Genomic DNA, 144,179 nt, shown 5'->3' on the forward strand with positions numbered 1-144,179 from the left:
AGTTCTTTATATATATCCTGGATATTAACCTTTATCAGATATAGTATTTACACATACTTTCTCCCTTCCATGGATTAGTTGTCTTACCACTGTCCTGATAGTGTCCTTAATGCATAAAAGCTTTTAATTTTGATTAAGACCAGTATATCTATTTTCTTCTTTTGCTGCTTGTGCTTTTGATGTCATATACAAGGAATCATTGCCAAATCCAATGTCATGAAGATTTTTTCCCTTTGTCCTGGGCCCCCAACAATTAAAAGTAGTAATCAGCATTCAGAATCAATAACCCTGATTTTTGGAAAACAAGGTCTTTATGCCCAGTCTGGCTCCAGCAAGCCACACTAGGAACGTGGGGCTGCTGTTCCCACATCTGACTTGGTGGGGCTAGGTAATGGAGGCTGGTTGCCACTACTCAGGGAAGTTGAAATTGACTGAAATTTACCAGCTTCTTCATCAGCTCTCTCCTGGGAGCTTCAGGTTTTCTTCTAGACCTAGAGTTCCAAAGTAGTTTATTCAGACAGCTCCCACCAGTTCAACTGCAGTTTTGATAGAAGGATGAATTCCTGGAACTTCCTACCTCACCATCTTCCCTGATTGTCACCTTTAGGTAACTAGTTTTATGACCAGAATAAAACACTGTAAAGGTTTGCCCTAAATAAGTTACCCTGTTCAAGAGATTTGCACTGGCAAGCTGTAACTGATTCCATTAATGGTACCATTTCTCAAGGAGACCTTTATGTACCAATCCCTTCTCTACAACAACTGCAGCTCTGAGCACCTCATTCCTGAAACTTCTGAGCCCCCTTCACTCTGTACAAGTCAAAGGCACATTCTCATCCCACCCAGGGGTCAGCACAGGTGAGTGACACTGTCCAGTGGTGGCACCCAAGTACAGACCAGAGGTCTCCCTCCATGACCAGGTGTCAGGAAAGTGTCTTTATTCCTTATGGACATGAGTAAGGGAAGAAAACACAGCTCATCCTCACAACTGAATGTGGAAACTCTTTCTATTACTTGCCCCAAAATACCTTTTTCTAAAAAAAGAAAACAATATTCAAAAGGGTGGTTTGGGGTCTCTGATAGAATTATTTTTTAAGGCAATTTAAAAGCCTTTATGTCTTTTGTGGGAAACACACTACCCCTTGTAACACTGGGAGTCCAGCAAGTTTTGCAGATTCTTAAATGACTGTCTTTCCATTCTGAATCACCTTCCTGACATTAAATTTCTTCATTCAGATGAGATTGAGAAAGGTGTCTTAACAAATTTTTTTTAATTTTATATAATAGTATTTATACAACTGTAAACATCCAATTCTCGTGTAAATCTGGGGGAACAGTTAATAAGCACCTTCAGTGGTTTCCACAGTTTAAGATTTTACCACTTAAACAATTTTAGAAGGAATCTAGTAAAATGAATAAAATAGTTATAAAAATTATACAAAACCATGACAAAGATGTGATACAGAGGGCCTGATACGGAATGATAAATATAAAAAGAAAGTGAAACCAATTTATAGAATAGAGCTATATAAAAGACCCATGTGTTCCTCAAATCTTGTGGTTCTTGGGGGTATATTTGCATCTAAAACAAACTCCAATTTTATTCAAAGAAAGGTTCCTGATTCAGGTTCCAATGTGCTCAAGCAGATGAGGTCAAGAGGGGTAAGGCCTGGGGTGGGGGGTGGGTCTTAGTGTTCTGAGGTTGAAGATAAGGGGAGGGATCTCTTCCCTAAGGAGGAAATCAGGCAAATTCTTCCATGTCCTCAAGTGTTCTTTGTTAAAATGTACTATATTCTTTGGAGTTAATGAGTTTTTGTTATTGCTATTGTTAAATCCCTTCCTCTGCCCTTTCCCTTTGGGTTTTCCATTCCTGCTTTTGATAAATCTTTTTGTGATGCTTTTCACCAAGTCTTCTCTACTTCTTTTTTATCCCAATCTTTATGACTCAAACTCTCTATGCTCAGCTTTCACTCCAAAATTTTAATTTTTTTAGGACTTTGGGAAGCAGTTGATAGAAACGTAATACTAACTACTTGTATGGTCAGGAAATGTTTTCTAAACAAACTGTAGAAACATAAACATGAAATGTGGCAATGGCCTCTTTAATTACAACAATGAGCAATAAAGGTCTGGACTACTACTATAAAATACTTGATTCAGCCCTCTTAGAAGAGAAAACAGCCAGAGAGGGCCACAGATAGAGGAAGAAACAAAGGAGAAGTAAACTCATGATTGATTGTAGATTGGCTCCCATGAGTAGAGGCCAGAGGTAAGGAACTGTGGGTGGGTCATCACTGGTACCAGTCTCAGACTGTGCCTCACCTGAGGCTGGACATTAGTGCCAATGGTGGCACCATGGTGCTCAAGATCAGATGCTGGGATCAAGGTGTGTTGGGCAAAGAGGAATAAATTGGTGACCTTTGGTATGATTTAAGGCACATCAAAAGAACCCCTATCCTCAAACATCTAATTCTATGCCTTTAAATTCTTACCACTGGACACTCCTTTGATTTAAGCCTTTCACTACCAAAGGCTACCTCTGAAATGCCAATAACTTATCTGGAAGGGGCTGCTCATTATCATCTACCAAATACCCATATGTCCCTAGGGCAGGGTGAATTTTGATCAAAATGTCAGACTTGCTCACCATAATGGGGACCTGGGGCAGGATGTAGGTGGTATAGAACTTGGGTGTAAAAATCTAGGCATATAAAGAGGGAAATCAGAGCACCGATTGAAAAAGTGTGGGAGAGCTAACTCCCTTCTTCATTCATAACCTTGCCTACATGGCCCTGGTTGATGTGTGGAGGAGCTGACAGATGGTGGATGTTTCAGAGTAAGGTTGAGCTTTTAAGGCCACAGGAAGTGTGGGTGGCCCAGGTCTGGGGAAGCTCTGCTCACCACTGGGGACCTAAGGTTGGGGAAAGGTTCCAAAGCACTGGCATAGGGCATCTAATCCTCACTCAGGATTGCATAAGCTCATCTGAGGGTCAGGGTCAGTGGGGTCTTCTGTCTTTGTGTAGAGAAAGAGGCTTACCCATTTTAGAAGCCCAGGGCATATCTCTCAGGGAACAGTGAAGGGAATATTGTCAGGACTCAGGCTGGGTTGGACCTGAGCCTGGTGTCCACTCAACCACCCAGTCAGACAGTTTTCAGTTTGAACCCTTTCAAGTAGGGTGTTGCTATGAAATACTTGGAGAGGGAATGAGGGACTCTTGTCTTCATTTCTGCTCAATACAGTCCACTCCCAGGGTGTTGTCAGGGCAATGGCAGGTCCTGCTTCCTGGAGTGGCCAAGCAGAGGTGGGTGCAGCCACCATTGTTCACAGAGCAGTAGTTATGACCTGGAAAAGGCAGAAATCAGCTCAGTGGCCATCCAGAGAGTGGCCTCCATGTTAGCCCCATTTTTTATTTCTGGGGGCCAAGGTTGTGGGCACTCCAAGGGAACAGGGAAGGCTGTACTGGGCACTCAGCAAAGCATATCTACTGGCTGTTTCCTCATCATTAAGGATTTGCCAGATGGGCAAAAACACTGATTCCTGATTTGAGGACTATGCAGATTTACCATCAAAGCTATTAAACAGATCTCAGGGGGGGCTTTCCAGCTCTGATTAGAACAGGGAATTGAAATTTAAAGCACAATATACTCTCTAGCTTGCCCACTTAGCTTTGCACTTGAATGGGGAGAGGCGGGAAACGAACAGGGAAAGCGTGTTAGGGGAGAGGCCTTAGAGAGGCAGCAGAGTGGACCCTGGAGGCAGGCTGCCTGGCTCACCCCTCCCCACTCTGCCACTGTGTTGTGTGACTCTGGGCAAGTAGCTGGTTCCTTATTTATGAAATAACCATAACCTCATAAGGTTGCTATGAGAATTAAATGAAGTAGTGAATACAAAGCACTTAGAATGCTGAATTAATAAATGTAGAGTACCCAGCTCACAGCAACCATCCATGTTTGAATTATTATCATAATTAACTATTGTTGTTGCTGTTAGGCCAAATGGATGGACTTTTAAGCAGTAGAGATCCTAAGACGTATATTCCTCTTTGGAACCTAAAGACCACATACTTCTAGACCCAGCCCAAGATTCAGTACTTTTCCTCACCCTTGTCCACTTGCCACCTCATTGCTTAATGTTTTTTACTGATTTATCTGGCTGACTGAGTAACTAATGAAGACTCTTGACGGATGGGACTGTTGTCTCACCTGCCAGGTGATCCGGGCTGTTAGAGGCCAGTGTGGGCTGTGAGGCTGAGGGTGCCCCCAGCCTCTGAATAGTAAGAGCACAGGTGAATTACCTTGGGGACACTGAGACAGGGCAGTGGTGATGCCATACAGCCGGGTCTGCTTGTAGGGGTGGAAGGTATCCATTTCTTTGGAAATCGCAAGATCTACAGCAATCACGGAATTCCTACAGGGCACCAAAGGGCAGAAGATTAAAAAAACACATCCGATGGCTTTAACTTTTCTCTACAGGGCAGCCTTTTTTGCAGTTTTGAGGATAAATTGGAAGCCTTAAACAGATACTCTGGCCTTGCTTCCTCACCATCCCCCCCACCAACTGGGATCAAGCCTGCATTTCTCTGACTTAGAAAAGGGCAAAGGTCAACTAGCTTTTCTCTCCAGCTGTAAATTCCAAGCCATGAAATTGGCCTTCTTTTTCACTGTCCCTGGCCACAGCTTCTTGCTTGGTTTAATGCCTCTTTTTGTAGGAAGAGGTGGTCAAGAACAGTCTATAGGAATACTGTAATTTAAGAACTATAATGAAGTAGGGGCACAGAGTGGGCATGGAGCCCACCAGCCAAGTGACCCTGCGTCAGCTCCTGAGGGAAGAACAGACATGCTCAGGAAGTCCAAGTTCACAGACTGGAAACTGCCCATCTAGGAGTGTCCAGATGATAAATGGCACCTCCTGCTCCCCTAGGACCCCTGTCCCCCAACTTCTTCACCATCATCTTGTGTGTCCTAAAAGTCAAAGGAGCAAGGCACAGGGGCATCTCTAGAGGCTTGGTAGGTCAAGCCAAGAGTCCAGATGGGAAGGGCTTGGCCTCCCAGAGACAGGGGCAGGGCAGGCGCCCAAGGTCACACTGCGGCAGCTGACTTACGTCTTCCAATCTGTGTAATACAGATTCTTCCCGTAGCTGGTAACAGCGAAAGGGTACTGGAGCCCTTCAAGGACCTTGCGTCTGCTGGGCTGACCGGGCTTCAGGCATTCCGCCCGATTGGTGCCTACAGAGAGTGAAAACAAGTTGCTTATTGTTCATACAAGAAATGGCCCTTTTGTGTCAAAACACAAGAGTAACAAGGCCAAGGGTGGGAGAAATTAAGAGTCACAATCACAGGCCCTAGAGAACACATGGGACTTGCTCCTTGAAACTGGAAAGCTATCTTGGCACCCTCTCCCTCTCCTGGCTCCCATTAGCCAAGACAGTCCTAGGCTACACTGGCTCTGATGGGACGTGTGTGCAAGAGCACAGGAGCCATGCCTGCTTCACCCGTTCAAAGCAGCTGGAGACTGTTTCAAGTCCCTCCTCCCTGAAGCCCCTTCAGGCTGCCTCTCCCTTAATTCAGCCCTAAGAATTGCCAGGCTGCACACAGGTTTAGTAGCTGAGCATGGCCCATGTCAGTGCCCGAATTATGAACTACCAAGGGCCTGAATTTTCATTTAACTTCACTTTTCATTCCTTGTCCTCCCCAAATGTAAGATGCAGCCCCTGTGCCCCTCACAGTGTCTGCAGCGGAGCAGGTAATCAATAGGGACTTGACAGATGATTGACACTCCTCCCCCACTGAGCATCCTGCCCACATCGCTCACACAAGGGCCCCCCAAGTCTTCCCAGGCAGGGGCACACATCAGGACTGCATTGCTTTATCTTCCTTGGCTCTGAGGAGACCTGCATAAGCCCTTGGGGACAAACGGGAGTTACAGAAATGTAAGTTGTTACCTGCTTAATAGATAGATGATAGTAGGGTGAAGACAGGCTCTAAGGCTCGGCAAACTTTTTCTTAAGGGGCCAGTAGTCATTATTTAAGGTTTTGTGAGCCAAGAGGAAAACTGAGGGCATTATGTGGGCATTTATATACCTTTTAAAATGTAACATTTAAAAATATTAAAACCATTTATAGCTCCCAGGTTATCCCAAAGCAGGTGACAGGTTAGGTTTGGCCCATGGGCTATAGTTTGTTGACCCCTGGCTTAAAAGACTAAGAACTCTCCCTGGATGGCATCATGTCAGGAGAAACAATACACTCCACAGCAAAGATATGCAGCTATTTTTGTGCAAGGAAGAAAAACAGTTATTTTATGCCCTCTTCCCCATAACAGATAGTCTTGGTGTACAGACTGGGCTAACTCCCAATGGGTAACACTAATTGTTTGGTTTAAAAAAAAAAAAAAGCACTGCTCCAACCCCAGGAGTCAGGACTGGGGCTTTCTGTCACCTGCATCCACCCAGCAGAGCTGAGATGTGTAGGCATCAAAGGTCAGCCCATTGGGTAGGCCCAGGTCATCCTGCACCAGAATCCTCCGGTTTGTGCCATCCATGTAGGAGGTTTCAATTTTGGGGTTATCTCTGTTCCAATCTGCCCAATAAAGGTTCCTGGAGGGGGAAAAGGAGGGGAAAGGGGAAGAGAAATAAGGAAGATGTATGAGAAAACGTTACTTAAAAAAAACACTTAGAAAGAACCGATGCTGAAGACATTAGGATATATTAAAACAAAGACTGGCTAAAAAGGCTCTGGGAGGTGATAAGACATGTTTTCCTTTGCAAAGATACTTGGTTCTGGTTCTTCACTTGAATTTGGTTATTCTATTACTAATGAATTCACTTCCCTTAAACACAAGGGACATATTATATTTCAATATGTCTGTTAAAAAAAAACAATACCATACGTGACGTAAATACATGGAATTGCCCCACGCTGTCACCGCACAGTGAGGCATAGCACACCCAGGGGTCCAGGCCCAGAAGTGGATGCCGGCAGAGGCAGTGTCAAGGCTCTGCTTAGAGAGGTGGCCAACCGGCCTCAGAACAAGGGATGTGGTCTCAGAAGAAAGGAATCAGTGTCAAGGAGCCAAGAGCCTGTGTACCAGATTCAGAGCTTGCAGTAGGAAATGGATCAAAGCATTGATGTGCTGGTGAAACCCACAGGAAGGGGTCTCCAAGCTGTTCACACTGGGAGGTCCCCAATGTAGAACCCCCAGGGTACATTTGTGCTATCTTGATTCTCTTGGGCTCAAACAACTTGGTTGTTGATCCACAATCAACCCAAGCGGAAATGCCCAATTTCAGAACTGTCGACTTACAAAGTCTCTTGGTAAGATTTGAAAGTGTAACATGGTATCAAGTCTATGATCACAGGCCATTAAATGTTCTTGAATTTTACCATGTTATCTATAAGCCACCAACTGTAGACTCATTCATCCTGTACTCATTCATTTCAGGACAGCAATGCTGGAGTTAGAGCCTGACATTCAAAAACATTCAACAAAGCAGATGCAAATAGACTAGAGGCACACATGGATGTACACAAAGTACCCTCTCACGGAATCCGTCACAATGCCTCTGGGATTCACCAAATCAGTCTCAAATAGCACCCGGCGCTGGGTACCATCCAGTTTTGCAACTTCTATTCGATCCAGGTGAGAATCTGTCCAGAAGATGTTGCGGCCAAGATGGTCAAGGGCAATGCCTTCTGGGCTTCCAAGATCTAGAAGCAAACACAGAGCATTTCTGATTTTTTTAAGCAGTTAAGGTTAGGTTTTTCTGATTCCTCAGTACTATTTCACATGATGTTGAATCCTTGCACTTAAAGAAAACAAACAGGAATGTGAAATGCTTGTTTACCAACTAAGCAACACTCAAAGTGATATATTAAAAATGCTACTCATTCACTTGGTGGACATCTGCCCTGTGCACATACTGAGAACCCCATAATGATGACTAAGCTGTGGCCCCACCTTCAAGGAGCACAGGGCCAGTCACAGTTAGGATTGAGTTCTGGGTTCTGTGGGAGTCTGGATGAAGGACACTGGACTCAGTTGGTGAGAACAGAGAAGGATTCATGGGGAAAGTGACACTTCATGAAGTTGGCTTCTGAAGGACCAACAGGAATTTGTCAGGCAAAGATTGCAGATAAGGGTTTTCCAGGGAGCAGGACCAGTACAGAGGTATGAAGGAAGAGTGGATATGGCTTAAAGTAAACTGTATGTCATTTTGGATGGCTGAAGACTATGAGGGTGGGGGCATGGTCAGAGATGAACTTGGGATGCCCATGTTAATGACCTTAAAGCTTATCCCACAGGCAAAGGGGGAGGCATAGGAAGATCTGAAGATGGAGAATGGAGCAAATACATTTACCTTATTCATTAATTATTGGAGAAAAAGGTCATTTCAGAGAAATAATACATGTAAGAAATCAAAACTGTTAATACTTTTACCCAAGTATTAAGAGTATAAAGAAGAGGTGTCAGTGATCACAAATAACACTCCCAGAAATCTTACAAGTAACTGGTTTTCAAGACAGGCGTTGCCACAAGGTAAGCTGACTACAGTACAAACCTTCAGTGCCCACCTAACTTATCAGAGGTTGGAGACTGCAATGGTTTCCTTACTATACATAAAACCAAATTAAAAATTAAATAAAACCCGATTGGGAGGAGCCAAGATGGTGGCGTGAGTAGGGCAACAGAAATCTCCTCCCAAAACCACATATATTTTTGAAAATACAACAAATACAACTACACCTAACAGAGAGACCAGAAGATACAGTACAACAGCTAGGCTACAGCTACATCTGTAAGAACTCAGCATCTCACAAAGGGGATAAGATACAAAGCCATGACCCGGCAGGACCCGAGCACTCCCCCCACCCCAGCTCACTGGCGGGAGGAAAGGAGTTGGAGTGGGGAGGGAGTGGAAGCACAGAACTGCTAAATACCCAGCCCTGGTAACCTGCACTGGGAGTACAGACACACGTTGCACGGTGCTCTGGATATTAGGGAAACTGAAAAGTAAAATCTTCAAGGGGGTCCCCACAGTTAGCTCCCCTGAGACAAAAGAAAAGCGAGTGCTTTTTGAAAGTCTTAAAGGGACAAGGGTTTCACAGCTGGACAGAATCGTCCTGGCACACTCAGCCCAGCAGGGAATGGGAATCCGGAGGAACTACAGGTGCCCCAACACCCTGGGTGGCAATGCAGCTTTGAAGCCCCTCATGGCAATAAGCAGCCTCCCAGTGGTTCCCCCAGCTGGTGCTGTCCTGCCACAGCGGCTGAGCAGCCAGAGAGTGGCTGTGCCCACAGCAGCTGCCCAGAGCCTCGGCCCAGCGGCTGCCGCCGGTGAGCAGCTGCCTAGCACAGACAGAGGAAGCCAGGGCAAGGCACAAAGGGATGCCGTTCTTGCAGGAGAACACACCGGTGGGCCTGCAACTCCCCACAGGGCTCTGGGCTACCCAGAGGGCTGCCCCATCCATGGCAGCTCAGGAAATAAACCTGGAGGCTGCTCCCAGTGTGCGGGTGACTAACACAGGCAGCAGAAAAGGACAAGGCACCCAGCACGCAGGAAGGGACTTTGTTTTCCCAGCTGACACATGCCACCAGCCTACGACTACCTCTATTGCTATGAAAAAGCAGAAGAATTTGGTCCAGCCCAGAATCACCCAGACAAGCCCCAAGAGAGGACCTGGGAAATAGATATAATCAATCTTCCCAAAAAAGAATTCCAAATAAAGGTCATAACCATGTTGATGGACCTGCAGAGAAATATGCAAGAGCTAAGGGATCAAGTCAGGAGGGAGATTACGGAAATGAAACAATCTCTGGAAGAACGTAAGAGCAGACTGGATGAGGTGCAAGAGACTGTTAATGTTACAGAAAACAGAGAACAGGAATACAGGGAAGTTGAGGCAGAGAGAGATAAAAGGACCTCCAGGAATGAAAGAATATTAAGAGAACTGTGTGACCAATCCAAATGGAACACTATTTGCATTATAGGGGTACCAGAAGAAGAAGAGAGAGAAATAGGGATAGAAAGTGTCTTTGAAGAAATAATTGCTGAAAACTTTCCCAAGCTGGGGAAGGAAATCGTCTCTCAGACCATGGAGCCCACAGATCTCCCAACACTAGAGACCCAAGGAGGACAACACCAAGACATAAAAATTAAAATGGCAAAGATCAAAGACAAGGACAGAGTATTAAAGGCAGCCAGAGAGAGAAAAAAGATCACCCACAAAGAAAAACCCATCAGGCTATCATCAGACTTCTCAACAGAAATCTTACAGGCCAGGAGAGAATGGCATGATATACTTAATGCAATGAAACAGAAGGGTCTCAAACCAAGAATACTGCATCCAGCACGATTATCATTTAAATATGAAGGAAGGATAAAAAAATTCCTAGACAAGCAAAAGTTGAGGGAATTTGCCTCCCACAAACCACCTCTAAAGGATATTTCAAAGGGACTGCTCTAGATGGAAGCATCCTAAGGCTAAATAGATGTCAACAGAGAAAATAAAATCACAGCAAAGAAAGCAGACCAACCAAATACTAACTAAAGGTAAAAAATAAAATCAACTACTCATAAAAGCAGTCAAAGGAAACACAAAAGAGTACAGACTAAAACACCCAACATATAAAGAATGGAGGAGGAGGAATAAGAAGGGAGAGAAATAAAGAATCATCAGACTGTGTTTATAATAGCTCAATAAGAGAGTTAAGTTAGATGGCTAGATAGTAAAGAAGCTACCCTTGAACCTTTGGTAACCACAAATCCAAAGCTTGCAATGGCAATAAGTACATATCTTTCAATAATCACCCTAAATGTAAATGGACTGAACGCACCAATCAAAAGACACAGAGTAATAGAATGGATAAAAAAGTAAGACCTATCTATATGCTGCTTACAAGAGACTCACCTCAAACCCAAAGACATGCACAGATTAAAAGTCAAGGGATGGAAAAAGATATATCATGCAAACAACAGAGAGAAAAAAGCAGGTGTTGCAATACTAGTATCAGACAAAATAGACTTCAAAATAAAGAAAGTAACAAGAGATAAAGAAGGACATTACATAATGATAAAAGGCTCAGTCAAACAAGAGGATATAACCATTATAAATACATATGCACCCAATACAGGAGCACAAATATATGTGAAACAAATACCAACAGAATTAAAGGAGGAAATAGAATGCAATGCATTCATTTTGGGAGACTTTAACACACCACTCACTCCAAAGGACAGCTCCACTAGACAGAAAATAAGTAAGGACACAGAGGCACTGAACAACACACTAGAACAGATGGACCTAACAGACATCTACAGAACTCTGTACCCAAAAGTGACAGGATACAGATTCTTCTCAGGTGCACATGGAACATTTTCCAGAATAGACCACATACTAGGCCACAAAAAAAGCCTCAGTAAATTCAAAAAGGTTGAAATTCCACCAACCAACTTCTCAGATCACAAAGGTATAAAGTAGAAATAAATAACTGTACAAAGAAAACAAAAAGGCTCACAAACACATAGAGGCTGAACAACATGCTCCTAAATAATCAATGGATCAATAACCAAATTAAAATAGAGATCAAGCAATATATAGAGACCAATGACAACAACAGCACAAAGCCCCAACTTCTGTGGGACGCAGTGAAGGCAGTTCTAAGAGGAAAGTATATAGCAATCCAGGCCTATTTAAAGAAGGAAGAACAATCCCAAATGAATAGTCTAAAATCACAATTACTGAAACTGGAAAAAGAAGAACAAATGAGGCCCAAAATCAGCAGAAGGAGGGACATAATAAAGATCATGAAGAAATAAATAAAATTGAGAAGAATTAAATAATAGAATAAAATCAGTGAAACCAAGAGCTGGTTCTTTGAGAAAGTAAACAAAATAGATAAGCCCCTAGCCAGACTTATTAAGAGAAAAAGGTAATCTATACACATCAACAGAATCAGAAATGAGAAAGGAAAAATCATGACAGACACCACAGAAATACAAAGAAGTATTAGAGAATACTATGAAAATCTATATGCTAACAAGCTGGATAGCCTAGAAGAAATGGATAACTTCCTAGAAAAATACAACCTTCCAATACTGATGAAGGAAGAAACAGAAAATCTAAACAGACCAATTACCAAGAAGGAAATTGAAGCAGTAATCAAAAGGCTACACAAGAACAAAACACCCGGGCCAGATGGATTCACTGCTGAATTTCATCAGACATATAGAGAAGACATAATATCCATTCTCCTTAAAGTTTTCCAAAAAATAGAGGATGAGGGAGTATTTCCAAACTCATTCTATGAAGCCATTATTAGCATCACTCTAATAGCAAGATCAGTCAAAGACCCCGCAAAAAAAGAAAATTACAGACCAATATCCCTGATGAACATAGATGCAAAAATGCTCAACAAAATATTAGCAAACTGAATTCAAAAACACATCAAGAGGACCATACACCATGATCAAGTGGGATACATCTCAGGGATGCAAGGATAGTACAGCATTCAAAAATCCATCAACATCACCCACCACATCAACAAAAAGAAGGAGAAAAACTACATGATCATCTCCATAGATGCTGAAAAAGCATTCGACAAAATTCAACATCGATTCATGATAAAAACTCTCAACAAAATGGGTATACAGGGCAAGTACCTCAACATAATAAAGGCCATATATGACAAACCCACAGCCAACATCATACTTAACAGCGAGAAGCTGAAAGCTTTTCGCCTAAGATCAGAAACAAGGCAGGGATGCCCACTCTCCCCACTGTTATTCAACATAGTACTGGAGGTCCTAGCCACGGCAATCAGACAAAACGAAGAAATACAAGGAATCCATATTGGTAAAGAAGAAGTCAAACTGTCACTATTTGCAGATGACATGATATTGTACATAAAAAACCCTAAAGACTCCACTCCAAAACTACTAGAACTAACGTCTGAATTCGGCAAAGTTGCAGGATACAAAATTAATACACAGAAATCTGTTGCTTTCCTATACACTAACAATGAACTAGCAACTAGCAGAAAGAGAAATCAGGAAAACAATTCCATTTACAATGGCATCAAAAAAATAAAATACCTAGGAATAAACCTAACCAAGGAAGTGAAAGACCTATACCTGAAAACGACAAGACACTCATAAGAGAAATTAAAGAGGACACTAACAAATGGTAACTCATCCCATGATTTTGGCTAGGAAGAACTAATGTTGCCAAAATGGCCATCCTGCCTAAAGCAATCTACAGATTCAATGCAATTCCTATCAAAATACTGACAGCATTCTTCAACAAACTGGAACAAATAGTTCTAAAATTCATATGGAACCACAAAAGACCCTGAATAGCCAAAGCAATCCTGAGAAGGAAGAATAAAGTGGGGGGGATCTTGCTTCCCAACTTCAAGCTCTACTACAAAGCCACAGTAATCAAGACAATTTGGTACTGGCACAAGAACAGACCCACAGACCAGTGAAACAGAATAGAGAGTCCAGATATTAACCCAAACATATATGGTCAATTAACATATGATAAAGGAGCTGTGGACATACAATGGGGAAATGACAGCCTCTTCAACAGATGGTGTTGGCAAAACTGGACAGCTACATGTAAGAGAATGAAACTGGATCATTGTCTAACCCCATACACAAAAGTAAATTCAAAATGGATCAAAGACCCAAATGTAAGTCATAAAACCATAAAAGTCTTAGAAAAAAACATAGGCAAAAATCTCTTGGACATTAACATGAGTGACTTCTTCATGAACATATCTCCCCAGGCAAGGGAAACAAAAGCAAAAATGAACAAGTGGGACTATATCAAGCTGAAAAGCTTCTGTACAGCAAAGGACACCATCAGTAGAACAAAAAGGCATCCTACAGTATGGGAGAATATATTCATAAATGACAGATCTGATAAAGAGTTGACATACAAAATATATAAAGAGCTCACGCACATCAACAAACTAAAAGCAAATAATCCAATTAAAAAATGGGCAGAGTTGCTGAACAGACACTTCTCCAAAGAAGAAATTCAGATGGCCAACAGACACATGAAACTCCACATTGCTAATCATCAGAGAAATGCACATTAAAACCACAAGGAGATATCACTTCACACCAGTAAGGATGGCCACCATCCAAAAGACAAACAACAAATGTTGGCAAGGTTGTGGAGAAAGAGGAACCCTCCTACACTGCTGGTGGGAATGTAACTTAGTTCTACCATTGTGGAAAGCAGTTTGGAGGTTCCTCAGAAAACTAAAAGTAGAAATACCATTTTGCCCAGGAATTCCACTCCTAGGGATTTACCCTAAGAATGCAGGATCCCAGTTTGAAAAAGACATATGCACCCTTATGTTTATCACAGCGCTATTTACAATAGCCAAGAATTGAAGCAATCTAAGTGTCCATCAGTAGATGAATGGATAAAGAAGATGTGGTACATATACACAACGGAATATTCTTCAGCCATAAGAAGAAAACAAATCCTACATTTGCAACAACATAGATGGAGCTGGAGGGTATTATGCTCAGTGAAATAAGCCAAGTGGCGAAAGACAAGTATCAAATTATTTCACTCATCTGTGGAGTATAAGAACAAAGAAAAAAACTGAAGGAACAAATCAGCAGCAGACTTGCAGAACCCAAAATGGACTAACAGTTACCAAAGGGAAAGGAACTAGGGAGGATGGGTGGGAAGGGAGGGATAAGGGGGAAAAAAAAGTGTAGGGGGCATCACCATTAGCAGACATAATGCGGGGGGGGGCACAGGGAGGGCTGTACAACACAGAGAAGACAAGTAGTGATTCAATAGCATCTTACTATGTTGACAGACAGTGACTGTAATGGGGTATGTGGGGAGGAATTGGTGATGGGGGTAGTCTAGTAACATAATGTTCCTCATATAATTGTAGATTAATGATACCCCAAAAAAAAAAAAAAAGTAAAACCGCATTGGGGTTTTACTGGTGTCACTTGGGATTCTTTCTCCTCTACTGATCAGAGAACTGAAGGTCATTTGGTATGGCTGGGAGTGTAAGTGGTACAGGGAAGAGGCCCAGGTCCTATCTGGGGGACCTGGGGTGTGAGGAACATCCCAGCACTGTCCTTTTATGTAAGCAAGTCAGACCATCAGCCTCCAGTAGACTCCTGATAAGATCAGTCCCCCCAAAAGAACCCCCACCAGAGGAAGTTTATTAAGAATTAGAAACAGCAGTTGAACTAGGTCTTTATTATTCAAACCAAAAGTAGAGATTTATAAAGTATTAAAATATTTCCCATGTCCCCAGAGGCACAGGGATGGCAAAAGTCCCTTCTGACTTTCAGATAAAACCAGAATAAATCACCGCTGGGGTGCATGTGGAATGAGCACATCCCATGCAAGTGATGTGGGCTTCTCAGACATGCACACTGAAAAGTAGGGAAAAAGCTGTTCCATGAGAGTGTCTTTATGAGACACCCAGTGGAAGCCTGGTAGGAACTAAGTGTCATGTAGCCTCATTATGAACAGCTCTGGTTCTGACCTCAAACCCAAGAGCAAACCCGCACTGGGAAAAAACTTCACGGGCTACTATGCCCAAGCAAGGCCTGGAAAACCTCATCGTTCACTGTGTAGTCAGGTCAAGAGGCAATATATTCCATCCTACTTATGTCAAGAGGAAGCAGATTATGATGATACTTAGTACAGATATTTAGTTAAGACTTGAGCTCAAGAAACAAATTCTGAAGCTCAGGATTCAGACTGTATAAAATCAGGAAGAAAGGACAAGTAGAGACACTGCTACCATTTCCCTCACTAGGAACACACTGACTTGGACCATGATGAAGTTTCTCTCTCTTTTTAAATTAAAAAAAAAATTCCTGGTGATCTTTCTTCTACAAAGATCACATTCTGGTTTAATTCTGTATTTTCACAGTGGGCTTTTGCCTGGAATGTTTCTTACTGTGCTTAAAGCTTTCTTGGATGATTATTAGTTCCAAAAGCAACAGGAAATAGCAAGGATGACCTACTCCCATCTTCCACTGGGTTTTGAAGTCAAATCATAGATAACAGCAATAATGTTTCTCACAGAGAAAGATAAAATGCAAAAAGGCATCTTCAAACTTCTGTTCCTTAAAGTGGACCATGAAAACTAGCAGACGTAGCACATCGGCCTCCAGAAAAGGATGCAGGGTTGATGTCCAAAGCCAAACAACATTTAACTCCACTTCAGTTTAATTCCTGCTGTCACCTCATGTGATGGTGCCAAGGAAGGAAAAAAATGCCCCAGGGGCTCTTCCACAGGGATCCTTCTGGAATATCAATCATTAGAAAAACATTAAATTGGAAACTGGAAAAGCTACGTTCAGCCCCAAGTAAAAAGAAATACCAAATGAAGCTCATGTATTTTAAAGATGTATCTTTGAGTGTTTTGAAGAGAAAGCAAGATTTTACACAAGTATCAGCATGACAATGCCTTTTGATTGAAAATATTTGCAAGTCAGGTGACAAGTCACTGAGTTAGCGACATGTAATACCTGACTTTTTCTGTATAGCGGAATTTTTATAGGGCCTTGGATTTTTGTTATAATGAATTTGTAGTCTTGATAAAACATATCCATGTAGGATAGCCCTGACTTGGTGAATATAGGCATTAAATTAAAGTGTAGAGTCCTTGGCTCAAATCACTGTAAGTTAAGGAACTGAGGTATAATGTTGAGAGGTAGGCTGTGCCAAAACATGGTGCACTTTTATCATCAGTAGTGCAACAAAAAACTGAGAAATGTCTGTGAAAGTTCAGCCTGATCTGCCTGTACTCCTCTGGCATAAGTAATCTCAGCCAAGTGCTGGAGGCTGGGGAGGGTAGAGAAGAAAAGGCCCTTCACCCCCACGATGTTACAGATTGAAGTGACAACCCTTTAACTTGAAAACTGTCTTGGGAATAGATTCAACCATCCGGGACAATATTTGCCAATATGCTGTGACCCGTCCAACCTTATGATTCATCTGCCTGTTGCCTTTGGCAAAACCCTAATGGAGTACTCTGTGGAGCAGACACGAGAATAGATGCTAGGCTCAGAAGCCCGAGGGAGAAACATATATCTAAACTGGACATTTGAGTTTGGCCCCTATTGTTCATTAAAACTGGCTACATAAGCTTTCAGAGAAAGGCATGGGCACTTACCCTGTTTTAATTTTATTCTTCTTAGGCAAGCAACACATCCCAGCCAGGGTGTTCATGATTTAATGATGAGTCCTTGGAGGGCTCCAGGAAGGCTAGAAAGGGTGGTGTTTAGGGCTGAAGATCAGCCCCTCTCAAATCACCATACCCTGTAGGCAACCACATACTTCACCCCTTTGCTCTTGCCCAAAATCCACTTGAGCTTCTAGATGTAAAACCAAAAAGGAATAATAATATTTGCTTGCCCACCTTGTCGAATGATGATGCCTGGCTCTCCACCAAGCAGACTGGCCCTCCCAATGGAAGGCTCACTGATGTCAGTCCAGTAAACCATCTTGTCCACACAGTCAAAGGCCAGTCCAATGATGACTTTATCCTGGAAGTGCAGAGCAGTGGTGAGAGAGGTCCACTCCCACCCTAGCATCTGGTGGTGGGAATCTTTCACATGATTACAGGCATTTGGGTATGTTTTTTATGAAGGGTCTTCAAGTTTTTGTGTACTTTTAAATGTTTATTACTGAGTTGAACACATTCTTTACATATTTCCAAAAAAGAGCTTTTGTTATATACACATACATATGTGTATGTATAAAAAATATATATAAATATATATAAACTATATATAAAAATAAACACACACATATATAAAATATATAAATATACATATGTATATATATTTCCTGTCAGTATGTAGCTTGCTTTTTCATTTGCTTATAGTGTCTTTGAGGAACAAAGATTTTAAATTTTTATTAATTCCAATTCATTATTTTTTTTCTTATGGCTAATGGTTTCATTTCCTTCTTTTTCTCTTATCTGCTAATGCTGAGAAATATTTGCCTACCTGAAGATCATAGGAAAAAGAAATACAAGGCAAGTATTAGAAAGAAAGAGGTGAAACCATGCTATTCTAACATGATTGTTTATGTAGAACATCCTGGGGAATCTTTAAAACTATTATAATAATTGAATTTAGCAAGATTATAGGATACAAAGCAATATAAAATTTTATTTCAACATACTAGCAAAAAATAAAATTTTAAAACAATCATGTTTATAGTAACATCAAAAACAAGGTATTTAAGAAATTTATTTTTAAATGTGCAAGAATGCTACACTGAATACTATAAAACATTGCAGAGTGAAATTAAAGAAGACTCAAACAAATGAAGAGATAATTTAGTTTAGTGGGTTGTAAGCAATAATATTTCTAAGATATTAATTCTCCCTAAATGGAGTTAAAGATTTAATGCCATCTTTATCAAAATCCCACCAGGCTTCCTTTTTTTTTGGCAACTTACAAGCTTACTCTAAGATGTATATGGAAATGAAAGGGAGGCTGTGGGACCTTTGAGAAACACAACAATCTTTCACTGGGAAAATCAGGGTTATCAGCAGATACTTCCTCCTCAAGAGGTCAGTTCAAAATGGACACAGAAATACTTTACCTTACTCCATAAAAAAAAATTAACTCAAAATACATCAAAGACCTAAAATATAAGAGCTATAACTATAAAACTCTTAAAAGAAAACAGGGGAAGCCTCATAACACTGGACTTGGCAATGATTTCTTGATATGACATCAAAAGCAAGAATAGATAAACTGGACTTTATCCAAACTAAGAACTTTTGTGCATAAAGGGGCACAGTCAAAAGGGTGAAAAGGCAACCTATGGAAGGGGAGAAAATACTTGCAAATCATGTCTGATAAGGGGTTAATATCTAGAATATATAAAGAACTCCTATAACTCAATAACAGCAAAAACAAAAAACAACCTAATTACAAAAGGAGCAAAGGTTATGAATTATGTATAAATATCTTTCCAGAGAAGATACATGAATGGTAACTAAGCAAATGATAAGATGCTAACATCACTAATCATTAGGGAAATGCAAATCAAAACCACAAGCAGCTACCACTTTACACCTATTAGGATGACTATTATTTAAAAACAGAAAATAGTGTTAGCAGGTAGTACAGAAATTGGAATCTTTGTGCTCTGCTTGTGGTTCAGCTTCCAAGGAAAACAGCATGGCAGTTTCTCGAAAAATTAAAAATATAACTACCATGTGATTCAGAAGAACTGAAAACAAGGACTTGAGCAGATACTTGTTCACAGCATTATTCACAATAGCCACAATAGCCAAATAGACATTTGGAAGAACACAAGTGTCTTCTGATGGATAATAGATAAGCAAACTGTGGTACATCCATACAATGGAATAGTATTCAGCTTTAAAAAGGCAGACACGTGCAGACAGGATTAAAAATCCTGTCACATGCTACAACATGGATGCAACTTGAGGACATTACGCCAAGTGAAACAAGCTAGTCACAAAGGGACAAATACTGTATGGTCCTGCTCATAGAGAAAGAAAGAATGGTGGTTGTCAGGGGTTGTGGGGAAGAAGAAGTTAGTGTTTAATGGACACAGAGTTTCAGCTTAGGAAGATGAACAAGTTCTGGAGATGGATGGTTGCACAACATAGTAAATGTATTTAATGCCACTGAACTGCATACTTACAAATTGTTAAAAAGGTATAAATAAATAGACAAGGTCAATATTTATCCTGTGGTTTCAGCCCCTCCCTCCACCTATCCCACCTCAATCTATTTTTCATCACCTCACTTGACTTCACACATCCACTTGGTCTTGTGAAAAAATGAATGTCACAGGGAAGCCCTTCCTACCTCCTGAGAGTGAGTGTAGAGGACACAAAGGAATAGTGATGAGTCCCCCTTGAGCGGTTTCTGCTTCAGTGTGTCAAAAGGGGGACACAGAGATCACTTATGCAGTCTATGCATTTGTTCAGCAGATATGTTTTGATGCACTGTTTTGGGTCTAGGAATATCACTGTGAAACAGATACCTCCATGAAACACATAAATGTTTCTGGTCTTGCAGTGCTTATATTCTTGGTGGGAAGATACACATTGGATAAAGAGCTCATACATTGATACACAACACATCCGGTAATGAAAAGCAAACAGGATAAGGAGTGGAGGGTGCAGTCTGCTTGGGGCAACCAGAGGGCCTCTCTGAGAAGTGATGTGCCAGCAGAATTTGAATGTGGTGAGGTCGTGAACCTCAAAAGTATTTGGGAGTGAGAGAACTATGGGCAGGGGGTCAGCAAATGCAAAGGTCCTGAGGTGGAATGGGTGTGATGTGTTGAGGACCAGCTAGATGGCCAGAGGGCTGAAGCTAGTGAGTGCAGGGATGGTGGTAGGGAGTGGGGTGAGAGAGGTAGCCAGAAGCTGTGGAAAGAAGTGGATTTTGTTCTGAGTGAAGGGGGAACCCATTGGAGGCTTTTGTGCTGAGGAAGAACATAAATCCAATTGTGGCAGCTTTGCAGCAGGCTTTTGAAAAGCATTTTTATTTTGCAGACTTTTTTCTGTTCATGTTTCCTCTCTGGTCAAAAGGAAGGAGCAGGTGGGCAATGTGCGGTGTCAGGGTCTGTGATGTAGGAACCAATGTGGGAAGGGAAAGAAGGCAAGCAGGAAAGACTGGAGTAGAGGAAGGAAGAGGAGAAGACAAACTGGAAGAAGGCAGCTTTCAAGCAGGCTCTGCCCCCGGGACTGAAGAGTGGTAAGAGTTTCTGCTGGACTCTCATCTACAAGAGTGGATGACCTCACTCTTCCCTCCTCACAGGACCTGACACCTCCCCACAGCCCCACTGCTCTGGTGACCCTGTCCAAAGCCCACCTCTGGAAACCCCCAGGTCTCAGTTTGTTTTTTTGGCAGAAGCTCAGGATCACAAAAACAGAAGAGCTTTTCAGAAGTATCCAACCTCTAACAGACAAAGATTCTCCAGCTTCACAAAAATACTTATTTGAAGCTTTGAAAAGCTCTAAGCCAAAGCAGGTACTCCCTCTGGGCGGATGTGAGGATTCTGAGATGAATGGCTGCCAAAGGATGAGTTACTTTACTACTTCAGCAGGAATGGCAAGATCCAACCCAGATGACACCAAATCACGTGATGCCCCTGCGGGAGGGGTCAGATGCACGGTGGTCCCTAAAGGCCCTCCTGATTCCACGCCCATACCCTCGAGCTGCAGGGTCAGCCATCCTGAGGTGGACACCTGGGGTCGCACAGAATGAAGAGGCCCCTGGGTCCAGGTATCAAGCTCCGGTCCCAGTCTGGTCACGCCCTGCTTGCTTCTCTAGGTCATGGGAGCAGAAGTCGCCACCAGGTGCAGTAAGCCCACACTCACCGGAGCATGAAGCAAGGCCTTGGCTTCCATCTTCTTCATGGTGCGCCCCTCCAGGGGGAGGCGCTCTATCTTCCCAGTCTGGGCAAAGAGTAAGTGGGTCCCAGGTGGCAGGGGGATCACAGCAGTAGGAACTGAGGGTCCGTAGTGAGTTGGAGGAGCCACTGTACTCAGACCTAGGTGGCAGGAGGTGGCAGTGAGCAAAGCCTGTGTGCAGCTGGAGTGCACAAATGCACGCATGTAGGTGTACACATATGTACATAGGTGCACACACATGCACACCTACACCATCACCTTCACAGCACCACAGGTGCACAACCACACAATGCCTGTTTTACAGCTGGAAGCACCAGGAGCAGAAAGTCCTCAGTGAATTAAAGGATATTTCTGGAGATGATGATGCAGGGCATGAGTTTAATGTTAAAGGTCAAATGAAAAAAAATGGCTTAACCTTCCCTTTAATAGAAGTAGAAATAACCTAACTATAATGTCCTGCCTTGGATATAGGCTACAGCACTGAACAAAAACAATGGCAACAGTAGGGCCCTGAATCCCCACCCCAGAGAACCTGCAGCCCAGTGGGAAGCCTTTTAATGCCAGGGGAGACTGCGGTTAAGTTGCCCTGCACTCCCTGCCCCTCGGGTGTGGGGAGTCTCACACTCCAGCTGGCAGGACATACCCTTCCAGGCTTTCAAGAACAGAATGAAGGTCAGGGCTAATTCTCCCTCAGCTTCAGCCCTGCCTTCTAACTGCTGGTCTGGAGCTCCTGGGCTCACCTGACAAAAGAATGTCCCAGGAGGGGGCAGGAGCAGGAGCAAGGGATGGGCATCAGGAAACCTGGTCCCGGGCCTGGTGCTGCCACTCACCTGCCGTGTGGTGGAGTCATGGACCTGCCTGCTCCCAGCAGTGAGAGAGCTGGACCAGATCACCAAGGTCACGCTCTTGTCCTTGCCCCTGATACCCAATCGGTGACATAAAGCAATCTGGATGACCTCTTTAATAAATCTGGAATCTATCCCACTTCCCCAACAACCTGCCAGCACCTTGGGTCAGACCCTTCCCATCTCCTACCTGGATTAATTTTAGGTATCGCAACACACCCCTTGGCCTGCTAGGGCCTCCTAGCCCTCCATCCCCGCCATCACCATCCAGCCACTGACATTTCTAAAATTGAAACCTGGTCGCATCAGTGCCTGCTCAAAACCCTGCCTGGGCTTCTCGCTGCCCTTGTGATCCATGCCTGTGCCTCTGGGACATCTGAAGCCCTCACCCCAGGCAGTGCTCCCACAGGCCCCGGGGCCCTTTGCAGTTTGGTTCCTAGTCCCACTGGCCACAGCTTCGGCTTCCTCAACTCTGTAAGCTGGCGACTCCGTCCCTGTGCTCCTCAGAGAACCTGCCCATGCGGTTCTGGGGGCTGTGCTGTGACTTCCCTGTGTACCCCCAGCATGATTCTGTTAATGTTGGCTGGATGAATTTTACTGAAGCTTGTGAGAGATCATTTCTTACCCACTTAGGGGCCTCTTAGCAGCTTTGGGAAAATGTCTGGCAGGGGATGTATGATTTTTAGCAAAGCTGAGCATGGAGATTTGGGGACCGATCACATTAGGTTTTGGTAATTTGTAACAATTACTGTTCTCTACATTTGTGACCGAAGCAGGATTTTAGAGCTGGATCCAGCCTAGTGATTACTTTTGCTCATCCCTTATGCTGAGGCTGAGGAAGCAGAGACTGTGAGGCAGGTAGCTGTGGAGTTCCACGGCTGGACTGGGTCTTCCACAAGGCCCTCAGCTCCCAGCATGGAGTCTTCCCACTACCCCAGACTGTTACATAACCAGTTTGCAGAAACCTTTATGGTTGTTTGTTCTTGGATTCTAAAGTAGACCTACTGCCTAAAGGCCCTGGTACACAACCACAAAGGAGGCAAGTGTGCAAGGAGAACGCTCCCCCAATCTGAGTCAGCAAGGTCTCATGGAAGGGCTTGGTGGCTCTCCAGCATCCCTGCAACATCCCAGTGCACAGATGTTGAGAGGCCAGGCCACCACTGCAGGGGACCCAGGGCATACACACCCTCTCTGCTACCAACTGCAGTTTTCGTGTTTAGGTTCACTGGTCATTGGCACAGTAAAGGAAGAGGAGATGGTGAGTGAGAAGCCAGATGTGGAGGAGTGGCATGAATGCCCAGGTAGACAGAGGGGGTGCAGAAAGGGACTGGGTCCCAGCCAGGACAGAAGCTCAGGATGCTGGGAGGTGGAAAGCCATGTCTCAGGAACCTGGAATTTGGCTGTGAGGCCCTTCCCAGGCACGAGGCCTGGTGGGCGGGACTTACAGGGGGGCTGCATCCCAGGCCTGGTCCTGGTGCCCTCCACCTCGCGGCCATCACGATCCACACACCAGCAGTAGCCTGTGCTGCTGTGGCACTGGGTGGGCGCGTAGTGCCCATGCTCGTCACACTTGGGGACAAACAGGCCAAGCAGCCGCGGCCGCTGTGGGTCCGTCGCCCCAAGGATGTGTTCACGCTCTTGCTGGCACCGGGTTTTCTCCACCTCTGCAGAGAGAAGTCAGAGGAGAGACCGTCAGTGGTATGGCCTGTCCCCAGCCATGGGTCCCCCTGCACCTAGCTCAGGACCACCAGAGCTGATGGCTCATCACTGGGTTTTGTTTTACTGAGTTTTATGACTGTAAAACAGTATTTATTATTTAATGGATTTAGTGGGCAAGAAGATTACATTTACATTTTCTTTTCTTTCCTAAGCAACTTTTTTTCAGTTTTCAAAAACTGAGGCAAAATTGACCTGACATAAACATGGCCATTTTAAAGGGAACAATCCAGAGGCAGTTACAGTCACAGTGCTGTAAGACTGCCTCTCCTATCCAGTTCCAACATATTTCCCCTCCTAGGAAAGCCATACCTAGCAGGCAGCTGCTCCACCTCCCCGCTTCCTCCCAGCTGCTGGCACCCACCAATCTGCCTTCTGTCTCTGTGGCTTTACCTATTCCAGACATTTCCTGTGAATGCAATCATATAACATGTACTCTTTTGTGCCTGGCTACTTTCACTCAGCAGAATGTTTTCAAGGCTCATGCAAGTTGTAGCAGGTGTCAGTATTTCATTCTGTTTTATGGGTGAATAATAGTCTATTATCAGCTACACCCCATTTTGTTTGCCCATTCATCACTTGATGGACATCACTGGTTTATTTTTAGAAATTTTAAGTTTTTCTTAACTTTGTCCTTTTTATCATCTCAAGCTTCTTAATTATCCACATTGAGTCAAGGTCAAAGATTTGGGAGATCTTTTACCCACATTTTCCAACATTTCTGTGTTTCCCTTGAATGATGTGCTTGTGTTTGACAGGAAACATGGCCACTTAACAGTGCAACTCAGATCCCAGGGCAGGGATATACTCCTCTATCTGTGGGGCATTGCTGGTAAGAAGCTATGTACTGGAATAAACAACTCCCAAATGTGCAGAGTTGTAGCTGGTTCCACACTGGCTAGAGTTCAGCCAGTGCTGGTACCAGGCCGCCTCGTCATGCCCTCTGCAGTTATCTACCACCAGAGGCATTTCCAGACACCAGCAGAGTGCAGAGCGCTGTGCTTCAGCTAAACTGAACCAGGTCGGCTACCTCGCTCTTCTGGACCTTGCCATGGGCTGTTCATTATGTGGCCGTCTTCCCCCTTTCCTCTCCAGTTAATCCCTCAAAAATCAGCTTAGGCATGTACTTCCCTCTGGAAGCCTCCCCAGGCCCTCCAAGGCTGGACCCTGTGTGTCCCCAAGAGCAACCAGGGCACCTTGCCCTTTCATACCAACGTTAAGACTTTGCCCCTTGTCTGTCTCCCTGGCCAGGTTCCAGGCTCTGTGAGAGCAGCACGCACTGTATCTCCTTAACCTTGACTCAGGAAGCACTTCCTGGGTGGGAGTGGGGAAGCACATGGGAATAGCCCACAGGGCCTGTGTTCAAGGAGCTCCCAGTCCGGAGGAAAGGGAACAAGTAAACACACAGATACAAGCAAGTGTGGCTTGACATGGAATCTGGATGTAACAGATACACAGAGGAGATCCTCTCCATGGGACCCAGAGGACAAAGAAATGCCTAAGTGCTGTTTTTGGTTTTCATTGGAAGATTACAGTTATACAGATCTAGGGCAGGGTCCCCCACTTCCTGCTAAGGGACAGAGGGTAAATGTTTCGGTTTTGTGCGGCCATGTGGTCTCTGCTACAACTATTCAAGTCTGGGGATGAGGCATGAAAGCAATCATATTTAATTCATAAATGAATGAGTGTTCCAGTAAAACTTTATTTACAAAAACATACAGTGGGCCAGATTTGGCCTGTGAGGACAGTAGTTGCCAACCCCTGCTGCTCTAGGGTATTACTAGTTATGTTAGAGGTGAATTTTATATAAATATGCTACTTCATATGCTAATATGTATTAATGAATATATTAAAGTGCTAAGTAATAGTAACATATAATATATAACAATATATGTTTCATGGACTTTTTGTGTCTGAAAAATGTTTTGATTCTCAGTCCCATCACTTCTGGCGTTACCTCGGGCATGTCCACAATGCTGACTGAACTTACCCCCTAACCCCTCTCAGCAGGACAGCAATGGCAGTAGTAACTAATCTCACAGTATCATTTCAAGGAGTAGGTTGAATATGATGAGAAATGCACAGATGGAATGTTAAGTTCTTGCCTCAAATGTTCATTTGTGACTGTGTCTACCCTAGGCTTTCACAGTGACATTCAGTGTGTGTGTTGCCAATAAATATTTAAAGTACTTTTTTCTGTGTTGCCAGTTCTCTTGTTAGCCTGGTTAAATGGCTGCTTCCTTGATTAGAAGCAGAAGCATGCCAGAAAAGAGTTTGCTGAACCTGGCAAGGGAAAACTGGGTATGCTATTTTGTCCCAGAGGCTCATATTAAAAAAACCAAAACATATTTGATGTAGGAAGAACCAAACGTACTAGTCAGCCATCTGCTTGAGAATAAATATGTTGGGTTTTGTTCACGCTTGGACACAGAACGTACTTCCCCACTATTGTACATTTGTTTTAGAGCTCCATATAAGCTGTCTCTTTTAATTCTGCATCTAGCAACGATGCTTTTTGCACCAAATGAAACTCAGATCAGTGTCAAGGAGAGCAGGACAGCTCATGCACGCTGAACATGTTATGTCAATGGCGACATACACCCGTTAACTTAACACAGTCTTTGAAATCATCTGTGGCCCACAGACTCATTTTCCTCCCATCAGTATCTCCCTAGAATAGAGAGCTGGTGTTCTGTGTACTGTCAGCCAAACCCAACTTTTCAGGTAATAGGGGTTGCTCCTTTTTATGTTGCTGACAGAGGTTTGTGTTGGCATGATGCTTGGACCACATATAAAATTTCAAGAGAATTTTACAAGGGAACTTTTAAGTACTTGAACTTATGAAAAAGAGGGAAAAACCTCAATTGTGACTCAGTAAACAGAATTTCAAGTGTGTTTTTGGAAAGCTGCGTTATCACTGGCATTTCCTGGGATGGCTTCTCAGCCTGGCCAGCAGGCAGTGGGAGCAGCTCCAAGGGGAGCCCCCTGGAAGGGCCCCAGTTCCCAAGGGGTATTTTCCACTGTGGGTGGATGGGGAGGGGTTATAGACACATTTCCTGGCCTTGTGTCATGCTGATAAAATAATAACTTAGGCAAGATTTTGTTTACTCATCTGGTTTGATTGCTTTGGGGAGGAAACATTCAAGACCTGATAGTTATCCAGAGAGCAGCAGGAAGTCTGGGGTGACTTTTCTCAACAGTGGGGACAAAGGGAATGAGAGGAAAATGAAATGGAGGGAAAAGTAAGAAAAAAGCACATTTTGAATCTCTTGATTTGCTTTCCATTCCCTTGCCTGATTAAATTTCTTTCTCTGTTAATTCAAATAAATAATCATTGTAGCCTCTGATATACTCAAAGGGGAGAAGGAACTTATTTGGGGAGGCGTCATTTATTCAGCCTCTTCCTACACAGTCTGCCCCACCCCAGGTAGGGGCCGGCTGCTCCCAAGGGTTCTTCCCTGCACATATCTCAGGATGAGCTAACACGGGTGTGGGGAACAATCCCTGGTCGCTGCTGGATTTGAGACCTTCTGGCTCCTAGCCTCATCTCATTAACTGCCAAATGGACACTTGTTACTTCAAGACTGCCAACTTTCCAAGAGTGGGAATTTACAAGTAAAAGAAACAGTGTCAATCTGATATGGTCTTTATCCTCATGTTCCCAGAGGTTTACTAAGAACACCACCACAACCACCGACAATGAAGATGGTGATGATGGCCTTTATACATCTGATGAGCTCTGTCCAAGTCCCTTCCCGAGTTTTATAGTCCTTACAGGACTGGAGAGGAAGAGGAATGCCCAGAGAGGGGTAGCAGTTAGAAAAGGGGAGGGGAATAGCAGAAGGTTATAAAACAGCAGGAAGAGAAAAGGCACACGCAGTCCGTGTGTGGCTCATCGTGTGGCACTGCACCTTAGGGTTTCGCACATTCCTGCCTCCATCCTCTCCTGACAGCCTGCTACTGTAGCCTTTTAAAATCACTGTATTTGTTATATTTTGCAGACCAGGAACCCCACTGGCCCTTGAATCATGTATGTATTTGTCTTATAAGCGTTTATGGAACCATGCCAGGTGTCCTGCAAGCCCATCCCAGGTTCTCCTTCTGTAGAATATGTATGGACAAGAAAGGGATGGAAGACAGAATTATAGATAGAAAAATGAGCAGCACTAAGTCCGTAGTCTACACATGCTCACATATGGTCAAACTATGAAGAAATGCAAGGAAGTAGTTATTGTGAAAGTCAAGTTGGTGGTGGTAGTTTGAGGCTGCTGCTAAAGTACACCCTGACCTGGGGGGCTCCCCTTGGACTGACTCCTTGAGCTATACATATGTTTTATATGACTTTCCATATCTATGTCCTTTTTTATAATAAAAAGGTAGAGAAAAAATAGAGAGAACTGGAAAAGAGGAAATAGAAGCAGCAGCTCCAGAGAACCCTTACGTGGAATTAAACTGTAAAGGGGAGGCAGGGATGCGAGGCAGTGAGAAAGGTGTATAGGGTCAAGGGGAGTCTTCATTTTTGTTTGCCTTTTAGATGAGGAATGTCACATCCTCTCTGCAGGCTGGTTGGAATTATCCAGTAGAGATGGAAAGGGTGACCATCCAGCACGGGGGAGCCAGCCACAGTAATGTCAGTTTCATCTCAATCTGGCATATTAAATTGATGTTGATTGGAAATTTTTTATTTATCATTTCATTTGCATTTAAATTGTAAGTGTATTTTGATTTTATAGTTATAGTTAATACTCAGATTTATCTGTAATAAAAATAATCTGAGCCAACACTGGAGACCTTAAGAATGTTTCTCTTTTTAAAAGGGCCTTAATCAATTTTGAGAAAAATTGCTATAGAAAGTTGTTTTACATAAAGAGTCAAGGAACCTTTTTGTAAACCAAGAAATTATTCATGCCTCAGATCCTTTATTTATAAGACAAAGCAGATGAAATACAGACATTTCTGGAGCCCCTTCAGGCTCTAACTGGGAAATTCAGGTTTTCTAACATCGGATTTGTTTGTAACAAAGTGCAAACTGTAATATCAACAAAAGACACAGAATAGGAAGTGTATATCATATTGTTCCCCAGTTTTCTTTCCTTTAAGTCATATTATCCTAAATGCTTTCATCTTTCCTTGCAGCCCGACTTTCTGGCCTTTTTGATTACCCTTCTCTCTAGAGACGTGCAGTGTGGGTCTGGATGCAGTGTGCTGGTTGGCAAGACTGTGGCCTCATGTACAAAGCAGTCGCCGCACCTACGTAGGTTGGGTATTTGCCCTGAAGCACCAGGCCCTACATCTCTAGCCCAGGACTTCTAAGCAGCTCTCCTACTTTCCAAAAAATGTAGTCAATTACATTCTCCCTCCCCTACATCATCCAGGTACACTGCTGTTATTTCTAGCCTCCATGACAGCCCCCATCTCCTACTTCCTGGTGTCCCCACACGTATGCAGGTCCCTTCACACTGTAAGAAGGGGGGCCTCTGATTAACAGCATCAGCAGAAATAACCACATTGTCACTTCCAAGATTAGGTCACAAATGACTGTGGATTCCATCTTGGGTGCTCTTTGCTAAAGACACCACTGGCTCGGGAGGGAGTCATGCCAGGCCTTGAAGTCACTTAGGCAGCCCTGTGGAGACACCCAGGCTGTAGGGAACTAAGGTCCTCAGTCCAACAGACCATGAGGCCTGCCAGCAGCCACATGGATCCTTCAGCCCCTGGTGAACCTCAGAGGAGACCCATCTAATGCCTTAACAACCTCATGGACCCTAAACTAAGATCACCCAGCTAAGCTGCTCCTGGATTCCTGACCTACAGAAACTGTGGGATAATAAATGTAAATTGGGGAGAGGGAGACAAGATGGCGGCGTGAGTAGAGCAGTGGAAATCTCCTCCCAAAACCACATATATCTATGAAAATATAACAAAGACAACTCTTCCTAGAATAAAGACCAGAAGACACAGGACAACATCCAGACCACATTCACACCTGCGAGAACCCAGTGCCTCTTAAAGGGGTAAGATACAAGCCCCGGCCCGGCGGGAGCCGAGCGCCCCTCCCCCCAGCTCCCGGCGGGAGAAGAGCAGGCAGAGCGGGAGGGAGACAGAGCCCAGGACTGCCGAACACCCAGCCCCAGCCATCCGGAGCAGAGCGCAGACAAAGTGCGTGCGCGGGGCCCTGGATACTAGGGAAATAGGGCAGCAAGAACGGTGAGAGGGTACCGGAGGCCTGGCACCAGAGGACATAATAAAAGCGAGCAGCCATTTTTTTTTTTTCTGTTTTGTTTTGGCGAGCGCTTTTTGGAAGTCTTAAAGGGTTAGGGACCCCAATACTAGTGAAACAGTAGAGCAAGAACGGTGAGCAGATGCCTGAGGCTGGCGCCGGAAAATAAAGACAAACGAGCAGCCATTTTTTTTTTTTTTAATTAAAAAAACTTTTTTTTTTTGTGGTCGTTTTGTTTTGGCGGGTGCTTTTTGGAAGTCTTAAAGGGGCAGGGCGGGACACTTAATTCAGAGGTAGGGAATCCGGGGATCTCTGGGCACCCTAACCCCTGGGCTGCAGGGAGCAGGAAGGCCACTTACGGAGATAAATAGCCTCCTGGCCACTCCCCTCCAACCCGACTCCACCACTTTGGAGCAGCAGCTGGAGCCAGGCCACGCCCACAGCAACAGCGGAGATTAACTCCATAGCAGCAGGGCAGGAAGCAGAAGCCCTGTCTGCACGCAGCTGCGCAGCACAAGCCACTAGAGGTCGCTGTTCTCCCAGGAGAAGAGGGCCACAAACCAACAAGAAGGGAAGTTCTTCCGGCCGTCACTCGTCCCAGCTCTGCAAACTATTCCTATCACCATGAAAAGGCAAACCAACAGGCAGACAAAGATCACAGAGACAACACCAGAGAAGGACACAGACCTAACCAGTCTTCCTGACAAAGAATTCAAAATAAAAATCATAAACATGCTGACAGAGATGCAGAGAAATACGCAAGAGATATGGGATGAAGTTCGGAGGGAGATCACAGATGCCAGAAAGGAGATTACAAAAATAAAACAAACTCTGGAAGGGTTTATAAGCAGAATGGATAGGATGCAAGAGGCCATTGATGGAACTGAAACCAGAGAACAGGAACGCACAGAAGCTGACATAGAGAGAGATAAAAGGATCTACAGGAATGAAACAACATTAAGAAAACTATGTGACCAATCCAAAAGGAACAATATCCGTATTATAGGGGTACCAGAAGAAGAAGAGAGATGAAAAAGGGATGGAAAGTATCTTGGAATAATTGCTGAAAACTTCCCCAAACTGGGGGAGGAAATAATCGAACAGACCACGGAAATACACAGAACCCCCAACAGAAAGGATCCAAGGAGGACAACACCAAGACACATAATAATTAAAATGGCAAAGATCAAGGACAAGGAAAGAGTTTTAAAAGCAGCTAGAGAGAAAAAGGTCACCTATAAAGGAAAACCCATCAGGCTAATGTCAGACTTCTCAACAGAAACCCTACAGGCCAGAAGAGAATGGCATGATATATTTAATGCAATGAAACAGAAGGGCCTTGAACCAAGGATACTGTATCCAGCAAGACTATCATTTAAATATGATGGTGGGATTAAACAATTCCCAGACAAACAAAAGCTGAGGGAATTTGCTTCCCACAAACCACCTCTACAGAACATCTTACAGGGACTGCTCTAGATGGGAGTACTCCTAGGAAGAGCACAGAACAAAACACCCAACATATGAAGAATCGAGGAGGAGGAATAAGAAGGGAGAGAAGAAAATAATCTCCAGACAGTGTATATAACAGCTCAATAAGCGAGCTAAGTTAGGCAGTAAGATACTAAAGAGGCTAACCTTGAACATTTGGTAACCTCGAATTTAAAGCCTGCAATGGCAAAAAGTACATATCTCTCAATAGTCACCCTAAACGTTAATGGACTGAATGCACCAATCAAAAGACACAGAGTAATAGAATGGATAAAAAAGCAAGACCCATCTATATGCTGCTTACAAGAAACTCACCTCAAACCCAAAGACATGCACAGACTAAAAGTCAAGGGATGGAAAAACATATTTCAGGCAAACAACAGTGAGAAGAAAGCAGGGGTTGCAGTACTAATATCAGAAAAAATAGACTTCAAAACAAAGAAAGTAACAAGAGATAAAGAAGGATACTACACAATGATAAAGGGCTCAGTCCAACAAGAGGATATAACCATTCTAAATATATATGCACCCAACACAGGAGCACCAGCATATGTGAAACAAATACTAACAGAACTAAAGGGGGAAATAGAATGCAATGCATTCATTCTAGGAGACTTCAAAACACCACTCACCCCAAGGGATAGATCCACCAGGCAGAAAATAAGTAAGGACACGGAAGCACAGACAAAATGCAGTAGAGCAGATGGACCTAATAGACATCTACAGAACTCTACATCCAAAAGCAACAGGATACACATTCTTCTCAAGTGCAAATGGAACACTCTCCAGAATAGACCACATACTAGGCCACAAAAAGAGCCTCAGTAAATTCCAAAAGATTGAAATCCTACCAACCAAATTTTCAGACCACAAAGGCATAAAACTAGAAATAAACTGTACAAAGAAAGCAAAGAGGCTCACAAACACATGGAGGCTTAACAACACGCTCCTAAATAATCAATGGATCAATGACCCAATCAAAATGGAGATCCAGCAATATATGGAAACAAATGACAACAACACTAAGCCCCAACTTCTGTGGGACACAGCAAAAGCAGTCTTAAGAGGAAAGTATATAGCAATCCAAGCATATTTAAAAAAGGAAGAACAATTCCAAATGAATGGTCTAATGTCACAATTATCGAAATTGGAAAAAGAAGAACAAATGAGGCCTAAGGTCAACAGAAGGAGGGACATAATAAAGATCAGAGGAGAAATAAATAAAATTGAGAAGAATAAAACAATAGCAAAAATCAATGAAACCAAGAGCTGGTTCTTCGAGAAAATAAACAAAATAGATAAGCCTCTAGCCAGACTTATTAAGAGGAAAAGAGAGTCAACACAAATCAACAGTATCAGAAACAAGAAAGGAAAAATCACGATGGACCCCACAGAAATACAAAGAATTATTAGAGAATACTATGAAAACCTATATGCTACCAAGCTGGGAAACCTAGGAGAAATGGACAACTTCCTAGAAAAATACAACCTTCCAAGACTGACCCAGAAAGAAACAGAAAATCTAAACAGACCAATTACCAGCAACGAAATTGAAGCGGTAATCAAAAAACTACCAAAGAACAAAACCCCCGGGCCAGATGGATTTACCTCGTAATTTTATCAGACACACAGGGAAGACATAATACCCATTCTCCTTAAAGTTTTCCAAAAAATAGAGGAGAAGGGGATACTCCCAAACTCATTCTATGAAGCTAACATCAACCTAATACCAAAACCAGGCAAAGACCCCACCAAAAAAGAAAACTACAGACCAATAACCCTGATGAATGTAGATGCAAAAATACTCAACAAAATAATAGCAAAGCGAATTCAAAAATACATCAAAAGGATCATACACCATGACCAAGTGGGATTCATCCCAGGGATGCAAGGATGGTACCACATTCAAAAGTCCATCAACATCATACACCACATCAAAAAAAGAAAGACAAAAACCACATGATCATCTCCATAGATGCTGAGAAAGCATTTGACAAAGTTCAACATCCATTCATGATAAAAACTCTCATCAAAATGGGAATAGAGGGCAAGTACATCAACATAATAAAGGCCATCTATGATAAACCCACAGCCAACATTATATTGAACAGCGAGAAGCTGAAAGCATTTCCTCTGAGATCGGGAAGTAGACAGGGATGCCCACTCTCTCCACTGTTATTTAACATAGTACTGGAGGTCCTAGCCATGGCAATCAGACAAAACAAAGAAATACAAGGAATCCAGATTGGTAAAGAAGAAGTTAAACTGTCACTATTTGAAGATGACATGATACTGTACATAAAAAACCCTAAAGACTCCACCCCAGAACTACTAGAACTGATATCGGAATACAGCAAAGTTGCAGGATAGAAAATCAGCACACAGAAATCTATGGCTTTCCTATACACTAACAATGAACCAACAGAAAGAGAAATCAGGAAAACAACTCCATTCACAATTGCATCAAAAAAAATAAAATACCTAGGAATAAACCTAACCAAAGAAGTGAAAGACTTATACTCTGAAAACTACAAGTCACTCTTAAGAGAAATTAAAGGGGACACTAACAGAGGGAAACTCATCCCATGCTCGTGGCTAGGAAGAATTAATATCGTCAAAATGGCCATCCTGCCCAAAGCAATATACAGATTTGATGCAATCCCTATGAAACTACCAGCAACATTCTTCAATGAACTGGAACAAATAATTCAAAAATTCATATGGAAACACCAAAGACCCCGAATAGCCAAAGCAATCCTGAGAAAGAAGAATAAAGTAGGGGGGATCTCACTCCCCAACTTCAAGCTCTACTATAAAGCCATAGTAATCAAGACAATTTGGTACTGGCACAAGAACAGAGCCACAGACCAATGGAACAGACTAGAGAATCCAGACATTAACCGAGACATATTTGGTCAATTAATATTTGATAAAGGAGCCATGGACATACAATGGCGAAATGACAGTCTCTTCAACAGATGGAGCTGGCAAAACTGGACAGCTACATGTAGGAGAATGAAACTGGACCATTGTCTAACCCCATATACAAAAGTAAACTCAAAACGGATCAAAGACCTGAATGTAAGTCATGAAACCATTAATCTCTTGGAAGAAAACATAGGCAAAAACCTCTTAGACATAAACATGAGTGACCTCTTCTTGAACATATCTCCCCGGGCAAGGAAAATAACAGCAAAAATGAACAAGTGGGACTATATTAAGCTGAAAACCTTCTGTATAGCAAAAGACACCATCAATAGAACAAAAAGGAACCCTATAGTATGGGAGAATATATTTGAAAATGACACATCCGATAAAGGCTTGACGTCCAGAATATGTAAAGAGCTCACACGCCTCAACAAACAAAAAAACAAATAACCCAATTAAAATATGGGCAGAGGAACTGAACAGACAGTTCTCCAAAAGAGAAATACAGATGGCCAACAGACACATGAAAAGGTGCTCCACATCACTAATTCTCAGAGAAATGCAAATTAAAACTACAATGAGGTAACACCTCACACCAGTAAGGATGGCTGCCATCCAAAAGACAAACAACAACAAATGTTGGCGAGGCTGTGGAGAAAGGGGAACCCTCCTACACTGCTGGTGGTAATGTAAATTAGTTCAACCATTATGGAAAGCAGTATGGAGGTACATCAAAATGCTCAAAACAGACTTACCATTTGACCCAGGAATTGCATTCCTAGGAATTTACCTTAAGAATGCAGCAATCAAGTTTGAGAAAGACCAATGCACCCCTATGTTTATCGCAGCACTATTTACAATAGCCAAGAATTGGAAGCAACCTAAATGTCCATCGATAGATGAATGGATAAAGAAGATGTGGTACATATACACAATGGAATACTACTCAGCCATAAGAAAAGGGCAAATCCTACCATTTGCAGCAACATGGATGGAGCTGGAGGGTATTATGCTCAGTGAAACAAGCCAAGCGGAGAAAGAGAAATACCAAATGATTTCACTCATCTGTGGACTATAACTACAAAGGAAAAACTGAAGGAACAAAACAGCAGCAGAATCACAGAACTCAAGAATGGACTAACAGGTACCAAAAGGAAAGGGACTGGGGAGGATGGGTGGGTAGGGAGGGATAAGGGGGGGGAAGAAGAAGGGGGGTATTACGATTAGCATGCATGGGGGGCTGGGAGAAAAGGGAGGGATGTACAACACAGAGAAGGCAAGTAGTGATTCTACAACATTTTGCTATGCTGTTGGACAGTGACTGTAAAGGGGTTTATAGGGGGGACCTGGTATAGGGGAGAGCCTAGTAAACATAATATTCATCATGTAAGTGTAGATTAATGATAACAAAAAAAAAAAAAGGCAGTTCTTGTGTGGTGACCTCCAATGAGTTCTACACAAGGGTATAAAGGGCATATAAAAGTGTAGGCAAAGGGCCTGTTTGTGTTTATACAGAGGATCAAAGCCTAATTTGGCTACCCCGAAAATCAACTAAGATACGATATGAAAAAGAACTTCCAACATCAGCACTCTCTGGAAGACTCATGCCAGATCATCAGAAAACCCCAACAAAGATCCACGCACTGCTACAGCTGTAGATTCACTCATCCCACCCATTTCCTGGACTTGCCATGGGAATGAAGAAGGAGATATCTAAGCTGGCCTGTGCATATAGTAAAGAAAACAAATTTGACTGGATCTATACTGTTGGAACTCAACCAAGAATTAGGAGAAGTGCAAATTGTAGCGCTCCAAAATCTTACATCTACAGACTATTTACTGTTAAAAGAACATATGGGATGTGAACAGTCCCCAGGAATGGGTTGTTTTAATTTGCCTGATTTCTCTCAGACTGTTCAAGTTCAGTTGGACAATATCCACCATATCATAGATAAGTTTTCACAAATGCCTAAGGTGCCTAACTGGTTTTATTGGTTTCACTGGAGACGGCTGTTAATTGTAGGTCTGCTTTGGTTATGTAACCGTATTCCTACTATGTTAATGTGTGTGCGCAATTTAATTAGTAGTTTAAAACCTATACATGCTGAAGTTACTCTACAAGAAGATACGTCAAAGAAATAATCAATCTTCCCATGTTCTCTGCCGCCTGCTACTTCTATAGCGTTTCTTCTTCCTTCCTAATTACAACCCTTAAATAGGATTCGTGCCTCATATCAAATTTACCGAGTATCATAATTCTTCCAAGTGGTAAAGATACCTCAAGACAAATGCTGGGCATAGAAGCCACAGGGCATCTATCTGCAAAGAAGTAAAAAGCTAACCTTTTCAAACAATAAGGCTTCTCTCTCACTTACCAACTTTACATTTCCCTGTATGGCCCCGGAAGATGACTGGTTAGCCAGAGATGGGTAAGATTCGTCAAGGGAGGAACAACCTAAGACAGGCACAGTCGTAGGGGGGCCATCAGGTGAGAAATTGGGGATCAACAGAGGTGAGGCTTAGAACCTCACCCCCCCTGTTCTGAGAGAAACCTTCTGCATACGTGGATGTTTTATTGCCCTTGTCTAGCTTGGATTAACACATAGTCTACAGGCACACACCTGATCATCTACATTTGCTCTCTTACAACACTAAACTATGTTTTCTACCTTTATCTTGTATCTACCTACCACTTCAGCATTTTATTAAAAATAATAATAATAAAGAGAAATGTGGTATCCGCATATAAATCAAGTATAAAAATCAAATGAGTATTCATATTTGAACTGACTGTTTATAGTTCATAATGCATGAGCAAAACCGAAAGTTTCTGTGATGACTCCCCTTGTACTGTTCACCATGTAACTTATTCACTATGTAAGAATTTGTTCTCCATGTAAGAACTTGTTCGTTATGCTTCAGAAGATTGGAGACTGACGAAAATTAGGCTTGGGGTGGATTGGTGATTGTGCATTGAGCATTGACTCCCGTATACAGAATTTTATTGTTGTTAACAACCATTTGATCAATAAATATGAGAGATGCCCTCAAAAAAAAAAAAAGTACATACTTCCAATTGTAAAATAAGTAACCGGGATGTAATGTATAGCATAAGGAATATAGTCAAAATATTGTAACAACTTGGTATGTTGATAGCTGGTACCTAGAATTATCATGTATATAAATGTTGAATCACTGTGTTGTACACCTTAAACTAATGTAATACTGTGTGTCAACTACCCTTCAATAAAAAATAATTATCTAAAAAAAAAAAAAGTAAATTGCTGTAAGATGCTAACTTTGGGGATAATTTCTTACCCCAATAGATAATTATTATGGTGGCTTTCCAACTTTCAGACCATGACCCACAGAAACACATTTTGCTCAACAACTAAATGCATACACACACCCGTACACACACTCACCCACACATACAAAAGCATGTACGTAAGTATCATTTCATGAAATAATACTTACTCCTACTGCTTACACTCTACACATTGTAGTATTTTCTTGACTAATTTTTCTATTTCATTCCACTCCATTTAAATGAAAATGATAATAGTGATCCACTTAATTTATTTCATAATCCATACATGGCTTGTGTGGACAGTGCTGGGGGACAATAGGAGCCAACCAATTTCTTCTGTTTTGCCTGTCACCAGTTGGCTGATGGCATTGTCATCAGAAGCCATGACGTTAACTGACTCACCCTCAAAGCCAGTTTAGTTGTATTTTTTAAACTCATGCCTTCTGTGTATGCTAGGTACCAAGTAAGTGCTGACTGTCTGATCCTTGCACTTCATCATGTTTAGCAACAGGAATTGGATGACACTACATGTATTTTCCTTTCTGTTAATATTTCATAAAATATTTTAACCATACAAAATTTAGAAAAAAATGTCCCTTCCTCCCACCATAGAGGCAAACTTGATCCTCCAGTTGTTGTTTCTCATCCCATGTGTGCATTTTATAGCTTTCTTATATGTGGGTATACAATTGTAGGTTTATTTTCATACAAGGTTAGGTTTATATAAATGGGATCATACTACATACATCCTTGAAACTTTTTTTGCTTTGAGATGTGTTCATGAGCTCTAGCTCACTCATCTTAATGGCTATATATTATTTTATTATAGGAGTTATACCAGAACTCATATGTTCATTCCTCCTGGTAAGAGTCATTTAGATTTTTTGTTACAAATGATACTCAATGAACAGTCGTAAATATTTCAAGTGCACATCCTCTTTCAAGTGTATAACTAGATGTTGAATTTCTTAAGGGATGAGGACTAAATACATAAACAACCCTAACAAATAGCCCTCATTGGCTTTATCCTTGTCCCATCTCCATATCCTAGCCTATAGGCCTGAATTTTTTTGTTTCTTTAACAGAACATTAAAGAGGATGCAAGACATCAGGTTAAATACAACAAAAAAATGAAATATCTGCTTCTTTTTGAACTGGAGATGTGAAGCAAGCCTAAGGAAATAATGAATGTTAGTAATTTTTAATAGCTTCTGGAATGTCCTGACTCAAATTATTATGACCTCTTCTCTTTGTAACCTGCCTATCAGAATCTTCGGGCAACACTGCAGTGTTTACCATAATCTCAAGAACAAAAGGTTGGCACTGCCTAGGTTCATCCAGGCTAGGGGTTTGGCAAACTTTTTCTGTCAAAGGTCAGGAAGTAAATATTTTAGGCTTTGCAGGCCTTATAGACTCTGCCACAACTACTAACTCTGCCTTTGTAAAATGAAAGCATCCATAGACTATACATAAACTAATGAGTGTGGCTGTGTTCCAATAAAACTTCATTTACAAAAACAGGAGGTGGATCAGACTTGACCTGTGAGTCATAGTTTGCTGACCCTTGTTATAAGCAGAAGAAAACAACTTAGACCAGACACATATAGTATTATATATAAAATTTAAACTTTAACCTGGTATTTTTCTTCTTTTAGATGGGCAACTATCCTAAACATTATATTCGGTCCTGCTGAGAATGTGGTTCAATAAATACATTTCTATACTGCTGGTAGGAGTGGAAGCTAGTACATTCATTTATTTCTTCAACAATTATAAACATCTGGGAGCCCCACTATGGGCCACATACTCCCCTGGATAGTGGAGATGTGAAAATAAAATGCATATTCACCCTGTCCTCAAGGCACTCACAGAGTACTGATGGGAACAAACACTGAAATAGCTATTAATTGCTTTAAAAAGTGGTGAAATTCCACTTACCTCTTACTGAAACGTAATGGCATAAGTCTATCTGGCCAACAATAGCAGCAGTAATAAAAAATAAATAATGACATCATTGGCTAAGTCTAGGCTCATAAGCGCCTGATGGTATCATGTGGTCTGGAGAACTGAATCCAGGTTGGAGTCCATCTGGCAGACAGACCTGGGTTTGAGTCTCAGTTCTAGCACCTACTACCTGTGAGCCTTCAACTGTGCCTTTATCTTTTCAAGTTTTAGCATCCTCTGTGGAAATGGAGATGGTAATAGTACTTACTTTAAAAAGATGAGTCTGAACATTACATGAAATAGCACAGGTAAAGCACCTGGCTCATACACAGGCACTACATAAACAGTGCCAATTATACTTGTTCATTCAACAGCATTTGCTAGTGCCTTCTACATTCCCAGATTCATTCAAGGTATGACCTAGGTCTATAATTATCTTCATGAGCTAACAAGATGCCACTCAAGTCTCAAGTCAGCAGGCATCCTTAGAAGCTGCACAGTCCAGGTAGGATAAGTACCTAAGATAAGACCGTATCTTCTCCCAACTGGTGGTCCTTCACCACCACTACTACCCCTCCCAGCTCTATTCCCCATGACTCTTAGGAAGCTGTCTGTGATGGTTAATTTTATGTGTCACCTTGACTGGGCCAAGGGTGCCCAGGTATTTGGTCAAACATTACTTTGGGTATGTCTATGAGGATATTTTAGATGATAGTAACCTTTAACTTCCTAAAATGAGTAAATCAGATGGCCCTCCCTAATATAGGACTCTCATCCAATCAGTGGAGGAACAGAATAGAACAAAATGGTTGACACTTCCCTGAGTAAGAGAAAATCCTTCCTTCCTGATGACCTGTGAATCGGGATATCAGCTTTCTCCTGCCTTCAGACACAAAAGGAAACACTGGCTCCTCCTGGGTTTCAAGTCAGCCAGGTCAAACCAGAACTACACCTCAGGCTCCTCTAGGTCTCCAGCTTGCTGACTGCAGTTCTTTGGACTTGCCAACCTCTAAAATTGTGTGAACAAATTCCTTATGATAAATCTTTCTATATGCAAATATATGTATTTATACACACCTTTCTCTACCACACACATGCACACACAACACACTCTCTCTATTAGTCCTGGTTTTCTGGAGAAGCATGGCTAATACAGACCAGTTCTTACCCTGCTCTGCTTGCTCAAGTTATAAGGATGCCCAAACTCCAGGTGCCAGTACAGTCATGTTCTGTGTGTGGCACTCCCTGGGGTTGTGCAGTGCACAACCTGCATGGCTCTAAGCTGCAGCCATGCTCTGACCTCCCACTTCAATAACCTTTAGGGCTCTCCATGGGGCTTCCCATGTCCCCACTCACCTTCTCTCCCAGGGCCATGTACTCAGTATTCACAGCTATGGCAATGGCCCTACCAACACCTACTATCCCTAACACCTTACCTCCAGGCATGCAACGGAAGCCATCTCCCTGATAACCAGGCTTGCATTGGCATGTGAAGGAGCCTGGAGTGTTGTAGCAAAAGGCATCGGGGTGACATCGGCTTGGCTGGCATTCATCCACATCTGCAAAACAAGCACCCAGCCCACGGACAATGAGATTTCTTCTGGAATTCATAGTTTGCACAATAATTTAGGCCACTAGCTCAACTCTATGGGATCTTGTTTCTGATCTGAGAAGAGAGACAGCTTAGAATTCACTAAACATTAACTACCAAAACACTAACTCCCCAACATCTATCTAGTGCATTTACAAGTGTTTCTTTGATGATGTTTCCATGAAAAATCAAGCATGTGAATGAGAAAAAGAAAAGATTCTTTTGCATTATAAAATGTTCTGTCTCATAAATGAGAGCTTCATAAATGTCTCAGTTTGGAAACAGGTTAATAACTGCTTGACAAAAAAACCTCAGAGACAAGACATAATTCATGTGTTCAGTAATGAAGAGTAAGTATCTCCGAAATTATAATCTATTTTAGGAAAGCTTGGACTTCTCAGAAAAAATTCTTGGTATAATGTAAAGTAATTTTGCTAACCAAGGGACCAGGGTACTGTGCTCACAGCCATCTTACCTAAAATGATCTGTAAGAGCACCCTGCCAGACAATAATAGACTGATCTCAGGTCTGAAAAAATTCTGGGGAGCCATTTATTCTCTGACTTTGCAGTCATTTACTCAGTAAGGGCATTTCACGTTTTTTACAGAAGTTTGGAGCAGGTCAGATGAATGACTATATATATATTTATTAAACCAAAAGCTGGACTTTAAGCTCCATGTATGCGAGGATTGTTTGCCTTTTTTTGGAAAGACCACCTCCTCAGTTCCTAGCAGACAGCAGGTGTCTAACTGAATGAGCCAGAATGAGCAAGTCACACAGAACAAAATAGTAGAGGGAGGCCAAGTGTCTCCCCCAATGAGAAAAGCCCCCAAAGGAAAATGCACAGTCCAAACTACTACATAGATACAAAATGCAGCCCACTTACCCAGCAGAGTTGAGAGGATAATTCTCTTATATCAGGGGGCTAGTTAACAGTTAGCATAAGTAAGTACCATCACAGGAACTTTTTCAGGTTCTGTGGAGAAAAAAATCAGAGCAGCCACGCACCTTGGCAGGCTCGGCCATCCCCAGAGAAGCCTGGCAAACAGGCGCAGTTGTAGGAGGTCCCTCCCATGTAGATACACTGGGCCCGCTGCGGTATGTCACAGTCATGGAGGCCGGAAGTGCAGTAGTTGATGGGGCGCTGGTCCATGACAACTGCAAACAAGACGGTGACGCACAGGTTAGGCTCCAAGCAGCCTCAGTGCCCTCTGTGCTCCACTCTGTGCCCAGATGCCCCACTCCTGGATCTCCTCCATCTTTCCCACCGAGATCCTGCCTCTGGCTGGTCTTCACACCTAATGGTCACTCTGCCTGGCTTTCCCTCTCAGTTCTGCCTCTGGGCTCTGTCTCAGGCCGCTGTCCACACCACATCTCCATCACCCAACTTTCCCTCACCTGGGTGTGGAGGTGGGACCCTGCAGTGTACGCCTTCCTGTAGTGACTCTAGGTGGACCATTTGGAGCTAAGATCTGGGCTTCCACACGGAGTCTTTAACCTTGACCCACTGGGCAGGTGATGATTCACTACAAATGCCACAAAGACCCCTGTTCCCACCACGGAAGGAGGAATCAGCTTTTTCAGAGCAGAGAGACAGGTGTGGTGGGCATGGTGGGCCACTGGGGTAAGCAGGCCTGAGCTCCTACCAGGTACCCATGTGTGCACTGCATGGCTTTGGGTAAACCATGCAACTTCCTAGAGCCTCACATTCTTCCTCTGTAGAATGGGAACTCCTTCCTGTGAGCTAAGTGCAGAAGGGCCCAGTAGACAGGACTGGTATTCTAATGGAGATCCTGATGATATAGCACATGAATGAGGGCATAGCAGGTGAGTGACAGAGGGCAGCCAAGAATACTCCATCAGGTGCAAGATGGAGGTCGAGGGCTGAGGTCTAGGGGTGGCTGCCAATGGCTGGCTCAAGCACCATTTAGCTTCTGCTTTCAAAGCTCTAAGGTGTAGGGTCCAGTCCCATCCCCAGAAACAGTGCCATTCCTCTCTCTAAGACCTAGGACAGAGCCCTCACAATGTCAGGACAGAACCTTCCCTTCCCTCAGAGGAGGTCCTAAGTGTTTGGATTATCCCAGATATAGGAACTCCTTCCTCTTTTTCCTCTAGTCTTCCCAAGATTAATTCCAGTTTGTTTTGCCACAAGTACTTAGAGAGAGAGAGAAAGAGAGAGAGCTCAGAGCACAGAGTAAGAGAATAGGTAAAGTGGGTACTCTTTGAAAGTCTGTGCCAAATGAGAGGTCAGAAAAGCACTGGCAGGTTCAGGCCCAGCCTGTGCACTTAGCAGCTCGGCCTCCTGCAGTCAAGACTGTTAAGTAACTCCCGTGAGACAGGCAACATCAAACTGAGTCTTGTGGACAAAAGGGTTGCTGGTTTTTAAACTGCCGTAAGTAATCCAAATTTCTGCCTGGAAAACAGTAGCCCAGGTTATACTTAACCAGCCCAAGAACACACTCCTGTTTCCTCAGACCCCTCCTCTCTTCTCTCACTCCCCATCATTTCTGATGCTCTTCTTTCCTCTAGGGTCACCCCTGCCAACTCCTTCAGTTCATGGGGTGTGAAAGGGAGCACTCCTGAAGAATTGGGATCAAAAAATGGTAGGAAAAGTATTTTTGGACAGAACAACCAGAAACTGAATCTCACTATGTTTTCTTTTCTCTGTCTCTTACATCAAATATTTATGCCATTTATAGCTTATAAGTGATCATTTCATTAATCACATTTGCTCAGAGCCTCATTTTGCCCCACCTGTATAAACAGAGGAGGACCTTTTCACAGGATGCATAGGTCTTATCCCCATCATATTCACACACCTGTTTCTATACTCCTCAAGTCATTTATAGAAAAAAAGCAGTTTATAATTTAATTTTTTAATTAATGTTTTCCTTTATGTAAGACCATTTTTCAGGCCAAAGCAATTTTCTTCTTAAAGACAACTTCAAAGTCAAAGTTACGAGGGGGAGGAACCAAGATGGCAGCGTGAGTAGGGCAGTGGAAATCTCCTCCCAAAACCATATATATTTTTGAAAATACAACAAATACAACTACGCCTAACAGAGAGACCAGAGGATACAGTACAACAGCCAGGCTACATCACATCTGTGAGAACTCAACATCTCACGAAGGGGGTATGATACAAAGCCACGGCCCGGTGGAACCTGAGCACTCCCCAAACCTGAGCTCACTGGCAGGAGGAAAGGAGTTGGAGTGGGGAGGGAGTGTTAGCACAGGACTGCTAAATAACCAGCCCTAGTAATCTGCACCGGGAGCACAGACACACATTGCTTGGTGTGCTGGATCTTAGAGAAATGGGAAAGTAAAATCTTCGAGCAGGTCCCCACAGCCAGCTCCCCTGGGACAAAAGTAAAGTGAGTGCTTTTTGAAAGTCTTCAAGGGACAGGGGCTCAACAGCTGGATGGAATTGTCCCAGCACACTCAGCCCAGCAGGTTGGGAAACCGGGGAACGTCAGGTGCCTTAACTCCCTCAGTGGCAATGCAGCTCTGAAGCCCCTCACGGCGATAAACAGCCTGCCATTCACTCCCCCTGGACGGTGCTGCCCCGCCACAGCGGCCGAGGAGCCGGACAGTGGCCCTGCCAATAGCAACCACCCCGAGTCACCTCCAAAAGCGTGACCACCGGGGCCAGACACAGAGGCTGTCACGGGTGCGCAGTTGCCTAGAACAGACAGAGGAAGCCAGGGCAAGGTGTGCCGTTCTTGAAGGAGAACACACCTGGTCTGCCTGCGACTCCCCCCACAGGAATCTGGGCTACCCCGAGGGCTGTCCCACCCACGCCACCTCAGGGGAATAACCTGGAGGCAGCTCCTGGTGTGCAGGTAACCGACACAGGCAGCGGAGAAGGGCAAAGCAACCAGCCAGCAGGAAGAGACTTTGTTCTCCCAGCTGACACATGCACCACCTGCCTACAACTACCTCTATCGCCATGAAAAGGCAGAAGAATTTGGTCCAGTCCAGAATCACTCAGACAATACCTGAAAGAGGGTTTGAAGAGATAGATATAACCAATCTTCCTGAAAAAGAATTCAAAATAAAGATTATAACCATGCTGATGGACCTGAAGAGAAATATGCAAGAGCTAAGGGATCAAGTCAGGAGGGAGATTATGGAAATGAAACAATCTCTGGAAGGACTTAAGAGCAGACTGGATGAGGTGCAAGAGACTGTTAATGAAATAGAAATCAGAGAACAGGAATACAGGGAAGCTGAGGCAGAGAGATAAAAGGATCTCCAGGAATGAAAGAATATTAAGAGAACTGTGTGACCAATCCAAAAATAATATTTGCATTATAGGGGTACCAGAAGAAGAGAGAGAAAAAGGGATAGAAAGTGTCTTTGAAGAAATAATTGCTGAAAACTTCCCCAAACTGGGGGAGGAAATAGTCTCTCAGGCCATGGAAGCCCACAGATCTCCCAACACAAGGGACCCAAGGAGGACAACACCAAGACATATAATAATTAAAATGGCAAACAAAGATCAAAGACAAGGACAGAGTATTAAAGGCAGCCAGAGAGAGAAAAAAGATCATCCACAAAATAAAACCCACCAGGCTATCATCAGACTTCTCAACAGAAACCTTACAGGCCAGAAGAGAATGGCATGATATATTTAATGCAATGAAACAGAAGGACATTAAACCAAGAATACTGCATCCAGCATGATTACCATTTAAATATGAAGGAGGGATTAAGCAATTCCCAGACAAGCAAACGTTGAGGGAATTTGCCTCCCACAAACCACATCTACAGGATATTTTAATGGGATTGCTCTAGATGTAAGCACTCCTAAGGCTAAATAGATGTCACCAGAGAAAATAAAATCACACCAAAGGAAACAGACCATGCAAACACTAACTAAAGGCAAAAAATAAAATCAACTATTCACAAAAGCAGTCAAAGGAAACACAAAAGAGCACAGAATAAAAGACCTAACATACAAAGAATGGACAAGGAGGAATAAGAAGGGAGAGAAATAAAGAATCATCACACTGTGTTTATAATAGCTTAATAAGCGAGTTAAGTTAGACAGTTAGATAGTAAAGAAGCTACCCTTGAATGTTTAGTAACCACGAATCTAAAGCCTGCAATGGCAATAAGTACATATCTTTCAATAATCACCCTAAATGTAAATGGACTGAACGCACCAATCAAAAGACACACAGTAATAGAATGGATAAAAAAGCAAGACCCATCTTTATGCTGCTTACAAGAGACTCACTTCAAACCCAAAAACATACACAGACTAAAAGTGAAGGGATGGAAAAGATATTTCATGCAAACAATAGGGAGAAAAAAGTAGGTGTTGCAGTACTTATATCAGACAAAATAGACTTCAAAACAAAGAAAGTAATGAGATAAAGAAGGACATTACATGATGATAAAGGGGTCAGTCCAACAAGAGGATATAACCATTATAAATAGATATTCCCAATACAGGAACACTGATGTATGTGAAACAAATACTAACAGAATTAAAGGAGGAAATAGAATGCAATGCATTCGTTTCAGGAGAATTCAACAAACCACTCACTCCAAAGGACAGACCCACCAGACAGAAAATAAGTAAGGACACAGAGGCACCTAACAACACTACAGAACAGATGGATCTAACAGACATCTACAGAACTCTCCACCCAAATGCAGCAGGATACACATTCTTCTCAAGTGCACATGGAACATTTTCCAGAATAGACCACATACTAGGCCACAAAAAAGAGCCTCAGTAAATTCAAAAAAATTGAAATTCTACCATCCAACTAACTTCTCAGACGAAAAATGTATAAAACTAGAAATAAATTCTACAAAGAAAGCAAAAAGGCTCACAAACACAAGGAGGCTCCTAAATAATCAATGACCAAATTAAAACAGAGATCAAGCAACATATGGGTACAAATGACACTGATGGCATAAAGCTCCAACTTCTGTGGGATGCAGCGAAGGCAGTTCTAAAATGAAAGTATTTGGCAATCCAGGCCTATCTAAAGAAGGAAGAACATTCCCAAATGAATAGTCTAAAGTCACAATAATTGAAACTGGAAAAAGAAGAACAAATGAGGCCCAAAGTCAGCAGAAGGAGGGACATAATAAAGATCAGAGAAGAAATAAATAAAATTGAGAACAATAAAATAATAGAAAAAAAGCAATGAAACCAAGAGCTGGTTCTTTGAAAAAAATAAACAAAATAGATAAGCCCCTAGCCAGACTTGTTAAGAGAAAAAGAGAATCTACACATAAACAGAATCAGAAATGAGAAAGGAAAAATCATGACGGACCTCACAGAAATACAAAAAATTATTAGAGAATACAACGAAAACCTATATGCTACCAAGCTGGAAAACCTAGAGGAAATGGACAACCTCCTAGAAAAATACAACCTTCCAAGACTGACCAAGGAAGAAACAGAAACTCTAAACAGACCAATTACCAGCAAAGAAATTGAATCAGTAATCAAAAAACTACCCAGAAACGAAACCCCCGGGCCAGATGGATTTACCTCAGAATTTTATCAGACATACAGAGAAGACATAATACCCATTCTCCTTAAAGTTTTCCAAAAAATAGATGAGGAGGGAATACTCCCAAACTCATTCTATGAAGCCAACATCACCCTAATACCAAAACCAGGCAAAGACCCCACCAAAAAGAAAATTACAGACCAATATCCCTGATGAACATAGATGTAAAAATACTCAACAAAATATTAGCAAACTGAATTAAAAAATACATCAAAAGGATCATACACCATGACCAAGTGGGATTCATCCCAGGGATGCAAGGATGGTACAACATTCGAAAATCCATCGACATCATCCACCACATAAACAAAAGAAAGACAATAACCACATGATCATCTCCATAGATGCTGAAAAAGCATTTAACAAAATTCAACATCCATTCATGATAAAAACTATCAACAAAATGGGTATAGAGGGCTAGTATCTCCACATTATAAAGGCCATATATGATAAACCCACAGCCAACATCATACTGAACAGCGAGAAGCTGAAAGCTTTTCCTCTGAGATCGGGAACAAGACAGGGATGCCCACTCTCCCCACTGTTATTCAACATAGTACTAGAGGTCCTAGCCACGGCAATTAGACAAAACAAAGAAATACAAGGAATCCAGATTGGTAAAGAAGAAGTTAAACTGTCACTATTTGCAGATGACATGATATTGTACATAAAAAACCCTAAAGACTCCACTCCAAAACTACTAGAACTGATATCAGAATACAGCAAAGTTGCAGGATACAAAATTAACACACAGAAATCTGTGGCTTTCCTATATACTAACAATGAACTAATAGAAAGAGAAATCAGGAAAACAATTCCATTTACAACTGCGTCAAAAAGAAAAAAATACCTAGGAATAAACCTAACCAAGGAAGTGAAAGACCTATACCCTGAAAACTACAAGACACTCTTAAAAGAAATTAAAGGGGACACTAACAAATGGAAACTCATCCCATGCTCTTGGCTAGGAAGAATTAAAATCATCAAAATGGCCATCCTGCCCAAAGCAATATACAGCTTTGATGCTATCCCTATCAAATTACCAACAACATTCTTCAACAAACTGTAACAAAGAGTTCCAAAATTCATATGGAAACACCAAAGACCCCAAATAGACAAAGCAATCCTGAGAAGGAAGAATAATGTGGGGGGGATCTCGCTCCCCAACTTCAAGCTCTACTACAAAGCCACAGTAATCAAGACAATTTGGTACTGGCACAAGAACAGACCCACAGACCAGTGGAACAGAATAGAGACTCCAGACATTAACCCAAGCATATATGGTCAATTAATATATGATAAAGGAGCCATGGACATACAATGGGGAAATGACAGTCTCTTCAACAGATGGTGCTGGCAAAACTGGACAGCTACATGTAAGAGAATGAAACTGGATCATTGTCTAACCCCATACACAAAAGTAAATTCGAAATGGATCAAAAACCTGAACGTAAGTGATGAAACCATAAAACTCTTGGAAAAAAACATAGGCAAAAATCTCCTGGACATAAACATGAGCAACTTCTTCATGAACAGTCTCCCCAGGCAAGGGAAACAAAAGCAAAAATGAACAAGTGGTACTATATCACACTGAAAAGCTTCTGTACAGCAAAGGACACCATCAATAGAACAAAAAGGTACCCTACAGTATGGGAGAATATATTCATAAATGACAGATCCAATAAAGGGTTGACATCCAAAATATATAAAGAGCTCATGTACCTCAACAAACTAAAAGCAAATAATCCAATTAAAAAATGGGCAGAGGAACTAAACAGACAGTTCTCCAAAGAAATTCAGATGGCCAACAGACACATGAAAAGATGCTCCACATGGCTAGTCATCAGAGAAATGCAAATTAAAACCACAATGTGATATCTCCTCACACCAGTAAGGATCGCCACCATCCAAAAGACAAACAACAAATGTTGGTGAGATTGTGGAGAAAGGGGAACCCTCCTACACTGCTGGTGGGAATGTACATTAGTTCAACCATTGTGGAAGGCAGTATGGAGGTTCCTCAAAGAGCCCAAAATAGACATACCATTTGATCCAGGAATTCACTCCTAGGAATTTACCCTAAGCATGCAGCAACCCAGTTTGAGAAAGACAGATGCACCCCTATGTTTATCACAGCACTATTCACTATAGCCAAGAAATTGAAACACCCTAAGTGTCCATCAGTAGATGAATGGATAAAGAAGATGTAGTACATATACACAATAGAATACTATTCAGCCATAAGAAGAAAACAAATCCTACCATTTGCAACAACATGGATGGAGCTAGAGGGTATTGTGCTCAGTGAAATAAGCCAGGTGGAAAAAGACATGTATCAAATAATTTCACTCATCTGTGGAGTATAAGAACAAAGAAAAAAGCTGAAGGAAGAGAACAGCAGTAGACTCACAGAATCCAAGAATGGACTAACAGTTACCAAAGGGAAAGGGACTGGGAAGGATGAGTGGGAATGGATGGATAAGGGGGAAAAAGGGGGTATTATGATTAGCAGACATAATGTAGGGAGTGGGGGCGTGGGGAGGGCTGTACAACACAGAGAGGACAAGTAGTGATTCTACAGCATCTTACTAGGCTAATGAACAGTGACTGTAACGGGGTATTTCAGGGGGACTTGGTGATGGGGGAATCTAGTAAACATAATGTTCCTCTCCTCATGTAATTGAACACTAATGATACAAAAAAAAAGTCAATGTTACAACTTTAAATAGTTTAGTTTTAGCTTTTTCATTCTTAGAATACAGAAAGTACATTTTTTTGGTGAATGTTTCACATAGATTAAACGGCAAGTATTTCCTAAGGGTCTTGCTGGCCACTGCACTACCCAAAGCTCTGCTAGTCTTCCTCAATCGTCACACGGAGTTTCCAGATGGTCTTACTGATTGTGCTTATTCGAAGAAGAGTAATCCTAAAACCAGGGTGGCCCTGGTCCATTGCTCAAGCCAGAAGCTGCTACCCCAACAACCTCAAGGTGAGCTGACATACACGTGGGGCACCAGCGTGCTGGGTGAGCTTCCTCAGAGGCTCCTGGCTTCACATGGGGTCAATGTCCCTGCAGCTCTGGCCCAAACCCATCAACTAGTGGGAAGCTGCAGGGTGGGATGGAGATGAAAGTTTTGGAAAGCAGAGAAAACTAGGCTCAGAATGGTAATTTTAAAATAATTACAATTAAATTTTAAGTTGGGGTTTCACTTTCCTAGCACCTTCATTTCTGGAGGGATCCCTGAAAAAGGACTGTGCCCCCACCCAGCATGAGCAGAACAGGTGGCTGGCCGTGCAATGCTGCCGCCCACCTGCTAGTGGTCCCTGAGAGACACCTGAAGGCTGGCTGGGGCCTGGAAAGGAGCCAATGGGGGAGAAGGAAGGACCTTCTTGAGCTGTGCACACGACGTCAAGTGATACAAGGAGAGGAAAGAACAGGGTAAACAGAGCTCTAAGCATGGTGGCATCACATATCTCTAGTTACTTTAATGTCTGAGAAGACTACAAAATTGAATTATTTACAATAATTTTTGCTAACAGTATGACAGGCAGGGGAGGGGCAACAGGAACGCTGGCTGAGGCAAAGCTAAGCCATCAGCCTAAGCCTGGCCCTGTTCCTGCCCTTGCAGACAGGCAGGTGCCCAGAGCTGTGTACTGCAGCACGCCACCCAGTGAGGGCTGGTGGGACCTCACTTTCCCCATGCTGGGTGAGCCAGGCCATGTATCACAGGGCCAGGTCCACCCAGAGGGGGCATCTGTATCTTCACAGAAAGGTGATTTATGGGCAAATTGAGGCCCACCTTTACTTTGTGTAAACAAGCTTTGCACATTCTAGTTGGCTGTAAAAGTTTGCACCCAGCAGAAAAGAGAAAGCCACAGGTTGCCAGATAGGGAAGTCCACAAAGCAGCCTGTCTCATAATGGATGCCAGTCCTCATGCAAAGCTATACCTCTGGGCAGCCCCCATGCCCTGCATAAGCTCGCAGGCCCTCACAGTGGGTGGGCCACAAAGCTGGCCTCCTAAACTATCTGGATTCTTTCCTCCCCATTCCCTGCTCTGACCTGGTGAGAAACCTTCCCAATACAGGCTTCCAATCTATGATACAGTTTTAATATGAAATTTCAGGAGAGGTGAAACTGACCATCGAACAACTCCCCAGTAGCAAGCCACAGTCACTCGTTTGAGTGTGTTGAGGCAGACCTGGTTTTACCAGGGAGACACCTCTCCACACAGGGAGTCTCAAAGGCGCTGATGAAAAGGGGCAAAGAGGACAGAATTGTGTGGGGTCTCCAGGCAGCAGGGCAGCAGGGAAGCTCACAGTAACGCCAGGTCTTGGTGGAACCTAAAGATCCTCAGGTGGTCTTCCCATTTGTTTCTGAGCAGTGTGATCCATGATTTAAACAGCTTACTCAGAATTTGATATGTAAACATGAAAGGCTGGAGGTCAGAAGGGGAGGACCAGAGTCTGCCTTCAGCTTCCCTGGGTCCTCACTGGCAGCAATTGAGACATCGTCAAGAGCTCCATGGGTCACAGTAAACCCCTGATCCAGTCTAAGCAGCTCATTTTACAGGTGAGGAACTGAGGCCCAGAGAGGTTAAGCATCTTCCTCCAAATCAAATGCCTAGGAGAAGTCTGCTCCCCACCTGCCCTGCCCCCACCCTGCCCCGGCAGGAGTGTGGATGGCAGGAATGGGTGGATACAGAACCCAGGACATCATGCCTCAAACACATCTATCCCAGGACTTCCCCACCCAAGGCGTGAAGGAGCCATACCCTGAGTTTCAGGCAAAATGTAACGTAAATGATGCAGCTGTGAAAAATGAACCTTTGAATCTCCTTTATCTCCAAAACCAGGGAAGGAAGTCAGGCCAAATAAAAAGAAATTGTTCTTAATTAAAGAAAAAGAGATACAGTAACTTTAACAGAGCTGAAATCTCAACTCTGTGCAAAGGGGACTGGCGTCTCCAAATTCACAGATGTTTGGGTCATACTCAAAATATGAGAACTGCCTGTTCCCTCCCGCCCTCAAGACCCTGCCGCACCCCAGGACCTCGGCAGCCTCATCGAAGTTTCAAGACAAAGCAAACAGAAAGTATGTTAGGGTTTAGTAAGCAGCAAGGAAGGGGTAAGGGATGGTTCACTGATGACGTGAAAGAGGAATCTGTTTTAAATTGGGAAGAAATGTTGATTTCAGATGGCCCATTCTGCCTTCCAGACCTGGAAATCTCTGAGAACCTTTGAACTTAAAATTCTTGCAACCACTAGGGAAAAAGTGGAAAAATCAAAACAATCTGGCTTTTTGTGGTTGGCCCATCTTCATCAACCTAATGCATAATTAGCCTAATTAGCAGCCTAAACTCACTTTAAAAAGGCTAAGAAGTTATGTTATTACCTGTGACTTGTAAAACTGAAACCCATAAATAGAATCTTAATAGAATCTCAATGGAATCTTAGATGTAAATCAGGAAGAATTCAATCTAACACAGGTAATGACACACAGGTCTATAATATAGTCCCTCCACATGAATCTCAAGGCCACTAATTATAAGGAGGAACAAGTCTAATTGTTTTAATAGTTATTAAAAGAATAATGAAAAGAATTAAAAGTTTTATAAGAAGGGGAATGTAATACAAAAGTTGACAACAGGCAAGGTGCTGGTTTTACTAGTGCAGACAGTAACATTGCTTATTCCCCGTACATGTGACTCTCCAGGTAGTTGGTGGGAGGGAGTGAAGTCTGATTGTCTTTGTAAACTGCAAAACAGAAAAAAAAAACCAACAGAGCCCAGCACCTTCCATCTCAGCCAGGATAACTACCTGGGACAATACGTTTTAGACAGGTGTTAATACACACTCCATGAATGAACGTTTTGTAAAGTCACTGCAGGACTTACCCACACATGTTCCCTCCTCTGAGAACTGATAGCCCTCCACACACTCGCAGCGGAAGGTTCCTGGGTGATTATTGCAGATGGCGTGGTTCCCGCACACCAAGGGCTGTTCTGAACATTCATCAACATCTACAGCAAATTTGTAAGATAAGCAGACTTTTTAAAAAAACCTCTTCAGACAAACTATAATGATAGAAAACATCCTGGCTACGAATGGATCCATTTTAAAACAAACTTTTCTATAGTCCAAAAATAGTGTTAAGTAAGATTTTTGCCCCGTGTGTAACTTTAGAGAGTGATCCCAAGGCTTCCCTCCTACGTAAACACATGCCTCCCTTGCCTTGCGTGGGATTAATTACCGAGCCCAGGGCCCACTAACATCAGATTGGCAAATACACATTAGAAAGATGTGCAGACAAGTTTCCAGACTCTGGATAAGTTTAAATATGCTATTGTTAAAAAACATTGCCTTCCTCCAATACAGTTACAAAAGGAGTTGAATAGTTTAAAGCCTAATTATGAATTTTTGAATGTTAACCAGAGTTTAATGCACTAAAAGGAAAGCCACTAACTCATAAGACTGTAAATGGACTAGTAGGGTGATGTCCTCTCATGTCACAATCCCATGGGATAAGCAAAAACACAGATGCTTTGGAGCTGGAAAAGACTGGGTTCCAATTCTGCCCACTTTACTTACCAGTCTGTGTAGTCTTGGGCAAGTTATCTAACTATTTAGCCTCAGTTTCCCCATTGGTAGATAAGCATCATATTACTTATCTTGAGGGGTTCTTCTGAGGATTATGGAAAATGGATGCATGCTAGAGGAGCATCTAGCACACTCAAGAAATGTTGCTATAATCCGAGTTTTAGGGATTCACCCTACACCATATGCCATGGGGGTGGATTTGGCCAGTTCTAGAAACATGGCCCTCAGACGGCCACTGCAGTAAAGCTGGTCGCCCCAGACAAGAAACCAAGCTGGTTGCCTGTCCACTGATGGACTGAAAAAAACAGTCGCACAAAGTCCTTCCCATGCCAAGTGCATTCTCAGAGCGTAAACTATTATTTCTGGCATTTCTAGAACTCTGAGACTCATGTGAGGAAGACTGCATAATGGCTAAGACCATCCAACTCCCCTGCTTTAATGTAACTCCTTCACACTTGGGGGACAAAACCTCATGTGCCCACTTCTGATGCCAGCCAAGCCAGTCATCATTAATAGATAGATGCCCTGCTGGCTTACTAGACAATGCACAAGACAAGCATTCTTGCCACAGCGGCCCCACAGTTTGACCAATACCCAGGGCAGAAACCCAAACCAATGATACTGAGCCTTTTGGAAATAAATTGCAATGTATATTTCTGTGAAATGTTTAAGATACAAGATCTTAGCCAAGCAGACTGCTTCAGGCACAGCTGGGAGGTTATGGAACAAAGCGACTCCCAAAGCAGCTTCTTTATGAGCTGGGGTTGGTGGGGGAGGATAAACAGCAAGCCTGGAGTTCATGACCCCATCCAACAGCTGCTGCTCCAACAACATAGGAGGAAAAGATTGTTCTGGCTCTCTGTCTCTGCAGGAGAACTCTCAGAGGACATTCCCAGTGCAGATGCCTGGACACGCTGCATAGACCGGCAGGGTCCATGGCTTAGACTCCTCTGCCAAAGTGCAGCAGCACAGAGCAGTGGCTTTCAGTCACAGCGACAGTACAAAATCACCAGGGAGCTCTTCAAAGCTCCATTCCCCACTGGAAGGTTTACGGACAGGGAAGCTGTGTGTTTCAAAAAAGCTTCTTAGGTGATCAGGAGGTGCTCATCTTTCACTCCCTAGCTGAAGAACGATTGGCAAGTAGGATCTGGGGGCCCTTGGGATAGAAGGGATGGTCCCTTAGCACCGTATGGTCCTCCATCCAAGGTGGACAACACCTTTTCTTTAGAGCAAGACCCTAGTAATGTCCCACCTAGTAGCTCACAGTCTTTCCTCACAGTTTGGAAGTCCTTCCTAATGTCCTTCCTAATTGAAATCCTCCTTTCTGTAAATTGAGGCTAGGTCTTTAATCCTTTCTTAGTGGAAATAGTGAATTGGTGATAACTGTCCCTCATAAAATATTAAAATATCTGCTTGAAAATTATTGTTGTTATGCAGTATCTGGCCAACCTCTATACTGCGAAGAGATTTCCTTTCACATAAATCATTCTCTAACCCAATATGAAAATCCCGGATAATTCTTGCTTCCTTTTTTCTTTTATTCAGAGTGGTTACTTTTCACATATTTTCTACAACTCTAAATTTCTCCAATTTGTCCTTTTTATAAAGGCCAGGGTCTTCGAGGAGAAGAATCTCATGATTGAATTGATAAATGTCTTGTGGGCCCTCAAAATTCTTCAATGAGAAATCATCTAAAACTATCTCTACAGACTCCCACTTGAGACATATATGGAAACCATTCTGCCAAGCACCAGATCTCTCATTTAACTGGTGGGAATCTTCTCCAAATTACCTGGTCCATTACTGTACTATATAGTATCTAAGCAACACCAGCCTTGTATGGTATGTCATCTGTCATTACATCAATGTTTGCGCACTCAACTACAAAGGCTCACCCTCACTGTCCTCTAAGACACTTTGCAGGTCAAAATAATACATGAAGTGATCTGACTAATGCAATTTCTTACCAACAGCCTACTGTCTTGATGCATTAACACTCTAAGGCATGATCTAGTGATCCAGAACAAAAAGCAGCCTGCCTGGGAATATACCCACATTCCATGGTGCTAATCTGCCAGATCAAGGGCTAACCACAGGACAAAAGTGAGTCTACACATGATCACCCTCCTCCCTGGACAAGGACATCAAAGGGGTTTCTACTACAGCAACAGATTACACAAAGGATGGCCGGCCGTGCCTTGTGAAGTGAAGCAAGCATGGCCATTGTGACAAACTCAGGCACCAAGACTGAAAGCAGACAGAGGTTCAGCAGCAGCAGCTGGGGTATCACTTATGCTCTGATGCTCAGTTGGCCTACAGAGTTGAAGTGGGGCTACATGAAGACTCAGGAGGTTCATGCTTCTGCTGGGGAAATGAGGGAGTTCACCATCCTTATGGCCCTGGGAAGGCTCTGCTCCCACACATGCACTATCATTCTGCTTCAAACTACCCTTAGCCAATCCAGCTATTCAAGGCTGTTGGGCTATTCTGGGAAATACTGGGGAACTCTGATGATCAGAGGTGACTAGGAACTATGTCCCCTTCCCAGAGGTATGTTGCAAGCAAAGTGAATCTCCAACTGAATCCTACCACCATGTACAAAGTTACTGGCAACATGGCTAAACAATTACACAACCTGTTCCTGTGAGTGCCATGATTTCAGACCTTACATAAAGTTTCACCCTGAAGTGAAAACAGCAACACCCTGACAGCAGGACCTGCAAAACCAGCACGTTAAATCTTCCCTTGACCGGATGCACTAGAGGCCACACCCTAAGTTTGGTCCCCAAATTCTACAGCTGCCAGACACACCAGATTCTGATATCCCAGTCATTCAAGAGGGCTGCTCAGCTTTCTGGCCAAGCATACATGAGTACACTACTCACTTCACTAGGGAAACTGACTTCTTGCTTCCATACACTTGTCAGTGAGCCAGCCCTATGTTGCAGATTTAGGCAACACTGGTCGAAGAACTTGACATTCTTGCACTAGTTGCTCTGATGAATGGACTCTTCATTGAGTCAGGAGCCAATTAACTGCCCCTCAGTAGTAGATTAAAGTTTAGCAGCAAAAACATAAGAATCAAGCCTGTCTATGTGGCAATATTAACAATTAAATTATAAGTAATAATGAGAAAGTGGCAAAATTCACAAGCTTGAGTCAGAGATTCGAGTTCCAATGTTCCAATGTCTGTGGCTCACTCAATGAGCCTCAATTTTCCCATCTTTAAAAACAGGAATGAACCTCCCACCCATTAGGACAGCCACTATCAAAAAGAAAACAAAATAACAGGTATTGGTGAGGATATGAAGAAACTGCAGCCTTTGTGCACTGCTGGTGGGAATGAAATGGTACAGCTGCTGTGGAAAACAGTAAAGCAGTTACACAAAAAAAATCAAGACATACCATATGATCCAGCAATTCCACTTCTGGATACAGACCCCAAAGAGTTGAAAGCAGGGACCCACACAGCTATCTGTACATCCACGGTCAGAGCAGCATCATTCTCAATAGCCAAAGAACTGAAGTGACCCGAGTATCCATGCATAGATGAGTGGATTAAAAAAAGTATGTGCACACAGTGGAATGTTATTCCTGCCTTAAACAGGAAGGACATTCAGACACATGCTGTGGTGTGTGGACAGACCTCGAGGACATGGTGCTAAATGAAGTCAAGTCAAACAAAAGGACAAACACTGCATGATTCCACGTAGATGAGGTACCAATAAGAGTCAGGTTCACAGACAGAATGTAGAATAGCTGGCGGGGAAGGGAATGGGAAGTTGTTTATGGGAACAGAGTTTCAGTTTTGCAAGGGGAAAAAGAGAGTTCTGGAAATGGACGGTTGCCCGACAACATGATCATTCATGATGCTGCTGAACTGTACACTTATAAATGGTTAGGAGAGTAAATTTTATGTGTATTTTGCCACAGCTTAATATAATTATAAAGAGACAGAAATGAAAGAATCTGTCTCATTAGAATCACTGAATCAGATGAGGTGGGGTTTGTGAAGCAGCTGTGTGCCCTGGGGCATGACAGGTATGGTTATATCATCAGTGCTGTAAACAGTGCTGACTTAGCTTTGCCTTGCCTGTGTCTCTTAAGGGAAGGGAGTGTGGCCTTATAACTCTACTCTGCCCCTTAGACTGTGCATTTGGTCAATGGCAAGAAAGAGGCAGTACACCTAACGCTACCGAGGCAGTGCCAAGCATGGGCAAACCTTGGGCACGGCCTGCCCATCCTGCACCCCCGCACCTCCCGGCTCCCTGCTTGACAGAACCTGGACACCTGCCCCTAGCCTGTCTCCCCCAGCCCCGTCAGAACTGGTGGCTGTACCATAGCAAGTCTGCCCATCTCCTTGGAAGCCGACGGAGCACTCGCAGGTGAACTGCGTCCCGGGGCCAGGGCGGCAGGCTGCGTTGGTGTGGCACCCGTGAGTGCCAAGATAGCAAGGGTTCTGAAGGGCATCAGGGGAGCCATCTGTGAAAGCAGAGACATGAAAGCAAGTGAGTATTCAGCAACTCCTGAAGCTTTCCTCCTCCCACACAACAGCTGGTGACCAGGAGAGCAGCAGAGGGTCCTGGACCAGGAAACTAGCCGAAATCCCATGTCATCAGCAAATAATATCCCTCTGGAGCCACACCTGTTTTTGTAAATAAAGTTTTGCTGGGAGCCAGACACACTCACTCACTTGCATGTGGTCTGTGGCTGCCTCTTTGCTATGGTGAGATCCTGTGACAGACATCGTACAACTGGCAAAGCCTAAAATATTTACTATCCAGCCTTTTAAGAAAAAATGTGCCAGCCCCGGATGCCTAGAGCTACAATTCTCAGAGGAGGGGGACAGACACCTGCCCTCCTTTACGGAGTCCAGCAAGGACAGGCTTGATCAGCTGGAGCCATGGCCTGAGTATGGAGGGAGAACCAGCAATCACTGACAAAGAGAAAGATCTTATGCCTGGACCCTGGGGCTATAGATTTGGACAATGTGAGCTCTAGCACTGAGATGCCACACCAGCTCCCCACATGCCAGCTCGTTCCATGCAGCCAGAAGCACCCCCAGACCTCAGCACCCATGACATGCTGTCCCAGGGCCTGGAGTGTGTGGTAGACTCCGCGCTGGACTTTCATCAGACTTTATGCAGATTTCCTCAGGCCCTGGGGACATATTCCTTTCAAGTTTGAGTACTAGAGTGTTTTAAATGCTCTCCAAAGCCAAGTGTAGCCTTCTAACCATCTGCTCTGGAAGGTAACTCAATAGGCTAGCATTATTCATTCTACCCCAAATAGAATAATGAAGAGGCCTTAGGTTAGCAGAACAGCAGAACATTCCTAAGAATGGGAGATGACAAGACATTTATTTCTGTCAGAGACATTTTAGCATAACTTTCTTCTTTTTACTAAGAGTAGGAGATGAAAACCTATACGTCCAAGAACACAAAGATACACATGAAGGCACACGTGACGCCCATCTGAGCCACCACCTCTTACCCCTCACAGGACCGATGGAGTTGCTCAGGGCATAGCGCAAGATCCTCTCTTCCTGGTTATACAGGACAAACACGCTGTCCACCGAGAGCTGCTGGGTGCTGGGCAGGGCCGGCTGGGAGTCATCGTGGACACACTCCTGGAAGGTGATGGTCTGGCGCCACTGGTAAGTGTAGACCTGTGAAGGGGTGGTGCCATCTCTACCTGGCTCCATCACTGTGTACTCTCGGGTGGAGGAGGATGTGATCACTGGGACGTGGGGGGTAGGCGGGAGACAAAGGAGAAATCTTAAGGATGCAAGAGTCTTAACCAAGGGCTTTAAAACCACCAGCAGTGTTCCCTGTCTGTAATACTACCAGAAGTGAGATCAAATAGAACAAGTCAGACCATTGATTTCTGTGTTGGGACTCATTCTGCTCCCTAGACTTCCCATAGTATTATGGGTATTATTTCATTAATCATATTTCCTCATCAAGTACTTCTCTGTAAGTTCCTAAGTCACCCAGAACCAACCCAGAGATTCAGGTCTGGCGGAAAGAGCACACACATGGAAGGAGATACAACTGAATTCACACCTGGCCCCATTCCTCACAAAGTGGGTGATACCAGGCCATTTACTAACCTCTTCAGCCTTGGTTGTTTTACAGCATGGCTTGGGGTGAGGATGAGACAATGTATGCAAAATTTCTGGAATCAAGCAGGCTAATACTGTTTTTAAGATAAATTAACATTTATGGAGCATTTATCAAGTGACTGGCAGAGTGCTAACTGCTTTACACAGGCTCTCTCACTTAGGGTTCAATAAATAGTGGCTGCCATATATAACCCTAGTTCTCCAATATTAAAAAATATCAGATTAAAAAAATGAGATAGTAAGTGGGTTTTGATAGCCAATTTCTGAAAAATTACCAAAGCACTCTCAGCAAACTTCAACAGAGGAGAAGAGAGACAATTTTTCCCACTCAGAACACAGCCTGCTTTGCACCCATTCAACAAAACTCTCCACTTCTTATTTTTTTAAAAAACAATAACAGAGTCTTTATATTTGTGTGTTCTGCTGCACTGCACACTAAAAGCAGAGGATAAATAAAAGATGAGTGTATAAGTTGCCTCTTGTCCAGCTCCCACGTGCTGGGCTGCCAGAAACACCATCTGGTTGCAGGCTGACTTCAGGCTGCAGTCCCTCTGCTCATTGTACCTTCTCTTCACCCGCTCCTGTTCCCACCCAGCTCAGTGCAACCAAGCTGCAAAGCCCTGGTAACTGGTACAACCTCTCTGGATGGCAATTTAATAAAGGCCTTTAAAAAGTTCCTATTGTTGACTCGTTGCTTCTATTCCTAGAAACTGATTCAGGAAAGAATCAGAACTTTGGTCAAGATTTATGATGAAGATGGTCATTTCAACTCATTATGAGAAGGGAAAATGGGAAATAACCTAAGCTTTAGAAAATAAAATAGTTTAAATTAACAGCCATACAATAGAATTATACAGATTCATTAAAAAGTGTTTTCAAAGTCTACCTAATGAAACTATAGAATATTCATGATTTGCCAAAACTGACTAGAAAAGTGAAGATTAATAATAATGTGGTATGATTGCAAATAAAAGCTGTGTCCCTGACTGTAGAATATATAATAATATTGCATCAATGTTAAATTCTTGATTTTGATTATTTTACTGCAGCCACATAAGAGAATGTTCTTGTTCTTAGGAAAAAAAACATGAAGTATTTAGGGGATGAAGGATCATGATGTCTATAACTTGCCTTCCCCCAAAAAACATATATGTGCAAGAAAGGGAATAAAAGGAAATGTGGCAAATGCTATCCATGGGTAAAGCTAGGTAAATGGCTTGTGGAAATTGTGCTATTTTCAGCTCTTATCTAAGTTTGAAATTACTTAAAGTAAAAAGTTAATGTGATATCCATGCTGTATATTGCATCTAGAACTTACAGTAAAATTATTACTTTACTTTGAAATTATATTTGCCATATTTATCTTAAGATGTTATATATATGTTGGGATATTTCATACATATATGGGACAAAAGGCTGAAGGGAAATTTAAATCTAATAATAGGTACTGGTTTTACAATTACGAGTTAGGCTTATTTTCTTTTTTTGCACCAAATCTTCTGTAGTATGTACTGTGTCTAAAATTGGGGGAAATGGTGATTTTCACCAGGTAACCCGCCACGGATTTCCCTCTCTGAAGCTCTAGGACTGCACCAGCTCAGGGGTCTGCAGTGGCCAGTCTGGAGGCCTGGCCTGGGCCAGGCTGTTCCCGGTGTGGGGCTGGTGGCTCACCTTGGCGGGAGTAGTGGTAGAGCTCCGTGTAGGGCTCGATGTGCACAGAGGAGCCAAATGGGATCTGTGGCACACGGCCCTCCAGCTCCGTGTCGATGGTCAGGTGTCCATGCTCATCAATGCCGCTGAACCGTTGCTTAATGATCAGCTTGCCTGGGTGCCCCACGAAGGTCACTTCAGCCTGGCGGGTGAACTCTCCCCCTGGAAAGCAACAACAGTCTGTCACTTTGGCTCGCCACCCTTGAGCCAGGCCTGGGCTCAGAGTGTGCAGTCATGAAGGCAGAGAGCACTCACACCTCCTCTGCAGGTGCTTTAGTTGAGGTGAAGCTGGTGGTGCTGAGGACAGAACTGGGACATCCATGAGGCCCAACTGAGTCATGCACAGAGGAGAGAAGCTGCTTCCCAGCCACACACCAGCATCTGAGAAAGGCTGCCTCAGGGGCAGAGCTGGGAAGAGCAGGGGCCTGGGGTTGTACTCCTAGGGTGCTAGTTGCGTGAACTTGGGCAAGTTACCTAACCCCACTGAATATCCATTAGGGATACAATCTACCTTGTGGAATTTAGATGAGATAAAGTAAGTTAAAAAGTGCTCTACCCAATGTCAAGTGGTCCAGATACCAGTTACGGTGATGACTACTGTCATGGCTAAGTCCTGGTCAGGGTGGGCGAATCGCTCGGGGCGAACCATCACCAGCCCCAGAAGCCATCCTGGAAGCACACACTTCGGGTGTTGGCTCAGGGACTCCCTTTGGCCAGTGCAAGGCAGCAGCCTCAGACAGGCAGAAAAAACACTTCCCCTTTCTGACAGCCTCTTCCCTTTCTGGGCTTTGTTTCCATTATAGCAGGGCTGGCAAACTATAGCCATAGGGTTAAATCTGGCCAGCAACCCTTAAGTTAAGAATGGTTTTTATATTTTTAAATTATTTTTAAAGTCAAGGGGGTAATATTTCATGGTATGTGAAAATTATATAAAATCGAAATTTCAGTGGCCATTAATAAAGTTTAATTGGAACATGTTCAGTCCACTCATTTGTATATTACCTATGGGTGCTAACTCTATAATGACAGAGTTGAGTAGTTGCAACAGAGGCAATAGAGCCTAAGACATTAGGCAAAGCTTAAAATATTTACTATCTGCCCCTTTTCAGAAAAAGTTCGACAATCCTGCTTTATAGTTCCTAAGTCCCAAGCATATATCCAACTGATAACACAGATCCTGGGGCAACTAAGATTGGACCCTTGCAGTAACAAAGATCTGTTGTAGGGAATTGCTAAAGTTTCCCCCAGCCCAGCTGGAGTTGATGTATGTTACAAATCATCAATTTAAATTCACCCATATGCAAAACAGCACCGACACAGAAAGCTGTGCAGGGAAGGGGTAGGGTCTGTGGATCTGAATACAAAGCTCACCTCTATCTGCAAAGGAAAGAGTTTGTGTTTGCGCAAGAACACAAACATGGATCTTATGGGATCTTTACAAAGATATATGCTCTCTTTTCCTGAAATGGCCACACTTTATGTATTTATGCTCTGTAACTTTTGGAGGGTTACCTGTGTAAAGCGTACAACCCTGCTTTCAGCAGTGTTTCCAGTGATAAACCCACGGCTGAGGTCCAGCAAGGCTGGGTGGTGGTGAGGGCAGATCTGGGTAGTCAGAGGTAGTGGCTATGTATCTGTGCCCCAGAAATACAGCTCCAGGTCGTAAGACTCATTAGGATTGTATTTATCAGGCTTATTTTACTAGCTAGAAATGACAGGTTCCTTCTCATCAAGCACATAATGAGGAAATGTCAGGTATCAGTCTCAGACTGGTTTGGAATTAGAGGCAGCCTTGATAAATCAAATTAGGGAAGCTGTGAGCCCCACACTTGGATTGTGAGGATATATAAGATGACAGCCTGTGCTTTGTTGGAGACTTCCAAATGTCCACCATGAAATCGTTCCCTGATCAAAATGCAGTTCTAGACAGTCTTAGTTAATATATATAAATGGAAAAATCATTGATAACTTTACCTCAGTATCTTATTTCCAGAGCTACAAAATACTTGTCAGTAAGCTAGCTGTCGGCAGACATGGACTTCCCTCTCCATTCACATGCATCCCCCTACCCCTACCAAAGTGTCCTAGGCACCACTGTGGGACACATTAACTTTAGTGTCTGATGAATTACCTGTGATGCTGAACCCATTCTTGAATCCATCTTGCTCGACTGCAAACATCCATCCAATGATGCCTCCCACTGGGGCCAGAGGAAGCAGTGAGTTCCCTATGGCCTCGGGGACGGTGCTGATGGCTGTGTAGGAGCGCCCGTGGCTCATCACCACGTAGGAGTGGAGGTCTGTGTTCTCAAAGACGACGGGGACCTGACTGTTCCCCACAAAGATCCTTCCTTTTACCTTGCCGTTGACTCGCTGAGGGGAACCTGAGCAAGAAACAAAGAACAAACCAGCCTTTCAGAAAAAGAATGACACGTCCAGTAGGACCTGTGCCTGTAACACAAAGAGGCTAACAGTGGTCGGGTAAAGGGCTTTGGGGTAAGTAAAGGAGTTGTTCTTCCCAAAAAGACAGTACCTATGACTGTGTCTGTGAGCCTTAGAAATTCTAGTGTCCTGCCTTTCTTCTATGTGGACTAATAATGGGCAGCCTGAAAGCGGCTCCAGTGGGAGCCATTAGGTGATGGTGGGACTTCAGGGGCAAATAAAATAACCTCAGGAGAAGATGATACTATGGGTGATCTAAAACTAGGGGACTGACAGAATCATTCCTACCCTTTGAGAGTGTAAGGGACAGAATTAGTAATTTCACTGGGACAGAGGCTGAACTGGATGGTCCAGGGAATCTGGGACACTTAGTTGCCTGATCTACAACACACCTTAATAAGCATCTCCCATTACCCAGGGTCAGGGCTGCCAGCCTGTATCCTGGATCTTCATTCAGCCCAAGCCAGACCAAACAGGGGCACAGTGGACGTCACAGACCATACAAACATGCTGTCTGACCCAAGACCAGCTTGTGGATGGGGGTGTGTTTGCTGTTCATGGTTCCATTTAGACAACTGGGGAAGAGGTGAAATCTGCTATGGCAGATTTAAAAGCTTTCTTCATAAATGCCAAATAGTATATGCAAGGTACTGTTGTGTCTTAAAAATTACACTAATAATAAATGTTAGCGTGTGCCTAGGGGAAAATATCTGAAGAGATGTACACAAAATTGCTAACAGTGGTTAACTCAGGGTAATAAGGTGAACTTTCATTTTCTATACTATGTATCTCTATAATGTTTATAGAGATATGTATTATCTCTATAATATTTATAAATTGCATTTAAACAGGAAAAGATAAGGTCTAAATAAATTAAGCTGTCCTTGTATTCTAATAAGAAAACTGAAGGTAACCAGATGACCCAGCAATTCCAACTCCTAGGTATACACCCAACAGAACAGAAAGGTATGTCCACACAAAAACTTGTATACAGATGACCTTAGCAGCATTATTCATAATTGTCAAAATGGGAAATCACCAAAATACCCATCAACTGATGAATGAATAAACAAAAGGTGGTATATCCACACAATGGAATATTAGTTGGCTAGAAAAAAGGAATGGAACCCTGATGTATGCCACAACACTGACAACACTATGCTAAATGAGAGAAGTCAAATACAGAATGTCACTTACTGTATAATTTCATTTATATGAAATGTCCAGAATAAGAAAACCCACAGTGATAGAAAATAGATTCGTTGGTGACAGGGGCTGGGACACTTAAGGGAATTGAAAATGACCATTACTGGGAACAGGGTTTCCACCTGGAGTGAGAAAATGCTCTCAAATTTGACAGAGGTGATGGCTGCACAACTTAGTGAATATAGGAACCACCATCCAACATATACTTTAAACAAGTGTCTTCATTATATCTTAAAAAACAAAACAGAGGAAGTAGTAAGTAAGTCACTGTGGACTGCTCAGATTTGAAGCAGAATTAAATTCTATCAGTTTCTGATTGCACATACCTTGTTCTCCTCCCAGATTGTAAGTGACTCTCATACCCAATCCCTCCCTCGGTCTCAGAGGAGTTTTCTGTGCACAGTTAGTTCTCAGTGAAGTTTGTTGAATAGCCCTAGACAGATGGGCTCCCACCTGGTCGTCATCACCTGTGTTCTGAAGACCTGTTGTGTTCACTCTGCCCAAGCTGCTAAACAGGGTCACTGACAAGACATGGCATACTGCACACACACAGTATTTCTGCACATGAACTATGTCTATTACACTGGGGAATTCTGTGAAGTTAGAAGAATAATATCAAAAAAATGCTTCCCCAAACTATTATGGAGACAAGCAGGAAAGCCAAATTAGAAAGACAAATTCTTTCCACCAAACTTTGAGCTCGAAAAATGTTTTAAAAGTAGCAAGAATCCAACAAATATTTAAACCACAACAAATATTTAAACCACAAAACTATTATGAGGCATGTATATAATGTTAAAACAGACAGCCAAACAGTTTGTCATATCTGAGCTTGTCACCAAACACAAAGTGCTCAGCATTTCCAGCTCTGATATTTGGCATGGAAAGCACTAATGAGGTTTCTCTATGAGAATAAGATTTCATCGTAGATTTTGGAGGCTTCTCCTAGGGTGAGAGTAGTATAAGAGCCAAGCCTAAAACAAAGAAGCAAAGGCCTGCCTTCCCTGGGGAGGTAGGATCTGGAAGAAAACAGAAAACACACTTACAGAAGTTAAAAACATCCCTCAAAATTAATGTGAAAAGTATACACAATTTTCTTCCATTACTGTGGATGGTATGTAACAAAACTCACTTGATTTCACTGTGACCCAGAGGGGAACTTTTTTTTTGGCAAATTAAAATAACTGGTTTAACTATAGCTATGGCAGGGGGTTCTGAAAAACAGAAACCATTCCTCCTACGGAGTTTTATTTAGTCTGATTTTGCAAAGGAATTGAGGGTCTTCATTAAATGCACAAGGTAATTTCCAGGGACAAGTGAGGTGACTTGGCATCTGAAGGACAAATGTTCAGGACAGTAGGGTCTTTGTTGTTTTTGTGTTAATTCTCATCTATGGCCGCAGACTCCCATGGGTCTCACTCTCTGAGTAAACTGTTATCTGGACCCCTAGACTTGTGCAGAGAAGATCTGTCTAATCATCTGAGAGCATCAGGACTGGATACAGAGCTCAGAACTGATGGCCCACAGCTGGATGGATCCATTTTAGAGTTAGCCCCACAGTGGGCCTGGTGCTCTAGAACCAACTGTGGGGCCCCCTTGCACTACACCATCACACTGCGGTTTCAGGGGACAAGGAAAGGAAACCCAACAGGAAGGGTGGCCAGAGTAGGCTTTACCTGCTACAAACTGTGGTCTTTCCCAGCCCCCCGTGGCCCTGCTGGCACTTAACCATGATTAGTCAGGACTGTGAACAGTGCCAAATAAGAGGTTTGAAAGAAAATGAAGAAGAGGAGAGGCATTAACAACTCCTCATGCAAGCTGCATAATTTCAACATGCCTTCGTCCTGTGTTAGAAGCAGTTGTAAAGATGGGCTCCCAGTGGCAGTCATTTCTGACATGGAGAAATAGCACAGGAAAGAAGAGACCTCCCTACATCAGAAAAATGGTTAGAGAAGGATGTGAAAGAATGGGAAGCAAGAAGTAAATGTCATTGTTATACAACAAACACTACGCACCCCCAGAGATCTAGGTAAGGCAATATTGCAAAACAAGTCCCAAACAGAAACTTTAGCCCTCCTCTTTCTCCCCCACAAACAGAACACACAAAAGCAAAGTACCTTCTGCGACACATTGCCGGCCGTTGCCAGTATAGCCAGCAACACAGCTGCAGCAGAAGCCCATGGGGAAGTCCCTGCAGTCGGCGTGCACAGAGCACTGGTGTCTGTTGTTGGCACACGTCTGGTGGGAATCTGTGTTGTAGCTGAAAACTGTTCAGAGAAAACACAGCACACTTGTCAGTGCTTCACAGGGCTGTGGACCAGAGCTCTGTTACCCTGTGCACCCTCCAGCCTAGCAGGAAGTCACATCTGCCCAGGCAATTCAGAGACAGGACTCACTACCTGTAGCTCTTTAAAAAGGATAGTGGCTCCATTACTCAACCCACCAAAGGTGAATGGGTCTAAACAGAGTTTGAGAAATCACAAGGGTGAATTATTTTAAAATGCTATCATTTGATGTACCCAGTATGCCTGAAATCAGCATGAGGTTACTGCCACCCAATATCAAATTTAATATGGTATCCATATAATGTAGTCAGAAAGATCCCCCACCTTTTGTGGTGGGGGAAGGGGGAGGGGGTAACTAAAAATATTTTTTTACTTTTTTTTAATTGTGGTAAAATATATATAACATAATGCTTGGCATTATAATCAGCTTAATATATTTTTTTAATTTTGCCCCTCTCTTCTCCCCAGGGGATAACTCAGAAGCTCCCCTACTCAAAAAAGCTGAGTAGAAATAATTCCTCAGTTATACCTGGTCTAAGAGCCTTTGACCCAAGAAACAAAGACTTTCTCCCTATTCCAAATTTCTACCTCCCAGGTTCATGCTATTAGAATTATGAACTGCTCATTATACTTAATCCAGGGCAAATAAATTTGGAACAAAGTTTAAAGGCACAAGAGGGGATGAACTTTTAGAGGAGATAATGGTCCAATTTATATTTGACTATCGTGAGTGAAGATAAAAGGTTAAGTTTACTGCTAGGTAGATTCAACTGCTCCTACCTACTCAGAGGGAATTTCCAGTATGTGTAAAGATATCATTTGAAGCCAAGAACACAGACCCTGAGCTGAGCACATGTGACATTACTGATTGCATAAGCTTTGGCTGCAAGACCAGGGCCCAGCCAGGGTCTATTATGGCTTTGGTATCAGTGGTGACCATTTGGATAACACCAGGAATGCACTGCTGGCTACACAACACTCTCCTTTCTAATGAAAACATTGAAATAACTGGAATAGAGGGACAGGACAGAAAGACATCTGTTTTAGACACATTTGGCGTTTAAATCTAGGTGTTCACCAGTACCAGGTAAAACCATTATAAGTTATTGGGCCAGATATGATCTCATTTCAAAGTGATGGCTGCAAAAATGAGAATTTCAGCTCAACATCTGCAAGCAAACATACCCAACACATCTGGGAGATCACTCTGATACCCAGCTGTAGGAGCCGAGTGCTGTGTGCTAAGAGATGTCAGCATCACCCCAGGAAATCCAGGTTGCAGTGTGTGCAGGAAGAGCCCAGGACATGAACCCTTGTCATCATCTTGCCACTGAAGGGTGCCTCCTCCATTCCTGTGCCTCACAAGTAAGCAAGCACACTACCCCTGGCCACAAGCCTTTGTCCAAGGCTTTGGGATACTCAGTGAACAGTAATGACTATTGTTACGAGCCAAATAAGAACAAGTAAGGAGAAATAAAAATGAGTGAATAATGTGGAATAGAGTATATTTTTCTGAGGGCCTTCTGAGAGCTTCACAGTAGAAACAGTAGAGTTGTAAACCTCATTTAAACTAGACCACACCATTTATATGACTCTTAAAGGATCATAAGTCAACTTGAAGAGCAAAAAATGACAGCTTAGTTTGAATGTCTTTTATAAGACAAAGCAAAGCATGGGGTTCCAATGGTTTTCCCTCAAAATGTAGCAAAAATCTGATATAATACGGTTGACTAGAGGTATCGTATTTTCAAACTATCTTTAAAAGGGAGAGCTACTGATTTTGTATTTTTCAATCTTTACAAACAACTCCAAAACTGACGGAACCTGGGAGGAATAATAATCAACCATTCTTGTTCCAAAACTAAGAGGAAATAAATGCCAAAGATAAACTGCATACATAGCCAAAGGAACTTCTGAAATGTTTTTTCAGGTGGGTGAACATGTTTCTGATCTCAAAAGTCACAAATAAGAAACTAAGTCAAAACAACACAAAAGCACTTTTTTCTTTAAAACAGACCAAAAGCAGGAAATAGGAAACTTGGAAGTGGACCCACTCAGCAGTCTCCATAACCACAGGCCTGATCCCAGAAGATGCTTGGAATTTTTTGAGGCCATGGAGCCAGCCCACCGGTGCTCTGCACCTGTGAGGCGGCCCCACCCCCACAGGCTCTCATCCTCACACACCACCATGGAATGCGCACTGACACCCTTCCGCCACCCTCCTGTCCAGAGAACCAAGTGTTCAACTGCAGCTTAAACGGCCTTACCAACTCCCGTCTCCTCCACTTCATCCACATCTACGACCTGCGGGTGCTGCTGGGAAAACCTCTCCCCCGGCAGCGGGAAAGCCCTGGTTCTCTCCGTGGGAGGCCCCAGGGGTCTCTCGGTAGCCAGGCGACCAGGGGCGAGGACACTTGGCATGTTGTATGTGCCTGTGTCTCCCCTTCTAGGAGCCTCATAGGGGATGGATGTGGTGCCCCCTTCCTCCAGGCTCAGACGTGTCACGGAGTCATAATCTTCGTCATCATACTCTGCTCCATCGTCCAGTCCCAGGTTCACGTCCGAGGGCACCACGCCACTGGCCGTGGCAGGACTCCCAATCTCAAACACCCAGACGCCCTGCTGCCCAGAGTTGCTGCTCCTAGGGGGAAGGACAGGCTTCTTGGAAACAGGCTAGCAACCCAGCAAACAGCCCCATAAGCAAGCAGGAGCCCTGGGATCTGTGTCAACCTGAAACCCACTGCCTGCTTCTGCCTATAGCCAGGTGGGAGGGTGTCTGGTCAGCACAGAGCTGAGTCCATCCAGGGCTGCTGGGCAAGGCCATAACCAAATGTCACAACACTGGCAAAGGCTTGCCCTCAGCCATTTGAGGGGGTGCTCCAGCGCCACGTCAGGCCTTAAAAATGTGGCCTACACTGTGTAGTTGCTGGTCAATGCCCTATCATATGAGCAACCTGCTGACTAGAGTAACTCACTTTCTCCCTTATTCTCTGTCCAGGGTGTGGTGTGATACAAGAAGACATCTATCTTTGGTCTTTGTCTCCAGTTCTGGCTTATAGCTCCTAAAATCCTTGTAATCCCTGGAGGGATGAGTGTGTTTTCATATGCTAACAAGAGAACTGGTGGCTGGGGACCCTAGACAGCTTCCTGTTGGGGGCTGGCCACAAGAAAGACCAACACGTTATTAAAGAGTTGGAATTTTCAGCCCCCTGCCCTGACTTCCAGGGAGGAAAGAGGAGCTGGAGATTCAGTTAGTTACCAATGACCAATGACTTAATCAGGCATGCCTATGTGAGTAAAAACCCCTACAGGATGAGCTTGGAGAGCTTTTAGGTTGGCAAACACCTCAAGGTGCTAAGGGAGTGGTGCACCCCAAGAGGGTATGGAAGCTCCAAGCCCTCTTACCCCATACCTTGCCCTCTGTCTCTCTTCCATTTGTCTCTTCCTGAGTTGTATCCCTTCAGATAAACTGGTAACAGTAAGTGAAGTGCTTTCTTAAGGTCTGTGAGCTGTTCCAGCAAATTATCAAACCTGAGCAGGGGGTCATGGAAACCCATTTGCAGCTGGTTGATCAGATGTACAGGTGGCAACCTGGGACAGTCTTATAGGGCTGAGCCTTTAACCTGTGGGGTCTTTGCTCACTTGGGTGGTTAGTGTCAGAATTAAATTGAATTGCAGGACACCCAGTTGTGTCCAGAGAATTGTAGAATTGGTTGGTGTGGGGAAAAAAAATACCCCATATTTGGTGTCAGAGTAAAAACAGCACAGTCTTGGCTTATTAGATATCCCAACTCTATTAGTTGTGGAATCTCAGACAGGTCTCAGCTTACCTTTTTATGTTCAAAAGGTATCGTGAAACACCAGTGAGATTCAGAACCTAAAAGCATTTTATAATTATAAAATAAAATAGAATAACCCTGATCTCTACTTCTTGCTCCACCAATTTTACTGTTCTTATGTGTCTAAGATTAGAAGTGCTCCTATCATAAATTATTAAAATGACCAGATTATACCACAGGAAGAAGGGGCACACATTACTCACTGGAGAACATTGAGCAAAAAAATGGGGTGGAATGGGGGATGAAGAATCAAGAAAGCCCTACAGAAATAGGACATCTAATCAATCTGCCTGCTTGGGACCCAAGTGAAGGCAGTGTCATGCAGGAGCTTGCCTGCAGCAGCTCGTGAAAGCCAGTTGTTAAAATACTGGGAATCTCACAAACCAGTTAGTAAACACAGCCCTTGTAAAAAACGAAATTATGTAAACTTAAATTAAATAAATTATATTTAAAACAAAGGCAATAAATATTCAAACCTTGTCACATTAGAATTATTTTACCACCATCTATGTTTTCTTGAAGTTAATTAAGTCTATGGCATGTGTATGCTAAGAAGACTATGTAATGGTTCATCTTTTTTAAACTCCACGTTGAGCAAGATAATGTGAGGCCGTGGTAGGAGTATTTACACCATGGAAATGGCAAACACTGTAAATGAGAGCTTCACCCACCCCATAAAGCCAGTTGTTAAGTGTACCATTAAGTAAAGAGCAGAGGAGTCTTAGGCTTAATTTGATAATATGAATTGGGTGGAGGGGAGGGTTCCTTTCTTTACTGCTTAAAGAATAATGGCAGAAGAAAGATTTTAATTTTAGGAAAAGCTTAGAAAAAGTCTGAGCTCTACCCACTTTTTCCAAATTCTACAAAATAACCTAAGAGAACACTGTTTCTCTTTGTAAGAATTTTCTCCTTAATCAATTTGGGGGCAAAAGGGTTTTCTTAGCCTCAGGTTCATAGCAGGAGACAGGTCTGAATACCTATTATTTCTAACTTTGTACTCAAAAGAAGATGGTAGAAACTGTTTCAAATGAGGATGATAATCTGAAAAACAGGATACCTGTTCATCTTAAGAGTATATTTCCTTAGTTCATCAGGAAAAAGCACTATATAATATAAAAACTATCTACAAAATTAAAATCCATGGGGACATTTTTAGGCAATGTTCTGTAAAACCCTTTAGATCTTTAATAAAATAATGAAATGATACTCTTATTAAGGGGAGAATCTACTGAAGAAGGAAGAAAACATACTTGGCCAAATTTCCAATCGCTTCTCTGTCATTAGCAAATATATTGTAAGCGCCATCGCTGTTCCACAGGGATCCCCCTGAGCCTTGACTAAATGCCACCACAGCGGGGACATGGCTCTTGTCCTTTTTGGAGAATGTTGTGTGGAACTGCAGACCATCTTCAGGATAAAGGAAAATGGCGTAGGTGCTGGAATCAGAGGAGGCCAGAACAGCCTGGAATGTGTTTCTCTGTGAAGATGAGTTAAAATTCAGTTACTCAGGAAAATATCTACAGATCTTAAAATGTGCTATTCACCAGACTCCACATAGAAAGTACAGAGATGGCAGAATAAGTACCTTATTCTAAAAGAAGGTCTTGTAGCAAGGGCCAAGTATTCCAGGAGAGCTCCACTTAACTAACTCTATGACTATGTCGACATGAAATGTTTTAATTAATGAATGAATACGTTCTGCATAACTGTGACCTTAAGGTTAATCAAAAATTATAGAGATGGTACCTCTAGATGGTGGCCTAAATCTCCCACAACTTTGCAAATTCTTACCCTTAGAATTTGCTTCCATGGCCATTAAACATACCCAACCACACCCACCATTTGGCATACAGGTATTCAGTTCTAGGCACCACACAGTAAGAAAGGTAATGAGCTTTGGGAGCACACAGTTGTGGATCGAAGTCGTTGTTCTACTCGTTGGTTGTGTGACCTTGGGCATGCTATGTTACTTCAGCTCTTGGACTCCATTTCTGAATCTGTAAGATGGAGACAAGGCCACCTACTTCACAGAAATATTAGGAGGACTATATGGGAGGGCATATGCAGGGCCAGACACAGAAAAAGTGTTTCTTAAGTGTTAGTACCTTTCCCACATGCCAGGCATTGCGCTGAGCAATGTAGATGCAAAGGATAGAAATGTGCATTCTGCGAATTTATGGTCCAAATGGGGAACTGACGTGCACAAAACATTGCAAAGCTGGGGAACAGATTCTGTAACAGTGTTGTGTGCAAGCACATAGGATCCATAGGATGAAGTGCCCAAGGTTGGGAGAGGCGGGAGCAGAGGCGGCTATTGGAATCTGAAGGACCGCCCGACAGCTGTAATGAGAGTCGGGGAGCAGACGTCACAAGCAGAGGACAGCAAGTACATGGTACTGTGGGTCAAAAAAAAAAGGCACGATCAGGGCATTGCAAAGAATTTGACACAGCTGCTGCAAAGAGTATGCAGACAAGGAAGGGTTAGGGGAGATTAGGCCAGAGCGGCAAGCTGGAGCTCTGTACTCGGGGTCAGGCGTTGATCACTCAAGTGAAAGGGACTCACACTCAAGAAATTCAAGGTTTTAAGCAGTTTCCAAGTACAGCACTCAGGTACACACAGGTGGCAAAGCAAAATGAGTCATGCAGGCCAATAACAGACTTTTTCCAAAGTGTCTTCTGTGGAATGTAATGGGTCTTATTGGGGAGGGAACAATGGGTATGGCCAAAAGGTTTGGGAGCTGCTAAATTAAATTAATCTAAGCAGGGTTATCTATTGTAGGACTTTCCAGAGTGAGTCATCAAGAGAGATACAGTTTTAGCATTTCCCAAACTTATTTGGCCAGGGGCTTGGTGGGGCTTTTTTCAAGGACAGTCTGGAAGGACTACCATTCTGTGGTGCACACTTTGGGAACTACTAACCTGGAACACCTTTCAAGTGTCTCTCTACCCTGTAATACTATACAAATGTAACCATGGTGGAACGAAATTATTTTTTCCAAGGAGAAACTGAGGCATGTCCTAAAGAGTTATGTCAGATTTGTTGGAGACAGCTTCTTGACCCTCTCAGATATTCACCTTCCTTCACGGCTAGTCCAAACTCTACACCCCCTTTACAGGCTTCCCTGACCACCGAGGCCCCAGAGAGGCCCACTGGTGGATTACAATACACTTGGCTCTGAACCACTCACACGGTGCAAATGGCTCTTGTCAACCCAACCAGAGGTGGGCCTTACCTTTATTTCTTAAGCACATGTCTCAAGCCTACTTTGTTGCTTCATTATTCTACCCATCACTTCATGTTAGTAACCTCTCTCTTTAACTAGAACCCACCCCCCACTGCCCACCCCCCAAAGGAAGAGCAGCTAGGGGATGCAGTTTATGAACCTGTTCTGGCCATGCAGCAGTCTTCTCAGGAACTGGCTTTCTCTACATCTAATCATCACTAAAACACAGACTTACACAGCCTTGAAGCTAAAGCTTTTGGAAGTCTTGGACCTGCAAGTTCCAACCGAGCAGATTTTCTTTCATGTGATCTGACTTTATTGGTACAGAGGCACGATGCACATAAACGCAGTGCTTCCTGGCAGACCACAGTGCAGACGCCCACCTATTGCACTGCTTGCATGTGTACCCGGGTGAGTGCTCACCTTGCTTTCCTGGGCAGGGTCCTGGCTTGGCCCTTGGTAGGGGGCCACAGATTCCCAAGTGGCAACCACCACGCTACTGGGCTGGAAAGAGACTTCAGGGAACCCTCTCTGGACACTATCTGCGGCCAGCTGAGTGACAGAGGGGGATAAATCTTCTCGATAGTAAACCTTCCCAAGGCCACCTGTCGTGTCCAAGTCTGCCAGGAAAGGTGCGACTGCTCCGAAGGTCGGTGGGAAGAGCCCAGGAGAGGATTCTTTGGCTGGCGGTTCCATCATGGCAATCATGCCATTTGTGGTAACCTGTGCAAAACCAAGACTAGTTCAGAGGAGTATAGAGACAACGTCTTCCTCAGGGGGACTGAGCTCCCACTGGCAGAACGCTGCACGCATGCCTCATATTCTGCAAAGCACCATTCAGACATGAGCTATCTAAGCCAGTGGAGGAATCAGGGCACACTAGGGCTGTGCTGAGTGCTGAGGGTCCACAAATGGGTCACACACAGTCTCTGCCTTCAAGGAACCCACAGTCCAGAAATCCAGTCTAAAGGACTGATACCAACAGAGGATGATATATAGTAAGTTAACAATAAGTACAGGGTCAAGAAGTAAATTTGAATGGGACATTATGATACCATTATTGTGAATAGTTTGGTGTGTTAGGGTAATAGCTAACATTTACTAAATGTTTACCATGTTCCAGGCATCTTGTTAACATCTACTCCCCAGGAGAACTCCGTAGACTGCGTACTACTACTATCCACATTTTTTCTGATGGGGAAAAGAGGTAAGTTAATCACTTTGTCAAAAATCACCAATAAGTGGCAGCACTGGGATTGAACCCAAGAAGCCCAACTTCAAAGTTGACCCTCTTAATCACCTCCCTGAAATCAGTTATAACTGCCTATAACTGTTCTTATCCAGCTAAAACTCACACTCCTTGGGAAAATAGAAAGCGACCAACAGCCATCCAGTGGGTGGGGGTGGAAGTGACATGACTTGGGCCCCTGCAAAGCCATGTGAAGAATGAGGCTTTAACTCCTCTCACTGCTGTTGGGCACAGTCGACTGGGTCCACAGAACACCAGTTCCAGTGGTCTTTGTACTTTGAGAATGTGCGAATTTTTTAGTCTCCTAATCAAATGGGAGAGATTTTTGCAAATGGCACCTTAGTTTGTACTGAGAGGCTGCAGAGTGTAAGAATACCATGCAAAAAAAGGGACTCTCGTTTGTGCAGGAACTGATTAGCAGATCCTCCCATAGCCTGATCCTTCACACTTTGGACCTCATCACAGAGGAGGGGTAGGAGTGGGCAAGAAGAGCAGGAACATAGGGCAAACCCTTGCAACAATGCAAAGAACAGGTAGAAAGGCTCAGTGTGGTGAAGCCAACTGTGGCCCAGGAGGGAAAAGAGTGTAAGTTTGGGGAGTTCAGTTTGGACTTAGCCAAACCCTCCCTTTACCAAACGTCACGTGCTGTTCACTGGTCAGGTAGCACATTCTCCATCACGAGCTGGTACCAGCAATGGTTTTCTCAAATAGGCTGACAGGTTGCTGAGAAGGAGTCGGAGCAGGAGTTGGGCAGGAGCTTGGCCCAGCTGGTTTCTCACCCGCTTCCTCCCCCAGCCCATCCCAATAGCTCCCAGCACAAGCATCCCAACGGGTATGCATGTGGGAGCGTGGGAACCAGCTCACTTCTCAAGCCAGAAGCAGGCAGTTACCAGCTGCTAGTAGAAGTGATCACACGGAGGCCACATACAGACAATGTTATGTTAAAAAGCTGTATTCCTGTGAAATTTAAGTTGGTCCAAGAATTTTGAACACTCCTGGTGACTTTTATTATGTAGAATCTGGGCACAGGAATGTTTCTCTTTTGTAAGGAATGCTTTGGGGCTTGAGCTTTTAAACAAGTATCACGAAGCGCTGCACATGCTTTGGACGAAGACCACATAACCCTTGTTAGTGTTAGATTATTTTTATGGCACATCAACTGCACTGTCTGTGATAATGAAGAAAGATCACATCAAAGATAAATGTCATCTACTGAACATTCAGAAGTTTTATCTGAGTCTTAGCTTTAAAGTTCGCCCCAGTAAATGTGGCTTTTTTTCAGGTTTTTTCAGCTATACCAGTAAGTGGTAGACTTGCCAGTCTCACCTCACAAATCTGTCAAGCATGGGAGGCTCCTACTAGCCTTGTTCCTTTTTTCCATCGTTTTCAAGTCAAGTAATTGAATAGAAGGGTGGGGAGCACACCACAGAGAAAGTCACACAGTCATCTGTCCAGGTGTCCAGGGCTATTGCCATGACTGCCATTCACCAGCTGCTTAAGCCAGGACACTTGGGAGTCAGACTGACTCTTTCCTCTTTCTCATCGCATGTCCTGCGTGTCCTAAGTATGTGGCACTTTCTCCATCCCTGCTACCATTTCATCCCCTACTCATGCACTCAACTGACTGGCTCTTTCTCACCCTCCAGGGCTCAGCTGAAATAACACCTGCTAAGAGAGCCTTTTCCGTGTACCCGGTGTAGGCTGGAGGCCCCTTTCTCCCTCCTCTCACTCCCTGACCCCGTTTACATCTCTGTCTCCTATTTGTTTCCTTCTAGGCATGCACCACAGTTGGTAATGATCCCACTTACTTGTCCACTGGCTCTGCCACAGTCCTCACTAGGTGGGGCATCCCTCAAGGGTGGGGACCATGACCCTCTGGGTCACCACTTTAGCTGCGAAGCTTATATGCTGCTGGCATGGGTTGGTCTCTCCCTCCTGGCCTCCTCCAGGAAATGGGGTGGCAAGGCTCACATAGGAGAAGGCCTGCATACAAAGGTTGTTTTTAGAAATAATGCCTGAAGAAGCATGAGTTCCTCTGGTGAGCCACTTGAGGGGGTCACAGCACCCCATATCACTGAGGTCCTTCCACTGGAATGGAGCACCGGATACTAAAAGAAGAGTGTGCATAAATGTGAACCAATAACCTGACTCTGAGCAAGTCTCTAGATCTCCCAGTTTCCAGGAATTACAGGGCCAGAAGAACACATTAAATGATACCATAGGGGACATGATCAGCAAAATCCAGAATGTGGGATATTCGGAAGGACACACACCCAATTTCTTTAATTAATACATTGCAAGAAAAAAGGAAGTGAGGAGAACCTGTGGATTTAGAAATCGCAGGAAGTCCTAGGAACTGTATCTACCACATGCAATGTGTGGTCTTCGGCTGGCTCCTGATTTAAACCAGTCAACTGAAAAGCAAAATAAAACATTTTATAAACCTATTTTGATATTGGATGACATTAGGAATTAATATTTTGGGTGATAGTGACTTTGCTGTTTTGTTTAAAAAAAGAGTCATTTTTTAGAGATGCATTCTGAAATATTTCCAATGAAATAAAATGTCTGGGATTTGCTTAGAAACAATCCAGTTTAGGTGAGGGGTTAGTATTAGTGATAAGCAGGGATATAAATGAAACTAGATAAGCCACAAAGTGATACTTGTTGAAACGGAGTGATCCAAGGGAGCACATTATAATATTCTATTTTTTGCATGTGTTGTGGTTGAAATTTTCCATAATAAAAAGGTTTTCTGAATGCATAATGAATGTAATTGATCTAAAGTTAAGAAAAGAAGGGTAGATAGCTTTTATGAATAAGATAATATCAAGGTTCTCTGCCCGGAGGAGGGCCTGAGTTCATTGTGTGAATCCCTCCCTCCCTGGGGCGCCCCAACTCTCCCCAACAGCCCTTGACTCTCTGCTACCAGGGATTTTCAAGAGGGCTAGTTGCCCTGGGTGTGTTAGACTGTTCATGAGCAGAAGGTGCTTGCAGTTAAAGGACTCTGTAGTTAAAGCTGATCAAAGGTTACAGAGCCTCGAGGCTCCCTATGCAGAGTGCCAAGTCCAGAGGAAGCAATCATTGAGCACAAGAATAATACAGCACCAGTATGGCTTTCTCTTCACCACCTGCGTGCTAGCTAAAAAAATGCCATGGAGTATGGGACCAGATTTTAGTTTTGATATGAATGTTGGTGAATAGAAGGCTGGAGTAGAAATACATGTGCTGGAAAAAAATTTTTTTAATGCTTACACGTCTCCAGACTCGCCATGGTGTTTCACCCAGCTAACACAGAATGCTCTGGCATCCATGGTCCCCTCTGCCTTGCAGACCCTTCCTCAGCTTTTGTCCTTGCAGAACCTCTGTCTCCTCATGAAGCCATCCTCCCCTCCCAAGCAGGGTTTACCATCAGCTCCTTTATGTCTGCACCTCTCTCCCTCTTGCTAAAAAATAAGACAACAGGCACAAAATGGAGTCACTTCTGCTCAGCCCCACTTAACCAAATGGAGACTTAATTTGATTACACTTTCTGCCCTCCCCAGAACGGAATCTTAAACCAGTCAGTCAGGAATCATCTGACCAGCACTAGTTGCGTAATCTGGCAGATAGACCTCTGCCATCCCCTAGGGGGAAATAACTTTGCAATAACCAACCGCCTTTTTTGCCAGAAAACTTCCTTGTTCCCACTCCCTTCTGCCTATAAAAGTCTTTCATTTTGTACAACTCCTTGGAGCTCCTTTCTGTCTGTTAGATGGGATGCTGCCTCAGTCAAGCTGATTTTTGCTCAAATAAACTCTTAAAAATTCTAATATGCCTTAGTTGATCTTTTAACAGGTTGCAATTAGCCCTTTGGAGCCCCGACTCCCAATGGCATCGGCACAATCCTTGTTCATACCGCGTAAGTCTTGTGGAGTGAATGTGCTCCTGACAAATCCATCTGAATTATTAACAGAGCTTTAATAGTAATAATGATGATGATGACGTTGAGGACACTGATGCTGTTATTGTCTTAAGGTAACTCAGACTAGCCAGATATTGCCTCCTTGAAGTTCATAGTGGAGTAAATAATATACTACTTCTCTCTTGAACAGCAGCTACTTTCAGCACATTTCTTGATATAAATATTGCCCTGTAATCTTACTTACAGTTCACACTGGGTAAGAGAAGTCTTAGCAAAATTAAACTTCAGCTCAGTATGTTAGCAGTGTAATGCCTCTTTATAGATTTGCTCACTCCAAGAAACACACCAAACAGTAGACTCTTCATCCAGCTACCCAGGGCACAACACTGTCAATTATATCAGTAAACATTTTGCCCAGGGCAAAAATGTCAAGCATCACATGGCTAACAGCTGGATCCATTTACGTACAATTGTTTCAAATCAGCTGGCAGTAGGAAGAGGGTAGACAGAACAGCAAGCTCAGAATGGGGGCACTTAAAAAGATACTTCCTGTCTTGTGTTCATCTTTAAAGTGAACTAACAGACAGCACAAATCACTGGAGAGGGTCTAGACTCCATAAATTAAAATTAGATTCTTTGTATTTAAATGCATACCAAAGAAGTAAAACAACAGCTACCTTTTTAGGCTGAAATGAGGCTAATTGCAGTCCTCAGGGCAGAAAGCAGCCTGCAGCAGTGGGAAAGCTTTCTCCAAAACAGATGTGGTTAAGAACACTTGAGGTAGGCACAAATAAGTAACAAATGGGATCATTTTGGAAATGCAAATTGCTGTATGAGAAGACAATGAAATTGCATAATGCTGCAGAAGTGAATGGGTGGGTGGAAGCAGGAACTTAAAGGTAAAGAATGGAAGGCCAACAAATTTGTTGAATGTCTTCTAAGTGTGAGTACCTTTACTAAAACAGTTTGCATTTTTTAGGATTTAAGACAACCATCCGTCTTTTCACATATATAAAACAGACGAGGAAATGATACGAAAGTTATCTAATGTCACACACAAGATGAAACCAAACTTCAAACCCACATCTGCTAGGGTCCATAACCCGTGCTCTTTCTGTCACATAAGGCCGCCAAGTTTAAAGGAATTGGAAGCAAAAGTCCAGGAGGCTGCAAAGTTTCATGGGATAGCTTCATGGATAGAGACTGGGCAGATAGACAAAGCTGGAAAACTTAAAGGGCCTAAGAAAAGGAAGACTTGTAGAGAAGTCCAGGAAATAGCTAAATCCATGTACAATCAAACTGGCCGTTGACTGATAACAAGCCTAAAGCCCAAGGGAGATTGGGCCTGACGCACTGACAAGGCACTTTACAATTTACAAAAAACATTTTTACTTGAGCTACATCTTTAAACATAGTAAAGTAGGTATTAATATCATCTTTAGTCTTCATTTGAGAAAAAGTGACTTTCAGTTTACAGGGCTTGCCTAAATCCTATACTAGAAGTGCCAGAACAAAACTCTAAGTCAAAACTGCAAACTTTTTCCCATTAACCCCACAGAACCAGAGAAATGGCTCTAAGATAGAGCAGAGGACATGGGACAAGCATTATGATTAATTTTTTCCTGCCTATGAAGAAAAATGCTGAGATATAAACAGTATAGTAAGAACAGGAGAGATTCCATCTGAGGCTAAGATTCCATTTTAAAAACTAGGGAGTTAGGAGGTAAGATTTCTAACGTACTTTGTGATAATTAGCCAACACCGACCCTATCTTAAGGCAGGGCAAGCAGTCCTAAATGATATGTTTCCACTGCTTGAGGGTAACCACTATCTTGAAAAACAGGATCAATCAATTCCTTGGGTTAAGTTTATCTTACAGAATATCCAGAGGACTGACTGTGGATGGTGACATAATGCCTCTCACCAGAGACGGACACCATGAGACCACATGCCAAGCCTATGCTCCCTCCCCTGGCCCTTTACTCCATTCTTGAAATCCTTAAAAGACAGGAATCCTCAGCCTTTAAGCACACCTCCTTTCTGAGGCATAGTGTTTACTTTGCCTTAAATAAACCCTTCTTGCTGCTCAGATTATTGAGTCTGTTTTGTTTCTGCACTCTTCCAAGCCTCTTGGGAGATTAATAAGAAACCCCTTTTTCCCAGTTGTAAGCATCTTGGTTACTTTGCTATTTCATTCAATTTTCTAGACTTGAGCACTAGTCTTCTCTCTTTCTCTGTTCTACTTATGACAGGTAGGGAGAGGCTACTGAGATCTCTGATTTGGGCTTGCAAGTTCCTGTCACCTGGGTGATCCAGATAGGGTTGCAGCTGTATGATCATGCCCTTTAGTAGCCTGCCCGAAAATCTCCTTTCTTTTGCTTCAGCAAGTTCTCAAAACATAATCTCACTCCATCAAGTACTGTGTGGCTCCCCCAAATCCTGGGTGGTAGGGGCTTAGTTTCCATCCCATGCAGATTCAAGAGGACACTCATAACAGGTGACCTGGCTTCAGGAGTTGGCAAGGGATCTGCCCTATCGTGAGCAGGAGTTCAATGAGCTTCCCTTTCCTCTCTGTTCTTACTTGCTCTCTACTGCCTGCATGGCTGCTGCCATTTACTACTATTCTCATTGTAATGAGTTCCTTCCTTACCTATACTCATCTGACCTGTTTGTGAATTCTTTCTCAATCATGAGTCAAGAACCCTCCCCTGTCCAGGTTAAGGTTTCACCTAGTGCTCAGGGAGAGATTCCCCCAAGATGCAGCTGCCCGACAGCAGCTCTACCTTGATTAAGAAATAAAAACAAGGCACAACCTAGGGTAAGAGTTAGGAGATAAATCAATGTTTTCGGCATCATCTAGTTAATGTCCAACTCTGACAGACTGTACATGGGTTACTGATCTTTGCTGCAGGAAATTTCTCCCGGAGACTGACTACTTTCTGACATTTCAGAGTGGTGGTGTCCTTAAGTGTTAAATTCTCGTGTATCCATCAAAGAAGAGACAGCAGCATCCTTCGGGGCCCCAGGAGGACACATCAGGAAAGGGAGGAGCAGGGCCTCATCCAAAGGCTCAGTCTCTGGGGAGAAGCATGTTCCTCCTTGACACCTTGCATGTACTTACCAGAAGTCTACCTGAGCCAGTTGGAGCACCCATACTCCCTTAATTTGGATTATATCAATCCCTTCATTTGAACACCAGTCCCCTAATGTGAACATCAGAAACATAAGGGAAGAATTAAGTATTCATCTGCCTTTCCAGAATGAACCACATGCCAGTGCAACCCAAAAGCCCCAGTTGATGAGTGTGGGTAAAATTACAGCATTTCCAGAATCTCTTGCCTGGTCTTACTACATCTCCATATCAGTAGGTGTTTCCAAGGGGTGGACAGAAGTAGTCCATCTCCATACCAACAAATGATTACAAGGGTCAGGGAGCCAGGGTGTATCTGGACTGGAGAGGTTTCCTGGGGTTCGTTTTTTGCAGCTGGGTGATGAGAGACATGGTTGAGCAGAAGTGGATGACTCCTTGTAAACAATAAACAGGTTTCTCCCACTTTATTTCTCCCTCCAACTGATTTTGGTTTCAAAAATAATTTGCCCTGGGCTGGGAGAAAGATTTTCCACTCCAGTTACAATGAGGAAAAGCTCTTCCCTACAGAAGCATGCCAGATAGTAAATGTAGGAAGAATGATAGAAAAACAAGGAAACCACATAAAAACAAAATAAAATACTGTTTAGCAACCCTTAATTTAATAACTGATGCAAGCAAATCATCAATGGATGCTAAAAGCATTAGGTGAAGGGTTACTGGGAGAGGGAACAGCTGCATAAGGCCAAATGTCACCCCCAACTGCCCACTGTTCACAAGGGGTAAAACCTAACTCAACAGACATGATCTAGCTGCCATCTCCTTAACACTAACAGCTAGCAGAGCAAGGACTGCCCATCACTTACAGCTTCACATGACACCCTATGACATATACAGCTTCATTCATGAAATATTCCTTTTAAATAATGTTTGACCTACTCAACAACAACAAAAAAAGACAAATGACCAAAAAAATGAGCAAGGGATTTGCATAAACATGTCTCCAAAGAAGATACACAAGTGGCCATATCAAAACCTGAAGGAGATACCACACCACTTCACACCCACTAGGATGGCTAGAATCAAGCCAGAAAATAACAAATGTTGACAAAGATGTAGAGAATTTGGAACCCTCATACATTGCTGGTGGGAATGTAAAATGGTGCGGCTATTTTAGAAAACAGTTTGGTTGTTCCTCAAAATGTTAAATACGGAGTTACGGTGTGGTCTAGTGTTGGAGAGGTAAAATTTCCCTCTACCCTTCAAAGGTTCTTCTCGCTGTTCTAAGAATGAAATTGCCATGAGGCAGATTAATATGCGTAAGTCAAATTTAATTTCATATGCACAGGAACCCCACATACATGAGAAGTTTAAAGACAGAAAGGTAAAATGAGGTCCATATTGTCATCCTGAGCTAAAGAATGGGATGGAGCCTGGGACTTCGGTGGGGAGGACAATTCACAGGATAATAGGAAGAGCAGGTTTGTTTGGTAATGAGATGTTTGCTCTGCCATGCAGATGGGTCACTCAGATGAAATGTGTCTGTGGTAATAACTCTCATTCTGGGAAACACCCACAATCTAGATTCTTCCTGGTAGTTAAGAGAGGGGCAAAAGCTTCCCTTAAGCCTGCAGTGTCTTGATTTCCTTTAGCACAAAATAGTCCACATGTCAAAGTGGCACACTTCAGGGAGACTTGTTCTGAACCCCTTCACCAGCAATTCCTCTCCTAGGTATATACCCAAGAGAACTGAAAGCTGATGTCCAACACAAAAACTTGTGAATGAACATTTGTAGCAGCATTACGCATAAAAGCCAAAAAGGAGAAGCAACCTGAATATCCATTAACTTATGAATGGGCAAATAAAAACAAGAGCCTATCTTTCCATTCACCATAGAAGAATGAAGTACTGGTACATGCTATGTGACTGGACCTTGAAAATGTTATGCTAAGAGGAAGAAGCCAGTAACAAAAGGTCACACATTGTAGGATTCCATTTAGGTGAAATGTCCAGACCAGGCAAAATCCACAGAGTCAGTAGATTAGTGGTTGCCAGGGATCAGGGAGTAGGGGAGGATGGGGGACATGAGGAGGGACTGCTAAAGGAATATGGGGTTTGTTTTGGGAGTGAGAAAAATATCCTAGAGTTAGATAGTAGTAATGGTTGTAAAACTCCCTGAATATACTAAAAATCCATGAACTACATACTTTAAAGGGCTGAATTTTATAATATAAGAATTGTATCTCAATAAAGCTATTATTTAAAAAATCAAGAAGCTGTTTTAAACAGAGCGGGTCGGGGGGCAGTGTATGTACATACCATGTTTGTACATTTGAGACTCTCTCTGCAAGGAGATAAAAAAAAATCCATGAACAGTGATTGCCCCTAGGGAGGCCAGGGTGGAAAGGAAACCTATTTTCAGGTTTTACAAGTTTTGTTTAAAGCATTTGCATTGTCTTACTAGTCTTAAAGTTAATTGGAAAGTAAAATGCTCCATGTTTTCTAAAGAGAACAATGTTAAACCTGAATATTTTCAAGACTACCAGTTTTCTGAAGAAAATACAGAGATGGAATAGCAAGCTAGCCTACATTACAAAGTAAGAGTCAGATGCAGAAAGTGGGGCATTCTATGGGACAGTGAGCAGCAAATCCTAAATAAACTGATTAATTGAAACAGGGAGGGTGTTAGTCAAGATTCAGAGGGGCTAAAGAGACTTGGCCAAATGTCATGCTTTCCTTGTTTGGATCCCAGTCTGACTAAACCTCTCTATAAAGAAACAAAGCTTTGGGAATATAGGAGAAATTGGAAATGGGCTGTGCAGAAATTGATAGTAGGGAATTATTACTGATTTTGTTGTGTGATAATGGATGCTGATTATGTAGGGCAATGTTCTTATTATTTTAGGAATTCATACTAAAATATTTAGTGATATAATTTCATGAAGACTGTCATTTTTCAGATAGGTCAACAAAGGGAAATTGATTAAACCATACAGAAAATACTACCAGGTGTTATATTTAGGTAATGTGCCTATGATACTATTTTCTCATGATACTATTTTCTCCCCTTTTTTGTATATGTTTGAAAACATTTTAATTAAAAATTAAGGAATAGAAAAAAATTTATCTGAGGACAAAAAAGTTAAGAAACCTGCTCCTTAGGGGCTAAGAACCAACTTTTCTTCACAAGCAATGCAGTAGTTAGTAGTACAGTGTGGTGGAGGGAGGTGTCACCCAGTGGTGGGCGGTGTCACCAGGTGGAGGTGGTGTCATGCAGTGTAAGTAGTTTGATGCAGTAATAAGCTCCATGACATCAGGGACCATGTGTGGTGTCACTTGTCACTGTAGCCCCACACAACTAGCCCCAAAATCTGTACAAAACAGGAGCTGATAGGTACTGTCACATGAATAAATGAGGGCAGGAAGGGAAGCAAGTGGTGTCCAACGTAGCAAAGTATAAAGACTGCAGTACAGCATGGAGAATATAGCCAATGATTCTGTAACATCAGCCTATGCTGACAGGCAGTAACTGCACTAGTGGGGGTGAGAATTTAATAATATGGGGAACTATTGAACCACCACTGTGGCATATACTTGAAACCAATATAAGATTGTATATCAGTTATACTTCAATTTAAAAAAACACACAGACTCTGGAAACAGACTATGTGGATTTGAATTCTGTTTAGCCCCTTACTAGCTGTGTGACTTTGGGGAAATTAAAATCTCTCTATAACTTAGATTCCATAACTGTAAAAAATAAATACTTCATAGAGTTGCTATAACATTAAATGAGTTGATGTATGTAAACTGTTTAGGAGAATGACAAACACAATATGTGTTAGCTACTTAAAAAAATACATACATATAAATATATATTTTATATATATATATATATATATGTATGAGAAGACTGTAGAACTAGAAGCCGGAAGCCCTGAGTTCTAGTTCCAACTCTGACACTCGTTCTTTGCTGAGTGAACTCTGACAAGTCCCTTAGCTGTGTGGGTTGCTCACTGTCGTTCTCCATTATCGGGCTCCTCCTCTCACCTGCCTGAGCTACCACAGGGCTGTTGCGTGTCTCAGAGGAGCTAATACATGAGCAAGCCTCCTGGTTCCCACTTTCCAGACAGGTCTGGAGCCCTCAGCCCTGCTCCACACACCACCACTGCCTCTCCCCTAGACCCAGACAACAGGCCCCTAGCCCCGGAATTCGTTCTTCCTCCTCCACCCTGCCCCCACAGTCCTCTACTTGGGAAGCAGAACAATTTTTAAAAACCTTTTATTATGAGAGTACTTAACAAGGGAAATTTGCAAAAACACAGACTAGCACAGCATGTACACACACACACACACCCCTTAGCTCCCACACCACCCACACGCTCCAGTTCTTGTCTTCTGCTCCTTCCACACATGTGCACATTTACAGTTTTATTTTTTGAAGTACTTTAAATGAAATCTCAGGCATCAAATTATTTCACCTGTCAATATTTCTATAAGTACCTCTTCTAGAAAAGCAGTTTGTCTCCAAGTTGACCTTTCAAGGCCACGTTATTTCAATCAGGATCCAACCAGTCCTCACCTTGCGTTAGGTTACCTGTCTCTCAAGTCTCTTGTGATCTATACCAGTTCTCTCTCCTTTTTCTCCCACACCCTTTATTTGTGGAAGGAAGTAGGAATCCTTTACAGATAAATCATGTCACTCATTTACTTAGAAATCTCTGGTGGCATCCCACTGCTTCACACACTAAGGTAAACAAGGCCTAGCGTTCATTCATTCATTCATATGCACACAGTAGTGGAGCACCCACTGTGTGCCACAGGCACCACTCCTAGGCCCTGGGGAGATGGGGCATGTGGCAGGGGAGACCTGGCCCTCACAGGGATCAGACTCTGGTGCAAAGCCAGACAACAAACAGGCAGGTAAGCAGACGAACACTAGTTTTCGGTGACTATATATGCTATGAGAAAATAAGACAGGGCACAGCAAAACATCACAAGAGCAGGGCTGTGTGTGAGCAGAGACCCCAGTGAAGGGAAGGGAGTCAAGGCCGTGTGTTCTGGGCAGAGGGAAGGGAGGTGCAAAGTCAGGCTGGGACAAGCTAGCTCTGGTGGAGGGAGAGGAAGCTTCTGGGGCTGGAACCTGGCAGGCAAGGAGAGCAGGGTAAGGCCTACGTTCTGTGACATGCCAAACTCCACTCTCCACACTAATGTTCACATGCAAAAATGTCTCCTCCAGCCGATTCACCTCTTGCCTCCACCCTCTTCCACATGGCTAACCTCTACTCATCCTGTAGTTCCAGCTATGCTGGGAAGGTTCTCCTAACCCCTCCAAACAGCTCAGTTCCACAACAGTGTACGGACTTCTTATAGACCTCATCACAGTGGCATTGATCAATTATCAGTGGGATTTTGGTTTAATGTCTGCCTCCCCCAGTAGACCATAAAACTCTGAGAGAACCAAAACAATGCTGGTCTTGTAGCAATCTCTATCTCCACAGCCTAGCACTGTGCCTAGCACATTAGGCAATAAATTAAATATGTGTGGAATGAATAGCTGATGTATCTAAAGGTTGTACTGCATTGTATGAGAAATAGTATCCAGCATCCTGAAATAGTACATGTCTTATTCAACATCTGGTCACGCAATCAGAGAGTATTAAAAATCCAAGGTAAAATGACCCTCAGAGATAATCTTGTCAAACCTCTTCATTTTATAAATAAAAGAGATCTGGAATAACAAGAATGTGAGAGACGAGTGATCTGACCTCAGTTCTAAGTTGGTTACCATGATAAATCAAGTACAGGTTAGTCCCCATGGGAAATCAATATTCTATTAAGTATCCTCTGATTCAGCCAGGCCACTACTAGACCCCAGGGGGCCTGTGGGCAGATTAGGAGCAGGTGCCCTACCTTCTGTGTGGCCCTGGCCCCCTGCTGAGGCTCAGGGCTGGGCGAGTGGCCTGTGAGCTGGCCTTCAGCTCCCAGTGTCTCTCAGTCAGAGCCTTTGTGCTGAGATCACCCAGCATATCCACAGGAGGGGGCCCTGGGCTTGTCCAGCAGATTCATTAACTTCCTACAAGCCGGGAAGAGTGGCAGCGTTACAGGTGGTGGTAATGGGAATAAAACACAATACCTGGGAGCCATGCTGGCCCACAGTTCAGGACATAAGACAGACTCCAAGCGTACTCCTGTCAAACCTGGGCCACTGCCCCTGGCCCGCCACCTCCTGAGAAAAGTCAGGGGATCATGTAGGGTTTGCAGGAATACCCAAGTAACTTGAAGTTTTCTGTAAAAGAACTTACTAGGAATGGCAAGAAACATGATAAAGAAGGAAAGGCTGAAAAGGCCAAGATTAAAACAAGGCCATTCAGAAGAGCATATCCACTGAAAATGCAGCCCACCAGAATCAAGCAATGAATCTCTTGATTGTGCAGCAAGAGTTCCACTGCAGTCACAATGGACAAGGTGACAAGTCCACGGCCGTGTGGTTAAGGTATGGATGCTCCACTGAGGGGTTTGAACCATGAAAGGATTTCTGCCTTGATGGACAAGTGTGAGAACTAAGTTGAAATGCTGGATGTTCAAACACAACAAATGGAAGACACAATGAGTAACACTAAAACCACACCACCAGGTGGATATGCTGCTCTAAGAAATGGCAGATAAGGTTGGCTTGATCTCAGTAAGGAACTACCACAGGGCCAGAGAGGTTCTGCCAGCACAAGTGTTACTTCCATGGAAGAGGAAGAATGGTCACAGACACTTGCTCATGCACACAGTCAAGAGTAACTTGAAGAATGGTGCTTTTGGCAGACTCACAGAACCCAAGGATGGACTAACAGTTACCAAAGGAAAAGGGACTGTGGAGGGTGGGTGAGTAGGGAGGGAGAAGGGGAATAAGGGGCATTACGATTAGCACATATAATGTAGGAGGGGGCACTGGGAAGGCAGTACAGCACAGAGAAGACAAGTAGTGACTCTATCGCATTTTACTACACTAATTGACAGTGACTGTAATGGGGTATGTGGTGGGGACTTGATAATGGGGGGAATCTAGCAACCACAATGTTGCCCATGTGATTTTATAGTAATGACAACAAAATTTTAAAAAAAAAGATTGGTGCTTTCATCACTTCACATGCTTCGGCATTGTTTTATGTGTATATACAGATACACTGTAGAACAAGTACACTAAGAACACTATATATGCCAGAATTCATAAACACTACTTGTATGTAATGCTTTTTTTTGCTTTGCTAAACTTCCCAACACATTAAGAAATTCCAGAGAGTTTCCACCTTGACAGAGTTTATAGTTCTCTATATTATGCATAAAAATACAAGGGACATATTTTTGTAGATGTCTTCGACAGAGACAGCATTAGCTTGAGGCATATGAAACATCTTCCTCAAAAGTTACATAAAAAATCTACCACCTAAGCACAACAGAATAAAGCATAGAATAAAGGCTTTGCTTTAAAAAAAAAGAAAACCTCTGCTCACAGGGAAGAAGAAAGCCCACAGTTCTGGAGCACATGACTGCATGATTAGGTATTTTTATACATTATTTCAATGAGTGTTCACAACCCTATGAGAAAGTCTGCTTTACAAATGAACAAATCATGGCTTACAGAGGTTGGATAACTTACCCAAGATCACACAGCTAGTAAGTAAGCAGAACAGAGATCCAAACCACATCAATGGGCTCCAGAGACCTTCCCATGTTATCTACTGATAATCCCTGGAAAATTAAGATCCATGAACATTTGTTAATATATTAAGCTCTGGATCAGACAGCATTAGAGTTCCAGAGTTCTAAGGACTGAGGGATCAATGTAGTCAGCTGGCACAGACCAATTAGTAAGGAAGATGGACTTGGGAGAATAAGGGAGAGTCTGAGAGTAAGACATGGATAAACAGGAGAAGAATGAGCAAAGGGCCAAATAAGACATACTTTACTTTCCTGGGAAATGTTATGGCAAAGCTGGAAATAAAGCTAGATAACTGGGTGAGGCCCTGAAGCCAGGCCAAGAAGTTCACCTTTCTCGGCAGTTAGGATGTGGGGAGAGCATTAAAGAAGTTGAACACAGTATCATTTCCAAGGTGGCAAGAAAGATACAGATGCAAAGCCCTGCTGTAGAGGTGCAGTGGAGAACTGGTGATTTTCCAAGATGACCACCATGTTCTGCAATCCAGTGGCCAATTCTCTGTCCTCATCTCTCAGCCCATCAGCAGCATTTAACATGGCAGCTCACTCCTCCTCCTCGATACACTTCCCTCACTTGGCTTCTGGGCCTTGGTGTCCCTCTTACCTCACTGGCCGCCCCTTTGGCTCGCTGTTGCTGGCTCCTCTTTTCCCTGACCCGGTGGAGGCTCCACTGGGCCTCTCCTCTATCTACACACACTCCCTTGGGCAGAATTCATTTAGTTTTCCTCCTCTAAATATCATCTATGGCCAATGATTTCTCAATTAAATTCAAAGCCCAGGCTTCTTTTCCAAACTCCAGACACATATATCCAACTGCCTACTCCACCCCAGATCCCTGCTATTTAGTAGTATATCACCTACTAATGTACTGTATAATTGACTTATTTATTATGTTTACTATTTATTTTCTTGCTCCCACTCTCCTGCTAGGATGTAAACTCTTTGAGGACAGTTTTGTTCTCCCGTATTCTAAGTGCCTAAAATAGTGCCTGGCACATAGCAGGCTCTTGATAGTTATTTGTAGAATAAATGAATATAGGAAGGGAGTGAGATAGCCTCAAGGCAGTGGGAGAACCCTCATAAGAAACCACTAACAAGGAAAGGCAAGTGGTGGTGACAGTAGCTGAGGAGAGGAGGGAGATGAGTAATTCTCAGTGTGCCACGTGGGACCTGAAGGAACAGATGGGCATAGCGATGGAAACATCTTTGAAATATGGGATTAGTGCTCTTGGAAGAGTAAGGTCATGGCGATAGACATTGCTGTGGTATAGGCAAGTAAAGCCAGAGGTTGGCAAGATCTCCAAAGGAAAAATTGGATAAACAAAGGAAATGCAAGCCATACTCTATGACTTCAGGGGCTTTACAGACTGTGGACAGGCAGAATATATAATAAGACAAGCAAAGAAAACACATACAATGACCACAGTACAATGGAGACTTAGCTCAGGTCTACTGAGTGCCAGGGAGTGAACCTGGTGGAATGGAGTCCTCATGTCTGAGCTCCCCGAGTCCTGGGTGTTGTTCCTCTATCATGGCCCACAGCACAGGGCCTTGGAGTCACCTGTTCATCTGTGGCTCCCTCATGATCCTGAGACTTCCTTGAGGGAAGGGAGCTGGTTTCCAATATGTAAGTGGTATAATGAAACTCCGTTTGTGGAAGGAGTGTGTGTGAGAGAGAGAGACACACACACATTAGAGGCAGGGAGATGAGTCAGGATAGAGGTATACAGTCTCTCTGCTACCGAGAATATCCTTCTATTATTTTTCCATAACACGAAGGATTTTATTGCAAAAACAAGCTGGATTAAATAACAACTGATTCATTTCTCCATTTTTAGGCATCAAGATGTAAATAATTTAATATGCAATATTATCATGCTCTAGAAATCCTTCTATTGGTCTAGACATCCAATCAGGGCTTCAGATAAGCATGAGAAAACCAGCTTTAGTAAACAGATGATAGAATCCAGTCAAAAAAAGAGAAAACGTCTTTTATTGTTCTATACAGCCTCATTGCATTTTTGAAGAGCTCTTGCCTGGGAGTTCAGTTCGCAAGCCAAGGCAGCAGAGCTCAGATAAATGTCCAATGGCTCAGTCAGCTGGTTTAGTAGATTTACAGATTGGCCCATTCTGCACTCATTACCCAGGATGAGGTCCAGAGAACGGCTGGCTTCAGCAATGGGACTGTGCTGATTTACATCCAAAAAGAAGAGGTTATTCCATGGGGAGAACCAGACCTTATCAAGTAGAGAGTCTGCCATGGCCCACAGGAGGAAGTCTGGTGACCCGCAAGGGCTCCTCACCCTAACACAGAACACTTCCCCACCAATACCCTTCTCCCACCTTCAAACGGATCTGAAATTAAGGCAGAGGCATGCAATGTTTAGATACTATTAGATCAGCAGCTCATGAACATTTTGGTCTCAGGACCCCTTTACACTCTTAAAAATTACTAAAAGACCCCCCAAAAGCTTGTGTTTATATTGGTTATATTGATCAATATCTTTCATGTCTGATATTTAAAATTTTAAACTAAGGAAATTTTAAATATTTATATTTAAATAATAATGAACTTATTGCATGTGAACATAATTAACATTACTTTTTATGAAAATACAACCCAAAAGTGCTTAGGGAGAGAAGTGTCATTGTTTTTTATTTTTGCAAACCAATTTGATGTCTCACTTAATGGCTGAACTGGATTCTCCTATCTTCTACATTTGATCTGTGGTGATAGATACCACACATTACATAGTCTCTGGTGACTCCACCGTATGCACATGAGAGCATGGGAGTATAAACAGTAAATACGATTTTAGCATGGTGAGGAAAACAGTTTTGACCTTGTGAATTTCTTTAAAAAGTCTCCAGGACACCCAGGACTCCCCAGACCACACTTTTGAGAACTGCCATGTTAGGTCATCACTAATGTTATATTATTTCCCAGGGCTCTCAACCCTCAGCTTGTTTCTTACTCTATTTCCTCTTGTAAATCAGTCTCAAGGCTTCCATTGCCTCCACAGCATGACTGGCTATAGGGCATCGCCAACATTCCCATGTTAGTCCCCAGTGCCACAGAGTCAAACCTGGGCCAACACTTTTCATTTACGTCAGCCCTCCTGGCCATCTCATCACTCCTCAACTCCACAGTGAGAATCCTCCCCACCCAGCCCATCTGCCTTCTTCTTCACGTCCTGTATGTGACTGGTCAGAAGTCCTGTTGATGCATCATAGATCACCTCCCTCGTTCACCCTCTTCTTTCCTTGCTCCCCTTCTGTAATCCCTCATCCTTACAAGTCTAAATAAAACAGCAACTTATGGGACTGGTTTTCCTGCTCCCAGATTCTTCTTGTCCCTCTCCCACTGTCTTGCAAACCACTAACTTACCTTTCCATGCAGCTTACCCCAGCCATCGACCTTGTAGCCATCTCTCGTGACTCTCCACGGACTTCATGGCATCAGTTGGCCACACATCTTCCTTTCTCCCTGTATCCATGCCTGCTGCCACTATATAGGGTAGGGTGACCTGCCTCACCTGCTGACCCTGCTCAGTCATGTGACTTGCTTTAGTCCATGAGATGTTAGGAGACATGTCCCAGGCAGAGGCTTGAAAAAGCACTATACATTCCTGCTTACTGTCTTGTGCCTGTAACATCCCCATGAAAAAGCACATGTGTGAGCTGGCCCTCTGAAGCAGCTCTATTGAACAGAATTTTTAGCCATGATGGAAACAAACTATAGGGCAGCAGCTCTGTCCTATATAGTAACCACTAGCTACCTGAGGGTACTGAGCATTTTAAATGTGGTTAGTGTGACTGAAAGGCAGAAATTGTAATATTACTTAATTCAATTTTAAATAGCTACATATAGCTAATGGCCACCATATTAAACAAAGTGCAGGATGAGAGACCCATGGAGCAGACACAAATCATCCCAACTTCCTCTGCTAAAAGCCACCTTAGATCAGTCCACCCCCTGCTGATTCCAGACACTTGAGCAGTAAATGCTTATTTGTTACATGCCCCTGAGGCTTTGTACTTGTTTGTTACACATAAAAAGTTAACAGATAAATTTTATCTCCCAACTCTACTTGCCTATCCAGACAGAAACTCCTACTCCAATGGAAACACTCTGCTCTGGTTGTATCACATTCCTCACTCTCCCAGCATATGCCAAGCTTGTTCCATCCTCATGCATATCCCACCTAGAAGGGCCTCTCCATTTCCCCTCTACTTACTGTAAGTGGACTTGTCTTTCAAGTCTTAAATGTAACCACCTCTGTAAAGCTTTCCCACACTATGCTGGCCCACGACAGTCCCTCCTATCTATTACCACATGTTTTAGGCTTGATTGTAGAAAACATTATGAGTTAGATAGACTTGGGCTAGAATCCTAGTTGGGCATTTAATTGGTTGTTTGGTTCTGGGTAATTACTAATGATGATGATTATTATATCTTCACCTGAAAAAAGGGGTGAATTGTTTTGAGGATTAAATAATATAAAACTAACAAGACCCTAACACAGGTAGATATACTCACCCAATAACTGTTTTCCTTATTGGTGGGTGTTGCTTTCACTTGCCTAGTTTAGTGCCCAGAACTAGGTATGGACCACCTAGTCCATGCTCACACTCCCTGTCAATTCACCTTTTCATGCAGGGCCATGTGAGGGCTTCCATCAGCTCAAAAGGGCCTCTACACAGCTACAGATAGTGGTGGATGCTGTGATGTCACCAGATGCCCCTTCAGCTCCTGGGAATGCAGTCCTCAGTTGTCAAACCTCTGTGAGGATTGCCTCCATCAAAAAACTACCCTCACCCAGGGTCATACCTCCTTCCAGGGAAGCCCGTATCCAATAGCTGATCACCACAAGGATCTCATGCCCTCTCGTGCAGCCTTGAGACAGCTCTGAACGGCCATCCCACCCAGGGGCTGGCTGAGACCTTTGCTGGACTGCAATACAGCTCAGCTGCTCCCTCTGCTCAACCCTTTTTCATTTCCCTCCCTATCATACATGTGGACCTGAGGAGCACACCCTAATGAAATAAACTGCCTGGTAATTTCCACCTTAGAGACAGCTTCTGGGAACCCAACCTGTAGCATAGATATAAGATCCAAAGAGAGCTCTGGGATTCTCTCATTGACATGTAGATTAGACCCAACCAGACTTTCCACGAAGGTATGGTTTGACAGGAAACATGTTTTCTAGGTCTGTAGACTGTAAAGTGGTTAGTCTGATGTCACAAGTAAAGGAGGGGAGGATGTCGCAAATTTAACACAGGGTTCTTAACTTGAGGCCCAATGACCCCCACAGGGGTTCATGAATAGAACTCAGTGAGTCTGTTAATTTGGGGGAAAAAAAGAAATTCATTTTTATTTTTGGTAACCCCGAAGTGATACTTAGCATTTCCCTCCAATGTGAATGGAGGCAACAAACCACTTATATAGTAAAGGTAGTAGCGCTAAGTGACCTTGCCACTCAGAGAAGACACAGAGAGTCACTGTAGGTGTCTCCAAATACTGTTTACAGTCCTTGTGATCTTGAGAGTTCAGTAATTAGCTGGACCACCACTACATGCACGGCTGGAACTTACTCTTTAATGTGGTTAAAAATAAACACATACATTACTTAATACAACTTTTAATATTTTGACCTGTATTTTAACACAACTTATTTCCTTGGAAAACCTGTGGATTTTATTTTACCCATTAAGAAACACTGTTCTAAGGAAGGGCAGCCTGACTAGACTGCACAAGGAGCTCAGGGCAGTCAGTCAACAAGGCCAACACTCTCTGGGGTGGAGACTTTGAGAATTCATTCTTTTTAGGCAAAGCTGACAAGCTCCACGTGGGTGTTGTCCAAGCACAGTCTCCCCTGGCTAGACAAGAGCACAGCCATTTCACACGCAGGACAGGCTCCAGCCGCTTCTGGATCACACGCAGCTTTATATGAAACCCACATGGTGCGCGGCTGAGAAAGGCCGCAGCACTAAAGGGCTGCCCCAACTTGACAGCGTCCCTGGGCCCAGAGGAGGTCTGGCCAGAGAGCTAAAAGTCACCTGGCCCACTCCCCAACTGGCGCCCCCCATGGTGACAATGCTGGGCAACAGGAAATTGGATCACCGGGTCGCCCTGCCTTCCCAGACCTAAACTCTGGACTGAAACGAGCTCAACTGGAGAGCAGAATCATTGCCGAGACACATCCGGAGTTCACACACACGGAGTCCACGGAGCCCCAAATGCGGGGGACTGTCGGCTAAATGCCCGTTTCCTGCCCTGGCACCTCGGGAGGCCCGGGTCCGCGCGCAGCCTACGTGCCAGCTCCGGCCTTTGCCCTGACGAGTCTCCGCGCCCGCTCCTGTCCCAGCCGGACCGGGTCCCGTCCCCGAGGGCAGCGGGACAATGGCGGGGACACGAACCGACTTCCCGGAGGCGATACCGCGCGCAGCAGCCGGAGGGAAGCTCCGCCCGGGATCCCCGGGACGGGACGGGCGCGCTCGGGGCTCGCAGACGGGGCGGCCGCCCCAGCCCCGCGCGCTCCTCGGAGGACAGTGGCCCGGCGGCGGGGAGACGTCGACGAGCGAGACCGAGGCGGGAGCCCACCTGGGCTCGGAGATCAAGCAACACGCCCGCGCGCGATCCAGCGCGTCCCCTTTCCCGCCCACGACGCCCACGTCCGTCCGGTTCGGCCGGCGCCCCCGGCCCGCCCCGGGCTTCCTTCCGACGCCCACTCGGCCCCCACCGCCTGCCCGGCCGCACTCACGTAGACCGAGTGTATGTCGGATTTGTCGAAGAAGCGGAGCGCCCCGCTCAGCTCCAGGGCCGGGGAGACGCGGTCGTCCCCCGCCTCCAGCTCCAGGTCCCCGTGTCCGGGGCCGAAGGGGAAGAGGTCCTGGCGGCTCAGGCAGCCCCCGGGTCCCGCCAACAGCAGCTGCAGGAGCAGTGCCCGCGTCCACGCAGCCCCGCTCCGGCCGATCGCGCCCAGCATGTTCCCAAACTGAGTCCCGCAAACCCGGCGGCTCGGCGGCCCGAGGCTGAGGAGGGCGGGGATGTAACCGGACGCCCCCCGCGGCCCCTCCGAGCCGCCCGCCTCCCACTGCTCCCACCCCGCGAGAGGGGAGGAACCGAGGGGGGGGCGGGAGGCCTGCCCCGTCCAGGGCGCGCCGCGGAGGCTGCCCAATGGCCGCGAGGGGGACGGCGGGGGCGACTCCGGACACCGCCCCCGGCCCCGGCCGCGTCGCCCTCGCCCCCCGCGGGTCAGCGGCGCCGGTGGCTGCGGCTCCCGAAGCCCCCCGGGCCCCCCGCCGCTGGGCCCTCCGGGAGACGGGAGCGGAGCGCGGGGCGCTGCACTCTCGTCCCGGCAGCGGAGCCGGGAGAGCGGGCGCTGAGGCAGCTCCGATTCCGGGACGCCGTCCTCCGAGCGCTGCCTAGGGCGACCAGAAGTCGGCAGAGCGGGGTCATACTGGTCGGCAGAGCGGGTTGGTACTGGTAATTAGCTAATAGGGCCCCGGCCGGGAGCGTGGTCGTTTGCTGATTATCTATCCATTCTTTCAAATTCATCGATTGCGGGATCCTACGCTCGGCCAGAAGTCGAGTCACCACCCTCCAGGACAAAGTAGCAAGTGTTTAACAAAATTCAGTGTCAAGTGGGGTGAGGTCCCCAAGCGATAAAGGGCATCAGGGCTGGAAAAACCGGCCAAGGCGAGCTTCCTGTGGGATGTGGGAATCAAACCAGGTCTTCCGGAAAGGATGGAATTTCATCGCGGACGAAGGAGGGACGAAGGCCTGAGCTGTGATTGGGTTCAAGGAACCATCCCCTAGTTAAGAATTTGGGAAGACTGTTCCAAGTAAAGCCTTTAATACCAAACCAAAATTTGAGTTGGCCCTAACAGTCAGAGGAGAGTTCAAAGGGAGAAAAGCGTTGTAAATGGTATCGTAAATAATCAGTTGATCATTAATTTGGCCCTGGATAGAAAGAGACAAGGGAGGTCACCAGAAGACCATTGGAAGGGAAAAAAACATAGGGGATAAAGGAAAATGTGGAAATTTGAGAAGAAATGAATCTAAGAGGCCTTACAATGAAAGAAAGAATAAGACCCCATTATAAATTTTATATGTGTTGGGAGAGGGAAAGAAAAGAAATTTAAATTGAGCCTGGAGGGTTGCTGGACAACCAGCGCTGCATTTTGAAGGCAAGGATAAGGACCCAGGACAGAGGAAGTTGAATATGTGTTTGATGTCAGACCTGTCAGCCTGCCGGCGGTCCACAGGACACCCCTTGCTTAAGGCCAGCTAAAATTAAGGATGTGGGCCGTAGTTTGGAATAACTCTCCCAATAAACAGTTTGCAAATTCTGTATTATATTTAGGGAATGTGCGTGGACCCAGCAGAAAACAAAAAGCAAATGAAATACACTTTCTGAACATAAAGTCTTTAATCTGGTCAATCCCTTAATCTATTCTTTTTCTGTTAAATTCATTAGCCATTCAAGTGACACTTGTCGAGTTTCTACTGGTCGTGACTCGTTTCCCAACCATAATAACCCTGGAGACAGCACCCCCATTTTACAGAAGAGGGGCACAGACATGCAGGGAGGTTTTAGTCACTTTGCTAAAGTCACACAGCTGGAATCCTGCCAGGACCTTAGCAATCCTGCTCCAGCTCCAGGACCACCTTGACCAGTATATTAAGTGGCTTCTGTATTGCTACGTGTTCTTCTCTGGTTGTTAAAGAGTGACTAATGCTACCTGCAATATTTAGCCAAATTCTGTGGCCTTTCCTTAGGCTCCATCTGGGACTAGCAGTGCTGAGTCCCTTCCCCTGCCTCAGAAGCGCTTCCTGTCTGCTCTGTGCCATCCCTAGCCTGGACCCCTGCACTGCCCACCTCTGGGCCTCTGGCCTGCAGCATGACACATTCCAACAGCCAGAGCTAGAGTTCCGTGTGGAGGCTTTGTGCCCACCTGCACAGAGCACGGTCTGTAACACACAGGGGCGCTAAGCCCCACCTTTCCTGCCGGCGCCTAGGAATCTGCTCCTTCCAAAGCCCCCGTCCCACCTCTGTCCGGCACTGGAGCAGCTTTGAAGCTATTGCCATGCCTGGAATGCTCTCACTCCTCTCATGAATTCTCCCTTTTTGGTACTCAAGCAGCTCCTCAAACTCCTATTGGTCGGGGGGATTTTCCTCCGCTAATACAGGAGCAGAGCTGCTCTCCACTTGGCCAGTTCAGAGTAGTGCCTGGAGCCCTGCTTGACGAGGCCCCAGCTCCCCATTTACTGGCCCCCTAAACTTGAGCAGCTTTCTGTCTCTGTCTCCTCCTCATTTGCATGGGATGCTCATACCTACAATCAAAAGATTGTTAATGAGAATTAAATAAGATGGTCATGACATGCTCCTATCACAGAACTGAGAGCAAAGCAAGTACTCAGTTAATGTAAGCCCCCGTTATTATCCAAATGTCCAGTTTTCATGATTCTTATTATTTCAACATTCAGTAAGAATCCACCATGAGTCAGAAGCTGTAGTAGGAATTAAAAATACTAAGACCATTAAGACACAACCCCTTTGTGAGCAACTCACAGTGTGTTGAGGAAGACATACGTAACAGCAGCATGGTGGGGTTCCCCACATCTTAACATAGTTAATGTTAATAACAATTGCACAAGCTAGGAGCCTCACAAGAGATGTGAGGAAAATGAGATTTACAGAAGTTAGATAATGCACCCAGTTTCACATGGTTAGTGGAAGAGCCAGGATTTGAATCACAGTGTGTCTGAAACCAAAGCTAATACTCTTTCTACCACACCTCTTGCCTTTCTATTTCTCTTTCTCTTCTATTTCCATCCACAAGGTATGTTTGCTCTGTTGTTTGTATATAATGTCCATGCTCTATTTACATACGCTTCTCTTCCCTTATTTCATCAGTATCTTCTTGCTTAAAGTCTAGCATATACTGTAAATTATCTGTCATTTCCTATTTATAGCTCTGCACTCACTGGACTTTGCCTGGTGCTTGGGGGACGTGACATCAATGCTGTGCCTCCTACTAGGGCAGTGTGGGCTGGGTGCCAGCCACTCTTTTAGGGTTTATACTTTCAAACACATTTAGTGTGTAACCATAATCTTCATCATAGAATACTTAACTCCACATTGTGCTCTGGTCATTTTTGAAGTATATATAATAATTAGATATTTTTCTCTGGTTGTTCCCTGTGTTTTTTTCCCAGATAGAAGCTCTTTGGGGCAAGGATCATGTGGTATACTTCTTTTTCAAAGTTCCCAGAGACTAGCCTAGCACTGTGTTCACATTAATAAAAGATAACAGTTTGTGAACTCAATAGCACTTTTGAGAACCATCTTCTATCTGCAGTGGCATATGCACCCACAATTATATAACATGCCAGTTTTGTTTTTTAAAAACACTTCAACTCTCCACGTTCAGGATTTGTACTTTTTCATTGACTGCTTATCATCTAGAGGAGGCAGAAAGACAAAACTGAGGAAGCAGGCTGTATCTATAAGGAGCCAAGGTAACCTTTCTATTTGGTTTATTCAGACAAAAGTCCAGGCAACTGAGTGGGAAAAGGGCTCAGTTGGGTGTTTCACTGAAGGAGAAATCTGTTCTAATCTCATTTTCCTGTAGGGTTTGACCACTGAGCATATGGCCATGGAGGATACTTCTATTTACCAGATGTTATGTTGAGTTAAATGTGTTACTATTTCAATTCCACAGGAATTCACCTAATTTGTGAATAACATGATTGCTATTTTAAACAATTTAAGTTTGATTCTTACCTCAGATAAGGATAACATAAATTAAAGGACCATCCCCTAACAAAGGATGAGAATCATTTGTGAGAGTGTTTTTATAACTACATCGTTTCATTGAAAATAATAATGATTTGTGGTAGATCACACACTTGGCCTAAGATTGTTGACTACCACTCAGTCTGACTGAAGTGGACATAAAGGTATTATTTCTTCATTTTATTTTATTACTAAATCATAGTCTAATTTCCATGTGGTGAATTTAGTGTAATAAAACGTGAACAGATTAAATTTGCATAATTAAGTAAATTCAGCATAAATTGTGATGACTGATTGATTACAATGTACTTCATTATAGCTGAACAGCCACAAGAAGGTTGTTAGACTATGAGGGCTCATTACTTTGTTTAGCTAGTAAGATGAAAAGTAATTACAAAAGCATGTTTGTAAAAAATTCCCTTGTTGGAATGGGACTGAGCAATAGTCACCATCTGGCCTCTGATTGGCTGCTGAGACCAACTACATCTTAGCAAAGTGGATGGGCAACAGAGCTCTCGAAATTACAAAAATACAAAATGGTTATTCCGTTTCCTTGGGGGATCCTTATGAGAGCAAGTGTGATTAAAGGGGTAAAGTAAAGGAATATGGTTAACTAGAACGTCTTCAGACAATCTCGTTCAGTGGTACAGGGTACATGTTGCTCCTTGCTGCTCTAAGCTGCTGTGCTTAGAATCTGCGTCTTCTGAGACAACGCTGCACTATCGAGTGTTCTCTGGATTTTTTATCTTCCTACAAAATAGGCTAGACAACTGCCTCCAGGGGATTATTTTAGAAGATACAAAAGACTCCTCCAAATCCTGATTTACCCACTGGTTTTCATTTAATTTAACTTAAGGTTTTCATTTCATTTAACTTAAGGTTAGAATCAGAGGCCATCTAAGTTTGTGAGTTGTTCAAAAGCATGTGTTACTGTAGCAGAGAGGATTTGTGGGGCTAGATGAGGGGTGAGGGTACCACTGAGGACTGAAAAATAACAGAGACTGGGAAAAACAGATTATTTAAGACCCAACCGGCCCATTTCATGATTTCACTGGGGTCAGCCAGGTGTATCCATCCAAGCATTGAGGACAGGGCACACATTTGGTGCTAGACTATTTTGACGGCTAAACTGATAGCAAATAATTTTATCTAGTATTTTTATTTACATCTTTAATAACCAACATGGGTCATTCATTCACTGACTAATATTTACTGAATACTTACTACGTACCTGAAACTGTTCTGGGCACTGAGACCCAGCTGAGAACTAAACATTCTAATCATGAAGATGGACAATAAAGGAATGGATATGCAATTTTTGTGTGAGGTGGTGATGAGTAACAGTGCCAGAAGTAAAAATAAATTAGGAAAAAAGTGGATAAGAACTGATGGAATGACCTGGGTGGGTGTGAGAGGTAGTTTTATTTGGGAAGATCAGAGAAATCCTCTTCAAGGAAATACCTTTGGAGCAGAAACCTGAAGAAGTGAGGGAGCAGGCCATATGTGTGCAGGATGAAGGAGCATTCCAGGTAGAGGTCTGGATAGGCCACAAACAGGCTTTGGGGACTGAAGATGTAAAGTTCCTTAGCAAGAATGGACTCCCTCTGTTCAAAGAACAGCAAACAGGCCAGGTAGTAGAGCTGATGAGGGAGGAGTGGACCCCTGGGCTCTATAGGTCACACAAAGGGCTTTTAACAGTTAGCAAGCACCTGAAGAGAGTTTAGTAGACAACATCAAAACCAGAAGGAGTCAGTCAAATTACCAGAATACATATTTTCATGACTGAGCTAAATGGCTGCCTCTGCTTATGGAAAACACTGACAATAGTACAAATCTAGTAGAAGAGAGCCAGGAAGGGAAAAGATTCCAGTGTGAAATGAAGTGAGACATTATCATTGGGAAGGCAGAGATGCAAAGAACAAAACTCTATCGTCTTCTCATTGAGTTGAAGTACAGTCAGTTCTGCTATAATGCTCGCTTCCAAAATGCAAATCTGTTCCAGCATGAATGATATACTAGGGAACATTTTCAGCAATATGCTTTTTTGCATTTGCTCATGCAAAATCCTGTCTTTGAGAAACACCAGAGGAGCACAGAAAACTGAACCCAGTGGAGCTGAGCTGTGTAGGAATGCTCAAGATTTCAGATACTCCTCCTCTCGCCCGTCCCACTAACCCACAGCAGCACCCGAGCAAAGTCCACCCAGGCCCTGGCCCCAGTCGCCCTCCCTCTGTAATCTCCCCTCAGCCTCCTCTGTCTTTTTCCTCTGCTTTCTGCATTTCTTTGCCCTTTCTCTCTCATTTCTCCCACTTTCTCTCTTTTCTGTTCTCGTCCTCTCACACACAGACGGTGGGCCTGGGAGCCAGGGGGCCTTTCACAGGAGAGCTTCAGGTCCTTTTTAAGATAAAATGCCATATATACTGTCCACATATGCCTCTCCTAGCCATTTAACATATACCAAACTGTATTGCCATTTTTATTAGGTGTCTGTGCTGTTGTGTTTTAATTTCACTGATGAGAGTTTTTAGTATTGTGCCTGTAACCCATGATCCCCATAAGCCCTGTGGTTTCTACGTCTGTGGTGATTTTCAAGAATTCGTGTGTTGCGATCTAGCAGAACCTATCATGTTGCCATGACAGATACCCGCACAGCAAAAGCGATATGCAGGTTTCCTCAGATCCACCTCTTTCTGCCTGGTGTCACTGACATTAGGAAAAAAATGGTCTGAGTGTGCCATCCTTGAGAGTGATGACATTGAGGCAATGCGACAGAGGGCACCTGGCTGATTTCTCCCCTTTGGGCTACCTCTACCCCCCTGCACAAGGCCAAGGATTTGCCCTTCCAGATCCTTCTCAAAGCATCCTACCTTTTCCACATCTCCTCCCAGGGGTGCTCTAGCCCTTGCCTCTTGCCCACTGCAAATGAATACAGTCATCCATCTGCATGGCAAAAATTACCTTCAGGTGGCAGTTAGTAAGCCAAGGAACTCACTAGAAAGGAGAGGTAACAGGAAGTTAGTGAGTGGAAAGAAGGATGGAGAGGCACATGGACTTGGCAGAGGGATTGGGGAGGCCTGTCTCAAGTGAGGTCTTGACATAGACACTTTATACACGTCAGAGCTGACTGGATAAGCGGAAGGGAGGCTTTTCCAGAGAATGGCTGGCTGAGGAGTATTCTGCAGCATGACTTCCCAAATCTCCCACCTACCTCATGGAAAAACCACTTGGGCTGGTGGCAATTGTTTTCTGCCTGTGCAGGTGAAATGCTACCAGGTTGCAGAAAACCCTAAATGGGATATTATCAGGGCTTTTATACACTTAGTCGCATTTCCTGAAACTCCACTGGGTTGCAAAAACAAGCTATGTCCCCCTGGACATAAAATCCAGGGTCCAGGTATAATTTCATATTATGTAACCAAAACCAACCTGTGTTTCCACCAGGTTGAACTGCAATCCCATGAGCAGGCACACTGCTGCCGTGTCATGGTGGACAGTCCACAGATATGGAAGGTCAGGTTCAGGCAGAGAGGGGGCTGGGTGAGCAGGCCTGGCCCCGCTATCACACCAGGTGAGAGACAGGGCATGTTCTTAGGCAAGGAGGAGCCCCTAAAAGGGTCTGAGTGGTGATGTAAGCTGAGCTGCGCTTTACAAAGATTACTCTGTCAGTATACCTTAGGAGGAATTAATGAAGAAATTACATGGAAATGGGAGTGTCAGGGACAATGGAGATGATAGCAATACATTCCAGAGGTGGACCCAGTAAGGGGAAGAAGAAAGAGGGAAACGTGGTAGTCATGCCAATGCACCGCACGGATCTGGTACAGGGAGCAGAGCTGACTGACAGCGCCTTCTGGCTCTCTGCATGCACCACCATGCCACACCCAGTCCCCCAATCCCCAAGCCCATTGGGTGCTGTGCAGGCCCAGTCCTGCAAGATGCAGCTTCCTCCTTCAGGTGATTTTGCCAAAGAGTCCCCACTGGCCTGGCCAAAAGTCACACTGCAGCCTAAGGATCTTCCTACCCAGCCCCTACTTTGCCCTCTGTGTTCACAGGCGTTAGACCTCCACTGAGGTCTGACGGTCCTCCCCTCTCCTTCACAGGCCCGAGAAGATGGATGAGATTTTGGAACAGGTTCATTCACTGTCCAGCAAGCAAAGAGAACAGTTACATCTGTGCCATTTACAAGGTGTGTGATCACATATATGATGTCATCTAACCATTACGGCAGCCCTGTGAGTGTGTATGACAGTCTCCACTTCAGTGGTGAGGGAACTTGGACTGAGATTTCATGATTGCCCAAGGTCTCAAGAACTGAAACACAGCAAAGCTAAGGCTAACATACCACCTTCTGACTCAGACACAATACTCTGTCCACTAATGTAATGACATTCAAATGTTCCTTTAAAAATGTTTAAGGCAACATAAGACTATTAACCAAATGCAAGTGTTTTTGGTTTTTGGTTTCTAATCAGTTCTAATATACAAATATTCTACACAGAGTTGCCAACATAAGAAAGATACACTATTTTGTATTCACTTTTTCCCAATTAGCATGATAATGTAATGATTTTCCCTGTTCTGACATATCTTTCATAATTATTATTTTACATACATTGCATTTATCAGAGGATAATTAATCTGACCATTTCCCTACTGTTAGTATTTAAGCTGTTTCTATTTTTTTGGCTATTATTTTTAAAAGTCTGCACTGCATATTGCTCTTTGCCTCTGAGGATGATGTCCTGAAATCATTTCTCCAAAGTGGAATTACTGGGTCAAAGGACAGGAACATATTTTTGGCCCTTGATACGTCCTGTTGGGAGTCAGGGCAAGGGATGTTGAGAGGAGTTGGAGAAAATCACCACCAACACTAGACAAACAAGGCCCATGCCTTTTAACCTCTCTACAGATCCAGCTCAAACCCACCTTCTGCAAAAATCCCTCCCAGGTCCCCCAACAGAATTCATCTCTTTCTTTCCTACGTGCTATTATATCAAGGATGATAACAACACCTCGTCTTGTCTGGGAACTCTTTAGTTTACAGGGTGATCTACAATCTCACTTAATCTGCAGTATCTTTATCCCCATTTTATAGACGAGGAAACTGAGACTCAGAGTAAATGCCTTGCCCAAGGACACCCAGTCAACCAGAGGCAATGCCAGGTCCTTAAATGCGGGTCCTTCCCATTACAGGGCTGTAAAGGACCACTCATGTCAATAGTGCACTTACTGTCTTTGCTTTTGAAATAATGCTGACTTCTCCACATGGTCAGGCCACCTTTTCAGCTTTCAGAAACTCCACCAGGAACAAGAGAGTACATCCAGCTGTCTTTCAGAACACTGATTCCCCGCAGGGTGGACTGGCAGGTGGGAGGCAGAAGGAGAGGAGGAGACAGAATCATCTTTCACAGTCTCTGATAGGCCCCGGGGTGTGCCAGGACCTGAGGAGGGGGTGGGGAGGCCCAGTGCAGGTTGGAACTTGGAAGAGAATCACTTAAACACCTTAGATGGAGAATTGTTGATCAAAGCTGATCACCCTCTGTCAGGGTTAGGCTCTCTCTGCTGGTTCCATTCAGGAGAATTCTCAACACAGTGGGAGTACTTCGTCCAGCCCATTTAATTCTCATTACACACTATCCATTCCTTATGCAGCAACTAAGGTATGAAGATAAAGAAAATGGAAACCCGGACAACAGAGACAGATCAAGGAAGGGCATTTCAATCCTTCTTCATTGTAATCCTACGAAGAAATCATGTGTGCCAGTGAACTTGAAAACAAACGGGTGCTGTGATATGAGCACTTTTGTTAAAAGTGTCCTCCATATTTACCAAGTCAGAGACTTCTGGGAAGTTCATCTCCCTTCCTTTGCCTGCTGCCTGGAATGCAGATGTGCTCACTGGAGCTCAGCAGTCAGATTGAACCATGAGGCGCATCCAGGGAGGTTGCTGCAGGGACTTCGTAGGGCTGCCCCCCTGCCTGAACTGATGACCTTCGGATTTCTACCACGTGAGAAAGGAATCCTTTGTGAAAGGATGAGGGCAACACCTTTAGGGGACTGGCCACAGGAGGGGTTCTCCTCTACAGAATGTAAGAACTCTAATCTCTTGTAGCTAGTGGTATAAGTTTCCCCTGCAGGGTACATTCTGATTCTCTGCTTTTCCAGGCTTGCAGGTTGAATCTGGACTTTGCTCTGACAGGGGCCCTTGTACAGGATTTAGTCTGGACCAAGGACCTGGCAGCCTCTGCGGAGAGAAGAATCCCATGACTAATGGGCTGGGGCCGGCACCCGTCTGGAGGGGCGCTTCTCAATCTACATATGGTGAAGGACCAGATTTTAAGTACCCAGTCTGTCAAGGGCTAATACTTTTGTAAAATACAATTAGAATGAAAAATTTTAAGAAGTCATAAATCTCACACTTTTAATTATTAGATCTAGCAGTCATTAAACTACTCTGTAAAATTGCTATAAACATTCCTAAGTCACAGTTGCTCTTGGTTTCTGTGCTGGCCTCATGGATACTGGTAATGATGCACAGTCCAGCCCCATCTCTAGACCACACTTTGAGTAGGATGGACGTTTTAACCTGTATCCAAAAGGAGTATTATGTGCTTGGTATGTCTATTAATGGAAATGCTCAGTCTAGATAAAGTGAATTTACATTAGATAATTTTTATGCTGAACAAATATATACTTAATGTAAGTAATTTGGATAGGGTACCACTGATTAGTTGGTCCTCACTAATTTGTTGGAGACAGTGAAGTGAGTGGATGGTAATTCACTGACGGTCTTAGGCCCCCACGGCTAAACACATGTTGTCGGGCCATGTAGCCCTCCCTGGCCGCCCCCACCTTCGACTTCACGCTCTAGCCATTCTGCTCATCTGGCAGTCTCTGAGCCTCATGCCCTTCTCCTCTTAGCCTTTGTGTGATGCCCCGCTCATGTGTTCCCTCCTCTCTCAAGTTTTCTTTGTCCTTCTGTCCCTCAGAAGACAGACTTTATCACTAATGCTTTAGAATAGTATCACTTTGATATTTTTGTCATTGTGTTGACTTAAAAAAGAGTCTTTCTATTTACCCAGAAAAAACAAAGTCCCTGATTTGAAAAGACTTATGCACCCCTCTGTTTATCACTGCATTATTTACAATAGGCAAGATATGGAAGCAACCTAAGTGTCCATCAGTAGATGAATGGATAAAGAAGATGTGGTACATATACATGATGGAATATTATTCAGCCATAAAAAGAAAAGAAATCTTCCCAATTGCAACAACATAGATGGATCTAGAGGGTTTTATGCTCAGTGAAATAAGCCAGGTGGAGAAAGACAAATACCAAATGATTTCACTTACTTGTGGAGTATAAAAACAAAGCAAAACAGAAGGAACAGAATAGCAGTAGATAGACTCATAGACACCAAGACACTCATAGTAGTTACCAAGGGGGAGGGTTTAGGGAGGTTGGGAGGAATGGGAAAGGGAATAAAGGGGCACAATAATTCACAATCACAATATAAACTGGTCATGGGGATGGCAGTACAGCCATACATACATGGAGAATACAGTTAATGATTCTGTAACATATTACTACATGGATGGATAGTGTCCTCACTAGAGGGGGTGAGGATTTAATAATATGGGTAACTGTTGAACCGCTGTGTTGTATGTTTGAAACCAACATAAGATTGTATATCAATGACACTTTTATTTTAAAAATTATTATAATACTAAAAAAAAAGAGTCCTTCTTTAGAGTCTGCCTTCCTTGTTTATCTGTATGTCCTACTTCAGGAAGAAGCACACAGTAGGTGCTCATGACATGCCTACTAAACTGAACTGAGTTTTAGCAGAAACTGTTCTGTTCAAAGAAAAGTGTCCTCAATGAGAGTGACTCAGAAAAGAGCTGACCAGATAGTGAAGCCACCTCGGCTCAGAGGGGAGGGTTAGCATCGGACGTCACATGGGAAGACAAGTCTTGGTCTCTGTCTTCAGAAATGTCCTGAGGGAGAAATGCTATGTAGAGATCTGTTAAAACAAACATAATTTGGGGCCTCTCTTGTACCCTCCTGGCCTGAGCCAGGAGCTCTGTCCTCTCATTTTTCTCTCTAAATAAAACCCTCTGCCTTGCTCTCCTAAAAACAAACCAAAAAAAAAAAACAACATAATTTAATATTAGGATCCACAAAATAGAGTCTTCATTTGTCCAGATAGCAGTATCCCATAGATAATATTAAGGAGAAAATACAGCTGATTTTTATATGATTGAAACAAAAAGCAAATGGGTAAAACAGCAGCTATGATCTGTTACTAATGTATCATTTTTTAAAAAGGGACACAGGTATTGTGGTTGGATTATTTTTAACCCAAAACTTGTTCAAATATTATTTTCTGTAAGCAATTAACTGAGGTGCAAAATGCTCCTTTCACTTGAAACCTGCTGTCTTGGGGCTCACACGGGGTTCTGTACAATGCACACGCACATCCTCTTGGCCACGAAGTCCACTTATTCTTGAAACCTGGTAACTATATGGGTCCAACATCCTCTGTTCCATTTAGGAGATCTGAAACTAAAATAACCAGCAGTCCACTCACTTCAGTCCAAATGTGGTACAAAGGGTTGACTCAAAACAGCCCCCCCTGCCCCACACACATACGTCTCCCCCAGCAGACACAGGGCTGTCATGCAGCACACAAAAATTTATGAAAGTCAAGCCCTTATCTTCTTCCAGGAACTAGAGTGCTAAATATTTACAAATGTAATAAGAGACAGTAAGCCTAAGACCTTCCCAAGGGAAGGGTGGTTGATGAGAGAGCTTTTTTTCCTTCCGAGGTTTATATTGAAGTTACATTATGGCAAAACAAATGATGAGAAATGATAAATATGTTCCACTGCTTGTTTGGACAACATGGCATCAGCTGGTTGGTTTGGCCCGGCGGCGGGTTCTTCTGCTTGTCTCAGCATCACCTCTATCCTGTCCTCCTGTCTTGGGACAATGTCAGGCCTCACCACAGAGCAGCTTGCCTGTTCTCTGGGGCTGCGTGAGCAATTAGGCCTGAGAAGTGGATTCTTTGCTTTTTTTAGCTGTATTTTAAAGTAATGTATCACTCACCATTATGTTTAATTTTCCCAAAATATCTAGACTGTTATAAAAAAAATTCAACTACAGACTATCTACTGTTAAAAGAACATATGGGAGGTGAACAGTTCCCAGGAATGTGTTGTTTTAAATTGTCTGATTTTTTCTCAAACTATCCAAGTTCAGTTAGACAATATCCATCATATCATAGATAAGTTTTCACAAATGCTTAGGGTGCCTAACTGGTTTTCTTGGTTTCACTGGAGATGGCTGGTAATTACAGGTATGCTTTGGTTAAGTAACTGTACTCCTATTATGTTAATGTGTGTGCGCAATTTAATTAGTAGTTTAAAACCTATACATGCTTAAGTTACTCTACAAGAAGATATGTCAAAGAAATAACCAATCTTCCCATATTTTCTTCCGTCTGCTACTTCTATAGCTTTTCTTCTTCCTTCCTAATTACAACCCTTAAATAGAATTCGTGCCTCATATCGAATTTACCGAGTATCATAATTCCTCCAAGTGGTAAAGATACCTCAAGACAAATGCTGGGAGTAAAACCCACAGGGCATAAATCTGCAAAGAAGTAAAAAGCTAACCTCTTCAAACAATATTGCTTCCCTCTCACTTACCAACTTTACATTTCCCTGTATGGCTCCGGAAGATGACTGGTTAGCCAGAGACGGGTAAGATTCCTCAAGGGAGGAACAACCTAAGACAGGCACAGAGGTGAGGCTTAGAACCTCACCACCCCTGTTTTGAGAGAAATCTGCATCCGTGGATGTTTTGTTGCCCTTGTCTAGCTTGGATTAATACTTATCGTATAGGCACACACCTGATCATCTACATTTGCTTTCTTACAGCACTAAACTATGTTTTCTACCTTTATCTTGCATCTACCTACCACTTCAGCATTTTATCAATAATAATAATAATAATAATAATGGGAGAAATGTGGGATTCACATATAAATCAAGTATAAAAATCAAACGAATAATCATATCTGACTTGATTGTTTATAGTTCATAATGTGTGATCAAAACCGAAAGTTTCTGTGATGACTGCCCTTGCACTGTTCACCATGTAAGAACTTATTCACTATGTAAGAATTTGAATACCATGTAAGAACTTGTTCGTTGTGCTTCAGAAGATCCGAGACTGATGAGAATTAGACTTGGGGTGGATTAATGATTGTGCATTGAGTCCCCTGTACAGAATTTTATTGTTGCTAACTGTTAACAACCATTTGATCAATAAATATGAGATGCCCTGTCAAAAAATATATATATATATTTTCTCAACATATAAGTGGAAAATAAGAGAGGCATATCTAAGAGCATGATCATCCTATGACAGTAGTGGAAGGACTACTAATAAAAAAACAATGGGTATTTTTTAAAAGCAAAAAAAAATTAATTCAATTACCATGTAATAACTAAATTATTCCCATGTTCCATGCTATGTTCATGGAGGGTGTTCAATAAATATTAATTGAATGATTGTTGTGATGTCTGAAATAGATTTGATTGACCAATTAATAACAATGAAATCTGCTACAGCAATCAGAAAAAAAAAAATTCAAACATTCAGAAATGTGTAATGTAAAAAAGGAAAATGTCTCTTCCCTTCCCCCCAACCCCAAGTCCCACACTGCTAAGGTCGTTTGGGATTTCTGTTGGGAGCCTAGCCTCTGGAGTCTGACTGCCCAGAAGCATGTCCCATTCTGCCACTCTGCTTGGAAGACTCTGGGCAAGGTCCCTGACCCCTTGTGCTTCGGTTTTCTCATTTGTAAAATGAGGACAATGAAGGGACTCACTTCACAGCACTGAAGTGCCTGGAACAGTACTTGGCACATAAGCACAGGCTGTATGATAACACCATAAGCACAGCTGTGCTGTACCACGGAGGGCACAGGATTAGCAGCTGTAATGGAGACCCCAAACTACAACAGCTGAGACAAGGTGGAAGTTCCTTCTTCTTTGTAGAAGTAGTTGGAGGAGTGGGACAGGGTGGGTAGTTGCTTCTATTTCATGAAGTGTCATCCCCCAGCAGGGGTGCTTGTGTGCATCAGTATCACCCCGGGGGTTCAGCTGCAGGAATGGGACACAGGAAGTGAATGAAAACTAGCTTCCTTTGGAAGACTGTAACCATATAGTTGCACATACCACTTCTGCTCACATTCCATTGGCTAGAATGTACACCCTCTGTCAAACCTGGCTCAAAGGGAGGCTTGTCTATAGCTGCCCCCTTAAAATGAACAGAATTCTATCACTATGTGAAATAAAGAAAAGATACTACCAGTCTCTGCCCCAAATGCTTTCTCTTGAATGGCATCATTTTGTACATGTCGCTCTACACACAGATTTTTTGTTTAGCAATATACCAGCTAGGTCTCCCTCTGTCAGTATATGATGTCTAGTTTATGTTGTCTGTCAGCTCATTATATTCCAGGGAACGGAGTTCCCATAATTCTCTGAACCAGGCCTTACTGATGGGCACTGAGAATGTTTTCAATGTTTTGCTCTTACAGAGTTGCCATGTGCATCTTTCTACAAATATATTTTTTGCAACTTTTTGCTAACATTTTTATAGCATGGGTTTGTAGAAGTAGGTTGCTAAAGGAAAAGGGCATGTGTGTTTAAAATTTTGTTACATAGTGTAAAATTCTACTCCGAAAATACTACACCTGTTGGAGCTCCCCCAGTAGTGTATATATGCCTTCATGTTTTCTTTTCTACAGAGGAGAAATTTCCCTGTTAGCCAGCTCCCCACCCCACCCATAAATGCTAGTTCTGATTTCTAGCCAGCCCAGTCTCATGTTTTGAAGAAGAAAAGAGGCAGAAACCTGACATTTATTAGGGACTAGGTACCCTTATCCTTGCCTTACATGAATGGGAACAGAGGCACAGAGCAGTTACCTAATTTGCCTTGTTCGCCAGCTGGTAAGGCCTTGCTGCCCTTTCTTTTCTGCATGTTTTGGAAGCTTTCCTCATTTGTTTGTCTCCGAAATCGGCTTTATCAAGGTACTACTTACACACACACAGTGAAATTCACCAACCTGCAGTATGCAACTTGACAAATGCTAACAAATGGCTGTCCTTATGTAGACGCCATCAAAATCATGATAGAGAACTTTTCCATCACTCCAAAAAAGAGCCCTTGTGCTCCTTTACAGTCAATCCCTTTCTTCTACTCAGCTCTAGTGGCTGCTATTCTGCTTTCTTTCAGTCTAATTTTGTTTCTAAAATATATGTATTTTTAAATGGAATTATACAGTAGGTGATCTTTTGTGTCTGCCATTTCTTCCTTAGAACACAGCTTTGAGAGTCATTCATGTTGTTGCATACATCTGTAGTTTATTTTTTATAATTGCTGAGTATTATTGTATTATTGGATATATAAAAATTGTTTACCCATTTACCAGTTGGTGGACAACTGGGTTGTTTCCAGTTTTTAGTTATTATGGAAAAAGTTATTATGAATGTGTGCATCCAAGTTTTATGTGAAAGTATGTTTTAATTTCTCCTGGGCAAATAACCAAGAGTAGGATTGTTGGGCTGAATGGTAGGTACTGAACTTTTAAAGTTCTTATGTTGTATTTTACAAGAAATTGCCAGACTGTTTTCCAAAGTGGGTATACCATTATGCATTTCTGCCAGCAATGTAAGAGAGTTTCTGTTGCTCCACATGCCCACCAGCCCTTGATATTATTCATCTTTTTCGGTTCAGTCATTCTTGGCCAATTTTGATGGCTTCCCAACCTGTCCTTCATCTCTTGGCTCCCTTTGAACCTAGAAAGCATGGCTTCTCCACCTTCTTTCTGGAGGGTGGGCTGGGCTGCAGCCCTCCTCACACTAATGAAGATGGAAGGGACATTCCCAGTGAAGTGAGTGAGAAGTCACCTGTCAGACAAGGGAACTTTTGACAGAAGGAACCAGGTAGCACTGAGGCCTGGAAACAAAAGGCCATCAAAGCTGACCTGAAGGGGAAATTTGTATGAATTGGAAGAGGGAAAAGCCAGAGAAAGCTAATTATCAGGAGGAAATGAACATGGGACTAGGACAGGATAAAGAGATTTCCATTTTTTAAAAAGCTCTTTGAAGCCAATTGAGATTATGCAGAGACACAGCAACTATAAAATCTGAGAACACAGACTCTGAGGCAGACTGCCTGGGTTCAAATCCTGGCTCCACCATTTACCCGCTGAGCATTCTTGGGCAAGATGCTTAACTTCTCTGTCTCAATTTCCTCATTCGTTAAATTTGCTAAGAATAGTACCTACCTCATATGGTTGTTGCAAAGATTAAGGTATAAGAGTTAGGGATGTGTTTGTTATTCTTCAACATCATTCTCATCACTCATTACTCTGTTAAGTTACCTAAACTGGATATCATTGGCACACCAAGATTTCCTAGCACAGTACCAAAAATAACTATCCAGATTATACACAGAACCCATGTTCCCTTAGTAGAGTGGGAGCCAAGAGCCTCACAGGGCAAGCACCCAGCCTTTGATTCTGGACAAAGCTGTCTAATCCAGGCAAGGAGCTGTCTAGAGTATCTTCTGCAGATTTGCACTTGCATCATGGAGGGCTAGTTTGACAGTCAGTGACGCAGGAGAGTCAGCTCCACAGTGACCTGCTGAGAATGCCAGCAAATATTAAGGGTTCCCATCCACGAGCTCCCACTCAGTCTCCAAATATGTGGTTATATTTAATCAGTCGAATTGCATAAGTATAGCTTCTGGCCTGCCCTACACATGTATGGCATTGTTGCAAAACAAGCATGCTTTTAAGTTAATTTGTAATGCACATATATTCTAAAAAGCCAAAGATTATAAAGTAGCTGCTTCACATTCCCACAGACCTCCAATACTTCCTTCCTTCCTGGCCAGAGTGTTTAACTCACTTCTCAAAGTACTGACTGTCTGGGGCCGTGCGGCAGGAGGAAGCTCTGCAAAGCTGGAAGGCAATATGGGACATCTCGTGTGGCCCAGCCATGTAATGCCTTCAGCAGACCTGCTCTCTACACTAGGTCTGAGCCCCTTGGCTTGCACAGACTCTGCCCATTAAGCAAAGACAGATAGGCAGAGAAACTGACGTGAAGATCATTTATTCATAAGGAAGAGAAGAAAGAGAAGGGGCAACTAAAACAGAATTTCATCCCTAAAGCGAGGTTTTGCAGCTCCTGAAGCCTTCCTGTTAGTTCCTGGAGGGCCGGGTGGGTGTCTTGAGGGTGGGTCTTGGGGGTGGGGGGCTCTCCTCTCCCTTGGCAGCACCACTTCTGGACAACCTCCTCCTCTATCTCCAACACCCCCCAGCATCCTTGCTGGGTGTCCTGCTCCCCTAATGTGGGTGGCCTCAGGGTCTCTCCTCTTCCCACTTGATGGCCCCTTTCCAAATGACTGTATGTCCTCCACTGGTGTAAACTTCCTCTTTTTTTCTGTGAATTCTCCAGATCTCCAGCTCCAGCCCATCTATGACTGAATGCCTGATGGAACTTGACATCCTCTCCCCAGCGTGGGCTCTCCCACCTGGGTCACCCACCTAGCTCCATGACACTTTCCCCTACGTGGTCTGTCTAGAAACCCAAATCTTTGACTTCTCCCTTTCCATCTTCCCCTCATGTTGAAGCAGTAGTAATAATTATAACTAACTGACCTATTGATAATTGAGTACATCCTATACGCCAGACATTATACTACCTCCGAACTTTTTAATTTAGTACACAAATTATACAAGGGTAAGTACCCTTATTAGCAGCATTTTAGGCATGAGAGAACTGAGACACAGCTTGCTCAAGGTCACAGAGCTAACAGGTAGCTTGGACTAAAACTTGGGTCTGCTTAATTCTAAAGCTTGAGCTCTTCCCTGCTACCCTGCACCAGCCTTGATTACACATGCTAAAACTTCTCGCTTCTGCATCCTCCTCTCCATCTCCCAGGTCAACCTTTTATAGCTGTATCAACGTCACACAACTAATGCCACCCCTTAATGCCTCCAGCTGCCTGTCTGCACCCCATGTTGCTAGCACAGTGAGCTGTAAAACCTGTCAAAGGGTTGGCATTGCCTATAGGAGAAAGTCTGACCTCCTAAGTAGGGCAAAAGGAAAACAAATTCTTTCCCCCAGATTTTTGGTATCCTGTGTCTGCTTGCCCATCCATGTCCTGTATTTCTATCTACTCTATGATAGGTCATGATCTTTTACTTCTTAGTGACTTTGCCCATGTTCTCTTTTCAGGACTGGCTTTCCTACCTCACCCATCTGTGAATTGTACTTGTCCCTTAAAGCTCAGTTCAAGTGACAGCTTCCTTACAAAAACACCTGTGATATTGCAATTTGTAGTAAGAAATGTGTATTTGGTCATCTATCATCCAGTTCCTGGCCCAGAGCTCTCAAAACACTGGGAATTTCCTAAGCGATAAAAACATTAAAATGAAAAGAGTGTCTTTTGTTACTCATAAGAAGCACCTCCCAGTGAAGTGACTTTTGGATAGCCCCTAAGGACGGGGGCTGGATACCAGGGAACCAACCGTGTGGTTAGTGGGGAGGAACTTTGGGCCCTGATCTCCAGAAGGGGAGATGGGCTGGAGGTTGAGTCAGTCAACAATGGCCAATGATTTAATCAATCCTGCCTAGTAGTGAAGCCTCCATTAGAACCGCTGAAGTGTGGGATTCAGGTTGGTGGACACGTGGAAGTTCTGGGAGGGTGGCATGCCCAGAGAAGGCAGTGGAGCTCCACAGCCCTTCCCCATACGTTGCCCCATGCCTTTCTACTATCTGATGGTTCCTGAGTTTCATCCTTTTTTAATAAACTAGTAATGTAGCACAAAAACTGTTTTCCTGAGTTCTGCAAGCCATTCTGGCAAATTATCATCCCTGGGGAAGAGGTCTTAGGAACCCTCTGATTTACAGTTAGTCAGAAGCACAGGTGACAACTTGGACTTGCAGTTGGTGTCTGAAATGGGGGAGGAGGCCAGTCCTCTGGGATCTCAAGCTGGGGGCTCTGTCTCTGTTTCCAGGGAGGGAGTGTCAGAACTGAGTTGGATTGAAGGACACCCAGCAAGTGTTGGAGACTTGCTCAGCATGGGATAAACAGACATGTTAGGTGTCAGAAGTATTGAGTGTACTGATTCAAAAAGATATATGCTCCCCTATGTTTACTGAAGCATTGTTTACAGTAGCCAAGATAGGGAAACAAGCAAAGTGTCCATCAATAGATGAATGGATAAAGACGATGTGGTACATATACACAATGGAATATTGTTCAGCCTTAAAAAAAAAAAAAGAAATCCTGCCATTGCAACAACATGGATGGAGCTAGAGGGTATTATGACAAGTGAAATAAGCCAGGCAGAGAAAGACAAATATCATATCATTTCACTTATTTGTGGCACCTAAAAACAAAACAAAACAAAATGAACAGAACAGCAGTAGACCCACGGACACTGAGAAGTGACTGGTGGTTATCATGGGTGAGGAGGGGAGAGGGATAAAAGGCACAAAAATTCTCAAACATAATATAAGTCGGTCATGGGGGTGGTAGTACAGCATGGAGAACACAGTCAGTGCTTCTGTTGACTTCTGTGTTGACAGATGGTAGCTGCACTAGTTGGGGTGAGGATTCAGTCATGTAGATAACTGTTGAATCACTTTGTTGTATACTTGAAACCAATATAATATTGTTTATCAACTATATTTCAATTTTAAAAAAGTAGTGAGCATAGAATGGTGGAGTGAGGAAAAACACAGTGAGTTTTTCCCTCCCCACACCACAGCTCTCATTGCAGAATAAAACATTCTGTGCCTGTTATATTCATTCTCTTTCTTTAATAAGCAGTAGTGACTTGATTCGGAGCCAAGATGGCAGCGTGAGTAGAGCAGCGGAAATCTCCTCCCAAAACCACATATATCTATGAAAATATAACAAAGACAACTCTTCCTAGAATAAAGACCAGAGGACACAGGACAACATCCAGACCACATCCACACCTGCAAGAACCCAGTGCCTCGTAAAGGGGGTAAGATACAAGCCCCGGCCCGGCAGGACCCGAGCACCCCTCCCCCCAGCTCCCGGTGGGAGAACAGTAGGCAGAGCGGGAGGGAGATGGGGCCCAGGACTGCTGAACACCCAGCCCCAGCCATCTGGAAGAGAGCGCAGATACAGTGCATGCGTGGGGTCCTGGATACTAGGGAAATTGGGCAGCAAGAATGGTGAGCAGGTACCAGAGGCCGGGCGCCGGAGGACATAAGAAAACTGAGTGGCCATTTTTTTTTTTTTTTTTTTTTTGCTGTTTTGTTTTGGCGAGCGCTTTTCGGAAGTCTTACAGGGATAGGGACCCCAATACTAGGGAAACAGGGCAGCAAGACTGGTGAGCAGATGCCTGAGGCTGGCACAGGAGAATAAAGAAAAACGAGCAGCCATTATTTATTTATTTATTATTTTTTATAATTTTTAAATTTTTTTTTTTTTTGTGGTCGTTGTTTTGTTTTGGCGGGTGCTTTTTGGAAGTCTTAAAGGGGCAGGGTGGGACACTTAATCCAGAGGTAGGGAATCCGGGGATCTCTGGGCACCGTAATCCCATGGGCTGCAGGGAGCAGGGAGGCCCCTCACTGACATAAATAGCCTCCTGGCTGCTCCCCCTCCAACGCAAATCCACCACTATGGAACAGCAGCCGGAGCCAGGCCACGCCCACAGCAACAGCAAGATAAACTCCATAGCAGCCGGGCAGGAAGCAGAAGCCCTGTCTGCGCGCAGTTACCCAGCACAAGCCACTAGAAGTCGCTGTTCTCCCAGGATAGGAGGGCCACAAATCAACAAGAAGGGAAGTTCTTCCAGCCGTCACTAGTCCCAGCTCTGCAAACTATTCCTATCACCATGAAAAGGCAAAACTACAGGCAGACAAAGATCAAAGAGACAACACCACAGAAGGAGACAGACCTAACCAGTCTTCCTGACAAAGAATTCAAAATAAAAATCATAAACATGCTGACAGAGATGCAGAGAAATATGCAAGAGATATGGGATGAAGTCCGGAGGGAGATCACAGATGCCAGAAAGGAGATTACACTAATGAAACAAACTCTGGAAGGGTTTATAAGCAGAATGGATAGGATGCAAGAGGCCATTGATGGAATTGAAACCAGAGAACAGGAACGCATTGAAGCTGACATACAGAGAGATAAAAGGATCTACAGGAATGAAACAATATTAAGAGAACTGTGTGACCAATTCAAAAGGAATGATATCCGTATTATAGGGGTACCAGAAGAAGAAGAGTGAGGAAAAGGGATGGAAAGTATCTTAGAAGAAATAATTGCTGAAAACTTCCCCAAACTGGGGGAGGAAATAAACGAACAGACCACGGAAATACACAGAACCCCCAACAGAAAGAATCCAAGGAGGACAACACCAAGACACATAATAATTAAAATGTCAAAGATCAAGGACAAGGAAAGAGTTTTAAAGGCAGCTAGAGAGAAAAAGGTCACCTATAAAGGAAAACCCATCAGGCTAATGTCAGACTTCTCAACAGAAACCCTACAGGCCAGAAGAGAATGGCATGATATATTAAATGCAATGATACAGAAGGGCCTTGAACCAAGGATACTGTATCCAGCATGACTATCATTTAAATATGATGGTGGGATTAAACAATTCCCAGACAAACAAAAGCTGAGGGAATTTGCTTCCCACAAACCACCTCTACAGGACTTCTTACAGGGACTGCTCTAGATGGGAGCACTCCTAGAAAGAGCACAGAATAAAACACCCAACATATGAAGAATGGAGGAGGAGGAATAAGAAGGGAGAGAAGAAAAGAATCTCCAGACAGTGTATATAACAGCTCAATAAGCGAGCTAAGTTAGGCAGTAAGATACTAAAGAGGCTAACCTTGAACATTTGGTAACCTCGAATTTAAAGCCTGCAATAGCAATAAGTACATATCTCTCAATAGTCACCCTAAATGTTAATGGACTGAATGCACCAATCAAAAGACACAGAGTAATAGAATGGATAAAAAAGCAAGACCCATCTATATGCTGCTTACAAGAAACTCACCTCAAACCCAAAGACATGTACAGACTAAAAGTCAAGGGATGGAAAAACATATTTCAGGCAAACAACAGCGAGAAGAAAGCAGGTGTTGCAGTACTAATATCAGACAAAATAGACTTCAAAACAAAGAAAGTAACAAGAGATAAAGAAGGACACTACACAATGATAAAGGGCTCAGTCCAACAAGAGGATATAACCATTCTAAATATATATGCACCCAACACAGGAGCACCAGCATATGTGAAACAAATACTAACAGAACTAAAGGGGGAAATAGAATGCAATGCATTCATTCTAGGAGACTTCAACACACCACTCACCCCAAGGGATAGATCCACAGGGCAGAAAATAAGTAAGGACATGGAAGCACTGAACAACACAGTAGAGCAGATGGACCTAATAGACATCTACAGAACTCTACATCCAAAAGCAACAGGATAAACATTCTTCTCAAGTGCACATGGAACATTCTCCAGAATAGACCACACACTAGGCCACAAAAAGAGCCTCAGTAAATTCCAAAAGATTGAAATCCTACCAACCAAAGTTTCAGACCACAAAGGCATAAAACTAGAAATAAACTGTACAAAGAAAGCAAAAAGGCTCACAAACACATGGAGGCTTCATGCTCCTAAATAATCAATGGATCAATGACCCAATCAAAATGGAGATCCAGCAATATATGGAAACAAATGACAACAACAACACTAAGCCCCAACTTATGTGGGACACAGCAAAAGCAGTCTTAAGAGGAAAGTATATAGCAATCCAAGCATATTTTAAAAAGGAAGAACAATCCCAAATGAATGGTCTAATGTCACAATTATCGAAATTGGAAAAAGAAGAACAAATGAGGCCTAAGGTCAGCAGAAGGAGGGACATAATAAAGATCAGAGGAGAAATAAATAAAATTGAGAAGAATAAAACAATAGCAAAAATCAATGAAACCAAGAGCTGGTTCTTCGAGAAAATAAACAAAATAGATAAGCCTCTAGCCAGACTTATTAAGAGGAAAAGAGAGTCAACACAAATCAACAGTATCAGAAACGAGAAAGGAAAAATCACGACAGACCCAAAGAAATGCAAAGAATTATTAGAGAATACTATGAAAACCTATATGCTAACAAGCTGGGAAACCTAGGAGAAATGGAAAACTTCCTAGAAAAATACAACCTTCCAAGTATGACCCAGAAAGAAACAGAAAATCTAAACAGACCAATTACCAGCAACGAAATTGAAGCGATAATCAAAAAACTACCAAAGAACAAAACCCCCGGGCCAGATGGATTTACCTCGGAATTTTATCAGACATAGAGGGAAGACATAATACCCATTCTCCTTAAAGTTTTCCAAAAAATAGAGGAGAAGGGGATACTCCCAAACTCATTCTATGAAGCTAACATCACCCTAATACCAAAACCAGGCAAAGACCCCACCAAAAAAGAAAACTACAGACCAATATCCCTGATGAACGTAGATGCAAAAATACTCAACAAAATATTAGCAAAGTGAATTCAAAAATACATCAAAAGGATCATACACCATGACCAAGTGGGATTCATCCCAGGGATGCAAGGATGGTACAACATTCGAAAATCCATCAACATCATCCATCACATCAACAAAAAGAAAGACAAAAACCACATGATCATCTCCATAGATGCTGAGAAAGCATTTGACAAAGTTCAACATCCATTCATGATAAAAACTCTCAGCAAAATGGGAATAGAGGGCAAGTACATCAACATAATAAAGGCCATCTATGATAAACCCACAGCCAACATTATATTGAACAGCGAGAGCTGAAAGCATTTCCTATGAGATCGGGAAGTAGACAGGGATGCCCACTCTCCCCACTGTTATTTAACATAGTACTGGAGGTCCTAGCCACGGCAATCAGACAAAACAAAGAAATACAAGGAATCCAGATTGGTAAAGAAGAAGTTAAACTGTCACTATTTGCAGATGACATGATACTGTACATAAAAAACCCTAAAGACTCCACCCCAAAACTACTAGAACTGATATCGGAATACAGCAAAGTTGCAGGATACAAAATCAACACACAGAAATCTGTGGCTTTCCTATACACTAACAATGAACCAACACAAAGAGAAATCAGGAAAACAACTCCATTCACAATTGCATCAAGAAAAATAAAATACCTAGGAATAAACCTAACCAAAGAAGTGAAAGACTTATACTCTGAAAACTACAAGTCACTCTTAAGAGAAATTAAAGGGGACACTAACAGATGGAAACTCATCCCATGCTCGTGGCTAGGAAGAATTAATATCATCAAAATGGCCATCCTGCCCAAAGCAATATACAGATTTGATGCAATCCCTGTGAAACTACCAGCAACATTCTTCAATGAACTGGAACAAATAATTCAAAAATTCATATGGAAACACAAAAGACCCCGAATAGCCAAAGCAATCCTGAGAAAGAAGAATAAAGTAGGGGGGATTTCACTCCTCAACTTCAAGCTCTATTATAAAGCCATAGTAATCAAGACAATTTGATGCTGGCACAAGAACAGAACCACAGACCAATGGAACAGACTAGAGAATCCAGACATTAACCAAGACATATATGGTCAATTAATATTTGATAAAGGAGCCATGGACATACAATGGTGAAATGACAGTCTCTTCAACAGATGGTGCTGGCAAAACTGGACAGCTACATGTATGAGAATGAAACTGGACCATTGTCTAACCCCATATACAAAAGTAAACTCAAAATGGATCAAAGACCTGAATGTAAGTCATGAAACCATTAAACTCCTGGAAGAAAACATAGGCAAAAACCTCTTAGACATAAACATGAGTGACCTCTTCATGAACATATCTCCCCGGGCAAGGAAAATAACAGCAAAAATGAACAAGTGGGACTATATTAATCTGAAAAGCTTCTGTACAGCAAAAGACACCATCAATAGAACAAAAAGGAACCCTACAGTATGGGAGAATATATTTGAAAATGACAGATCCGATAAAGGCTTGACGTCCAGAATATATAAAGAACTCACCCATCTCAACAAACAAAAAACAAATAACCCAATTAAAAAATGGGCAGAGGAACTGAACAGACAGTTCTCCAAAAAAGAAATACAGATGGCCAACAGACACATGAAAAGATGCTCCATATCGCTAATTATCAGAGAAATGCTAATTAAAACTACAATGAGGTATCACCTCACACCAGTAAGGATGGCTGCCATCCAAAAGACAAACAACAACAAATGTTGGCGAGGCTGTGGAGAAAGGGGAACCCTCCTACACTGCTGGTGGGAATGTAAATTAGTTCAACCATTGTGGAAAGCAGTATGGAGGTACATCAAAATGCTCAAAAGAGACTTACCATTTGACCCAGGAATTGCACTCCTAGGAATTTACCCTAAGAATGCAGCAATCAAGTTTGAGAAAGACCAATGCACCCCTATGTTTATCGCAGCACTATTTACAATAGCCAAGAATTGGAAGCAACCTAAATGTCCATCGATAGATGAATGGATAAAGAAGATGTGGTACATATACACAAGGGAATACTACTCAGCCATAAGAAAAGGGCAAATCCTACCATTTGCAGCAACATGGATGGAGCTGGAGGGTATTATGCTCAGTGAAACAAGCCAAGCGGAGAAAGAGAAATACCAAATGATTTCACTCATCTGTGGACTATAACTACAAAGGAAAAACTGAAGGAACAAAACAGCAGCAGAATCACAGAACTCAAGAATGGACTAACAGGTACCAAAGGGAAAGGGACTGGGGAGGATGGGTGGGTATGGAGGGATAAGGGGGGGAAAGAAGAAGGAGGTTATTAAGATTAGCATACATGGGGGGGTGGGAGAAAGGAGAGGGCTGTACAGCACAGAGAAGGCAAGTAGTGATTCTACAACATTTTGCTATGCTGATGGACAGTGACTGTAAAGGGGTTTATAGGGGGGACATGGAATAGGGGAGAGCCTAGTAAACATAATATTCGCCATGTAAGTGTAGAATAATGATACCAAAAAAAAAAGGCAGTTCCTATGTGGTGACCTCCAATGAGTTCTTCACAAGGGTATAAAGGACATATAAAAGTGTAGGCAAAGGGCCTGTTTGTGTTTATATACAGAGGATCAAAGCCTAATTTGGCTACCCTGAAAATCAACTAAGATACGATATGAAAAAGAACTTCCAACATCAGCACTCTTTGGAAGACTCATGCCAGAAGATGATCATCAAAAAACCCCAACAAAGATCCACGCACTGCTACAGCTGTAGATGCACTCATCCCACCAGTTCCTGGACTTGCCATGGGAATGAAGAAGGAGATATCTAAGCTGGCCTGTGTATACAGTAAAACAACAAATTTGACTGGATCTGTACTGTTGGAACTCAACCAAGAATTAGGAGAAGTGCAAATTGTAGCGCTCCAAAATCTTACAACTACAGACTATTTACTGTTAAAAGAACATATGGGATGTGAACAGTCCCCAGGAATGGGTTGTTTTAATTTGTCTGATTTCTCTCAGACTGTTCAAGTTCAGTTGGACATATCCAGCATATCATAGATAAGTTTTCACAAATGCCTAAGGTGCCTAACTGGTTTTCTTGGTTTCACTGGAGATGGATGGTAATTACAGGTATGCTTTGCTTATGTAACTATACTCTTATTATATTAATGTGTGTGCACAATTTAATTAGTAGTTTAAAACCTATACGTGCTGAAGTTACTGTACAAGAAGATATGTCAAAGAAATAATCAATCTTCCCATGTTTTCTTCTGCCTGCTACTTCTATAGCTTTTCTTCTTCCTTCCTAATTTCAAGCCTTAAATAGAATTTATGCCTCATATCAAATTTACCGAGTATCATAATTCTTCCAAGTGGTAAAGATACCTCAAGACAAATGCTGGGCATAGAAGCCACAGGGCATCTATCTGCAAAGAAGTAAAAAGCTAACCTTATCAAACAATAAGGCTTCTCTCTCACTTACCAACTTTACATTTCCCTGTATGGCTCCGGAAGATGACTGGTTAGCCAGAGATGGGTAAGATTCCTCAAGGGAGGAACAACCTAAGACAGGCACTGTCACAGAGGGGCTATCAGGTGAGAAATTGGGGATCAACAGAGGTGAGGCTTAGAACCTCACCCCCCCTGTTCTGAGAGAAACCTTCTGCATATGTGGATGTTTTATTGCCCTTGTCTAGCTTGGATTAACACATAGTCTACAGGCACACACCTGATCATCTACATTTGCTCTCTTACAACACTAAACTATGTTTTCTACCTTTATCTTGTATCTACCTACCACTTCAGAATTTTATTAAAAATAATAATAATAAAGAGAAATGTGGTATCCACATATAAATCAAGTATAAAAATCAATTGAGTATTCATATTTGAACTGACTGTTTACAGTTCATAATGCATGAGCAAAACCGAAAGTTTCTGTGATGACTGCCCTTGTACTGTTCACCATGTAACTTATTCACTATGTAAGAATTTGTTCTCCATGTAAGAACTTGTTCGTTATGCTTCAGAAGATTGGAGACTGATGAAAATTAGGCTTGGGGCGGATTAATGATTGTGCATTGAGCATTGACTCCCCTATACAGAATTTTATTGTTGTTAACAACCATTTGATCAATAAATATGAGAGATGCCCTCACAAAAAAAAAAAAAAAAAGCTCACACTTCCAATTGCAAAATAAATAAGTAACCGGGATGTAATGTATAGCATAAGGAATATAATCAAAATATTGTAACAACTTGGTATGGTGATAGCTGGTACCTAGAATTATCATGTATATAAATGTTGAATCACTGTGTTGTACACCTGAAACTAATGTAATACTGTGTGTCAACTACCCTTCAATAAAAAATAATTATCTACCAAAAAAAGAAATAATAATAAGCAGTAGTGACAATTCCTCTATTTGGCTGTTACCGAAGAGTCCCTGCTGGGGACATACTTTTGCCGTGTCTCCTCTGCAATGGGCACATTGTCACAGCAGCAAGGAGGTTCGTGAACGCTGGTCATTCATTTGCTTGCAGTCTCTCGCTGAGCCCCTCCATTCAAGCCTCAGACAAGTGCAAGGGATGGAAAATGAGCAAAATAGTGTAACTCTGGGGGGAAAATATTTTCCCTGCCCAGGGCAAATTACTTTTGAAACCAAAATCAGTCAAAGGGAGAAATAAAGTGGCACAAAACATTTATTGCTTGCACGCAGTCATCCACTTCTGCTCACCCATGTCTCTCATGACCTGGCTGCAAAGAGGGACCCCACCCAACCTCTCAGGTCCAGATGTGCCCTCACTCCCCCTGTAATCACCTATTGATATGGAGATGCTACTTCTCTCCACCCCTTGGAAACACCTATTGATATGGAGATGCACTAAGGCCAGGCAAGAGATTCTGGAAATATTGCAATTTTACTCACAAATAGGGACTCAGGCACTGAAAAGCTTTGAGCTCCTGTTAAATACACTTTTCTTACAATGGAGCTTATCTCATAGAGGAGGGACCAGGTTCTAATTACATATGTATTTCCATTGTCTAAGATAAGGCATGCTCAGGGAAGTGGTAAATAAATGTCAAATGAATGCGTGAACTGAATTCTATTTCTGATCCAATTATGGACTGAAAACAGAATTAAAGAATGAGAATAAAATCTCTCTCAAGAGCCTGGAATCCTGCTCTGGAACTAACATCACAGAAAATTCCAAGAAAACCCCAAAGCACTTTGGAGCCAGTGCTCCTCTGGCTGGGAAGGGCCCCTGCATGATAGACTTAGGGGCCCCTGGCTGGAGGTCCAGGTAAAATCATCGTGGTCATGATGCCAGTGGGTAGAACTTTTACAGACCACAGAAGTGTAGGATTTTGCCTTCTCTTATTGATAGAACATATTGTTCACCTCAGTGAAGCCTCTAACATCAAAATGGAACCTGCAGTTCACTGCCGACCCCTGAAATTACTTCCTTGGTTCTCATGTTCTAAAACCCCAAAGGAATTCCTCTCTGGCAGGTGTGGGCAAACTCCCCCAAGCCTGAGAAGCAGTCATCATCATCAGAGAAGAGGAGGGTGCCTGGGGATGAGGGCACGGGTCACAGGCAGGGCGCCCTCGAGGCTGAGCCAGCTGGAGATGGCTTGCCCAGATGGACAAACTCCATGCCAAACGACCACAGTGAGCGTGAGGGCCAGTGGGCCCCAAGGCATAGGAACCGCTCTCAGGCCGGTGACTCACTGCCAGCCTTCTTGGTTCCAAAAGCAAGGCAAAGCTGCCAAGTTGGCCCAACCCTCTGACACTGGACAGCCCCCACCTCTTCTGGTCCAGAGAAGTGAAAACCAAGTCTGGAGTGTGGAAAGTGGGAAGGGGCGGTGCTTGGTCATCCCTCAGTCTTGGAGAAAACCGTCCTGCACTTCAGTGTCCTCAGGCCCGGGGTTACTTACTCCTTGGGATTTCAGTGGGAGGCAGCCCTGGGGTGGACACAGCCTGCGGGGTTTCCCGTTAATATGAGGGTGTGAGAGGTGTGCGAGTGTGGGAGCATGTGATTGTGTGTGTGTGTGGCTATGACCGTTTCTGATCCCCAACCATCCCTCACACATTACTCTCCCATTTAGTGGCCTTGTAAAGAGCCATGTGAGCACCCCCTGACCCCACCAGCAGAAGGGACCCCTCTCTACTGTGGTCTCTGAGCACGTTCTTATCAAGTGACTGCTTCCTTCCCCTACGGTGGCTTATCTGCCTGCCTTAACTGAGAGCCCCCTGAGGAGCATGGGCCCCAGCCTAGCTTTGGGTTCTCAGCACACCATTCTCCTGCAGGGGAATCAGCCTCATACTCGGCCCTAGTTCAGCATGTCCTGGGAGAGTTTTCTCTCCCTATGTTGCTCCCTTCAGCTCCACAGAGCACCTGCTCAGGTAGCCTGGGGTGGCAATGGGGACAGCAGCTCACCCAGGCTTTGGTGAGGGTGACCCCATTGCCACTCCACACACATAAGCACCACCTGACTCCTGGGTCCCTACCTGGCTATTGTGGAGTGACCAAAAGCCCAGCCCAGAGCAGGAGGGATGGCCTGGAGGGGTGGGACCTGCATCCACCTCTGGTCTCACTGCTGGCACTAGGAGCAGCATCGTCCTGGTGCTGTGTTGTGACGACCTCGGCAGCCTTTGAAAAGCATCAGACTCCAATATCACTATGAAAAAAGGTCTAGCCTTTTGGGGGAAAGAAAACATTGTTTACCAAGGTCCTACAATAAGCCACTGACAATGAACTTGACTGAAGTAAAACTTAAGGGAGGAGGAGGAGAAAAGCATCCTGAACTTTTCTGAAGCTGCTCCTTGGTGTGCAAATGGAGATGTGGGCTTGCCCTTGGCAGAGAGCAGTCAGGAAGGCTTCTGTCCCCAATCCAGGAGGTCCTAGGCTCTGTCTCCTGACTGCAGCAGGGAGAAGTGCCCCACAGAGCCGCTGCTAGGTGTGCAGCCTGTGGGTACGTGCAGCTGGTACATCTTTTCTTGTTTCCGTTCTGTTGTGGTTACCCGATTTGAGAAGTGACTGGAAGCACATTTCTCTGCCTCCTGGGAGGGAGGGCTGTGTTGCCTTTGCACACAGAATCACTTCTCAGTTTCTCTGGGCCAGTGGCCCTTCCCAGCCTCTGCTTTTCCTATTGTCCCTTTGATGCCGGGGTTCTTGTTCACGGAGTCGAAGGATGAACTTTGCAAACACTCAAGGTAGGAGAGCATGGCAGAGGCTTTTATTTAGAGATAAAGCAAGAGGACAGGGCTCTTGGCTCAGGCCAGGAGGGGACAAGAGAACCCAGGGTAGTACATTGTCTAGGGGTTTTATAGGCCATTGAGAGACAAAGGGCTAGGGACATACACCTGCTAAGTGGTCCCAAAATGTTTACCTTTGAAGAAACATTAAGTTTCTAATGAATCTTCCTGGTTATTTACAAGAATTTTACTGCTCTGATTTCCTCCCAGGATAGCAGTTTCCTAGTCTGGGAGCATATCACTCAAGACTACCTGCTTTGTTCCCAAGGGTGTCTGTTTGTTAAGAAACTCACTTTTTAACTAATTGGGTTTTAAGATGCAATCTTATTTTCAAGATGGAATCCTTCCTGTTCTTACTATGTTGTTTTGGGCTTGCTTGCTACATTGTCCAGGTTGCAAATCATTTGTTTAGAGCTGGAGGAAGAAAAGCAGCACCTGGGTAAAGTCAGAAAAACAAGCTGGGCCCCCAGCAGGCTAACGCAAATCCCACAATGGATTACCTTGCTTTGTTTTTTCCAGAGGCCCTCATCCTGCTCTGTCTAAACCCATGGTCCCTGTCACACCTTCTGTAGTCTTTGACTGTTTTACTGGCTATTAGTATTTGAAGGGAGGGAAGGGGGAGGTTGGAGGGAGAAGATAAATAGAGTAAAAATCCAATCTGATGGCATACTTGATAAATGTTTTAGTAGGGGAGAAGTTAGCATTTAGCTAATATTTTATTAAATTTATGTTTTCCATATTTCTCCTCTTAAGAGATTTTCAAAATCAACCATGTATCAGAGAACAAATACAAAATTTCTATTTGTCAGTTTCATTAAATGCATACTTGGCATGTAAAAATGAAAACTTCCAGAAGACGGCGCCAAAACCTACCTTTTCCCTACCTTCCTCTACGCATTTCACCCTCAAGAGGATGAGGTTTCTCTACCAGTGCAGACGAAATCTAGTTAAAATCCCCAGAAAGACGTTTAGGGGAAAAAAACAGCCCCAAGATTTGTAACTTTGGTTGGTATAACAAGGAACTTCCAGGTTTCCAAATTGTTTATGGATTCTGTATCAGTTCAGTTCTGAAGAATGTCCAGGGGAGAGGTTTGTACAGGGCAAGGAACCAAAGAGAATGAGAAACAGAAATAGCAAAGCCAGGCTAAATATTTATGCCAAAGCTAATGTTTACTTATTGCTGTCTAGATGCATGGCATTGTGAAAAATGAAGAGAGATACAGTCCCTGGCCTCCAGGAATTAATGACTAAGTAGAAAGCCCGTTTATTCCATCGTGGGGTATGTTAGAGCCATCTGGAACCTGCGGGCTGATTATAGGCATCTCCTTCCACATCTGTGTTCAGTGACATCAAGTGGGTAGCTTCAAATCATCATGGCAGGAGTATTTATACCAGGAAAATCGGCAAACATTCCAAATCAGAGCTTCCCCTTCCAAGGAGTTGAATGTTAACCATTAACCAGCACTCTGGAGATTCTGTCCACAATACAAACTGCTTAGACAAAGGTAGAGCAGACATCTCAAAGTTGGAAAGAATGCAAAGCATCTTTGGTTTGGATTCAGGGTCAAGCACAATTAAGTCAACTACCCCCAAAGTCAGTCAAGGGATAGACAAAGAGTACAGAATTTGATACCTAATATATGAAGAATGGAGGAGGAAGAAAAAGGAGGAGAAAAAAATGAACCTTTAGACTGTGTTTGTAATAGCATACTAAGTGAGTTAAGTTAGACTCTTAGATAGTAAGGAAGTTACCTTTGAATCTTTGGTAACCACGAATCTAAAGCCTGCAATGGCAATAAGTACATACCTGTCAATAATCACCCTAAATGTAAATGGTCTGAATGCACCAATCAAAAGACATAGAGTCACTGAATGGATAAAAAAATAAGACCCAACTATATGCTGCCTACAAGAGACTCACTTCAAACCCAAAAACATACACAGACTGAAAGTAAAGGAATGGAAAAAGATATTTCATGCAACTAATAGTGAGAAAAAAGCAGTAGTTGCAGTACTTGTATCAGACAAAATAGACTTCAAAACAAAGAAAGTCACAAGAGATAAAGAAGGACATTACATAATGATAAAGTGGTCAGTCCAACAAGAAGATATAACCATTATAAATATCTATGCACTGAACACAGGAGCACCTACATATGTGAAACAAATACTAACAGAATTAAAGGTGGAAATAGAGTACAATGCATACATCTAGGAGACTTCAACACTCCACTCACTCCAAAGGACAGATCAACCAGACAGAATATAAGTAAGGACACAGAGGCATTGAATAACACATTAGAACAGACAAACCTAACAGACATCTACAGAACTCTACACCCAAAAGCAGCAAAATATACATTTTTCTCAAGTGCACAGGGCACATTTTCAATAATAGATCATATATTAGGCTGCAAAAAGAGCCTCGGTAAACTCAAGAAGATTGAAATTGTACCAACCAGTTTCTCAGACCACAAAGGTATGAAACTAGAAATACACAAAGAAAATGCAAAATCCCACAAACACATGGAGGCTTCACAACATGCTCCTAACTAACCAATGGATCAATGACCAAATAAAAACAGAGATGAAGCAATATATGGAGAAAAATGACAATAATTCAAAACCACAAAATCTGTGGGATGCAGCGAAGGCCGTGCTAAGAGGAAAGTATACTGCAATACAGGCCTACTTCAGGAAAGAAGAACAATCCCATATGAACACTCTAAACTCACAATTAATGAAACTAGAAAAAGAAGAACAAATGAGGGCCAAAGTCAGTATTAGGATGGACATAATAAAGATTAGAAAATAAATTAAATAAAATCAAGAAGAATAAAACAATAGAATCAATGAAAGCAGGAGCTGGTTCTTCAAGAAAATAAACAAAACAGATAACCCCCTAGCCAGACTTATCAAGAAAAAAAGAGAGTTTACAAACATAAACAGAATCAGAAATGATAAAGGAAAAATCACTACGGACACCATTGAAATACAAAGAATTATGAGACAATACTATGAAAAATTATATGCTAACAAACTGGATAACCTAGAAGAAATGGACAACTTTCTAGAAAAATACAACAGTCCAAGGATGACCCAGAAAGAAACAGAAAATCTGAACAGACCACTTACCAGCAATGTAATTGAATTGGTAATCAAAAAACGACCAAAGAACAAAATTCCTGGACCAGATGGCTTCACTGATGAATTTTATCAAACATTTAGTGAAGATCGAATACCCATCCACCTTAAAGTTTTCCAAAAAGTAGAAGAGGGAATACTTCCAAACTCATTCTATGAGGCCAGCATCACTCTAAAACCAAACCAGGCAAAGACACCACACAAAAAAAGAAAATTACAGACCAATATCCCTGATGAACATAGATGCAAAAATATTCAACAAAATATTAGCAAACCAAATTCAAAAATAGATCAAGAGGATCACATACAATGATGAAGTGGGATTCATCTCAGGGATGCAAGGATGGTACAACATTCGAAAATCCATCAACATCATCCACCACATCAACAAAAAGAAAGACAGAACCCACATGATCATCTCCATAGATGCTGAGAAAATTCAACATCCATTCATGATAAAAACTCTCAACAAAATGGGTACAGAGGGCAAGTATCTCAATATAATAAAGGCCATATATGACAAACCCACAGCCAACATTATACATAACAGTGAGAAGCTGAAAGCTTTTCCTCTAAGATCGAGAACAAGACAGGGATGCCCACTCTCCCCACTGTTATTTAACATAGTACTGGAGGTCCTAGCCATGGCAATCAGACAAAACAAAGAAATACAAGGAATCCAGATTGGTAAAGAAGAAGTTAAACTGTCACTATTTGCAGATGACATGATATTGTACATAAAAACCCTAAAGACTTCACTCCCAAACTACTAGAACTAATATCAGAATACAGCAAAGTTGCAGGAGACAAAATTAATACACAGAAATCTGCTGCATTCCTACACACTAATGATGAACTAGCAGAAAGAGAAATCAGGAAAACAATTCCATTCACAAGTGCATCAAAAAGAATAAAATACCTAGGAATAAACCTAACCAAGGAAGTGAAAGACCTATACCCTGAAAACTACAAGACATGCCTAAGAGAAATTAAAGAGGATACTAATAAATGGAAATTCATCCCATGCTCTTGGCTTGGAAGAATTAATATTGTCAAAACGGCCAACCTGTCTAAAGCGATCTACAGATTCAATGCAACTCCTATCAAAATACCGACAGCATTCAATGAACTAGAACAAATAGTTCTAAAATTCATATGAAACCACAAAAGACTCCGAATAGCCAAAGCAATCCTGAGAAGGAAGAATAAAGCAGGGGGGATCTCACTTCCCGACTTTAAGCTCTACTACAAAGCCACAGTAATCACGACAATTTGGTAGTGGCACAAGAATAGACCTACAGACCAGTGGAACAGAATGGAGAGTCCAGATTTTAACCAAAGCACATATGGTCAATTAATATACAATAAAGGAGTCATGCATATACAGTGGGGAAATGATAGCCTCTTCAACAGCTGGTGTTGGCAAAACTGGACAGCTACATGTAAGAGAATGAAACTGGATTACTGTCTAATTCCATACACAAAAGTAAACTCAAAATGGATCACAGATCTGAATGTAAGTCATGAAACCATAAAACTCTTAGGAGAAAATATAGGCAAAACTCTCTTGAATATAAACATGAACAACTTCTTCATGAACATGTCTCCCTGGGCAAGGGAAGCAAAGGCAAAAATGAACAAGTGTGACTATATCAAACTAAAAAGCTTCTGTACAGCAAAGGACACTGTCAGTAGAACAAAAAGGCATCCTACAGTATGAGAGAATATATTCATAAATGACATATCTGATAAGGGGTTGACATCCAAAATACACAAAGAGCTCAAGCAACTCATCAAACAAAAAAACAAATAACCAAATTAAAAAATGGGCAGAGCATCTGAATAGACACTTCTCCAAAGAAGAAATTCAGATGACCAACAGGCACATGAAAAGATGCTCCACATTGCTAATCATGAGAGAAATGCAAATTAAAACCACAGTGAGATATCACCTCACACCAGTTAGGATGGCCAACATCCAAAAGACAAACAACAACAAATGTTGGCGAAGATGTGGAGAAAGGGGAACCCTCCTACACTGCTGGTGGGATGTTAATTTGTTCAATCTTTGTGGAAAGCAGTATGGAGGTTCCTCAAAAAACTCAAAATAGAAATACCATTTGACCCAGAAATTCCACTCCTAGGAATTTACTCTCAGAATGTAGGAGCCCAGTTTGAAAAAGACATATGCACCCCTATGTTTATCACAGCACTATTTACAATAGCCAAGAAATGGAAGCAACCTAAGTGTCCGTCAGTTGATGAATGGATAAAGAAGATGTGGTACATATACACAATGGAATATTATTCAGCCATAAGAAGAAAACAAATCCTACCATTTGCTACAACATGGATGGTGCCAGAGGGTATTTTGCTCAGTGAAATAAGCCAGGCAGAGAAAGACAAATATCAAATGATTTCACTCATCTGTGGAGTATAAGAACAAAGCAAAAACTGAAGGAACAAAACAAGCAGCAGACTCACAGAACCTAAGAATGGACTAACAGTTATCAAAGGGAAAGGGACTGGGGAGGATGGGTGGGAAGGGAGGGATAAGGGGAAAAAGGGGCATTATGATTAGCACACATAATGTATGGGGGGCATGGGGAAGGCAGTATAGCACCCACAATGTTGTTCATGTAAGTGTATATTAGTAATACTAAAAAAAAAAAAAAGTAAAGGCTGATACAAATGTGACTAATTACATGGCTCTTTTTTTTTCAACCTAATTTTTGTGAATAGGCAATTCAGATATATGGGTCCAAAAAATCCAAATGTACAAAGAGGAACACAGTGATGATCTTCCCTCACCCTCTGCCCCCATCTGCCCAGTTCTTGCCCATGGCTAACCATTACTATTGATTTCTCTTGTAGCATTCCAGAGTTTCTTTATCCATATACAACCAAACATGAAAACTTTCCCCCCACAGGATCATGTCTGACACCTGCCCATTTTCCAACCACTTTGTTCTGTACCCAGTATTGAGTGAATCTGCAATAGATACCTGTGGTGAATGTGATTAATTGACAGGTATTATAACAACATGTTGGACACAAAAGATTGTGACTTTGCAATATGCAATAGAGGCAGACAGACTCATGTGCTGAATATAGACTGGTCCAGTGAATAGCCTGGCTGTAAGAAGAGGAGATGAGGACAAAATACATCAAATATATTTTGATATTTCTAATGCATACAGAGGGAAGGCCATGTGAGGCTACAGGGAGAAGATGGCTGTCTGCCAGCTAAGAAGGAGGCCTCAGGAAGAACCAGCCCTGTTGCCACCTTGATCTCCGATGTCCAGCTTTCTGGCTGTGAGACAATGAAATTCTGTTGTCTAAGCCCCTAGTCTGGGGGGCTTTGCCAGCGTCAGCCCAGTAGACATACACACTGACTAACGCACCTTGCTTAGCCTCTCATTTCCCAAGTATATTAAACCAGAGAAGTTGTCTTGTTGTGGTTTTTTAGAGCCAGGCCCTGTTGTCCACAGGACACAGAGTGCACCAGCCGGCTGAGGAGCTTCCATCCTGAAGTGGGGCAGGAGGGCCACCCTGAGGCAGGCTGCTCAGCACCGGTCCAGGGGCTCTCCAGCTGTGCCTGGGAACAGGAGCCTCCTTCCCGGCCAGCTCTTTGGAGCTGCGTGCACAGCAGCAGCAGCCATGGCCCTGCCACAAGGAAAAGCCCACCCTCAAGGGGAGATACAGCAGACACCTGTAAGGGGCCTGCCCAGATTCAACCTTCATCCCCACACCTCATAGGCCAGCCCCCCTCTGCCCTCCCTGAGCTTTGATCACTCGGCTAACCTGTGCCCTTTTTGCTTCAGTTAATTAGAGGTGGTCTGTGACCTTTGCAGCACAGAGGGTCTTGGTGAATGCAGTGTCTACAGAATAAGCTCCTTACTCAGCTCCTGGTCAAGGGCCACTGGCCAGCCTCCAGCCTCCTCTCACTGCTGTCCCAGTTGCTGGAATGCTCCAGGGCCCAAAGTCCTTTCCACCCTAGTGTTCTGCCAGAACAGCCACACTCAGCCGGGCAGGGCCCACTGACACCCTCCTGGCTGCTGCTCCAATTCCCCACCCAGAGGCTGGCCCCTCCCTCTGGCTTCCCCAGGTCACAGGGTCTGTCTGTCTCAGAGGCTTAAGGTCCAAGCTGGGTCATCACAACCTCTGCACTCTCAGAGCCCACCAATGTGCTGATGTGGCCCTTAACCAGCTGGGGATGTCTGTGTCGGGTCAGCCTGTCCCTCAGCTCCTTGGACATGGCTGGGCACCCACAGATGGCATCCAGTCTCTTCCAGCTTGCTGTGCCAGAGTCAAGAGGCATGCCAACAGAGCCCAAACCTATCTAGTCGCTCAGGGTTGAAATGTCAGTGCCAAGTGGTCACTGGGGCCACTCTTCCTGAAAAGGACACAGGTGGCTCCCTGCTGGCCCCAGGCCCACCCCACTCACTGGGATCACCGCAGTCCAGCGCCTGCCTGCATAGTAGAGGACAGCAAGCTGGACAGGGCAAGTTACAGTTCATAAAATCACCTGCTCCAGTGGCCCACGGAATCAGCCATGGTCTCATATGGGGCCGGCAAGGGGCGAGTCATCCCTGTCCTCTTCAGGCAGCATTGCACAGTGGCTTGGAGCTTAGACACTGGGCATCCCAGGCCAGCCATGCCCTCAGTGATCTGTATGCCCTTAGGAAAGGCTCCTAACCTCTCTGAGCCTTTCATCATCCGTTAGCCAGGGAGAACAGAATTATAAATTAAAGGGATGTTGTGGGTAAAATTGTAATATTTCCGGAATATCTCTCCTGGCTTTAGTACATCTGCATATCAATAGGTGTTCAGAAGTGGAAAGAAGTATGACTTTAGTGCATTTGCATCATTCTTCAGGGGTGGAAAGGAGTTCATCTTCATATCAATGGGTAATTACCTGGGCAACACTGGGCTTATCTGTACCCAAGAGGTGAGCGGGAGGGCCAGTTTTGCTTCTGCTGGAGCAGGAAAGAGAGGCAGCCCAGGATTGCAGTTTGTGAGCAATAAACAGATTTTAAACTTCATTTCTCCCTTTGACTGATTTTGGTTTTTAGAGGTACTTTGCTCTGGGATTTCCTTTCCCCAGACTTATGATACATGTTAACACCTGAGAAATGATCATCTTTGGTGCACTTGCTTGTTTGGTTTTCCCTTTAATTCCAGTTCTCAGCCATCCTTCTCCCTCCCTCCCTTCTCTTGTCTGACCTCTTCCAGGGAATCCCAAACCTGCTTGCCCTCCTTACAGCCCCTTCTCTTCCCTCTCCTCTTCCATGTACCAAATCTTCCCTTTTTTTGTGTCCATTCCTAGTTCCTTATTGTCCCTGCACCCTCCCTAACTCTGCATGTCCTTCTAGATCCATCCTAATCTCGTGACTCTCCCATCTCCTAATGATCGCTCCTTTCAGGGCCACTTGGAGCTGAGTCACTTTTGTTACAAAGAGGAAGGAGGTAAGAGGAGATGACACGCCAGCACATGTCCCTCCCCAGCAACCAAGGATGGCTCAGGGCCATCACCGCCACCATGGGGCATTCACCACACCTGATGGTGGGATCTTCCAGACCCAGGCCCCTGTGCTGCTGTGCAGGATTTTATGTCACTTTCAGAAGAACCAAAGAGGCTGATTGCCTAGCCTGGACAAGAAGAGCTATGGGTATTTGGTAAGGCTGGTTTAAGTCAGTGAGCACAGCACTTGTCGGTCCCAGACCAACCCAGAGAGACCCATTTCATGTCTCCTCCTCTGGGGCTCTACGTGCTCAAACCACCTCCTCAGCTTGTGGAGGGGGATGGCCTAACCTGCATGAGGGCCCTCCCTGCCCTGCGATGGGAGAGTGGTCCGAGGGTGGCTGTGGAGCTTGTCAAAGCCAAAGCTGGCTGTGTCCCCATGACGCAGTCGTGCTGAGGCATGTTGGTCAGGCCATGGCTACTGCGGCCACAGTGTGGCTCTGGGCTCCTGCTGTGGGCAGAGGGGAGAGGCATGGGTGCCCCAAACTGCTTCTCCCTAACTCATCTGAGCTCTGTGATTCCTTGGACATTCGGACTTTGCCCTTTCCTCTGATTAGATGCTGCTATAAGCCCGAAATTCGTGTTTTAAAAAGGCCTAACCCCCACAGGGATGGTATGTGGAGTTGGGGTCGGTGGAAAACAACTGGGTTTAGTTGAGGTCATTTGGGTGAGGCTCTCGTGATGGGATTAGTGCTCTTATAAGAAGAGACACCAGAGCACTTGCTCCCTTCCCCATGTGAGGACACGGCAGGAAGGTGGCCATCTACAAGACAGAAAGAGCCTCACCAGAACCCCACCACGCTGGCGCCCTGGGCTCAGACTCCCAGCCTCCAGAGCAGTGAGGCAATCAGTTCATCTGGCCTCGTGATGGCAGCCCTTGGAAACTACTCAGCTAGTTTCCTTATTCTCAGTCCCACGTAAGAAACCAAATGTGATTACTGTTGGAATGATGCTCTCTGGCGCTTTGCACATTTTGAGAGCATAATGAACAATCATTTTGCTTAGGATCTGCCTCTCAATCCTTGGACCAAGTTTAAATTCTGTCTACTCCAGAAAGGCCAGTCCATTCCCAGGGCATCAAATCCTACCAGCCCAGTCCACTGGCCCCTCCTGCCCCCCAGGTCCCTTCACCTACATTCCTTGTGTCCTCTCTCTCTCTCTCCCACTTTCCTTGGACTCCATATGAGAGGACACACAAGGCTACTCCCTGGCACTGTGGGTGTAAAGGAGGGCAGAGAGCATCGAGAGTCACACTTAACCTGAATGCCCGGAGCAAGAGCCACCCAGTCTTTGTATAAACTACCCGAGGCTAAGTTAAGGAAAGTGCGGGCCCTAAGTTAGATAACTAGAAGCGGTCTAAGCCTGGGGACGTTTCTGTGATAAGTCACATAGACAGGCTTGTGTAAGCAAGAGATAACATCTGGAGGGTCAGGCAACTGACGTGCTCCCTAAAAGGTTACAATGTTTTCCATTGGTTACAATATAGAATGTGTTTTAAAACTATTGGTTGTAGAAATGCGCGGGCTTCGGTGCAACGGCCGTAAAAATCCTATATAATCCCTACCTAAAGTTGCTTGGGGGTTGGCAGCTCGGACTCGACCTGCGTGTCAGGGGAGGTGCTGTCGGCCCCAGATAGCTGGCTGAATAAAGAGTTTGCTTGGATTTACATCTCCATGTCCGTGTGGTTTGTTCTCTGGAGAAGCCCTGGAGTCCTGGACCCTAACAGTGGGCAGGAAGCTCATTCTTCCCTTTCTAAATACAAAGCAGTCACTATGTACAGCCTCACAGAGGAAAAATGCAAATGAGGCTCTGGGTGTGGCCAAGGCCTAGGGTCCCAAGTGCTGTCCTGCATTTTTAAACTAAGGCCTGCGTTTTCCCTTTAAGTAGACTGGGCCTGAAATATGAAAATAACCTAAAACACTTAATATGCCACAACATGGACATCACAACAAACTGGGTGACAAGGGTCACTGATTGAAGGAATACTTACTTAAGGTTAATCAAGAAAACTTAAGATGCCCTGAAAGCTAAATGAAGGAGAAATTAATTGCAGTTTTCCCAAACTGACAATCCCCAAATCTATGTGACGAACAATCATGAGTTGTGAAGCTGAAACTCCTGAACTTAAAAACAGTATTTGATCAATTGTGCCAAAGAAAAGAACTTGTTTTATCAGCTTCTTTTTGTGCTTGAACTACTCGAAGCATGACTGTTTCTGCAGATGAAAACATGGGTACCTATTAAATAGAAGAATGTGAAACAATAGCAGACTGCTTAAATGCCTTTCCAAGGACTCCTGGAAAGAACTGGATCTAGTAATCCCCCCAGGAACTTGAACAGACTTCATGTGCAGTGACTTCCCTAGAGCAGAGTATGATGTTAAAGTGCTCATTGGTCGTAAACTTTTCATTTTATTTTCAGGTAAACAGGGAATATTCCATGCTCTTGACCACTGTGACCCCAACTGATGCTGATTTCCCTTTCTACCCCATATACACTGAATACCAAAGTTTTAATGAGATTATTGAATCACTAAAGAAGCTCTTCTGAGCAATAACCCTGAGAAGGTTGTACCATCTGTCTGCTTAAGATACCAGTTAAGGAGTGTTCTAGATTTGGAGTTTGTTACAAATGATTCCACTATGGCTATCTGACTGAATTACAACCTAATACGCTCATTATTGGGAGGGATTAAACATTCTAACAGCTTTATGGTGATAGTTGCACCAGTTGGTGAAGTTACTAAAAATGACAGAACTGGATACTTGTAATGGGCAAATTTCATGATCCAAGAAAGTTGTTTTAAAAATCTAATTGGCTTTGTGGTCTTTAAATTTAGGAATAAAAGGAGGTGAGAAAAGCAATAGGTATGTAAGTCATTCGTATTTCACAAAGAGTAAGATTTATTTGTTGTAATAGGAACTTAACACAGGAATAATTTTAGATTGCAAAATCCTATCACTAATGCTATCTCACCTACACCCCCTTGACTCTGTTAGCATTCCTGAAATCTTTGAAACCCTTAGCATTCAAAATTTAAGTTCACAATGATGCCAGGGTTCTTGTTCATGAAGCTGAAGAATGAGCTTCACAAACACTCAAGGTAGGAGAGCAAGGTACAGGCTTTTATTTAGAAATAAAGTGAGAAGAAAGAGCTCTGGCTCATGCCAGGAAGGGACAAGAGAGCCCGGGGTAGTGTGTTGTCTAGGGGATTTATAGGCAGTTGAGGATTTTGGGGAATTGAGGGCTTAGGGTGTGGATTTGTACCACCTGTCCTGCCCTCAAGGTGGGCTAGGTTGTTGCCTGTTTGCTAGGGCTATTTACAGTGAAGTCACGGGTTATGCTGAGATACCCTTGCAGATCACTCAAACATTCCAGGCCAAGTTGCTCCTGCCCTTTTAACCTTTAACTGATCTCACTGAAGATGTCTATATTCCTAGTCTGGTATCTTTACCCTAGAAAATTAGTGTGACCTAGACTTTGCATAATGCTGAAAACAGAGTTTCAATAGAGACTTTACATTGTTACATTGCTTTGACTGTAAATATCTTGCCTTGCTTTTTCCAGAGGCCCTCACCTTACTCTGTCTAAGCCCATGGTCACTGTCTCAATAATACAGACCCAAAACTCCCCAAGAAATGGCTAAGAACAAAAACTACTACTAGTATGAACCAGTTGCTCATTCAATGATGAATCAAATACCTAAAATGTGCTGATCACAGAAATGAAGAGATCACTACATTTTTCTATCCCTTTGTCACTACATTTTTCCATTGCTTTCGTTTGGCAAAACAGATGTAACTCCAGGGAGAAAATCCCGGGCCAAAATGCCTTTGAGACTGAAATCAGTCAAAGGGAGAAATAAAGTGGGAGAAACCTGTTTATTGCCTACAAGCAGTCAGTCATCCACTTCTGCTTGTGTCTCTCACAACCCTGGGGCATAAAAAAGGAACCCCACCCAACCTCTCCGGTTCACTCCCCACTGTAATTGCCTATTGATATGGAGATGACTACTTCTCACCAACCCTTGGAAACACCTATTGTATGGAGATGTACTAAGGCCAGGCCAGAGATTCTGAAAATGTTGCAATTCTACCCAGAGCAGGATACATCATCACTAAGAGCAAAATCCAAGTCTTTTAGGAGTGGAATCTGGAGAATGAAAGCCACATGACACAAAGTTTTCGGGGGGTTGAATTTTTAAAATGTCGTAAAAAGCAATAAGTCTGTGGCTACTGTAACTGCTGAAGTTTCATCTAATAATTTACATCCACTAATATAAATACATTCAGGTTCCATTGTCTAGGGGAATGCTTTCTTAGTTGAGCGATACTTCTGGTTACTGTGTTCCTTCTAGGGGCCTTTATTAATATCCAAAATTGATTTGGTGATGTTGTTTCTAAAAATCATACATTTCTGTAGCTGGAAGCATACATCAGACAGTAGAGTGCTCTTTCCCTGAAAAATACCAGCAAAGATTTGTTTATTGAGATGAGCTACTTACCACCTCAGAAATTCTTGCCCTCTGAAGTGAAACACAGAGAGAGATGTTTTATAGGGCCCTGGGTCTGGGGAGGAGGTGTGGCAAAGGTCTGGGGGATGAGCATGCCGTGGTCAGTAGGCCTGGGGCAGCTGAACAGCTGGGGTTCCTGGGTATCTGGGAGCTCAGTTGGGGCAAAAAGTTCAGAGCTTAGTAATAATTCTTGCTGGTAGCTGGATCTCAGCAACCACGCAAGGGGCAAAACAGAAATTCCTTCACTGGTCTAACTTCTCATCCATTAAATATTTAAAAGAATTTCTAAGGACAGCTGACAGATAATAAAAAAGATAATTTCGTGCCAATGTTATCTCTGTTTCCCAAAAGTTAATTCTGAACTTTTAAGTACCTGAACACAATAATCTGGGAAGGTCTATAACAATTATGGGGAGATATTTCTCACCATTTTGGCTTCCCAGCATCTGAACTCCCTTCTATCTTGGGAGATTTCCTGCTTTAGGAAATAGAAACTCCCACCATAGATGCTGAAGGTGCTAGATTCTCATGTTTATGGCTGCTGTGGGCACACAGTCTAGGCTCTGCTGATCAGATGACCCTGACCCAGACTTTGAAGTGGAAACTCTTGACTTAGAGAAACATGAAATGCATAGTCTACTCTAGAGCGAGATTCACTCGTCCAACACCATTTACAACACCTTCCCTGACTGTCTCTACTATACAAGCTGGCCATGCCAGCATGTATGCTTTCCTAGCTTCCTCTGTATCTCTATGGTAAAGATGGCTGTGTGGCACACTTCTGGCCAGGAAGATGGAGGTAGAGTTCTGTCTTAAGATTTTTCAAAAACTCTTGCCTTTCTGTTATGGTAGTCAGCCTTTCTGTCTTCTTCCAAATTCTGCCATGAATGCAGATGTGATATCTGGAGATGCAGC

General features: G+C 43.4%; 1 protein-coding gene, 1 long non-coding RNA gene and 1 pseudogene across 2 annotated transcripts; 1 reads left to right on the forward strand and 2 right to left on the reverse strand.

Moving 5' to 3' along the window:
* Positions 1-1,254: 1,254 nt before the first annotated feature.
* NID1 (nidogen 1) lies at positions 1,255-98,467 on the reverse strand. The gene is made up of 20 exons (XM_036919310.2): positions 98,139-98,467; positions 75,846-76,145; positions 73,449-73,675; positions 70,627-71,000; positions 68,192-68,341; positions 64,559-64,810; positions 62,389-62,589; positions 60,087-60,332; positions 58,932-59,075; positions 53,891-54,016; positions 42,466-42,615; positions 41,303-41,425; positions 23,703-23,921; positions 21,380-21,552; positions 17,420-17,546; positions 7,536-7,707; positions 6,439-6,596; positions 5,103-5,226; positions 4,296-4,408; positions 1,255-3,343 (listed from the first exon to the last, which is right to left on the reverse strand). Exons 1-20 carry the CDS (start codon positions 98,361-98,363, stop codon positions 3,222-3,224), a joined length of 3,726 nt encoding a protein of 1,241 aa, XP_036775205.2. The 5' UTR covers positions 98,364-98,467; the 3' UTR covers positions 1,255-3,221.
* On the forward strand, positions 89,914-93,042 carry LOC130684554 (charged multivesicular body protein 1B2-like; annotated as a pseudogene).
* Positions 93,351-98,132, reverse strand: LOC118929318 (uncharacterized). Its single transcript, XR_005031547.2, has 2 exons — positions 94,763-98,132; positions 93,351-93,563 (listed from the first exon to the last, which is right to left on the reverse strand). It is a non-coding gene; the product is annotated as an uncharacterized LOC118929318 (long non-coding RNA).
* Positions 98,468-144,179: the final 45,712 nt, after the last annotated feature.

Source organism: Manis pentadactyla, chromosome 8 (genome assembly GCF_030020395.1).
Source record: "Manis pentadactyla isolate mManPen7 chromosome 8, mManPen7.hap1, whole genome shotgun sequence".
In the NCBI taxonomy this organism is placed as follows: Eukaryota; Metazoa; Chordata; class Mammalia; order Pholidota; family Manidae; genus Manis; species Manis pentadactyla.

Excerpts from the sequence above, each read along its gene's own strand:
- NID1 (XM_036919310.2), bottom strand. The coding sequence starts at position 98,363 with ATGCTGGGCGCGATCGGCCGGAGCGGGGCTGCGTGGACGCGGGCACTG. Across the intron at positions 21,553-23,702 it reads GCCTGGGATGCAGCCCCCCT|GTCTGAGTACAGTGGCTCCT; the intron begins GTAAGTCCCGCC and ends CCTGCCACCTAG. Across the intron at positions 3,344-4,295 it reads CCTGTCTCAGTGTCCCCAAG|GTCATAACTACTGCTCTGTG; the intron begins GTAATTCACCTG and ends TGCCTTTTCCAG.